Below are 140,949 nucleotides of genomic sequence, written 5' to 3' on the forward strand. Positions count from 1 at the left end.
AGCTCTGCACACAGCTTCGGTGAGCCTGTACCATATTTCTGGTGGGCTTTTCCTTTTCCCTTGAACTTGCTTCTCAATTGTAACAATTGAACAGATCTCAGAGCTCCTCCAGGAGCAGGCCTGTTCCAAGCTGACCGTGTGTCTACTGACACTGCCCTGTGTCCCTCAGCAGCCTCTGGCACTGGCACGTGCCCTGGGAGCATACAGCTGTCCTCTACCTTTGCTGCTATTTTACCAGCAGCCTTCAACTGACCTCCTCCATAATTAACTCATTGAAAAAAAAACACTGTAGCCTTAGGGATATGCTGTAAATTTCCTTCCTTAAAAATGAGCTAGCACTCTAGTGACTCACAGGGACTGTAACTCCAGCTGGGGTGAAACAGGGTGCGCGTTGTTGCTCGTGCTTTTATACCTGGGAGTAAGCTCATGGCTTGTAAGCAGCACCTAGTGAGGGGGAGAAGAAAAGTGGCATTAAACCCAGCTCCAGCAGGGAGAAAACTGAATGGAAAATATGCATTTTTAATATGCCACTGGGTAAGTGTATAAGAGCAAAACAACATTTGCTGTAACCTGATATCCCTCAGGAATGAGGGAAAAGCTGACTGCTCGCTCCTCTGAGCCAAAAAATAAGGAAACATTTAAGTGCAAGTGTGCATGAGAAGTAATGCTTCAGAAAGCCACGTGCAAAGCTGCAGCATTGAATAGTAAAAGGCAAACATTTTTACACCGAAATGCAGCCTGTTATTGTTTGTATGACGAGCTTTGGTACCTGAAAGAGAGCTCCCATCTTCTGCATTTGCATAACTGACAGAAGGCTATTTTGGCAGGCCTTGAGGAAATATTGTACATTAGCGATCTTCTCATTTTCTTGCTGGAACATAAACGAGTTTTAGTTGTAAACATGTGCATTCTTAGAGCCACCACCAGGATGGATGTGTTGCTTTTGCAGGGTGCACTGTTTGAGGAAGCAGCCCCATTGGGCAGTGGCACAGTGCGGAGCGCGTTCCCAACACCACACGTGCAGTTGTGAAGCAGCCTCTGTTTTTTGTGCAGCGCTTCTCTCTGTAGTGCCTGAGAGGCAATTAAGATGTTTCAATTACCTCGGCTACTGCAGGAATACATGAAAAGGTTGCTCTTTTGGGGCGATTTGGAACTCCTGCAGTGTTGAGGGACCACAAGCTTCAGCAAAGGCTCCAATGGAAAGAAACCAATGTGGAATGAAAGTGGGATGCAGTTTCAGGCCTGGGACATAGTGCTGCTTCCACTGGATCTCTCCTAACTGCATGTTGGGGGCTGTGCATTGCCCCCAAGCTCGCAGCTCTTGTGCTGTTTGACTGAGGGTCTCAGCTTTGTGTCACACCACTGACTTGATGCTGTAGCTGTGAGGAAATAACTGTGTCCAGTTCCTCTGGACAACACATATGGGAGCCATCAGCGTGGCATCATGGCTCTTGGGGCTGGCTGGGGCAAATCCCACTTGGCAGATCCCTCATGTGCTCACATGGGAGTGCAGACGTGCTGTTCTGCAGCGTTATTGCTGTGAGAGCAGCAAGTCAGGATTTGGGGAAGAGCTTCAGCAATGTTTTGCTGCTTCAAAGCGGTCTTTTAACTGCAGCATTTCCACTTTGGATGTATTTCGAAACCATTTTTAGCTTCGTGCTGTGTATTTCCATACAATCAGTATCAGAATGCACCACTGCTGGCTCCCTGTACAGCCAGGCTTCCCGTCTTACTGCGGCACTAACTACTTCCAGTTGCTCTATGACTTTATTTGAGTTTAACCCTTTGGGCTCCCATTTCCCACGTCCCTTATCTTTCCCCAGCAGGTTTATTCTAGTCATTATTGGCTGCAGTGAAACACAGTGCAGCTGGACCAGCAGTAAGAAGAAATGTACTGTGCCTATGTGAAAACCTTTTGGGGTTGAAGGTGAAACCACATGGCAGCTCCTCCATCCCCTTCCCCTCTGCACCGAGCATCCCTCTTGCAGCTGGGCCCTGACAAAGGACAGAGACTGCAGAGCCAGCAGCAGGGCTGGCTGCGCACAGAGCAGCTTTCATCTGTTTATCCACAAAGCCCTATAAATGCACACAGCAGTGGCTCAGAAATCACTGCAGACTCAGACAATAAATATGTATGCGCGCTAATCTCAAGGGCAGGAGGAATTCAGAATGCAGGACGTTTCCCCTGTTCCCGTGTATGACCTACGGGCATACAAACCCAGAACCAGCCCAAACGCTCTGTATGTTGCAGCTACTGCAGGCCCAGCCCTGTGCAGTGCTTTGAGTGATGCTATTCCTCCCCAACGTGTCCAGCACCACAAGCCCAGCGTCATTGTCTCTGAAGCTTTCAAAGTTTCCCTTTAGTTTTAAATGCCTCTTTAAGCACAGACAATGCTCCAATAGGCTCTCTGAAAACAAATGAAGCTTATAAAGCTTTCAGTGCTATTGTAACACAGTGGGTCCCACGGAAGACTGCAAATCCTGCTGTGTGCAAGGATCCACCCCGCTTTCAAGTGGACGCGCTGTAAGTGCTAAAAAATGTGGGCAGATCAGGGCAAGGAGAGGACAATGTATGCCAGCATATTTTGTGGATTGCCTCGCATTTGGTGGTACCGCAGCACTGACAGCGCTTTGTAACATAAAGAGGTTATCTGTCCTCTCTTCTCTTTCTGTTAGATGGAGGGAATCTGGGGCTAGGCACACTGCTTAGGTGTGATGTCAGAGCAAGTGGCTCATTTCAAACACATTGCCTGACCAGAAAGGGCAATATGCTCTCGTTTATTGCAGTCTTGCAGATTAGCCCAGTGTTGTGTTGTCCTACACTGTTACAGCCCGTGGCAGAGCCCGGTAGCGACCGCCAGGCACTGGCAGGCAACACCCTCGTGGCACCTCGTTTCCCGACCGGGCCGAGGAAGGGCTGCCCTCGGGACCTGCAGCCTTATCGAGGAGCTCGGCGGCTGCTGCCGTGTCCCGATACGGGGCTGCGGGCGAGCGATAGCGCAGCGCACCGCAGCGATGGGAGCTCCGCGGGGGAGACACGGCGCGCCGATTCTGCTTTTAGAATAAGCCCGTGGGTTGAAATGCTCCAAACTAATAACGAAAGTCCAGGGCGCGTTTTACGGCTTCATCGAGGAGGCGGGACGGTCGGAGCCGAACGCGCTTCGGGGCCCGGATTTAACCTGCGCGACCCCCTCGAGCCCCACGTGCTCGGCGCGGTCCCAGGGGCGGGGCGCTGCGGCGCTGGGCGGGACCACCCGAGCGCTGCCCCTCCCGGCACCGCCCCCACCCAGCCGCAGCACCGCGCGGAGCGGTTCGGCATGGCGGGGCTGTGCTACCCGCAGCAGGGCGGCTACTGTCGCGCGGCTGCGGCCATGAACCTCTTGCTGGGCGTCTTCCACGTCCTCCTGCCCTGCTTCCGCCCCGGCGAGGCGCAGGGACAAGGTGAGCGCGGTGCGGGTGGGCGGCCGGGGAGGGAGACGACGCTGCGGGCGGGTCCCCGGGGCGGCCGCCGCGGTGGCAGCGCGGGGACACAAAGGAGCGGGGCCGCGCTCCCCTTCCCCTGCTCCTTCCTTCTGCCCCTGGGCCGGGCGCGGCCGGCACACGTGTGCTTTCTCTCTCTCTGCCCACAGCCATCGAGCCCATTCCCGGAGTGGTGGAGCTGTGGCAGGCCGAGGAGGGCGAGCTTCTGCTGCCCGCGCAGGTGAGGGGGCCGGGGGTGGGGGGCGGCTGCGGGGTGGCCTCGGGGCGGGGGGGCGGCGGGGCCGGGCTGTCAGGCGGCGTCCATGTTCCCGGGGGCTGCTTCCCCTGCACGCCTTCCGCCCTTGGCCCCAGCTGGCCGCTTTCTGCCTGCGTGCGCTTTTTCGTTTTGTGAAGCGTTTATTTATTTATTTACTAATTGCGGAGCCTGAACGTGCCCGTCCGAATGCGCCTTCGCTTGGCAAACGCCGAACGTTCACACGGTAGTTTATGCATCTGTTTGTATTAAATCAGTCCTCTCAGGTGAAGCCATTTTTCCGCCCTCCTCTAATGACACATCATTTGTGATGTCACTCCCCCGTGTGCCGTGGTGCATTTTGGTTTTGTTGAGCTCCTTTTGTCGGGTAGTAACAGAATGCGTTGGATTCTGCCTGGAAAGAGGAGCAAGAATGGTAGAAACACGGGGCCGGGCCTGGGAGGGAGGAGCAGCGCTGGTAGCGAGGCTGAGCTTCTGGCACCGGAGGCAGCCAGTAGGCACTGAGGGAGCGGGGCTGTGTGCTGAGCTCTGCGCTCTCAGGCTGCACGGCAGCAAGCTGGGAGCTGTGTAGCAGCAGTCCTTGGGGGCATCAGTTTGAGGGGGAAGCAGTTCTTTTCTCTGGAGCCATTATAGGGTGCTTGGTGCTCAACCTCTGGTAGCCACTAGCGTAGGGAATGCAGCAGAGGTGTCGTTTTGCACCAAAGCTACCTGGTGTTGCCCAGCTTTCTGTAATTAATGTATTTTGCTGTTCACTGTGTGCCTGATGCTACTAAGAAGCAAAGATATGCTAGATGCTGAGGGGAGGTGTAGTCCCCAGGTGCCTGACTAACCTGCCTCTTGCTTGCTTAAGTCCTCACTTTGGCATTAGGATGCGTTGGGCGTAGGACCATGTAATGCAGTCGTTTGTAGTTACTTGTCATTGCTGAAGAGTGATTAGGTCGCATTTACTTCCCAAAAAGATGAGGTCTTTTCGGAGAATGCTTTCTTCTTGAGCATCCCAATGGAAATGAGCTCTGGTGTGGCTGCAGCTAAACTACGTGTGAATGGTTCCTGAGCTTGGTGTGTTCAGTGAGTGACCCTGCTGTACCACTGAGGCAGCAAAAGAGGCTGATCTTTCATTGTTGCAGAGGCAGCACTGGGTATGCAGGAAATCAAACAGGTCTGATTCCAGTTGTGACAGAGCAAGAAGTGAAAAATCACAATAGGCTTGCTGAAATGCAGAGCTGGCAGTAAAAGCCAGATGAACTAGTGTGAGCGCTAGTGGTGCAGAGGCTGCTTTGCATCACTTTCTGTAGAGAGCTGGAGGCTTGAGCAGCATCTGCCTCGTGGGAGGCTGCTTGAACAACAGTGGCAGGGCCTGGGTTCCTCATGCAGGTTTTAGGACAAAAACTCAACCTTCCTGGCTTGGTCTTAACTGTTCTCATTTCTACTTCCTGCAGGCATTGGCTTAGCACCTCTTAGACTTTTCCATTAGGCAGAAGGAGCGAAGGAGGCCTCTCCGTGTCCCTGTAGATGTGGGGTTGGACTCCTCAATGAGGAGTCCTGATGTTGCTGTTTGTAGCTGTTCTATGAGCTCCTGAGGAATAGACCATTTTTCTGTTTCAAGGGTCTTGGCCAGTGAAAGTAGTTCAGTGCCATTGCTCTGCTGCCCCCTGGTTAGTACAGAGCTTGGCAGAAGCGTTCCCTTATTTGCAAGAGCAGGCTTTCCCAGTTAGACACCCAGCGGGTTATTGCCCAATGTCCCTGCACCAGTGTGGTGATGGTGTACTGGGAAGGTAAGGGACTGCTGGGATGAACGGCTTCATGCTCCTGGGTGGGTAGGAGACCTTGTTTGATAAAGGGGACTCCACATGTTTAAAGGTACTCCTAGGGGAAGGCATTGTGTGCAGGTTCCTTGGCCAAATTCTTCCTCATCTGTTTTGGAGGCAGGTGGGAGGGAATGGGTGCTACACAGTAGCAAGGACTTTCCATGCAGAGAAGAAGGGAAGAACCTTAGGAGGGAGCCATGTGGGCTGCCCTTCCAGAGCACCTCCATCCTGTCTGCATGTCCTGAGCACTGAGTGGGACAGAGATGAGCTTGCCTTGTCTGCCTGGGCCTTTGGTCTTTTGTTGGCAGCCTATCAGTGCTGTCTGATGCTTTTCCCTTTCTGTAGTGGCTTTGCACTATTATCTTGTTTTCCATGCATCATCAGTTGTCTGTGACATAGCAATTTTGAGCGTTTCTTGCTGCATGCAGCATTTGAGAATGGCAGTCAGATCGTTCAGTCTCCCAGTCAGCTGCCAAGTTGCCTGTGCCTGCTTTTGTTTGTAAGGTTGCAAGTGGAATAAAGACATCAAGCTAAAAGGAAAGGGGAGGCATTTCAGTCTTTGTATCCATCTCACAGAATCACTCTGCCAGCTTGCGCTGCATGTGCACTCACTGGAGCACAGCTGCTGAGGCCTGCACGCCTCCACCCTCCTTGCTCTACCTTCTGTTTCCTCTTGCCTCCCTCTCATTGTTCACAGCCCTCCTCCCAGCTTCCCTCCTCTATATAGTAGTGTCATGCTGGTTTTTGTTTTTTTTTTTATTTCTTTTTTTTTTTTTTTTTTTAATATTTCCTTCTTCGGATTGTTTCTGTCAGTGTTACCTTTCTCTGCAGTTTGGCTGCAGAGTGGTAGGCTGGTGTCTGGCCTGTGTTGCTGTGCCTGAGCCTGAGTGATGATGGGATATGTGAGAGGCTAGCATGCTTCCACTAGTCCTCTTCCAAGAGTAACGTCTTTATCCTGGGTTCCCTTCTTGCTTTAAAATGATGCAGTGTCCCAGCTTTCAGTGCTGCTGATATTCCCCTTGGGCCCAGTTCCCCTTAGTTTACAAAGGTTGGTGTCAAGCGTGGAGTGGTCTCAGAGCTCCTGCCTCCTCTTCCTCCTTTCCCTCAGCCTCCTTTTTGTAGCGTGATGACATAAACGTGGCTGGATTTTGGTTTTGCTTCCTGTTAGTTGTTCTTTAATTGCTGAAAAATGTGAAGCTTTGCCTGCTCTGTCAGCTGGGAAATTAAGGGAAAGTCGGTGGGATTTTGGTGCTGGAAGTATAGTGAAGTGAGAAAGCCTTGGTTAGAGCAGTTGTCTTTATTCAGATGCTTTATTATAGTGGGGATTTGGTTGTTTGTTTGTAGCTTGTTACTATTGACTTAAATGAAATGCTCAGGAGAAGTCCCTTTGTGTAGGACTTGATGCCCAAGCCCTACTCTGTTTTGCTAAAGAGGGGAGGAAAGAACTTGAAGTGAGGGGTTCAGGCCTTCAGTCTTCATGACCACGAACAATGAATACCATCTGTTATTTATGGTGGGCACTACTAGAGAATGTGGCAAGATTATCTCCATCAGAAAGTGCTCTGGTAAGTACCTGGAGGTTGGTTCATTGGGGGAATGCCTTGAATACATTTCAACTTATTTGCTGGTCCTTAGGAAGCTACAGTGACTGCTTATTTCAAATTATTATGATAACATTTCAGGTATTGAATTTCTGAGAAAGAGGAAGATGCTCCAGTATTTGCTGTATCTTAATTGGTTACAGACACAAGGCAAATACAGAGCTGCGTGGGTGTTTGCTATAAAGGTTCTGCCTACGTCTATAAGATTTTTTTTTTTTTCCCCTCTTTGGTCCATGTAGTAGAGATTTGTCTTCAGTTCTTTGGTGCTGATTGGGCTAACAAGGTTAATTTCTCAGCTGGATTTGGAAGCTGGTGAAGTCCTTGATCTAGTGCATGTACCTGTGATATGAGGCACTGTAGTATGTCATTCACAGTGGCGCATCCTATCAGCTATGCTCAAATTAATACATGAAGTCACTTACTTCAAAGCAGGGCTTGTCTGAAGGCACATAATATATGTGAAAGCCTGAGATGGGCTTGGGGTGGGGATTATTTCTCTGGGCTGTGAAAAGGCTATTGCAGCCTCCCAGTTCAGCTGCTGGATGCTGCTGATATGACTTAAGGTGGGCTGGCCATGCAGCTTGTGCAGGAACTGTCAGCCCAGGCTCTCATGCATTGTGTGACACAAGGGAGGCTCTTTCAGGGCATGAAATAAGCACCTGTCTGTGCTAAGGATGAGGTCTGGAGGGAGGAGGGATTTTATTTTCCTCTTAGGATAGGCTTCTGTAGCCTGTTGGCCTCATGAACTACTACTCCCTTGTATTATTTGGTTGGCAATATTGTAGCCTTGCTTGCTTTGGTGGTTTTGTGTTCTTTTAAAATAAATAAATAAATAACACATCCTCAGTATAAGTGTATGTGTAGTCTGTTGTATAGAGAAGAGGGAAGAAGGTAGGATAATGTTGGAAATGGAGCATGGCATGTATGCTCCAATTGAGGGGTGGTTTTATTTATCTTTTTCTTGCACAATTGTGTTTTCATGCTGCGACTGAACTGTAGATTGAGAAGGTTTTCTTCATCATTGCTTAATAAAATTTGAACAGTAGTAATCATTGCTAAGGTAGTGATGATTAGAAGTGAACACCATAGTGACAGTCCCAGGTTTCCAATGTCTGACAGATGTTAAGCCATTTAAAGGGAGAATTAAGCCATTTAAAATAAGGATAGATTGCCAGCCTGCAATGGGAGAGGTGGGTGAGGAGCCTTCTCGTTTTCCTCAGCATTGTACAGAGATACTGGAAATTCATTGGGTGCTTGGAGGAACTGGAGAACAGGTGATGTCTTAGTGTCATGCCTTGCTGGAAGAGGCTGGCAGGCAAGGGTTGGCTCAATCCACAGAGGCAGAAAGTGCACTCTTAATTCTAAAGTGGATTATTTTTTCCCCTACTGTTCCATTGCTAAAGTTCATAGCTGGTGTATTATGGAACTACCGCCTGCTCCTGCAGGAGCTGGGAGAGCTATGCTTGGTGGGCTATCTGTGACCTCCTCTTGAAAATGTTAATCTCCCTAAAACTGTGCCTCATTTCATCAGCACAGATTGGGTTGTTGTAATGTGTTCCACTTTGAAAGTGTACCTACAGCTCTCCTGGAAATTTCAACTGATCCGGAACACAGTTACCTGCTTGTTTTTAATGAATTTCCTGCAGAGAGCTTATTGAACCAGCACATGAGTTCATTTCTGTAGGCAGCTCCAAGTGTTTAGTGGTAAACTGCAAGCTGGCACCATTTGTTTCCTACGTGTCTTGAAAATTACCTTTGTCCAACCACTGAGCTAAGATGCTGTGCTTTCAGTTTACACTCCCTCCAATGTTTGTGTGTTTTGCTGATGGTTGGGAAGATCTGTATTTGGGATCTGAATGCCTTTGTTGGAACTTGCTGCTTTGTAGCAATGCTTTTGGCATTGCAATGTAACTTGAACATTAAGGCATTTTACGTCATTTTCTCAGATACTGGAAATGAATCTTACTGACACGGGGAACGTAATTGGAAGGTGGGAACCACCAGCGTTGCTGTACTTTGGGGTGGTGGTGGATGTTTTCAGATTTAAATTAGTTGTGTGAACAGAATTTTGGAGGGATACATTTGTATAAATGGAAAAGAAGGCTGTTAAATTAGTGTCTGAAAAAATAATGAAATGGCCATAACTCATCACTTATTTGGCAAAATGAGCTGAGACCTCATGGAATGGCTAGTATCCACCTTAATTTGGATCACAAAGGAATAGCTGAAGGAGTTTCAGATTTTTCCTTTTTTTTTTTCCAGACAAGTCAGAGTGGTCCAACTCCAGCAGAATTAGAAATAGCGTGCATATCCTGTGTGTTGTATGGTGGTAATGCTGAGATCCTTACCATGTGTTCTCTTTCTTTGGTAGGCTGATTCTGAGGAGGATGTGGAAGAACATTCAGAAGAGCAAAGGTAAGCAAAACTCAAAAGAACACAAGAATACTGAAGCTTTTGTTTGTGGTTTTTTGTTTGTTTGTTTTGTTTTAGGAATACATATTATTTTCAATATTTATGACTTACTGATTTCTCTTCTAATATTGATATTACTGTTGATATTATTGTTAGCAAATCCAGAAAGTAGCACATATGAGACTGAAATACCCTCTTGCATCTGTTTCTTCTTATTTTATCTCTAGGCTATGTTAAATTTCATTGCTTTTACACACACACACACACACACACACACACACACACACAAAATCCCATCAGTTCTGCTTTATGGTATATATTATAATTCATTTCTTTAAACAAGAGGATAATTTTGAGATCCAGAACATGCAAACATAAGTAGTCTTGGAGTGTTAATGTGTACCAGAAGGATAAGGCAGACTTAAAGCCAAAGTCTTATTATGCTGCTGTGGAACAATAAATAGTCCACTTTATTATTTGAAATCAGATAAATAATAAAGGTGTTAAGAAATGTGGCCTTCAGCTTCGCTGTTTCTATTAGTACCAAGCCTCCTCTACTTCAAGGTGTAAGTTAAATAGCATTGCAGATTATTTCATTTTTTGAATACACATTTTGTTTCCTCTGAGTGTCCAGATTAAAATGCTTGGACATCTACCAATGAAACACTTCCTTCCTTTGGTATGCGCTAATGTGGGTATGGCTTTTTGTGCCATGCCAGTCACAAAGATCACAGGACTTAAAATAAACATGTAACGCTGCTGTGTTCTGACGGCTGCAGTTAGCCAGAAATGCTTTTCTCGTTTATCTCCTGTCTTTGCCCTTAGCTGGGGTTTGAGAGCGAGTATATCTGATAAAACACAAATGCTGCTGGGATCTGGCAGCAGAGGTACACACAGGGATGGCAATGATTGACCAGTTCTGCACTGGAGTGCTTCTTTGCAGAGCTTTTTTCTCCCCTCTTGCTGCCTCATCAGGAGCCTTCTCTTCTGAACCCAGCATCAACACAGGGCACTTGTGGCCTGTCTGTGTGGAGATGACAAAATGGCATAGAAAGAAGGTGGGAGTGTTACTGCTGCCTCTAACAGGTGTCGCTGACAGTTTGTGCTTGCTTACATCCCCTGATTCATATCTGCACAAGGGAAAAAGAATCATTTTTTTCTCCTCTTTGAGAAAAGAAGGGTGGGTGAACTGCTGAAAGCTGGCATTTTCCCTGTGTAAATACAGAACCTTCTGTCTTTCTGAGGATTAATATGGCTTTGATGCATATTTTTTACTATATGCCTAAACATGCTCTGTTTCTTGCGATGTCATCAGAAGATAACAGCCTCAAATGCTGCGCTTAAGGTGGTTACTGAGAAATAGGAAAAAATGATTTGACTTTTTGTCATTCCGGTTCTTAAAGACACTCTAGTAATTACTCATTTCCAAAATGAGCTTGTTTTATGTAAATACGGCTTCTGGGGTTCACTGTTACATGGATGGAAGCATTCTTCTGTTGTCATACTCAGATGCTTCAGGAAACTTGCCTAAACACGTACTGATTTGTGCACAACTTTCAAATGGTTTTGGCTCTTATGCCTATAATGAGGGAATGTTATGAAGAAGACTTAGCAAAGATCTGTTGGAAGGGCTAGAACTTGCTAGGTTCTTTCCAGATTAACTTTGATTCCCTTGATTTATGTCACAGTGTGCTGAAGTCATGGGGATTTCCATTTCTTATAGCAGCAAAACCTGAGTACTTGCAGAATCTCCCGTCTCATTGTCTGCCAGCATGCCCTAGGGAAGTCAGCTAAAGATGCTGCAGTCCTCAGGGCACTTGAAATAAAGGATCTGGAAGCAGCAATGTTGAATGGAAGTTGGTGGAAACAGAGAATTCAGTTTTCCCCAGAGCTGAAGAAAGCAGAATGTTCAGAGTTTTGGGGCATGAATGAGAAGGTCTCTTCCCGAAATGCTGTTTTAATCACTTTTTAATTCTAGGCTAATGGGCTCTCTTGGGAACCTGTTAACCTACTTAAAAATGGTAAAATATTAACAGTCTGTTGGCTGACTTCCTGTCTATGTGCATTATGGGATCTTCCATTTGGGGGGGATCTTCCTTTGCTGCTGTTTTTGTGTGATTGTGCTCGAGGAATGGATGTCATCACATTGTTTATGCCTTGATTAATTAAAGAAGATTGTGTGGAAGTGACGAGCTGTTGTCAAAATACCAGTTTTTGCAAAGAGCTGTTCCAGAGGTGAATGGGAAGTGGTTGTTTTGGAGGTCTGTAGGTTTGCAGTTGCTGTGAGTGAGAAGAGGGTAATTAGCAAGTCCTTGATCTCCATTCTGCAATTCCCAACCTTTCCATTGCTTGAATGCTACCATAGGTTGCTTTCTCCTGCTTTTTGTCTCCCTGGATCAGACTCTATAGTAAAAAATATTGGACCACAGATAATTGCGTTGCTGGATGTGCTGCTTCAAGCCACAGTCTGTGACAGACTTAGTCATGCTTGTTTGGTCTAACGTGTTAAAAGAAAACTTCACATTTCCTTAAGTTTTCTTGTACATTTGAAAGTCATTGGTGAAAAGTTGTCTTCTGGAAGGATAACTTTGGCTCAAAATACTAGAAGAATGTTGGTGATAGGTTTTTCTTCCCCTGTGCTGGGGAACAACACAGCCAGAATTAACAGGATTTGAAGATTTAAGTGCTTTCCTTATTACACTTGGACTAAAGCGGAATAATTCAAAAGGCACAGATAAAGGGACAGTACTGTTCAGCGTTGTGAGCAAGTAATTCATTTGAATTGTCTAGCTTTCCTGTTCAAGGAAGCGGACACTGATCTACCAAAAGAAAAAGGAGTTTTCCACAGGTGTGATATTCTTCATCTGTGGTTCTGAGGAATTAGAGAATTGAATTTCCAAGCTGAGGTGGTGAGCAACACTTGCAGTAGTTTAAACAAAGTTGCACTCAGTAAAACAAGCCAAGCAGATGCTGTTGTGTGCACCTAATATGCACCATCCACCTCTGTTGGGTTCTTGCTACTAATACACTTCAGCCTCCAGAGTTGCAGCAGGCATTCAGCACTTTCACCTCTCCTGATCTGTGTAGTAGGATTGCTCCTTCAGTCAATTTTTTTGTTGTATCTGTGCTTTAGAAAAGGGGGGGAGGAAACAGGGAAAGTAAAGATAGCAAAGGAGTAGCGTACTGAAACATGGTTGTTTCCTGGCATTGGTCAGCAAAATGTTTAATGTTGCTGAGGTGTAATAAGATCAGTAATCTGGAAGGATTTAAGCTAACAGCTGGGAAGTCCAGGGTGTATTGGTTGTCTGAGACAGCAGTGCAGTCATGGTACGCAAGTGCGAAATTAAGTGGTCAGTGCTCCTGCAAGTACTTAGGAGGTGAAGGTACAATGCTTTGTCTGGGAACTAGCATACTTCACGTTGCAAATTTCTGTGTAGTAGCTTCTTACTGATGTCAGTTTCATCCCTTCTGGTGGTTCAGAAGCACAGATGAGTTCTGGTGCTATGATCTGTTAAGTCACTTTGGAAATCTAAAAACTTACCCAGATGACTCATCCTTTAAAAACGAAAAGAAGCAGGCTATGACTTAGTGCCATAATTTGAAAACCCAGTTCTTGGAAAGTAATGGCATGGAAGTGGTGGTGTGCCAGAAATTGGGCTTTGGTGCTCAAGTCAGGAGAAGAGGGATTAAAGAATTAAGATTTTTTAAAATTATAATTTATTTATTTATTTGATATCAAAATAAATCATAGAATTGCTCAGGTTGGAAAAGACTTTAAAGATCATCAAGTCTGATCAGAATTCAGAAAAGCATCCCAGCAAGGAGGAAAAACTAGTGTCCAAATACAGGCAAAGAACTGTTTTATGAGGTGTTTGCTTATTAAGCATTTTTACTAAGGTCAAAGTTGAGGAAGTTACTAAAATGAAGATCTGAAAAGTCACCTGAGAATGTTAAGGTATGATATTTAAATGGTTTGAATGGAGCCAACGTCATCAAGTATTTTCAACCAAAGCATCAGTCCAGCACCACTAACCATTTAGGTTCCCATTATATTTACCATTTCCCCCCAAGCCAAGTATTTGAAAAAATTGTTGTGGTCTTTTCCTGGAATATATGCTTGACCTTAACTTGTAAACTGGAAATTGTTTAATTGGTTAAGGCTTTTCTTTGCACTTCATAAAGTAACACATTGCTGCAGTATGCACTAAACGGGTGTTCTCACTGTATTATAAAAAAAACCCACTTGGTTAATTTTTGTTTATAATTGTTATGTTGCTTTTGTTGCATCCTACTTACAACTTCTCCAGATCACCAGGGAACCTGTCATTTTAAGCTTGGTTGGATGCATGAGGAAATGAATGTTATGTAACTGTTAGAAGTGGGAAACACATACCTACCTGTTATCTTTGCATTCCTCATAGAGAACCCAGGGGATCCTGCGAAGCTATTATAATAAATAATTGTTGGAAGGTCGACAGAGTTAAGGAATCTCTTGTAGATGAAGTAGAAATAAATGGTTTTGGAAGGAACTATTGACATTACTGCTGCTTTCCTTGGTTTCTGTCAGGCATGGCTGGGGTGGCACGCTGAATTCCTGCTTCTTTAATCTCTTTATCTCCATTTTAGAAGTTGTAATTCATTCACTGATGAACTTTGCCTTTGTGAACTTTGCATTGTATGCTGTTAGGGACAGCTGTGCTCCTCATGTGTGTTGCTCCTTCTAAAACATGGGGTCTTTTGAAGTTGTTGCTTGTCTGCTGATATGGGGAGTTAAATACATGCTTCCCTTCCTTACTAAATGTGAAAGCAACTTTCTTGTTTATTTCAGAGTCACTTTCAACCCTTTCTGAAATGAGAGCAGCAGCCCAGGGCAGCTACAATGCTTGAGGCCAGACCAGGAATCTCCTGTTCCAGCTGCTGGGAGCTGGAGTTTTTGCAGAAACTGTACTAGTGGATATATGCTTCTGAATGAAACTGTCTCCAGTGTAATCAAAACACAGAAATACCGTGCTTTGCACTGTGGAATCCCGTCTTTTTCTTCTTTTGGCTTCTTCCTCATTTCCTCTTCCTGCTTTGTCTCTCCCACAGATCTTTTCCATACTTATGGAATCATTTCTTTCTTCTCTTGCTTCCTGCACAGGCCTGGAATGGTTGTAGTTCCAAGCCCACGTGGTAAGAGAAGGAGGCTGCCTTGCCTTCTCTGCTGTCCATGTGCTGTCCCCTGCCTTTGGCAGCCCTACAAGTCAGATCAGAAGACAACTCTTGTTTCAAAGCACTTCTTTGCCTTAGTTTTTGCCAGACTAACATTAGCCTGCCATCAATCTGTTTTCTTCTGCAGCTTCCCTTTCCTGCCCCCTTGCTTTCACACTGCCCACTGTTGAACAGAATGAAGGTGTGTGTGCATGCTCAAGCCTCGCTGTATAACATTTCAATTTCTTTTAGCCTTTTGCTAAGCTGTACATAGCCTGTACTTTAGGACAGAGTCTGTTCCAGATGTACACCCTTTAGGGCTCAACCAGGCCTTATCTGAGCACATGGAACAAGGGTGCTAGTCTCCTGCTCCATTGGTTTTGATATTGGTGCTGAAGCTGTGAGGAGTGGCGGCATGGGCTGCTAAGAGAGGTAGTACCTAAAAACGTGTGCGTGGGTTTGGAATGGCATGCAACCCCCCCCCCCCTAATACCAGTGCTCCCCAGTGCTGCTGGGGAGCTGGGCTGCCTTCTGCTTTAGCAGAACCAGCCATGTTGTCACACAGAGGACAGGAGAGCACCGTGTGTTTAGAGAGAGAGGGGAAACAAAGTGGAAGCAAACAGCTGCTGTGGCATATTTGTCATTGTCTTAATCACTGTAATCTCAGTGTCACCTTAGCCAGTGTCTGTTATTTCTGTATTGTAAGTAGTTCAGAGCAAGAACTTTCCTCTTATGCTATTACTTTTATATTTTAATACACTAATGGTGATCTCACAGGTGCATTAATCTCAAGTTTATACTTTTGATTTGTAGACTGCTTTATACTTATAAGTTTATCTCAACTTACTCAATTAGTTTTTCTTCCGTAGTAACTGCTGCTTAGTTCTCTTTTTTTATGAGATCTTTATTCTTAGTAACTGTGTAATTACACTGATACGCAGTTAAAAGGTAGACATGTGGAATAATGGCCCATTTTCAGCAATCTCAAAATGGGCACCATGTAATTATTAGGAGTTTTAGTTTTCCTGCTGTTACAGATTGGAAAATCATTAGAAAGCAGAAGGAATAAACAGCTTGTTTGGGGATATGCAGCATTCTTTTTTGAATCATAAGCACCAGCCTGTTGGCTTGATTTCTCAAAGCTGACTATAAAATTACCTGGAATATCTCTGATGTGGCATGGTAAAGTGTTGCAGGCAATGCTGTTAGGTTCTTCTCATCTTCCTAGACAGTCAGAGGCAAAACAACCCTAGCTTCTAGCACCTCACCTATTTTAATTTGATGAGGAAATGTGCCCTGGGAAAGCAAAGTTCCCACCCTGACAGTGTGTTAGTGGCATGACTTGTAGGTAGTTGGGTGAAGGACCCTACTTGTTGACTTCCAGTCTGGTACGAGAAGTTTCTGCTGCAGTAGCTGGTGAACAGTAGTTGGCAGAAATCCACAGACATCAAAATTAAGGAATTTCAAGCCCAGAATAGTGGATGTTGTTACCATGCTAAAAGCCAACTTTTGCAGTAAAGCTTTGTGAGAGCATGTGATGAAGCCTTGGAACTAGAAAGGAGCCAGTTAAAGTAGTGTAGAATGTTCATTGCTGTTGAAAGTGCAAAGTGTCTTATCTGTGATTCATGGTTTTCTTGTGTTTTGCTTAGAAGCTGAACTTTCTGACGTAGTATTTCTGTTTGGTGTTTGTTCACAACAGCATACTCCTTCAGTGAATACGAGAAATGCAGAGAACAGCACACTGCTTTTTAAACCTAGATTGTTAAGAAACTGTTCTTTCAGGCTGTGGGATGGTGATTCTTACAGTAATGTAGCTGTGCCTTTGTTACAAGTGACCTCAGTTCATTTGCAGTCCTAAAATTTGAAGCTGACCTGGGCTGTGCAGGACCTTGTACATCAGTGGAATGATAACTTGACCAACTTCAGACAGACTAGGAAGACTCTCAGAAACCTGAATGACATACGTAAAGAAGAAGAAAGTGACCTTTAGTCAAAACTGATCTGACATTCTTATGTACATTCTCAGTATTTCTATTTTTGTAGGTAAATCTTTTCCCCCCCACTATGGTAATGTTTCTCTCTGGAAACTAGTAATTTTCTTCAAGACAATGATGGATAATCTCTTTTTTTTATGTATCTCAGCAACTTTGTTTCGACAATAAAAAGTTACCTTTGAACTGAAATGGGTAGGCAGTCTCAGCTTTACGGAGTTGACTTAATGGAGTAATAGGTGAGCAGTTTACGTTCTGCTCATTTTATTCTCTGCTACTTCCTGTCTTGTTGGTAGCATATGTATATTTATTTCCTGAGTGAGACTTTCCCAGCTGTTTTTTAATCATGTGTGAATGCTTATACATAAGCTAGTGGAAAGTTAATGATCTTTTCTCTTTTTCTGTTCTTTGTTCCTCTTTGTGCCTTTTCAATGCTGTTACTGCAGTGCTGTTCCCCTCCTGATTTACTAGGGGTTTTCTCCCTCTTGCCAGAGGCTCCAAAGTGAGATTATTCTTGATAGTCTCAGGCTTCCAGTAGCTTTAGAGACCAGTTTTGAGTCATTTAAACATCTGTGATCAACTCCTGAAAAGTTATTTCAAAGATGACATTGTTTGGCAAGCAGTGGATCCAAATGGTAATACTTAAGGCTTTAAGTTTGTTGGTGTGCTGAGGTCTTGACCTTTCCTGTGAAGCTGTTTCAGTTGTTTCTGGTTATCAGAATTAAGTCAAGAAATGTCCACTTGGCATCCTACATCTCATGGTGCTCTGGCCTCTGTGAGCACCTTTGAAGAGATCCTCCATGGGCTTGGGCAAGAGTGTGCTTTGCATGAAATGTAGGAGCTGTGGATGTTGGGTGTCCTTCTGACAGATCAGGTTGTGTTTGCTGAGATTAGTGCAAAAATTACTGTGTTGTTTGTTCCACTTTTCAAGTGAGAGCAGTCTAATGTGACAGTGGTGATCATGTTGCACTGATCAGGATAAGTTTTGTCTGCAGTGGTTTTCCACACTGAATTGTGTTGTCTTACTGATTGAAGTTATATAGACCTTAACTGTAAAATGCCAAGCCACGGTAGATGTACTGCCAATAAAAGGTAAAGACCTGAACAGAGGAAGAATGAAGGTGCTAACCCAATAAGTATAAACATGTAATTCCTGTATTTTTTTTATGGGATTGTAACAGTGGAGTGTGTTGCAGTGCCCTTAGGAAGTGCAATACCGTAGACCATTTAGCAGCTTCTTTTCATGTTGTGGCTTTAATGTGCTTATTTTGATTTTGTGCTTGCCTGCCGTTAGTGCTTTGTGCCATGTGCATCGCTGATTTGTGTCTAAATTTTGATTCCTGGCAACTGGAGGAGCGTGGGGATTTGAAGGGCCTGTATTTGACCGACTCCTTGACCCGTGCTTTATGTGCTTTGTTTCTGTTAACTGCCTTTCTTCAATGGTTATTGTCCCGTTTCTGTCCTGATGTGCTCCCTCTTTTATTCACAGCCTTTGCTGCAAGCAGCTGCCTGCAAACCATGAGGTGCCTGCTGCCTGCTTAGGTATTTCTGTGGCCTGCTGGTGACCTACTTTTTAGGGCACTTAAATTCTCCTTCTGAAAAGGGGGAATTGCTGCCTTTTGTGAGTGGTCACAATGTTGCTTGGATAAAGCGTCTGGTCCTCCAGATTCATTTAGCTGCTCTTAACCACCAGAGCACTCCTCCATTCCCACGTTTTCAGGCTTGCTTGATGCTTTTCATCCCTGTAAGTTGTTAACGCCTTCTGCTGAATTTTACAAACTGTGGAAAGGTAATAAGGTGAGGTGTCAATAAGTAAATAAATGCGGTGGTAGCTACAGTTCCATGCATTATCTGCTGCTCGCTGTTGGTTGGAGTAGCACCTCATGCTTCCTGATTTTTCTCTATCGTTTTGCCACTGTTCTGATAGAAGCTATGTCTTCCAGCCATCTAAGATGGTTCTTCAAAGTTCTGTTGCTCCTTTTGTGTGTGTGTGTGTGTATGTGAGAGAGAGAGAGAGAAATATTCCTGTGGTGTGTGTGTGTGTGTGTTTGGAGTTCCCACATGGGACCATGCAGAGAGAGGAGCAGGGAGAGGATCACAGGTGTAGCTGGTGAAGGTGTCCTTGGACCCCAGAAGAGTCCGTGGTCTGTGAGTAAGTAACATCTGACTTCCTGCTGTTCTGGTTTTTTTTCGCCAACTCATTTTTGTCCTCTTCCTTACCTACCACCTATTGTACCCAAAGAAGCAGACAAGTCTCTGGGTGCCTGTCAGTTGGACATCAGAGCTTGTTTGCTAGCTGTAATATAGCGGAGTTTTTTGGCAGTGGACATTTGGTTAATAAACCTGTGTAACGGGAAGTGTTTCTTATGGTTCTCTTCTATTTAATATTAGAAAGCTGCAGTGTTGTGTACACCAGAAGAAACTGGCATATAGATTGCTTTGCTTTGGCTTCACTGTGTTCCAGATGTTCTGTAAGGATCTGATTTCTGCAGTAAGCTTTCTAACTGCTAATCCTAGTAATGCTAAATTTTTTTGAGATTTTGCCAATTTGGATCCTCTGGTATAATTTTTTTCACATTGTATGTTTTTTATTCTTCAACAACACACTTTAATAGGGCATAAATGTTTGTTAGTGCTGAGGAGCAGGTCACAAATATACTAAGAATGCTTCTTTTTATTAATAGCACTACATTGTGGAAGTGTCATTTCATTTTGCATGCCTGACCAAGAGAGCCAGTGATGTGAGACAGATGCACAAGCTCTGGGTATTTTGGAAGGTGCAGCAAGGGGAATTCTTCAGGTTTTCTGTGTGATGCTATGGTCAGAATGAGGAAATTATCTGATTCTGTGAGGGCTTTACCCCTTTTTCTGTCTGCAGATGGGGATGTGCTTGGAAATGTAAGCAGTGTTGTATTGGAAATGTAAATCTGTTTTTGAGACCAACTCCCTACTCTTCCCCTTTTCCCTTTCCATTTTTGGGCCATGGGGCCTACAGGTCTGCTGCCCCTATCTTGAGCACAGATTGATCTAGATAACTCCATGACAGGGGATCTGGTTCTTGTTTCAAGAAACTTTAGATATACTAAGGCACGTGGTTTAGTGGGGAAATATTGGTGGTACATTGGTGGTTGGACTGGATGATCTTGGAGATCTTTTCCAACCTCGGTGGTTCTGTGGGAAGGAAGAGCTTCTGGCTGGATGATTGGTGTGGATGGCTGGAGCATAAAAGTGTACAGATGGAGATGAAAATTCCTAGTGCAGTGAGTTAATAAAACATGAATGAATGGTAAGTCTTCAGTGTTTTATTGCTTTTAAAAATATAAAAAGTTCTTCAGTACTTCTGTAGAAAGTATATGTCTGGCATGATCAATATCATGTGTTGACTACATCAGATGGCAGACAATCTGGTAGGCTACTGCTGGAGAATGAAGAGCTTTGTGGAATGGCACTGAAACAAGGAGAGGGGGAGCAAAAAGGGTATGATGCATCCCAGCTGGGAGGAGTGGGAACCAAGAGCAGGGTGATGCTCTTATGAGATGGAGAGGTGGTGATTTGGGGGTGAAGCTTGTTGTGGTTTTGTGATTTATTTATTTATTTATTCATTGCTGGTATTCCACATCAGAACATCATGAAAAACAATGGGAGTTAAAGAGTTAATGTTCTGGTTCCATTTACTGCCTTTTATGGGCATTTTGGGTCTTCGGATGGGAGGGGAAGGTCTGGGAGGGGAGGGTCGGCAGTCCCGAAGGACCTCATGGGCAGAGGAAGTGTGTGTGTGTGTGTGTGTGTGTGTGTTTATTTTTTCCCCTTGGGCTTTTTTGCCCCTTGTCACAGACTTGGATAACTCCGTAGCAAAGCTGCTTTTTCTGTAATACTGTTCGGTTATGGGCTGATACTTATCTTTTGCTTTCCCCCATAATTTTTCATAGTGGCCCAAGGGTTGGGAGCACAGTGTTTATCCCTTGCTCCTGGAGCTTACTGCGAATAAGGGAAGGTCATGTAATTGCAATTTCATTCTGTGGCATCATGCTTTAAAGTACCTTAAAGAAAAGTGAAGCCTTGCTCTTTTCATTTCTTTCTCCTTTTAAATTGTATTTCCGTGGTAATACGATACGGCTTGTGAAAATGCTGTTTGGTGACATGAAAAGTTAGAAATTCTTGGGAAGCCAGTGTGTACTGTTTAAATTTTGGATAGCTTGCGTGTACCTGAGAAAGTCTTGCATGAAGTTTCTTCTGCTGGAGGAGAGAAATAAGACCTTTAATAAGTGTGGCAATCAACTTCAGCTCCAACTTTTTCCCCCTGTAAATGTAAAATTAACATAGCTGTGAGAGCTGGGCTTGGAGTGAAAGGATGTTGAAAGAAGTACTTCTGTGTTTTCATGGGATCATAGAATGGCTTGAGTTGGAAGAGACCTTGAAGATCATTTACTTTCAAGGCCCTGGGAAGTTACTATGCTTAAAGCTGTATGTTTAAAGGTTACTTTTTGTTTAAAGATTAGGGTGGAAATTGACAAAATAAGAAACACACAATCCAGGCTGGTGTCAAAGCTGGTTTTTGCAGCTTTGTATGGCTGACTTCATGGCTTCTTTGGAGGGACAGACTATCAGTGGCATTGGCCATGCTAAATGGGGTAAGCTAGAAGCAGATTTTCATTTATTCATTTCTTTTAAGTCCTAGGTCTGAATTTTATTTCTTTTGATTAGTTTCCTTTTTAGCCGTTATTTTCTTTTTTTCTGTTTTGGGGAGGGAGGGCATATTTAGTGCTTAACGGGTGCAATGTAAAGACTTCTTATCAGCTTTAAGATCTGTCATGAAAATTTTAGCTGTCTTTAGAAGTCTGTTTTTTGTTCATTGCAAGAGGAAACCAGAAGACTTGGATTAATGAGGAAACAGCAAGAGTTGACTACTGTAGGAAGATTAGTGCTCTTAATTATTAAGCAGGTCAAGCTTATCAGGAGCCACGGAGCTTTTTCATACATCTCACTGAACTGTTGTAATTTAAAATGGTTTTGGTCAAGTTGGACATTTTTTTTGGCTGCAGATGTGAATAGAAAAAGGAAATGGTTGGGTGCAATGATTTTTGACAAGAATGTAACTTCCTATTAGTCTGAGCTTTGCAGCCCTTTTGGGTTTCTAGTCAATATCCTCCACTATGCTCTTAGGCTAGAGCAAGATGTGCTGTGCAGGATACATGTTGCATTGCTCTCACTCATGAAAGTGAAACGTTTGAAGTAGCATTGCTGCTGAATTGACAAACTGGCCCCGAACCTTGAGAGCTTTTTGAGTAAGATTGTGCCTGATTAAGTGATTTCTTTTATTTTTATTTTTAATTTATATTTAAGTCAGTAAAAAAAGAATGGTGATTGATGCATTTAAAGGCCAGTTTTATTTGGTCTGGGATCTCTTCTCTACTGTTACTGGTCCTCTGTAATGTTCATTTTTGAGTTTCAGCATCTTCTCTGCATCTTAGAAATAATTAGATCTTAGTTGTGAAGAACAAACCAGGACTCTGTAAGCAGTTTTAAGTTTTTGGAGGCTTTGGCAACTACAGGATAAATTAATTACTTGAGGAAGGGGTGAAAAAACATGATGTTGGCTAAAAATCTGAGGTTTGAAAAGCAGTACCAACTGATCTGTGTGCATTTGGGATTCATGCTTTTATTTCACATACTCTTGGAGTGGAAGCATTCATTAAATAGAGCTGAACGACAGTATTTTCTCATAACTCCCAAGTTCTAGGACCTAATGATTCAGGATAAAACACTGAGAGTGCTTTGGCTTCTGAGGGAGCCACTGACTCATTAGGTGAGTGATTCTAAATAAAAGTAAACATGATAGATTTGGTGATATTTTACATTTGGGAGATTTAGTAACTATAAAACTAGATTACAAAGAAGGAGCAAATAAGGCAAATTGCAGGTTTTATTTCAGATAGTTATCATCCTCGTAGGTACTTAGAGGTGGCTTTCTGTACTGTTGCAAAAATGAAGAGGCAATTGTTTCACTGCAAGAAGGAAAAAGAATGAGGGTAGTAGGTCTTTTCCCTGCCTGGATACTCCAGTTTTGCTGGCAGTGATGGGGATGCTTCTAAGGAAAATCTTTTGCATTTGAACAAGTGGGTCCAGGCTGATCATCTAAGACAAATAACTAATGATGCACCTTTGCCTGAATGAAACAAGACTTTGTGTGTGTGTGGCCACAAGTCGCAGGTTTGATGTAGGCCAGTGGTGCCTGAGTACCTGATTTGCACAACCCATGTGCTCACTGCGTGTGAGAGTGGCTGAACTGTGCTACAGCTGGAGGATCCTCTGTGATGCCCTCCCAGATCACTGCTTGGGGCTTTCAGGACTTTTTCTGCCCTCTGGTTTTTATAATCACTTGGGAAGGCTGGCTTAATAAAGCAGCATGGAGGTGTTGTTGGCTCCCTTTGTGTGGCACTGCTCTTTCATTGTTGTTGAAGCAGGCTGTCCAAGATGCCTAAAAAGTACAGGCTCCACCTGGAGCATCTCTATAGAGCTTTGGTTGTTGCTTGAAATCTGAGTGGCTGATGGATTTTGAAAGAAGAGGTTTCAGAGAACAATTTCAAATGTACCAAAGTCATTGTGAACTCATTTCTTAATGTACAGATTTCAGTTGTTGCAGAAATTGAGGACTGATTGGGCTGTGATTGATTGGGTAGTGGTTGATGGAGTTGAGTCCAACTGGTGACCCATTACAAGTGGTGTCCCGCAGAGGTCAGTACTGGGGCCCATCTTGTTTATTATCTTCATTGATGACCTAGATGAGTGTACCCTCAGTAAGTTTGCAGAAGACACCAAGCTGGGAGGTGGTTTTGGTCTGCCTGAGGTTAAGGAAGGTCCTTCAGAGTGATCTGGATGGGCTGGATGGGCTGAGGTGAATGTTGCCGTCCCTGGCAGTGTTCAAGAAGTGTCTGGATGAGGAGCTATGAGATATGGTTTAGTGCTTGTGGTAGCAGCAGCAATGGGAAGACGGTTGGACTAGATGATCTTGTAAGTCCTTTCTGACCTTGAGATTCCACGATTCTATGATTTACAGGAGGGAATAATTCTGTTCTGTTGTTAAACATGTTTTATTGTGCTGCGGCTGCTGCTCAAATATAAACCACACACACACCTGGGGAAGAAAGCATTTTCTTTTCACCAGGATATCTATAACAGCATCTCACATCTAACTGTTCTCTCCTAGAGTTCTTCACGGGTCTTCTGCTGATTTTTATCACATTGTGCATTTATTTTCTTTGGGTGTTTTTCAAGTAGTCTATTTAGGTGTGAGGAGGAAAAAAAAAGTAAATCTGTAGTCCTATTTTTTCTACCCTATTGTGAGCACTTTCCGATTACAAATTTGATGCACTTTTGGTTTTGTAATAAATGAAAATAAAACGCTGTTGGCCTAGGTGGCTATTCTTTCATGTTCTTATATAAATCTTGCAGAGCTATACAGGAAGGGACTAGGTGGTGAGGTGAACAAAAGTTGCCTGCAAGAGCCATGAGTGGTTGTGGAAACAACCTTGGCTCCACTGGGCTAGCTGGGAAAAAAATATAAATAAAAAGGGTTGCTCGAGCCAACTGCCCCCTGAAGTCATGACTCCATCTGTAAATCATGGGGTTTGGTTTTGGAGAGAAACTGTCTTATCCAGTTCACTGATTTATTTTGAATCAGCTCCCCTTGCCTATTTTTAGCCAAAAGATGCAAGATAGCAGGCATGCAGGCCCAGCAGTTTTATGGTAGTAATGCTGTGTAGGCATCCCTGCTGGGATGTGTTCCCTGGTGTCTGTGGAGCAGCGTGCTTCTCCCACAGGCAGTGTTGTGCACTCACAAAGCCTGTAAAGGAATCCTGGTGACGAAATTGCCTGTCCCCAAGTGTGTGGAGGCAGTATGTCAGTCCTTCCCCTCCTCCCTAAACAGTGCAGAACTAAGAATAGCGGAGGCTTTTTGCCTTCTGAATTTCAGTGCCTGAAACCCTTACTTTTGTTCTTTTATCTGCTGGACTTAGATTTTTTTATTTTTATTAATAAATCACGTGTGGCATGTGGGATGCTGGGTAACCTGGGTGTGTACAATTGGGGAAGACTGAAGGGGGGATCTGATCAGTGTTTGTAAATGTCTAAGAGGAGATGGGAGGCAAATGGATGAGGCCAGGCTCTTTGCGGTTGTGCATAGCAATAGGACAAGGAATAGCGGCCTAAATCTTGAACACAAGAAGTTCCATACTAACATGCAGAAGAACTTCTTCATGGTATGGGTGGCAGAGCACTGGAACGTGTTGCCCAGAGAGTTTGTGGAATCTCCTTCTGTAGAGATATTCAAGACCCATCTGGATGACTACCTGTGCAACCTGGTCTAGGGAGCCTCCTTTGGCAGGTGGGTTGGACTTGATGATTTCTTGAGGTCCCTTCCAGCCTCTGAAATTCTATGATTCTGTGGCTCAGTGACCTGGCAAACAGAGCTTTGCTCCTGGTCTGCAGAAGACTTCAGTTCAGTTGCTGCTGGGATGTGTTCCCATATCTACATTTATTTCTCCTTAATTAACAAATCTATTAATTCAACAGAGTACTTTCTTTGTGTTAGCAGTTGTCAGCACTGTTGAAAATACCTGGGTTCTGTTAAGGTGTCTGTCTCCTCTCAGTCGACATTTTATTTATCAGGTGTAGTTTGGAGGATGAATCTAAAATCGAAACTTATATATAAGTTTCATAGGATCACCAAGGTTTTGTTTCCCTTTTTCAGTTTACATACAAGAATTGTACTTTCCTCTACCATACATACATGCTTTTGTATCTCAGAGCCTCATCCCTATGGGTCATAAAATTCATACACTGAGTTGTGCACTCTGTAAGTGTACAAAATGCCAAACATAAAAAGTCAGATTACATTTCTATGAATATACTGCAAGACCAAGAATCAAAAAAACCCCGGAGTACTGTCTGATTAGCATCACTCGAAAAAGACCTCTTTCATGTTAAGGAATCCTGATCCTTTTGCCTGCTGTTTCCCACAACCACATGAATAAAAAATAACAATTAAATACCCCCTTTGTTTTTTCTCTATCTGTGATCAAAAAAAGGGCATGAGAGGAAGGATGGGAAGGACTACAAAGTAGCAAGTGTTGTTTTTCCCAACTACAGGTGTTTCTGTATGAATCCTCATATAACAGGTGTCCTAATTGTAGGATCTAAACTTATCAGCTAAAGAAAGAAGGAAGGTTTGAAAGAATTGATGGAAGAAAGTGTGATAAAATTCCTTGCAGTGAGCTCTGGACGTCAGCTCAGCTGCTGTTTGTCCTGCAGGTTGCTGAGAGTTCATATATGTCTATATATACCTGCACGTGTGTGTGTATGTGCATATGCCAGATGGGTTGAGTCTTCTGAAGTTTTCTAAAAGAAGGCAATTTCTTCAGAGTAGACTTGTTTACAGTTATATGGGAAACACTTTTCTTGTGTTCACCGTGGCCAGTGAAGTATGAGTAATACCTCTCTGGAACAAGATTTCCTTTTCTGTTCTGTATGGGCGGAGGATGGATAGAAAACCTGTTTGCTTATTCAGAGGAAATGTTTGCGAGTAGTATGTATTACATATAAATACTCACTTTGGGGACTGCAGGTTATTAATAAATAAGTTGTGCTGACCTGCTTGTCTACTGACATTCACTAGTAGTATCAAAGAATAATAAAACCTAAAGAAGGAAGAGCAAAACACTTTCAGCTGTGTGTCTAGTAGCACTTCATGTGTATGCATGATTAGCATCGCTGTGTTGGAAGCCTTTGGCTAGACTCACATGAACAGAACACCATGTCCCCTGAACCTTATGAAACACTGTGTCCCTCTGATGCCTTGTTCCCTACATGTGAGCATCTACAGGAATTCTTTGCAGAAGGAATGGGATGCCTTAAGGTCTTACAGCTTGTGAAACAGTGAGCAGGTAGCTGCCGGGAGTTCCTCTCCCCTCTTCCATTTTTCTCCTGTTTCCCTTCAGTTTGGACTGCTTGTCCCCTGAGATTTTGGAATTTGGAAGATGGTGCTCTGTTGGTCAAAAAAAGCAACGGAGGAGGTGGAAACCCAGTGTCTCCACATCTGTTGTTTCAAGACTTCCATTCTTAGGCTGATATTTGTGGGCCTTTCCCAGGCCTGTTACTTTCTCATGAAACATCCTATGTTTTTTTTGGTCATACAGTCTGCAGCCAACAGAGGTTTTTTGACATAATTTGAAGTGAATCCATTTGTGAGAAGAATTTTTTTTGTTGTTGTTTGTTTTCAAGTAAGTGTTCTATTTTACAAGAGACTTCAGTTTTTAAGCATCTTAATAGATTTGTCTTTGAAATGTTCTTCTGTGTCAGATGCACTGCTGAGATCTGGATGAGGGAGTTGAGGGATTGGGGTTGGTGCATGAGAGTGTCCTGCCAGTCTCCAGCTCATTTGGAGAGGCGTGTTTACAAAGAGAGTTCTGCTTCTGGTGTTGGTGGACCTTTCTCTTTATAGCAGAGGGTTTGGGGGTGATAGGCAGAATGTCCCCCTCCCTTTTCCCCTGTTCCATCCCCATGGGTTAAAAGAAAATGAAACCTGCAAAAGCAGTAGGTTTTTCCTTGCATGGGTTGTGCCATTTAGTGAGCATAGCTCTGCAGTTATTTTCTGGCACTGCTTCCTGGGTGCTGATGAGTGCTGCAGGCACTGGGAGCTGGCTGCCGGGCAGGGCCACGAGCAGCTGGAGGAATGTGGCAGCTCTGCTTTTGGGGCCAGGTGGGAGCTTACAGCAGCCCTCACGGCGTTCAGGGCAGAAGCAGCTGCTGTCCCACCCTGTGGGGGTGCCATGGGCAGAAGTGCTCAGCAGTAATTCGTCACCACTGTGTGCTGTAGTAAGACTGGGCCCAGTGTATGCCCAGCATCCACTGAGGTTTGGTCTCAGTCATCCTAGGTCCAGACCACCTTCTCCAGAACAAACAAGGTGTCAGTCCTGAGATGGTGCTTGCCACTTGGATATATCACATTCCTATTGCTATGACTGCAAGGGAGTTTGTTCCCTCTTAGGAGAAACATCATAAAAGTTGTGGGTTTTCATGGTAATAAACCTGTGTTGTTTTTTTTTCCTAACGGGTAATAAATTATGATGGCTCTATTGGTTTAGAATACAACAGCAGAATTATGTGGGTACTTTAATAAATAAAAGGTGTAATGTTACAGGACTGCGTTTTTAAACTGGGAACCAATTAACCGTACTGCTGTTTTTTATGCAAAGGGCCTGGATAACTAGTGCTACCACAGCCCTTCTCTCCCACCTCATGCTTACCCTTGCTGGGTTGCTGATTAGCATCACCCAGTAATGACAAAGCTGGCTCTGGCAATGGATCTTGTAGACTGCTTTTAGGGAAGTTTTTAACAGTGTAACACTGGGTATGTAACTGTAATAAGCGGGGCTGGGCTTGTGGTGAATGTTTTAGTTGAGAAAGTGGTGAAGATATGCTGGGATTTCTGTCTGTGTTACAGAGCATCAGCTTGTATGGAAATAAGGTGAAAAGGTGCTAGAGCTGTGGGGAACTTCACGGTAAATTTACCAAGGGAAAAGGAAAGATGATAATGATGACAGGCATGTTTCCACATGTTTCTTACTCTCTTCTGTATGTAAGAAATGAGTTGGATTTTGTATTAAAGCCAATTAGGAAAGGACTTCTTTTGGTATCAGATTTTCACAAGCTGCTGTTTGCTTTTCTACACGCCTGTCTCTGCTGTGCTAGTACCAGTGCTTCTCTGAATGTGAAACAGATTAAACCATGGGTCGGTTCCGTGCTGACACATTTTTCATAACTCAGGACTCTTATAAATGGATTCTCCTCTATAGTTCCCTGCCCAGGCTCAAATACAGGTGCCTCAGTGTGACCAAGGAAATATGTGCAAGAAATGGAGGCTGTTCGAGCCAGCAGTGCCTCTGGAGTGAAATGCATTTCAAGCTCAGTTTCTATTAGTATGGGCTTTCCTGCATGTGCTGTTTTACCTTCTTAAAAGGTTGCTCTCATGTCAGGGGGAGGAATATATGAAAAGCTTTGGAAATAGTGCCTAGCATAGCCTGTAGCAAACCTTTCTCTGCTGTGTTGTGTCTTCTAAATACTAATTGTAGCTTCTTGTCTCCTTTTTTCAGCTTCTCAGCAAAAATGCCTCCAAATGGGAAGGCCTTACATTTTCACCCTTCAGTTCTGCATTTTGGAATGCAGTGAGTATCTTCCATTATCGTTATTTCAATTAATTGGGGAGGAACAGCTCTGCCGGGCTACATTTAGGTTAAAGCCATCAGCGAAGATCATTCCATTCTCTGGAAAAAAAAAAGAAAAAGAAAAAGAAAAAAGAAAAAAAAAAGAGAGAGAAGAAAAAGATAAGAGGGATAGTAAGCAGTTGTCACAGAGTTGGAATTATGTTTTGCACCTTGCTGTACTTTTAAAATTAAAATCAATGTGGTTATAGAAAGGAGGAAAAGGGAACAGGGAGCCGTAACACATACTGGATAGATACAGAACAGCATTCATTTCATATCAGCGTGTTTCAGTGTGATTTGTTTGGATGCCTTTTGTGCATTGTCTAAACTTAAAAATGTGAATAACTTCCTTCTCTTTTTTCCCCCCTTTAGATTACTGGGTTTGCCAAGAGCTAAAATGCTGCATGCCTACAATCCTAGTAGAGATAGAGAAGTTGTAGTGAATTCAGTGTTTACAACTTCTAGACAGTTTCATGTGTCTCCCTCACATAGCCAGGTGAGTGTTGATGTACTTTTGGAAACTACATAATGACCAAGTGCAAAGCCTTCATGCTTCTTAAACTTTTAATTCAATGTTTTCTTTTGTGCCTTTTTTTTTTTTTCCTAGGACCTACAATTATTATTTTTTCTGTTTTTGCTAGCACTTTTCTGCTCATTTTTACTGGGACTGGTGGGGGAGAAGACATTCAAAACTTGCAGTAGAAAGTGTGTTTGACAGTAATTCAGAAAGAAAATAACTGTTCAGTGTTAAATTGACTTCAAGTCTCATTCTGTTATGTGCGGTGTTATGCAGTCATCCACAGATATGTTGGTGTATATTGTTCTGTTGATAGAGTTGAGAGATATGGGCAGGTGAAACTTCAGTGCTGAGGTTCTGCGTGTGGGACCTACATATACAGCTGTGTGCGTGGAAATGTCTGTGGGTGTTCTAACTAAATGCACTGAGCAAGCAGCCTTCTTTGTGGTCTCTGTAGGTGATTCCAGCTATGGGAAAAATTTCATTCAGAGTGCTTTTTCTGCCAACAGAGGAAGGCAATATTGAAAGCTCACTATTTATAAATACCTCATCTCATGGAGTACTTTCATATCAGGTAACTTCACTTATTTTTCATTTGAGCTTTGAATTTGTGTTTTTGAAAGCTGTATAAATACATTTTGAACTTTAAAGAAAAAAAAAAAAGTAAAAAAAAAAAGTAAAAAATCAACTTCAAATGTTTGTTGAATTCCTGATACAAGTCAAGTGGAGTAGTATTTACAGTTGATCCCTTTTACCAGATCTTGCTGATCTCATGATTCCTTGTACAAGTATGTGTTTAAAATTACTTCTGCTAGTGGGGCTACCTTTGGTAGTAAGTATATTTGTATTTGTTTCTGTGTACTTTGAGCACTAGGGTCCTGTCATTGCTGCTTGGCTCCATATAATATTGCAGCCCTGGATGAACTGTTCTGGAATGTATTTGTCATGGGGGGGGGGGGGGGGGGGGGAATACCACTAAGACATTTAATAAGTGTTTCAGGTGATCTTCAGCCACCTCACAGGATTTTATGTAGATACGCTGGGGATGCAACACAAGGTGAAAACTTCAGGGCATTATAATGTGGAAGCAGAAGTAGTGAGTTTTGAATGAAGGTTGTCTACTACCTGATTAATCAGAGAAGAGAGCAAATATTAAGTTGTTTGATGTTAAGATTTTTATAAGGGACGTTGTGCGTTCCAAATTTTTTACTTTCATTGATTTATAAAAGAAAAAGTCTGAATTTGAATTTGATGACTTAAAAACAATGCCAACTTTAATCAACCATTCAGTTATTTTATTCTCATAGTGAATTAGAAAACAAAGCCTGCTCATAAGGAAGCAGAGATAACTTCACTGGAATACGGATTTTGGAATATGGATATTTCCCTTGGCTAGCACATACCGGGCGTGATGCCAAATGTTGTGGGAACTTCGTGTTCTAGAGTGATGGCTCTCTTCTTTTTTTGCATCTCTCTGCATTCACTCCTGACCCCTTATTTTTGTTACCTGGCCTGCTCAGCCACTCCTTTTGTGAGCAAGTTGCAGGGAAGCAGTTGTCAGTGTCAGAAGAAACTGATTTTCTGGTGTTGGGCTGCTGCTAAAATCAGTAGCATGATATTATTCATAGACCATTTCATTAGGCATATGTAAGATATGTAACAAGAAGTAACTGTCCATGGTTTCGGCTTTCATTAAGTTCAAGAGTTTCAGAATTGGATCTAACTGCAACGGTTATACTAGCTATGGCACTCTTGAGAGCTCGAAAGCCTCAAAATATGTTCAGTATTGCTAACGTGTTTGTGCAAGAAGTGCATATGAAAAAGTTGCCCAAATGGAGGAAAAGTAGCATTGTAGTGAAATGTACTTTATAAATGTCTCTATCAAAAAGGAAACAGCCCAAAAATATTTCCTTTGATGTTATGTTTCTATCCATAGCTGTCATAGGTTTTCAGTGAATGCTGCATTGACCTCTCACTTAAAAACATTGTTGTGTTGTTTCTTTTTTTTTTCAATTTAAAAAAGATTTCTTAGCTAGACGTGAAAAACCTTAATGGATTTTTCATAGCAGGGAAAAATAAAACAAGCTGACATTATTTACATCTCATTTTCATAAACTAATCTTGACAGAGTGGAGTACAAAGGCAGTAAAAGAAAAGTAATAAAACATATTAACTTGCAAATATTAACTTGTGCTTCACTGAATATTGCAGACTTGTAAAAACAAAATGATCGATCAATATTTTACTCAGTTTGGAAGACAAAGCCAGTGAATTCAGAATGCTTTTGGGCTTGGAACGGAGTTTTCCAGCAATTCCCACACAGCCATAAAACTGTGAATGCAGTTGTTTGCCCTCTCTCCATTTTAGACAAAGACTCCCATGACATGTAAATGTTGTATGCGGTTTTGAAAAGTAGTTCTGCTTCACTTCATCATTTGTGAAGAAAACTTGGAAGGTGATGTCTCTATGGTTTAAAAAAAGAAAAACAACTAAAAATGAGAGGAATGTCTGATAACCAGCTTAGCCAACATGGTTACAGTATAGAATTGCCATATTTTGGGTGTTTGTATTTTAATTGCCCGAAGAGCAGGTAGTGTTCAATTGCTCTTTCTTTCTGGGATAACCTGATGCTTTGCAGGTGAGCATTTTTCTTTTGGAAGAAGTGAGGTGAATGAAGATGCTGCTATGCTTATTATGTATATAATTACTTTCCACACTGGAACTTTTCAAATTACGTATGTTGTCTTTTAAAATAATATTTCCTCAGGTTCTTAGTAGCGAAGGAGTTTTGTGTATTACTGTGATAACTGAATGTTGACATAATGACTCATTTCTATTTTAATAACAGGTTTTTGGCATGGGAACTCTAGCATCTTCTCCAGAAGAGCCTAGAATACAGCTAGCAAATGCCTACTTACTGCTTCCACACATTCAGAGCATCCAGACATTGCAAACACAGGTACAGTAATACATTTCAAGCAGTAGTGAAATAGCCTACTCAGACATGAAAGAGTTTTGTTCTCAGGTTGTTGGGGTACAAGGAATTTTAACAGAAAGTCTAAGTGACTGTGGGAGAGAAGTAGTGAGTGATAAGAGTAGAGTGATAAGTGTGATAAGTGATGAGAGTGGGTAAGTAGTTTGATGATGAGCTGGTGTTTCTGGTTTTATTGAGAGAAACATCTTCTGGTCTTTAGACTATTTCCACTTTTTTATGATTCTGTGGTGTGTCATCCTCTCAGTTGTGCTAATAAAGCTCTAAATTAAAGAGGAGAATCGATCTTTTTAAAAAAAATAAAATAAAAAAATATCCATTGTGTAACAAGAGGAATGGGGGAAGGAGAAGCTGAGCATTTTATTTTATTTTATTTTTTTTAGTTCCCAGTTTTACTTCAGATCCATTTCCCAGGCTGGTTCACAGCTGTGATATGCATGATTTATCACTTAATTAGAAATCATAGCATGCTGCATTCTTGGCAGTGTCACCTGGTACCAATCTTGTCTCAGTACACAAGATGCAAGAGAGCATTGACTTGGTTCTTCTAGCTCTGGGTATAATTTTTCTGCCTGGCTATAATTGGAGAATTCAGTGAATGCTGCCAATCTGGAGAGAAATGCTGCAGCAGTGGCACGGGCACATCTGTTGAATGTGGTAGGTGTGATCTAAATACTGAAAAGAAACTTGTGGCTTGTATTTGAGTCCCATTTGTGGAAGATATTTCTCTACGGATAGGTCTCTGCTCCAGAAGTGCCCCTTTCAGTTAGCCTTACTGATTTAGATCCCATAAAAGCTGATATGATTCCTTCTTGTCCAACTCATCTTTTAGGCTTAGAACCTGTGTGGGGAAGAGCTCTGTGAGATCTGAGTGAATAAAGATATGTAAACTTAAGGATATATGAATACTAAACCACAGAGATTTGAGTGAAAAAAATATTCAAGACGAATCAGTCATACTTGCAGAGCTGCACGCTAGTTTACCTCTATTATCTGAATAGAATACACTGTAATGTAAGTTGAGGATAGCATAAGCTTTTTTTATTTTCCTCTTCAGAGCCTAGCTGTTGGAAGTGCCCTGGAGATTGTAGGTGAAGCCGTAACCTCAGCAGTGGTGTGTGGCAGGCTTGTGTCTGCCTTTTTGGGGGTGATGAGCTTCCATGCTGCATCAAGTTTGTACTGATTAACTGTCCTCAAATCTGAAAGGGTACTCAGGCTGTTCTTCTGTCATTTCCCCACATCCTTACCCGAATCTGAAATGAAAAAGAATGACAAAGTTGCCTTTTCTGCTGATGAATTTTAACCTCTTTTTCTTACTGTTTTCATAGTTTCTGCTTGAGGAGGGTTTCATAATCTGTGTGCTCTGGCTGTGGTCCTGGATCTTTAGTTGAGTTGAAAGAAGAGTTGTATCCAACACTGAATTCATAGTGTGCCCACATCACCATTCACCAGCAACTGGTTACTGCTAAGATTTGACATACGGTGGTGCACATATAGTTTTTTGAGTTCTTTGTTTATTGAGTTTCAGTATACAGTCTCTACTCTGGTTGCCTGTTTTGGGGCATTGTTTAATATTCGCGTGGCACTTAGCAGGCAGCCACATCAGTGCTTCATTGTATTCAAAATGCTGTATAGATGTGGAGCTCATGTCAACAGGGGAGTGAACTGCAGGGATGGATGTGTTATCACAGGAGACTCAGGCATTCCTTTCCTGACTTTCCAGATGAGCTCAAAGCATGTGAACCAATGACAAGGGAAGTACTGCGGGTACCAACAGCAGCCGAGGGCTTAATTTCTATTTTGAGCTGGTGAAAAGGAGGTGAAAGGCAAATGTGATCAGTGTGATATTTGGGTGTGGAGGGGGATTGAAAGTAGGATAGCAGAGTTCTCTTGGTGTGGCATCCTGATAACTGTCTGCAGAAAACTTGAAACTGCTGAATCATTGCTACAAGAACAGTTTATTAACACCACTTCAGTGCTAAGAGTGGAAAGAGTGGAAGTGGCTTTTTAGGTTCAGGGACTGTACTGGAAGGAAAATAAAATAGCCTTGCAGAGGAAGAAGAAGCCTTGTTTAATATTTCTTTTCAAATTATAATATAGCCAAACTGTAGGGTGTGGTTTGAACTCTATGAGTCCTGACAGTAATGCAAGAATATTTCTGTGAAAATCTTGTATAGAGCCTTGCCTGATTGCTGGCTCAATGGGGCAGAATAAAGAATTCTTCTCTGAAAGTGGCCATAGTTCAGCAATTACATTAAGTAGGTGCTAACGCCTCATTTAGGACCTTGGAGATGATAGTGTTCTCTCAAGGACCACTGAGAAGGGAAATTTAAGTAACAAGCTTTATCCAACCAAAACACCTCAGATGTTGCTCTTGGTATGGTTTGACTGCCTCATTAAAACTCCAGTTAGCAGGTTTGGCTATGAGAGATTACTAAGTGATACATGCTTTGCAGTCAAGTGTTTTTCCTGCTCTCAAAACTGATGAGTACAAGAGAGCTCGCAGAAAGGAACAGCTGCTTGGGGTTGGTGCAGCCTGGCATCAGCCTGTGTTTTGGTGCTGCTGACAATCTTCACAGGGGTTGGATCGCCCTCTTGTGTGAAGCCTGGGTCATTGTGGTATGAAATCCACTTGAATTAGGGCTGCACAGAATGTGCTGTCCTTTCGGCTGTGCTTCTCTGAAACTGTTCCCTGCGGTATAAATGAAATGCTCAGGTGCACCCTGCTCCCTTCTCACTGTCCTATGGAGATACAGAGTAGGCGTTTGGATACTCTAAAACCTTTATTCATAGTTCTGCTTCTTAGCATCAAATGATTTAAATTCTTCAAAAGAAATTGCACTGACACCTTCAGAAACTTGAACCTCCATATACCACATTCAGATGTTGTTATGTATGAAAAGAGACTGAATGGGATTTCACATCAGTCTCAAAGTCATCAAATAATGTTGCTGTGATCGTGTTACTGATAGTGACAGAACTCTCATTATAATTTTTTTGTAATTATTATTTAAAATTAACATCTGCGTACTGGCTGAGCTGTATGTGCAATTAAGATGACAGTCAAGATTTCTGAAGATTATCCATGAACTGTGCTTTGCTTTGTCACTCTTTAAGTGTGTTTTACAAGCCAGCCAAGTCAGTGCCCTTTCTTTCCTTTTCCTTTCCCATTCAGTAAAAAGGTGAAGCATGTACTTCGTGTGTCCATTTGTACCCAAAACCTACATATCAGACTGTGGGAGTGCAGCATTATGTTCTTGGCTTAGGAACTGCGTTTCAGCAAAGTAATATATAGAAAATAAGTACTTGTATCATGTTTGAAAGGCTCTGTTGAGTGTATTTTGTTATATCAGAGTTTGTAAGGATTGCTTGTGTCGATGCTATACAGATATTTAATAATCTTGTGTAGTAATAGCTTGATAATTGCTATCTTTCTAATTCCTTTGTAGTGACTTGGAGTTGGGCCGCTGACCTACTGTACAGAATGTTTATTTTCAAAGAAATCCTTTCACTGCTGTGTCATGCACATGTGGGGGCACTCTTGTTATCTTTATGCTATGTGAGCCAGATTTATATAACATCTTTCAAAACAATCCTCTTGAGGTGTTTTTCACTTTCCTTTTTTGCAGGCAGAAATGATGAATAGCAGCCTCTTGCATGTTCACCTTGAATGCAGTTTACCTAATGATGCATATCAACAAGTTAAGGTATGTTTTATTATCATGTTCTACCTATTTTAGGTATTTCTTATTTCTACCTATTTTAGGCTTTCTTATTTTAAGCCAAGTTTAGAAGGATGTAGTTTTAAAAGCTGTAGCAACAATGCACTTTCAGATGATTAAGTTTAAAACTTCATAGAAAGGCCCCCTCACAGTCTCTGATCACTAAGGGCACTAGACTTCCTATTCCCAGGCAGTACCAGCAGAATCTCACTTTCTTCTTTGCCTGCAAAGGTTGACCTAATAACTAAGTAATAGTTCTCAGTGATGCTGGTGCTTGACTAGGTTCTTTATTCAAATATATAGGCTGGAGCTGTGGTCTGCAGCACCTTTCCTTCATTGGGTGTGGGTAGGTCAAGACTCCATAGCCATTTTTTCTCCACATTATGCATCACAGTGATTCTGTGCTGTTTTATTCCCGTGTTTTCCCCTGTGCATTGTGTGGTAAATGAGTCTAGGTTTGAGATGCACCTGGAAGTTTAGAGTTCCACACGGCACAGCTGCCCACCCTGATAGCAGCTACCCAAGGACACATCACCCGTGGCTTCCTCTGTGCATCTGGCAGCTATTGCAAGCACTGGGGATTTCTGTGATGCTGTGGGAGGGAGCTGACATCTGGGGAGGCTTCTCCTCCCATGTTACAGCTCAGAGTGACATTTCAGGTTAACTAAAGCTGTTTTGCTACCCTTTCACTAGATCGCTTCACATTCTTACACCTCCTCCTCGCAGTACAGCAACAGAGCCCGGGCGTAGCGAGCTCTGTGGTGCGATGCAGGACAGATTTATGTTACTCACTGTTGATTGTCTAGTTTTGTTTTGCTTTTCACCTTTAGTATTTTGCAAAACGGTGTCTGTGTCTTTGTAGTTGCTGAGACTTAGCTGTCTTAACAGCAGCCACTGCTTAGAAAAAGGGGATAAGATCCAATTTGTATTTATCTGAAGTATTCTAGCCAGATGGCAGTTTGCTATTAAGAATTGTACATGTGTGTTTGTTTTTCTAAAATTACTTCAGTGAGAAATGGAGACAAAAAACACAGGATTTGGAAAAATTAACTGTAAACAGACCAGTGAACATGAACTGTTTTCCTACCATTAAGACACATGCATCAGTCTGTTTATGGCACATTTTATTGAAGTCAGAGGATTTAACAAAGGAAACTGTTTTGCAGTCCCTGAGGTGAGACTGACTAAGACAGTCCATAAATTTGCATTCTTTCAAGGTTCGGTGTTGTTTTTCAGTTGTTTTTCGTCTTTATTTTTGCTGTGTTGTCTGTATCTGCACTGTCCTTGGTTTCTGCTGAGAATTTTAGCACAGGTCCTAATTGCTCCTGCTTACCAGCATTTCTGTGCTGAAGATCATGTCTGTTAGATGATGCCTTCAATTAACTTCTCGAGATACTGCACCTTAATGAATGGCTGTGTTCCTTCCCCCACCACACACACGCTGTATCCCCTTGTCTCACTCTAGAGTTGCTGTTCTATGTCCGATGATCCAATGCTGCTAGAAATGAGCTTAACGGTAAGAATGGAAAATGCCCAACAAGATTTTGTGGAGCAAAGACAATACTTACTGGAGAATCTTTTTGTAGTTTTTGTAGCAATGGAAAAAACGAAGACCTCAGGTAAGTCCTAAGTATGACTGTTAATTGTAATACAATAGATTTTATATACGCATTATGATCTGATGTGCTAAACTGAATCAATTTCAGTGACAGTCTGAATTTTGCAAATAAGGAAAATTGGCTGAACACAGCATAGCAGCCCCTTGCTTAGGGCAAGGTTACTCATAGCTCAACCCTCTTTGTGAGGGTACAGACTGTAACCTACATCAATTTCATTCATATTTTCCCTGTGCTTTTACTTCTGCTCGATCAGTGTGAAAAGATATTGTGGTTCTTTGATCTCTTCAGCTGTTTCCAATTTCCTGGTAACTAAATTAACAATAATAGGACAATGTACAAACAGAACAGTTTGTACGCTACTGGGAATAGTGTCTGTTGTGGAAAGTGGGATGATGTGTGCATTGTTTCTTTTAAGCTAAAATTCCACAGGCAAGACAACCATCTCCTCACAGTTGTTTCTGCTGTGTTTATTGGATGAGCAAATTTCATAAATAAAAGGTTTTCAAGTATTTATAGAGCTTTGCAATCTGTTTAGGTCACCACTCTGAGACATTTCTGCCCGTTCTACTTTCTGGTTGAAGGCAGAGCTGCTAGATTATGATAATATTTTTTAACACGCTAGTGAAAACTGGTGAAAACAAGAATATGATCTTTTTGACTTTTAAAAAGTTCTGATCAGGGTTTGATCACAGTATATGCAGTTCTTTCTGTACCTGTTCTGTGATGTGATATTTACACAAAGCTGATACACAAATACCCACTGTAAACCTATTTTCCCTGTTTGTGGGATGCTGATACTTTGTTGTGTTGAGTGGTGGATCTATGTTTATTCTGGTGCTGGCAGAGAATTTTCACATCTGTCATGTCAGGGGTGTTTGCTGTTAGTACTTCTGACAGTTAAAGTACTAGGCGTATGTTTATAAGGCTATTTGCTATTAAATACAGCACATTTATAAATGCTCATTGAATTGCAATTTGGTCATATAACCTTTTGGACTTGATGTCAGTGGGAAAATCCAAGTTGGTTTTTTTTTTTTTTTCCCATCAGTACTGATTCTTGACTGTAAATCAAGAAATGGCACAGTGCTATCCTTTTGTGTTAGCCTGTATCTACTTATGTATTTTAAGTATAAGGAAAGGCAAGAACTCAGGCCTCCTTCCATAGAAGAATTAAGACCACCCTGGTGAAACAGGCATGTCTTGTGCTGTCTTGGGGCAATTCTATACTCTATATTCTATACTTTTCCAGTGTTAAGTGCTGAATGTGGCTTTTCAAGGACAGCTGTTGCATGGAATGCTTTTTAAATTTAAATTATGATTGCTTCTAATTTGAGTGTCCTACTCAGCAAGAGTGCTTCAACCCCTGTTGAGCTCACCTTAATATTCATTTTTTTGAGCAGGTGATTTCACAGTGGATATGTACGTCTTACATTCTGGGAACAGCTGTGTGCGTATACAGGTAAGTATAGACTTCAGGTAGTTGTATTTTAGGGTGTTGGATTTGATTTGGGAATTAATTAGCCAACTGGCGTTATAGCAGATTGATCTTATTGGTGGCAAATATCACATTTCTGTATTTCTAAATTGTGCCCAGGAATCTAATAAATCTCTTAGAAGGTCTACATTTGGTTTGGTGATAGATTTTTCCTTTTAAAAGCGTAAGACTAACTAACTTGAATACCAAGGGCTCTGGCTTAGAAGTTGTGAGAAAATTGCAGATAGTGGCTTTCAAATGTGACAAGAAGATAAACTAACACCAGAGCTACAATAATAATCATAGTAGTGCTGTAGGGTTCATTTATGTCTTGTCTTCATGCAGGACATCAGGCAGTTGTCACGAAAAGACAGAACACCTGTGGAGTTTGAGCCAGTACTGCTATCTTCATCATCTACTAACTTTACAAAAGTTGCCTCTATTCCTTGTAAAGGTACAATATGCATATATCTATAGATAATGTTTAGGCAGGGTTTGATTATAAAAAACAGTAGCTTTTTTTTTTTTAGCTGGTGGACTTTGAAAAAAATCTTAACAATTTGAAGTACATAAATTCCTTTTGCTAATGGTGTCCACCATTTTCTGTATATATGCTGCTTTTTGTGCTGACTTAGGACTCTATAAGTAATATGGTTTTCAAAAAGGGGAAGAAAACATTCACTGAAATTATTATCTGATTTTAAAAGATGTGTAATTATCGTCTGTGCTTTTTCAACAGCCTTTTATAATTGGTGGTTATTTTCTGTTTCCAGTGTATTTTCTGAAGGACTGTTGTATTTGTGTGGTCATTTTCTTTGACATTTCTTGGCAAGGTCATTGAAGAGGTTTTTGCCTGAGACTAGGCATGTTGTGGAAGAGCAGAGGTTAAAGATGAAGATGCTTGGGGACATGATTTAGCGGAAGATTGTGAGAATTAGGGTAGCATGGTTAGGTTGTGGTTGGGCTTGATGATCTTGAACATCTTTTCCAACCTGAGTGATTCTGTGTGTGTGAAAGCAGACATTTCTGACTGCAGCCTGTTTCTTGTTCTGACCACTAGACTGCCATATGTAAACTTACTGTGTTACCGAAACAGGTTGTTTTCATAATGACGCGGACATTTGTTTTTCCTAATAAAATAAAGTCAAGTAAGGAGAAATAAGGGACTACGTTAAGTGATTTTTTTTTTCTTATTTTCAGAACACTTTTGCTGAAAGGGAGTACAGTTTTATGATAAATGAGAATGCTCTGCTGGTGACACGTGGTTAAGATTGGTCAGGTTACTCTTAGCAATCTTGTTGCATGCTTCATTAAAGTGTTGGGCATTGGTAAATTCTTAAACTGAGGTTTCAATCCTCTGAGAATTAAAATATAACCACTTAGTTTCTTTTTTCACCTGTGTGAAAATTGAGTGTTCCCCTTTGTTGTGTTCTTTGAAGTCCTCATGTGAAAACCACTGCAGATGTGCATTTGTTCTGCTGGCTGATGGTATATTCTCCTGTGTGCCTGTTCTTTACCCAGCTGCATTCTGTGACGATGCAAGGCCTTACTCTGATGACAAGAGGAATAGCCTAGTAGAAGGCAATACAGCACTACAAGCCTGCCTTTCCTGTCCAGTTTTAGAAGGGTAGGTCAAGGGTGGATTGTTGTTTGTCAACATTCATCGATATTACTCAAATATTTTAAGCTACTTTAAGACACAAAGTTAGTTTGCTTTGTCATGGAGCGATTCTAAGTACAGTGAAGATGTTTCTTCCTGTTGTTGCTGTATCATTTGCTAAAGTGGAATTGCTATGTTTCAAATAATAACTCTTGTATTTTTAGGGGAATAGTTTCAGGAGGCGTTTAAAAAAAAAAAAAGGAAAAGAAAATGCCTTAACAGCTTAGATCATAGAAGCTTTGTTTGGAGTCTGTGATATTTCCACTGTCCTTGTTCTTCCAATGCAGAAGCAGAATAGTCATAGAAAAATCAGGAAACTCTACAGTTTTCTTTTGCCAGTTTCATCCCAGCTTACCTTATCACAAAGCAGTAGGCGATGTTGTATTATGACATATGTAAGTATTCTAATGGAAACTTCTTTATCCTTAAATCCTTAAGACAGGATTATTCAAGAATACTACAGTTATTGCGCAGACTGATTGCGTGTGCTCAGGGACAATTGCAGTTGTATTTATTTTTATTCTGTATTTACTTGCAGGTATTTTGATGTTGATCCTTCTGCAGCAATGTTTCATATTGAACCACACCATAATATTTCAGGATTTTGGTCCATATGGTTTACAAACAACTTTGAATTCAGCATTGAGCTGAATGAAGTCTACGTATCCAGAGAAACAAAGGACATCTTGAAGGTGAGTTTTATTTCAGCTTCATGCAGTGCTTTGTCCTTGATGACTGAAGAATTTGGTTCTTTGACATAAAGAGTGGATTCTTTTGAAAGACTGTTCTCAATGTCAATTGAAATTGGTGGGAAATAAAAGTGGCCCATTGCCTGTAACTTAAGTTCAGCAAAGCCCAGTCTCTCAGTAGATATTATTTACCATCTAAACTTTCTTTTGTTTTGTTCATTAGCATTTTTCATTTTTTTTATTTCACTTGCAGCTACAGATGCATCAAATTATAGACCACTGCTCTGTTCTCTGAACTGTTGCTTGTGTTGTTTGTGCTCTGTAGGACTAAGCATTTCTTCATTGGCTGTAATGGATGTCTTTAGTACATAGATGAGCTTTGAAGTTTAGAAATCAGAATCAGTAATTTGCTTGTGCAGTGGCTTGATTCAATTAAGACAAAACAGATCTATAAATAAGCACACAATGTAGGCATCTAATTGGCCATTTGTATATTTAGATAAGAGATTTTCATGTGCACACTGGATGAATCGCTTATAGGCTTGTGTGTATTAACAGCAAAAATGCAAAGGCACTGCTTGCTCTAAAATATTGTTTGAGATTTAATTCAAGTGTCTGTTGGATCTTTATAGATTCTGAACTTCGCTGAGCCTTTGACTCTATCTCCGGGCTGTTGGAATGTATTTTCTTTGAAACTTGATGTGAAAAACAACGTAACAGATGTGCTTTCTAGTATTTGTTTGGCCACCAGTGTAGGAGTGATGATTGAAATACCTCTGCAGATATATTCAACTGTGTCCAAGGTATTGTATTCAGTTGTGCTGAATGATTGTTATGCACTGCAGATTGAACTGTAGCAGCCTCCTTCTTTGGCCAGAAATTTGCCTGATAGTCCTGAAAGAAAAACTCATTCTGCAGCTGCAAAGTTAAACCCACAGAACTGAATAGTGATGGAATTACATTTCTCTGGGTAACCTGAATTCTTGTCCTTATCTCATCCAAATTATGCACTAGGAAACAGAAATTTCTCCTGTTTTTGTTTTGTTTGCTTTTGTCATATGGTCAGTGGATTGTTTTGGTTTGTTTCTCCAGCAAGCAGATCTTCATTTTGAAGCCATTACCCACTGCGATATTCAGTGTTACCTGGGAAAGTCTGATTCAGGTAGGCTTGCCTTAAATTTTTTAAGCATGCAGTGGCGGTTCTGTAGCAGAGCTTATATTGAGAATATGGAGATTGTTAGTACAAGTCCTTCATTCTTTAAAAAAATATGCTTTTCTGAGACTGTCTCCCATATAGTTGGCTCTGAGTAACCTGTAGTGATTATACTATGCCATATTTCAGATCTCTAATTCCATAGCACTTAATAAACTGTAGTTATGTTATAACACAGTTTTGGACTTAACGATATTTAAGACCATCCTCTAAGCTCTTAATGGAGGTGCGTTGCTCCTTGCTTTCTTCTTGTCACATCTTTCAGAGGCACTCAGGTACAATGATTAAGCTGTCAACTAGCTCAAGGAGAGTTTAGAAAATGTATGTCATCTGGACCCAGATCCTGGAAATTCTGTGCTGAAAAAGCAAACAAACAAAAAAACAACCACACTGACCCTTTCTTTAGCCAGAGTTAATTTTGAATGCCTTCTCTATGTTTCTCGTAGCAGTAATTTCATAGGTTCCTGCAAAAGATCAATTATCAGCCTTAGAAAACAGCACCAAAAGCTGTGTCCTATAAAACAAAATGATGCTTTTCTCTCAGCAACTGAGGAATCTCAGGATGGCTCCCAGCGCTGCACTGTTTTAAATACTTAATTGGCATTTAGAGAAACACAGTGTTAGATGATATATGGACACAGTGCTGCTTGAAGAACGTGTAATTTGATGAAGGCTGATTCAGAATAGTGCATTTTAAAATTTTTTCATTTCTTCTTAAGAAGGAATTTCACTAAAAAGCTGGGTACCACACTCTTTAAATGTTTGTGTCCTCCTGAATGTGTTTCTCAAGGTGATGCTTTATTAAAATGTGATGTTGTGTGAGGTTTTGAAGAGGGCACTAATAGTCAGTCAAAGATTAAAGAGATTTGAAGAGACAAGTATGTGGCTTGAGGACTGATACATAGGCATGTTTTGGTAAACATCTAAAAAGCAAAAGATATTTTGAAATAAAATTGAATAAAAGAATATTGCTGATATAAGTAAGTATTCAATGTTTTCATACTTTCCATTCTAACAATATGTGTAATCAGATCTTTTTTTTAGGGGTATTCTACTTCATAATTTAGGATACTCGTACATTTAAAATAGAAAAGTCTAATGCATGTGCCTGAAAATACTGACCTGAACAAGCTGTAGTTGGTTTATTCAATTTGTCATCAGTCTCAATGGGTTATTTTAAACACTGAGAGCCATGCATTAAGTTGTATTTTGTACTTCCAAACTAAGCTCACCTGTTTTTCTTTTCTAGAGTTCTGTGTAACGATTACTGATAATATAATGACTTTACAATAGCAACTGTTAGAAACAGCAACAGTATGAAAAAATATGAAAAACTTGTTATCGTTTTAGCAAATCTGCTTTGGCAGAGGAGTCTCTCTCTGGACCGTTCTGCCTGGGATGTGGATTCTGAGCTGGCAAGTGAGCTTTATGAAAGATGGCAAAAAATAAGACACGGGGAAGCCTGCAGGTTGGTACATAATCTGTTGAGTTGCTTAATTCAAACCAGTACAATGATGTAAGAGAATATTTATATCCTGAAGCTTTCTTAATTATAATAAATGTTTTAGAACTTGCTTATACCCAAATTAGTTATCTTGAAGCCCCTGGAGTTTCAGAGCATCCCAAACTCTCCAACCATCTGTTCTGAGGCAGTGTCAGTGATAGTAAACATTTCAGATGAATGGACTTTAGAATGTAACTAATGTTTTGGTTGTGGGCTCCTCCATAGATACTCCGTTTTAAAGCAGTCAAAACACGTTTTACCTCATCAGTTATGGAGCTGTGCAAATCCTTTGTCAGCATGTCTCATAGCAGCATTCTCAAGACTGGGGGATTTGTACAGCTTTCCTGGCTTTTAGGTCCTCAGCCTAATAGATGCTACATGTTGGGGATGAAGGGAAGGAAGCAGTCACTGTGTCTGAGCAATTTGTTTGGAGGCAGCGCATTAATGATACTGGCACCTTTCCAGAATAGAGAGATGGCTCTGTGAAAACTAGTTACTGTTGCAGGTGGAAAAGAGGAGATAGAATGAATGTGTGTTAAATTACACTGTCTGTGACTAGGTTAGAAGTTTATGGGCTTTATTTTGTAAAGAGAGTTTTAAAAGGTAAGATTAGTTGGTGTAATTAGTGTGCTGGCTAATTATCATCTTTTGGTTTTTGATTAAAAAATAAAAGGAGCTGGGCGGGGGGGGGGAGAGGGGGGATAGTGGGGAGGGTGAAAGGAGGAAAACAACAACAAAACAACCAAATCTTTTTGATTTTACCAATAAAGGAGGAGAAGCATTCTGGGATCAACTCGCTTGATTCATAAGAAGCAGCCTGAGGAGGAGGTGTCATTTGCCTTTTTCTTGCCACGGTTGACTGCAGAGCCCAGCCTTACGCTCAGCTTCAATGCCACAGCAGTTAAAAGTAGCGTGGTGAGAATGGTTGTTCTTTTTCTCAGCTGATAAATGTTTGCTTGCTTAAGGAACAAGATCTGCAGTTAGTGTTTGGTGATGCTTAGCACTTTCATACTGCTTTTACAGACTGATGTTTTGAGATCTTTATGCAAGTCTACTACATGCAAGTCTACCACAATTATTTATCCCTTTGACTCTCTGCTAAGTTCTCAGGCTGCTCACTTGTAATATTTTAATGGGAGGAGAGGAGTATAACTATTGATGTTGACAATTACAAACAAGCATTGAAGTTTTCTCACATCAGAATCCAAATTAGAGTGTTATTTTAAAGGGGGAAGAAGTTGGTATCTTTGCACATGTAGGTCTTCGTGCACTGTGAGCTGTTTCTTCAGTTGAAGCTGTTGTGGAGATGTGTCCATGCAGTTTTGTACATGCATGGATAAATTAAGACTGAAGCCAGGTGGAAGTCCCTTGTAAATTCAACTCATATTACTAATGCTGACTTAATATCAAATATGTAGCTTTTAACTTTTTCCATCCCAACCTTTTAGGTGAAGTATTTCATACTGAGAAATCCTTCATCCTTTCCAGTTGCACTGCAGCTTCTGCCTCTCTCTTACTACCCTGATCCCCAAGCTTCACTGAGTCTGCTCAGCAAATGGTAATTAGTATAACTGTCTCAGAATACCGTTTTTTCTTTTCAAAATTGTACTTTCTGTGCCTTATAATTGCTGCTTATTATTATGTGGGGATCGTATTCTTCTCCTTTTTGTAAGGTACAATCATGTTCAAAGCACCTCCCTGTTTGGCACTGACTGTGTAATGTACCTAATCAATAAAAAGAGCCAAACTGAGCATGTTTTCAGCAAATTTGTCTGCCAGCCACAAACTGTAATTGATGATCTTCTAAGATTTGAGGCTTAGTGCAATTTTGTGCCAGCTACCCAGGTGATGGGAGAAACTCCCACATGTGGGGATGTGTGGCTCCCAGCAAAGCTCGTTAGGAAGCATATGGTCTGTAGACTGTGATCAGCGAAGACAAAAGAAACTGAACCTAAACTAAGAGAGAAACGTTCTTTTTTTCTTTTTATTTTTTTTTTCGTAAAAGCCCTTCCTTGGAGCTCCAGTCTTTATGTAGCTGCTTCCCTAACATCATTTATTTGTGTGTTTATGTGCAGTTATGTATATACACATACACACATATGTGTGCATGTATATAGACAGACACATAAATAACTGCACGTGTTTGCATACTAAATATAATTTCCTCACAGGCTCTTTATAGTGGCTTGAGATGACGTGTTCTCTGTATTTTGACACTCATTTCAGGAGATTGCCTGGGTTTACTAGCAGTCAAGTTCACTAACTGATTCTTTTCAAACTAATTTCATAAAACGTTGCAATAAGTGAATTTCCAACTCAGCGGCTGGAGGTCCACTGATCCTCTATGACTATCAGTTTATTGGTTTTCTTATGTCTCTTGTTATTGCCTTAAGTACCAAATGCTTAGAACTTGTTTTCAGACATAAAATAAGTTTCAGTAAGTGTTTTTGATTTGCCAGGTACATGAAAGAATACATGAGTATGTCCCAAACTCTGAGCAGAAAAAGAGTCATAAAATTAAATTATTAATATTTTTAATGATTTGTTTCTGAACAGTTATGTAGCAGAAAAGCTGTGGGATATTTCTACGTATGTACAGCAAGAAATTGTCCTAATTGTGATCTTTTGCAATGCTGTGTGCTAAGAGAACTGAAATATCCAGGCAATTGTATGTTTTCCAAGCATATGCAATTCACATAAAACTGATTTGCAGGGTATTTTGTTAAAATGCAGATCTACATTTGCACAGTATTTCCCATCTCTCAAAGTGCAGTTGTAAAAGTATTCTGTTTTTCAGGACAGACGCCAATGTGTAAGAATAAGTCAGTGTAGTTCTGACAGGTTAGGTTTGAAGTGTTTGATTTTTTTGTTTTGGTTTGTTTAGGTTTGGCATAAATACTCAAGCTATTAATTTCACCACCACTGAGTTCAGGCTCTTGGATGAATATTCTCACAGGGTAAGATGTTTAATTTCACTAAGGGAAGTGATTTGACACACTAGTTGCGTTACATCTGAGTTGTTACCAAGTACTACTTAAAAGAATGTAACTGTGTTTTCTCAGTACTCTGTCAAGCCTGTGTTTTCGCAGTCAGTTTCTTTACAGAACTTGAGTCTGTTCTCCAAATTGAAGACAACCGTAGAGAACCTGTGCATGTGTGTGTTGAAAAGGTCATAGTTTGCTTTCTGTCTTGGGACTTCAGTTTAGCCCCAGGTTAACCAAGAAGCACAAGGTTTTTTGTGTTGGTAACCTTAAAAGATAAAAGATAATTTTTCAGTGGAAGTAAATACTCAAGGATGGGGAAAGCTGCATTTCTGCTCTTTGCCTCAGTCTCATTGCAACTTCCAGGTTGAGGTTGAAAAGTCATAGCTGTATGTGATTCCCATTACCTCATTTTTAACACAGTCATAAGGATGCTTAACTGTATTGCCTGATGCTTAACTGTACTGCCTGCCATTGCTGATCTGTGATTGTGCCCCAAAGTCTTTTGTCATGGATAGCAGCTAGACCATGCACTGCCAACTTGAGTACTGTCAAGGTTACCAGCAAGAGTTTATCCTTACGTTTTGTATGGGGCTCTGGGCAATCTGATCTAGTATTTGATCTAGCAGCTGGCAGCCCTGCCTATGGCAGGGAGGTTGCAACTGGATGATCCTTGAGGTCCCTTCCAACTTAAGCCATTGTACAATTCTAGTTTGTGCAAAAGCCTGGAACTCACATATGCTCCTTACTTTTTGTGCATGTTCTATCTCTTTTAATTCTCTGTGTAGATGCAGTGGAAGATCCCTAGATTTTAAACACAAAAAGAGTCGGTTTGCTACACTAATCAAAACTGACCTTTGTTTTTTGGCAACGATGAAGAGTTGTAAAATAGTGTTAAAACCTTAATGTTAGCGTGTGCGTTGCCTGTATTTCACACAGGGACTTAAGAAGCTATGGGAACACATGGTTATATAGTTACTTGTTATGTATGAATACAAGATGGAGCTTGTCTTGTTAGCCAGATGACTAGTTGTTCACATTTTTGAACGTGTTCTCATTTTCCCAGTCACTTTAAATACACGTGTGATGAATAGTTAGGCTTACATTTGAGTGCAAGCACATCTGTGTAAGGAGTTACAGGGTGCAATTTGAAAATGTCATACGTATTTTGCTTCTAATGAATATTAATTGTTAAGTAAAGGCTCTGAAACTTTTTAAATGTTCTTATTTATTTATTTATTTATTTGTTGAATAGACTAAGAATAAAAGCATTTTGGACTAGAAGAGATCAGAAAAGCTACTAAGGTTCCAGCTATGAATTTTAAAACAACTAAGAAAGAGCCCATTTTGTAAAGATTATGGTAGATTTGTGTGCATTTGGTTTCTCGTCTTGCTTTCCTGAGAGGAGACCCACAGTTCTGGAGTAGGAAGTTTCAGAGTAGCTCTCTCTCTGCTCCTCTCTCTGTCATTCTTATCTCTCTCTCCCCCCTCTCCTCCCCCCCCCTTTTTTTTAAGGGGAAAAAGAGAGTAGAGAGCAGTACTGAAATTAAAGTATATATATATATTTATGCTATTTCCAGTCTCACTGACCTTCAATTAGTATGGTAGAGAGTTCACTTCGGCTTGTTTCTGGTAACACAGAATGATTAACATATTTGCCAACAATCAGTTTCTCTCTTAAATCAAGTTGCAAGCTCTGTGCCGAGGGTGTAATGGTTGCCACATTTCCCAGTTCATTTGGTATGCTGTCAGTTCTAGTTGTGTTGTGAAGTGTTTCAGCTCTCCTTAGATATGAAGGATGCTGTGTAATTTCTTTACCATCTGAGCAAATAAAGTCTGTTTTAAAAAATAAAGTAATACATTCTTCATAGGAAATGCAGTAATATGAACCCTTGCTCAAATAAATGACTTTATCTGATGTTTGTTATCAGATTGAAAGGTGTTAGTGTAACAAGTTAGTGTTTGTCGTACCTTGTCAGAAGTATCTTGTGCTGAGTAAAGAGGTGGTGCTTTGTTTTATTGATATCACTCAACATATATGTTTTCTGTGACTAAATAAATACGTTTTTTCTTTAACAGAATGCACACCAAGAGGATCTCATCAACAAGAAATGCAGTTCTGAGCTGCTTCAGTTAAATTTACAACCACTAGAAACCAGAAAAATTGGTGTAATTTTTACACCAGTTGACTACAAAAGAGTGGCTTCAGTTATTTTAATCAGGTAAGCCAGATTTCACCTGTGAGAAGCAAACAAGTCAGTTAGCAAATGATTTTTCCACGTTGTGGAGTAAAGACAAATGGACCAAGTGTGGCAGTCAAAACACCTACAGTTTAATAAAAGTTGCTTGAGAGGTCTTTGTGCCTTAAATCTAGGTCGTTATAAAGTAGAACTTCAGCTTTCCTTTCTTTTTGGGGGGATTGCTGGGTTAGAAAATGCATATGAATGTGTACTGTGCTTATAGCCAAGGCTATTTTTCAGTCAGCAGACCAACAGCATTCTCATGTTGGGAGGCTTCGCTACTTTAAACTTAACTCCTTAGTGATAGGATTTAAATACCCTGTTTGAAAGAGGTTATGGAAGAAAGCAACCATTTTGTAACATGATGTTACAAACAATGTTACAATGTTGTGATGGTGAATGGTTCCTGGGTGAGCCTGCATTTACAAGAAATCAGTCCTGGTGTGGCCAGTGATTATTACTGACGCACTGTTGTTTTGGTTGTTGGCATCTAGATAGCAAAGCCACAATCTTGCAAACTTTATTTATGTCCTAAAGGCTGATTGCTTGATTTTTATATTGTGGCAGAAACAACTTGACTGTTCTGGATGTGGTCAATGTAGAAGGCTATGGAGCCAGAGAATTACTTAAAGTAGGGGGAAGACTGCCAGGTGCAGGAGGATCTCTTAGATTCAAGGTTCCAGAAGCTACTCTGATGGACTGCAGACGACGTAAGTAAGAAGCAGCAGGACTGTGGTTTTGTAGCTGCCTGTGTTACTCCACAGTGGCACTGGCATAGTGCTATAATGTTAAATAAATGGAATATTGACATAAAAAATGATGAAGAGTGATCATGAGAGGTGTAGGTTCCGATGTCTCAAAACAACTGGCTGAGGGTAGTTACAAGTTCTGGAATTAAACTGCTGCAAAACAGTCTGTATTAAAAAGTTGGTCAATTCTGAATATTTAATTGAATTGAAAGTATTATTTCTGATGATGGAGTTTTTTAAGCACTGTAAAATAATAGTTCTGTTGTTTTGTTTGTTTAAGAACTGAAAGACAGCAAGCAAATTCTGTCCATCACGAAGAACTTCAAAGTAGAGAATATTGGGCCTCTTCCTATAACAATTTCATCAATGAAAATCAATGGTTACAGTTGCCAAGGATATGGATTTGAGGTGTTAGACTGTCAGGAATTTTTTCTGGCTCAGAACTCATCACGGGAGATCAGCATCGTGTAAGCACAAAGAAATTTGCTGGCTAATTAACTTAATAGGAACTTTGAAATAATTAGTTTCAGTAATAGACATTCCAATAATGCAGACATGCACACAGAATTTAAACTCTGAAAATAAGTTTCGTGTTTCCTTTTTCAAGTGAATAATATAATGAATTTTGTAGTAGTTCATTGTTCTTAAAAAGCAGCATGCATGCTTTTCTCTGTGAGTTACAAATAAGCAAAAATAAGAGTTGTCACGGCAAATAAGGAATGCTCTACCAATGACTCTTTTTCATTCCTTGTTTTTCTTCAGTTTGTCCCAAGTAGCCTGACTACAATCTAATCATGTTTACCTAACATTGCACATAGGTCTAAAACTGGTTCCTATTAAAATCCTATTGAATTAGTCATGGCTTAAACATAAGGATAGGTAACGTTACTGCATTACGGTAAGTATGGTTATGTATACAATCATTCTTCTGGTGATTGGAAAGGCAAGTCACACCTTTTAGCAGTACACATAGTAGCCAAACAGAACATTGGATAAGCCAGGGCAGTTAGCAGAAGAAGGGCAAAATCTGATGCTTTCTTATGCTTTCCCTTATCTTTCTAGCCTTGTCTGGACTTACCCTAGAACCTGACCCTTTCTGAACTGGCTGCCCATGCACTTCAACTGCTTTCGATAAGAGTATTTCAGTTTTCATGAGTTGGTTATCTTGCACCTTCTTGAGAAAAGAAAATTCAATCACTGCATTGCGTTAAGTGCATGTGTTCACATGGACATTGCACATGTTTTACTCCTTGAGGATGAATACAAAGTCTTACTTCTGTTATACAGGTGCTAATGCATCTGTGTAGTTTTAAGCAGACAGCCATGTACTTTGTTGTATTTTTTTATATTACTAAATTAAAAGTCACATTGTGTTTTGTTGTATTAACGTGAGTTCAGTAAATGAAATTTAACCCAGCAATGGAAGAATAACACCAGCTCTGTTTCCTTTCCTGACAGATTCACTCCTGATTTTACATCTTCATGGGTAATCCGGGAGCTTACACTGGTGACTTCTGCTGATCTAGAGTTCCACTTCACGCTTAATGTGACTCTTCCTCACCATTTGTTACCACTCTGTGCAGATGTGGTGCCAGGACCCAGCTGGGAGGAGTCTTTCTGGAGGCTCACTGTCCTTTTTGTAAGGTAATGTGTTCAGAGCTTCTGGTGGAAAATCAGCAAGCACTTCTGACTTCTAGATGTGAGAACAGGGCCTAGGTATTTGCTGTATCTAAGTCTGTGGTAGCTAGTGTGATCCAGTAGCTTGTAATAGAGTTTAAAAGCATTTCATTATTCTCCTCCTGTTAAACCCCCTTGTTAGGATTCGAAAGAAGGGTTGTTCTAACTGTCTTAGAATCTTATTAGGTCTTAGAATCAGATTATGGCTTTCTCTTCTAGGATAAATATTATTTTAGATTTTGTTTTCCTTATGAAGCTCAAGATTGAGATGTTTTTTTTTCCAGATAACAACTAGTAAGGACTCTTAAGATTTAAAAACAAAACAAAAAAAACAAAAAAACAAAAAAAAACACCACAAAGACAAGAAACCACAACAAGAAACCACCATTAGGATAACTAGTTTGCTTCTTCTTATCTGCCTTCTTCCTTAAAACTGACTAACAGGATGTTTGAAAGGTACATCTTATTACAACATTGCTGACAATTGTAGACACTGGTATTTGTTTTCTTCTTTGACAGTTTGTCCCTACTCGGTGTGATTCTGATAGCCTTCCAGCAAGCCCAGTATATTTTAGCAGAGTTCATGAAATCAAGACAGAGAGCAAATCCTAGTTCTTCATTGCAGCAGAACAGCAACTCTGTTGATGTCATCAGCTCTGATACTTACAAGTAAAAATACTTTTTCTTCTTTCTTTTTAATGTGAAATAGTGCTTTGCCTGCTAGTGTTGCCTACTTTGATATTACTGTAGACTGCTTTAGATGAGATCCTGTTCAAGGTGACCTATCTCAGAGTGTTTTCAGTATTGTGGCATATGTTTGTCTTCACAGAAGGAAGAGGTAAGAACTCAAGGGTTTATTCACCTTGAATATTGTTGGTAGTACGTAGGGTAAAAACTGTGTGGTGGAATTAACGGATACACAATGTACAGCAGCCATGGAAAGCTAAGAGTGAAAAATAATGTGAATGGTCCTCAGCTCTGATCTCTCAGGTCTCTGAGCTTGGGCATTTGCTTAAGCATGCATGTGTGTTTAAAGCACATACTTAGTCTTACTCAGCTCCCACAGAAATCAGAATGCGTTTGGCTGGGGTGATATCATTTCCAGCTAACACATTTTCTTGGCTTGTGAATGTGCTCCCTTTGATTAAAAGAATATACAATTAAGCAATTCATGGTAACTTCATAAATTTCAAAAGCAACCAACAAAAACCAACAAGTCTCAAATAGTTTTTGTTTTCTACAGGGGCAGCTGTAAGACATTTATGGATTCCTATAGTTCCTCAGATAAAGGTAAAGGGAAGGGCTTCATGTCTGTAGGCACTTCTTCTAGCCGAAGTCAGAATGCTGCAAAGAGGAGTCCTGCAACCTACAGCCACTCTCAGAAGAAACACAAATGTTCGGTTTACTACAGTAAGCAAAAGCCAAATGCAGCAGCTGGCGGTGCCATTGCAACTACTGAGGAGAAACAAAATCAGATTGTGGAGAACCAAATCTCAGCACCAAAAGAGGACATTTGTGCTGATGTTGTCAGTGAGAACTGGGTAACTTTAAAATATGCAAATGGCATAAATGTTAACAAGAATTTAACTCTTCCAGAAAACTTTCTGGGCAAAGAAGAAACTGCACTGAAAAATACAGTTCTCATTAAAAGTAGTTCTTCAGAGTGCAATCTGAAGGAAGATCTTCAAACATGTATGTTTCCTAAGGAAACTAACCTTAAAGCTTCTGAAAATCTAGCTGAGCTCAAGGAACAGGAATTCAGTCCTGTGAAGGTGTCAAAGAAGCTACCTGAAAGTCACTTGTCAAGAAGTTCACCTCAGCAACAGCCGGAACTGCAGGAAATTTCTAGGAAAATTAGTGGTAATTTTTAATAGATGATCAGTTACTGAATTGCCTTTATCTTTCCTGTGGACCCAAAGGACACACTAGAGACTTAAAATCCCCCCCGCACCCCCCAGAATTAATCTGTCCTGTTTTGGAAGGTCTTCTCTCTGAGCTTGTGGGGTTTTTCTTTTGTCTATTATTATTATTATTATTATTATTATTATTATTATTATTATTATTATTATTATTTAAAGACCAGTATTCTCTAGCTTCCAGTTCTACCTTCTAAACCCCATGGCTGGGACCCAAACCATTCAAATTCAGACGAGTAGAATCTGGGTGATTTATGTGTGCCCACTAGCATGCACTGATACGAAGCTACTTGTTACAGTTGCTGTCAGAATGTTTGCACAAGTATTAGCTTTGACATTTGAAGTTTTCAGCATCAGCAGCTTAATTGTTCTGGAAAGCTTATGGTTTGGGAAGTGTTTGTGTTTGTTTGAAGATGGGGGCCAAAGTGAAGGTAGAAAGCAGTGTGGATGCAGCTGGGAGCTGCTTCTCTTCTCAGGCAAACTCGTGTTACTTTTTATTTGTAGGAAATAACCAGCAAGTGCTTCTCAGGAATGAGACAGAAAACTGTGAGACCTTAAAAAAGCAGATCAACATGAAGCCTTCCACTGAGAAAAAGATTAATAAAGGACGTAAAGAAGAGACGCTGTGCTGTACAAAAGAGGAGATCACTTCCTCTGAGGCTTGTATTTCTGCTTTTTAAATTTAAAATGATCTTTGTTATTTCTTTTGTGTACATGTATAGGTATGTTTGTATGCGTATGTAAAGACTACTACAGCCAGAGACATAGTTTGAAACACTGTAAATCAGATGAACGTGGAAGAATGCAGATCTGCTGTCTTGCATCCCTTGCATACTAATGCTGCGTTATAGAAAGATGATCAGTTTGGGTAAAAGTTAAAGCAGCCTTCATACTGTGATGTTGGTTGCATCACAGGCAGATGTTTTCTCCTGTATCATCAAAGCAAGCAGAGAAAGACTGGAGTCTGATGGCAGGTATCAGCCACAGCAATGATGTGGGAGATCACATCCTAGAGAGGGGCACATCCTTCTTCACTTGCCAACCTGCTCTCTGAATCTAGGGCTTTGTGTCAGAGGTTTGCTAATGAGAATAAAGCAGGCAGAAGCCCCTTAGCAGATTGTGAAGCTGCTGAGAAGAATCATTCTTCATCGCTGGTTTCTGAGCACAGGATAAACACAGTGCATTGTATGTGTGTTGTAGACAGTGTAAAACATGAAAAGAGTGTTATCTGGCAATAAGAATCAGTCTAAGAACTTGGTTTATATTTGTGACTTGTTTACTGTGTTATAGTTGTGTGGTAGTAAGATATAATAAGAATTTGGTTACCATGTGTGTTTAGAAAAGACAAGGTCTATTCTTGTTTTGGGAACTGTTGTTATAAACTCCTTTTCATGTGCAGTTGATAGTGCTTGTTTGTTTTGCCTTGTGTTCCTTAAAGTCACTGTTATTTGTTGGTTAAGTTACCCCATAATTTCCGCAGTTTAATTCAAATGAGTGCCTTCCCCCCCCCTTTCCAGTTGCTGAGGAAAGGGAGGATTTATTGCTGCTGAACCTGCAGACAAACTGCTCATAAATCTGGCACATGTTCGTTCTTTTTTTTTTTCTTCTTTTTTTAGCACATGGGGAATTTTATTGACTGCCTTCCTTTTTCTCCCTGTATTTTTAATTTCCACGCAAGTCAGGGCTGGATGCTGTGAGGGTGAAACTTTAACACTAGGAATTCAGAAGTTCTTCTCTCATCATCCGTTGAAGGATGGATTCTTGGAGAGACTGATAAAGCTGATGATGTAGGAAAGAGAAAGTGCTGTGGAGAGGCACTGAATCTTACAGTAACCATGTGGTTGGGTTGTTTTGTCCAGGAAAAAAAAAAAAAAACCTTCGAAAATCTAATGGAGTTCGTTTTACTGAGGTAACTTTGTTTTATAATGTATGTATTACCTTAGCTCTTTATTTTTAAATCTTCAGCAAGAAGATGCATTTAGGAAGAAGAAGCCTCAAGAGAAGAAGGAAGGAAATGTACCAAATATGAATTGGAATAGAAATAGAACATCTCGGAAAAATAAGAAAAAGAATGTTAACATATCTACAAGGTATGTGTTGCTTCACCGAGTCGTGAAAAAATCCAGAGTTGCAGTAATGTTTCCTCAGGGTTTTGCTGAGTTTTGTGTAGTACATTAGGCAGATTGCTTTATCTCTTTAAACAAAGAGTCAGTAGCACTTGTCTGGGGCTTTATTGTTAAGAATACACAGTATGAAATATTGCCAGCAAAATAAATATTTATTCATTTGTAAACCTGCATGTGAATAGACTCAGTTCACTGCATTAACTGTGAATTACTCCATAAAAAATATACTTTTTTTTCCATAATTCTAATGTTTGTGCTACATTGCTTGTTAGTAAAAACAAAATACAAATTTTAAATAACTGCTAGAACAGAAATACTTACTGGGAGAGAATCTTCGTTCTTTCCCATTCCTTTGAGTTAAGCTCACAATTGTACAGAGCCTACATGGACTGACTTTTTAATGTGAGTGGTTCTGTTGAGGTCAGTGGACTTAACGTCAACCTAGATCTCCATACAATGCTAGATTGTGCTTATTGCTATAGCGTATAAATGCCTTCTTCGTTAGAGAATGGAATTATACTTGCATGCATTGTCTTGTCCCCTTGAGAAATAGCAGTCTGAGTGATGGAATATTGCTTTTTGGGAAAGCCTTAACAGATAGTTTTTAGGTAAAATTGAGGGAGAAGACTCATCAACCTGTTCCTCAGCCCACATTCTGACATTCTTGACAGCCTTTTGAGTTGGGGTGTTTAATACCTTAAAAGGAAAAAATAATGACGTGCAAATGTGTTTCTTTGGGTGTGGTTGTATTAGGGTCCCTGAGCAGAGTGAGTTGAAGCATCTGTGCAGTGAATATGAAAGACTGGACCTGAGAACGAATATTGGAATAAGAGCCTGGTGTCCTCAGGGTGATGGGGAAAATTGTAAAGCAGACCAAAAGCCTGGGAGCTTGCGTATGCAGGGAGAAACAGGTATGCAGTCTGAATTATCTTAAACTGGGGAATAATCATAAAATGTTTCCCTGGGGATAGAACCGTACACATTTCCTCTCTGCCCCTGCTGTGTTCAAACTCTGTCATGAAGATGACAGGGCTGGCAAGAGGAGCAGGCACCACTTCCTTCCCAGAGCTGGTCAGTGCAGTGGTAGGGCTGTCATTCCTGCTCATTTTGCAAGGGCTGCATGTGCCACTAACTGTGCTGTATCCTCACTTGTGTTCATTGCACTGGAGGTGTCTCTTAGGCTGTAAGCTTCTCATGGTTGGGGCTGGCATGTTTATCTTGATGAGAATTTCAGTAGATACTACCTTCTCCTATCAGGAAATTTAGGGAATTGCTGTAAATACATATTTCAGGTAACTTTTATTTATCTTAATTATTTCTTTAGAAAGCTTTTATCAACGGTCCAAAAAGAAGTGTTTGGAGAAGTTTTGTTCTGATTCAAGCTCAGATTGTGGAAGTTCATCAGGAAGTGTTCGTGCCAGTCGTGGGAGCTGGGGTAGCTGGAGCAGTACCAGCAGTTCTGATGGAGATAAAAAGCCCATGATTACTGCCAGGCATTTTCTTCCATCCCGTAAGTTCTGTCAACATCATATACATCTGCAAATAGTGGGAGAGTTTCAGCCTTCCTGCTGAATGTAGAGCTGCCATGGCATGGAGCGTAACTTGCCTTTTTGTAAGGGAGAGCACCTCTTAGAGGCAGCGGGACACATTTAATAACTTGGTACCACAAGTTCGTGTGTGCATAAAGTGTCACAGTCTTATGTTAGCAAGGATGGTATGTAAAGAGTCTGAACCTGTGATATGATGGATAATGATTTGTGGGCACGTTACTTTATTGTCAGATTTTATTACTTCTTTAGAAATCATATCAAATAAAGAATAACTTTGATAGTAACAAGGAATCTCTTAACATTTTGAGTGCTGGTAATTACTGAAATCAAAATACATTTAAGACCAAGTAGAAAATAACACTTTGCATGTTAATGCAGTTAGCGATACTCCAGTCTAAGAAGAAGCTTTGTTAACACCATTGATGAGTCCGTCTGTGTGTATAAATATTCTGTACATACTTCTTTTTTTAGGATCCTTGATTTTTCACAGTCATTCTTTTCTTTAGGGGAGAATATTTCACAAAACGATTTTCCATCTGAAACTCCTATCACTTTAAATCTGTCTCATAACATCTGCAATACCAGGTAAAAAATTTGAATCTATGCCTGTAAGACATGAAAGTAATTCCACCAACTTGAAACCTTGTCTCATTTTGGTGAATTATACCTCTTGTTTTATTAGATTGGATTTCTTATTTTTTTATCATATAATTGCACTTTCTGCTTGGAAGAAGAATCTTTCTCAGTATGTGGGAAGATTTGTGAAGTTGAGACAGAAAAAGGATTGTGCAGGGGAAATGTAAAACAAAATTTGAGAATGAAGGAAATGATTTTTCCCCACTGATTTCTTCCAGGTCTTAAGAACTTGATATATTTCCATTGGCCCTTAATTATATTAAAGTAATAATTGTTAAGAAAAAATAAATATATGTATATGGAAGTGAGACTTTCAAGTTGATGTTATTCTTTTAATGAGAGTAATGCTCTCCTAGGAAATTGATTTTTCCCCCTCCCCTTCTTTCCTTTCTACTCCTTCACTATAGTAGAGATAGTGTCTATGATTCTTATCACTTTGAATCCTCATTTCACTTCTCATTCATGACTATCTGTTTTCACTAGCAAAAATTTAATTACTTTTCCTCTGGGTTTCTGTCACTTAAAAAGTGCTCCCTTTCCACTCAAAGTCATTTCTTTGATGGCATTCGATGAGTATAGAATTGGTGTTCATGTGTGTCTTCATACACACAGAAGTCAACTTGTCTGAAAATTGTTGGGAGCACTGAAACATCATGAGAGATCTTATTCATCTTTATGGAATATAGCTTGTTTTCCAATTTCAAGATAAGAGCTATTAAATTAATTTGCAATAGTTTGATGCTTGGATGATTTAAGTGCAGTTATTAAGGTGTATTCGTTTTGTGTGTGTAATTAGCTGATGCAATGGTAATTCAAAATAAGGGGAAAATGGGGGAAAAACTGGGAAAGCAATAGCAAGAGTTGTATTCTCTAGAATATTTTTTCTTTCATCTGCATATCTTTCTTTTGAAATACTTTGGAATATGTATATTAAGAGTATCTTGATTGAAGAGATTCCATTTTCTTTTCATTTAGCAGAGACGCAAATAGCGTTCCTCAGTATCCTGATACCTTGTGTCCCAATTTCACTGATGTAGCTGCAGATCCTGAAAAGAATAAAGGTTAGTTACTGAATTAACAACTTAAGCTGGCTTTGCAGTCTTTGCCAAGCAGTGTCAATGATGCTGCTGATGTATATTCAGTGTTCATACACATGCTGTTAGATCTTGACTTCTAGGCAAGTTAAGATTAAAGTTAGCAAACAGAATCTTACAGCTTTGATATTCTTCTCTATCTTCTCTGTGTGAATATAGCATTTTGCTTTCGGCTGTCATTTTAGGTCCTTTTCTTCTCCTGCTTTGAGGTTTAAGTCTAAAAGTAGCGTGGCTGGGATGTGAGACAACCAGTTCCATATGTTAAAATGAAGCTCAGCACTGGATCAGATGTGACCACTTTTTCCTCTCCAAATTTAAAGTCAGGACTTGCTCTTTTTGGAAGGAGTAATGAATGAGATAGGGTCAGAGTTTTGAAATGCTGAGTTCTCATCCTTTGCACCTCAAAAGGAAATAACTTGTTCAGTGGGATTCGTAGCAGCAAATGGTTTGATGTGGTCAGGTGGAGTTTGAAAACTGGTTAAAATGCATAGCTCTTTGAGTAGCATGCTGCTGTACATTTTGCTGCAGGGTGGATGTCTGGCAAAGTACAAACAAGGAAATGGTAACAAAGTGTCTTTGAGCAGTTAGGTTAGAATGATAGTTAATGGTGATAGGACAAGGGGGAATGGTTTTAAGTTTAAGGAGGGAAGGTTTACATTAGATGTCAGAGGGAAGTTCTTCGCAGAGAGAGTGGTGAGGTGATGGAACAGGTTGCCCAGAGAGGTTGTGGATGCCCTGTCCCTGGATGTGTTCAAGACCAGGATGAATGGGGGGGCCCAAGGCAGCCTGACTTAGTACCAAATCTGGAGGTTGATGGCCTTGTCTGTGGCAGGAGGGTTCAAGGTTAATGACCTTTTGGGGGTCAAGAGGAGGAAGGGCCTTTTCAACCCAAGCCATTCTGTGATTGGTGACTTGAGAACTCTTGATTGTTTAGTGGAATTAAAAATTCTTCATTCAAGTCTCTGCCTACATATTCTTTTTTAAGAAATAGAAATGTTGAGATTTGTTTGAAGATTGGTGTTGGTCACATAAATATGTTGGTTGATACCTCCAGATTTTTCATCTGCCATATAATCTTTATTGTGGAGAATCAAATGTTGCAGTGATATTCACAGTTGGTGAAAGCCTCCTTCCTGTTTTGCATGTCATATCTTTTCCCCTGTTTAGGTCTTTACCCAGCAGGAGACCTTTGGCCTCCCCAGCCTGTCTGCCTGACAAACAGTTTAAACTACAACCTTGAGAATAATCTGCCATGCATGATCCAAGAAACACCCTCGATCCACAACAGGCAAGTTACGCTTCATGCAAACAGCACAGGTTATGTTTTGTTGAGGTTTTCTATGGTCAGAGGGCTGCACTTGAGTTCATCTTTAACTATCATTTGCCTTGCAAATACTATAATTCATGCCATTGCTTCAATCCCCTGGTCTTCCATGTTTTTATTCATTATTATGTCATAACTTCGGTCATATGAACTCACTGGTCTTCCTATTCATATACAGGTATATGCCTTCAGTTCAAGTCATATCCTGTCATCTAAAATGAAAAAGTGGGTAACACAAATCCCCAAATGATAATGCTGTAATCTCAGCCAGGCTGTTAACCTCAACTGTAAGCTGTCATGTCTACAGACTGCAGACATGATGGTTTAGAGTAATGGCTGGAAGTCTGCTCTCTAAGTCGAATCTAAGAATTACTCTTGAAAGTCTTCTAGAAATACTTGGAATTATTTGAATGGAAACAAGTATGATCCCTACACTAAGCATGCATAGTTTAGGAAACCTGTGGTGGGTGAGGTAAAAATCCCCTTATAGAGTGCTCTGCATAGAAATACTGAAGAATGCATGGCATTGCATCCTTTTTGGTTTTTGGTTTTTTCATCAAATAATGGTTTTTCACTTCTTTTTATGGAGGAAGAAGTTCAGTCCCACAAGGTGTTGCAGAACTTTGGTAGCTGTCACTACAAATTGTTCATCCTCCCAGGGGGAATAAGGAGTTCAGTGGGAGGATTGCCACGATTATGTGCTGGCAGAGAGCGGATGGTGGCAGGATTTGTATAGCAAGCAGAATGTGAAAAGCCTCATCATCAGTTAAAGGCATTTTTCACCCAATAGCTTTACAGTGAATATGTATGTCTAAATAATTTTCAGAAGTTCTGCAGATTGTTTCTGACAGCACATTTTTCTTTTTCTTGGGACAGCTTCATTGACTGGAACGCAACTTGTGACAGCCAGTTTTCCAACATGTATTGTCCATTTGAGATGAACGAATATGGTGCTATTCCAGAAGGTAAGATGAAGTAAAAAAGTTATCACTGAGCATGTTTTTTCTCTAACACAACTTTGTAAACAAAAGGCTGAACTTGTCCATAAGCATCTGGGTGCTTGAACTTTATACTTTCCAGCTGACTGGGTACTCTACAGGAAAAAAGCACTGACTGAATGTGGTAGATGGGAAAGCTGATCTTTGTATAGAATCATTAAGCCTGAAAATACAGGACTTGGTACGAGAAGGAATAGAGAAAAATGCTTGTGATCACAGTATTTACACAGTTCTTTTTTGCACAGTTTTTTTTGTTTCTCCTCTGGCTTGCTTTCCAGTGTGTGAAACAGAAGGCCTCTTGTGATCAATTACCTTTGCAGGCTAGAGTTTCTTGGCTTGGGACACACTCTGGCAAGAACCTAAAATTCTTTAGCATTACCTAAGCAGTAATTAAAGATCAGGCTACAGTATCGCAGGCAGCAGAGTAATCTCTTGGGTGCTTAGAGCTAAGGCATGTTGGCAGTGAAGCCGAGATAGAGTCTGCCATGCTTCTGCAGCTAATAAAGACTGCTTTCTCCAGGAAAGAGATTGCCTACTCTTTATCCCATTCTCCTGACAGTGGTTTATTACTGGGTCCCTGGAACGAAATGGTAGTCTCGTTAACAGAAGTTATGCTTTGCTGCTGCATTGCCTGGAAGCTGCCTAAAGTCACCAAAAGCTTAGCTTAGTTCTAGTATGTCTCGCTCCAAGAAGGCTCAACATTAAATAAGGCAAAAGCCTTATTTTCTCTCCCCTGTTTTATAAACTGCAGAAAACATGAACTACCCCAGCAGCTTCCCGGGCACAGCTGCAATGCAGAACACAGCTTTCATTGACCAGAGCTGCACCTCCACCTGGAATGCACCACACAACATGCCGCCTACCTGGGAGCCCGCCAGTTATGTCAACTCCACAGTGAGTATTGCCACTGCCAGGCACTGCCTTCTCATGCCACTTGAAAAGCCTTCCCAGTGTGTATCTGCTTTGCCTTTACCTACTGCTTGTGTGTTGCCCATATTTCCTTTAAGCGGCCTGATATGTGTTTGATGTTGGTGTTGGTAGCATGGATTTCTCCCAGTTGTTGGTCAAGGTTGGTCCAGGGCTTTGTCTATGAAACTCTAAGATGGATTATTTTTGCTTGTGAATTGACTAAAATGATCTTACATATGGAAAAACATTTTGGACTTGCATAGTCTACTGAGACTTTTCCCTATCAAAATCAACCTTTCCAGATGAGGGTAAAATACAGAAAGTGCTGACAGCAAAACCCAGAGAGATGTGGAAATGGTAGTGCTAAGTGGACAGCTGCTCTCAGTGACTTTGGCAGTTGTTTTTCTTTTGTTTTTTTGGTTTTCTTTCCTGGGAAATCCAAGTGATTTAAGCTGGATTTGTGTAGATTTTGGAATGCTGACTTCAACCTCTTACTGTCTGGACTAGCCATGTCTTTGTCATCCCACAGTGCAGTGTGTGGCTGACCTCAGTTCCAGGCAGTCTTTACTTGCAACTATATTTTCTTCAGCTCAGATTTCAAAATCATTTATTATAGATTTATTTTTTTAACTACGTTTGTAATACGTTTGTTTTGAATAAAAGTATTCAAATAAAACAATAAATAATAAAATGCAGAACTGAAAATTCTACTCAATTTAAGAAGTAGCAAAACTGGTAGAAGGCTGTTTCCTAAAATAGACGTAGCTTTATTTCATACTCTATTCAAGAATGCCAAGAAACACACAAGGTAGGGATTGGAAAATACATTGGATAATTCAGTTCATTTCCCTGGCAAACTTTTCACTGCATTTCAGTGTTTCATTCAATTTTAAAAGTCCCAAGACTTCCTTGACCCTTCTGAGAGGTTTCCTTGCAGACTAATACATCTTGCTCTCCAGGAGGTTCTTCATAAGCTTGCGAAATTTTTCTGCCTGAACTCCCTAGCTCCCAGTTGGATTCTCTTGTCCATACTGAATATCCCTCTTCACTTCTGGCGTGCATGGTCTTTCATTACTGACACATACATCAGCCTTTTTCTTGTCATTCCTTAAGCATCCTTCTGTTTTAGTTTTAATTCTCCAAACCACATGTGATGCTCTTTATGTCATCCATTTATCCCTTGTATTTCTTAATAACCCCACCAGAACTTAATACTGTATTCTTTTTACAGTGATATTGGTGCCATGCAGAGAGCATGCTAATGCTGCTGTAATCTTTTGGGCAACCGTATTGCCTTGTCAGCTTGTTTAATTTTCAACTTGTGAGTTTCCAAAGTTCTTTGCATAAACGTTGCTTCTTCCCATTTCGTACACTTCCACGCTTTCTTTGGTGAGTGGGCTGTTTTGCAGCTCCCCGTGATGCTTTTATCTTGTTCTGCAGCCCTACCTCTCGAGTACCCGAAGCTTATCTCCAATGTCTGGACTTTTTGGTTCCATCTGGGCACCACAGAGTGATGTTTATGAAAGCTGCTGCCCTGTCGGTGCCACGACCCAACACTCAACTCATGTTGAGAACCAAGCTGTTATGTGTAAGCAGGAATACTATCCGAGGTTTAACCCGTTCCGTGCCTACATGAACTTGGATATATGGACTACAGCAGCCAACCGAAATCCAAATTTCCCACTTTCGAGGGACTCGGGTTACTGTGGAAATGTGTGAAAGGAATTTGGTTTAAAAATGTGAATAAAGATGCTTGCAATTTTGATTACTAGAGTAAGCTGGTTGTTGAATAGATTACAATGTTGGTGGATATTTTGGCACTTTTATATTGAAAATAAATTTTTTTTTTTTTTTTACTTAAGTCTGAGCATTCAGTGCATTTTGAAAAGAAAAACATTCAGGATGCTGCTATTGTCAGGTGAAGGGTATAAATTTAAACCTCAGAACTTTTCAAGAAGAAATGTTAGGTTCTTAAAAGCATCCATGAGCTGATACTGTGCGTATCTTTTGAGGTTTACATTCTGTGGTGTGAACTAGCTATCTTCTGGCATTTGCAGGTACAAAATCATACCTGCAAATAATTGTGTTGTACTGAACAGCAGCACTGAGTGCTGCTTGTTGATGCAGGTCAGACATGTTCCAGGTGGTGCCGCTCTTGCTGCTGACATAGTTGTCAGTATAATCTTCTGGAAACAGACGAATGGCTGAATTGTGGCTTGCTTTAAACTGCAAGCCATCAGTTGGCTGACATCATGCTTGTGCTTTGTGGGTGAATGGGCACTTCCTGCAGGAGCTTTCCTTGCCAATGGCTCCTGATACCTTGTGTTTAGATGTTTAGCCTTTATGTTGCAGTGCATCATGTTTTCAGTGAGCTTAACTTGCCCTTGTCTAAATGGCACTTGAATTGGAGCAAATACTGCTTTAAGAGCGGAGTTCACACCACTCTCCAAATCAGAACAGCACTGTTCATGTTTTGGGGGCTGAACCTTTGTAGTGGGAAGAGCAACCAAGGAAGGACTGTGACCCCATTCTGGGTGGAATCGTTACATCTGTGTCTGCCGATTGTCACAGTGGAGCCTATTCTTCTGGTATTACAGAGTGTGTTTGGGAGTCTTCACTCTTCAGGTGAAGATGGCAAAGCGATTGCAGCATGTCCTCTGCAAGTGGGCTTGTTAAATCTGAGGAAAGGGCAGGGGTGCAAGGAGCTGCCCTTCACTTGGAGGAGGATTATGAAGCAAAGTCTCTGTGGTGGCTCCAGACATGGCAGCAGCTGCAGGTTGCAGTTGAGGAAGCTCAGGTGGACCGGGAGGAGCAGTTTCCTGCTGCACAAAGATGTGAATTCTGTTTGACAACAACAAACTGAAGCTCTTGCATTTCTTGTTATGTGAAGGCAGAACAGCTAGGGCGCTTCAGTGTAGCCAGTGAGCCCCTGTGCAAGGCTTCTTGGCAACCTAAGAGCCCAGACATAAATTCCAACTCTGCAAGTCATGTCACATTGCTGAGCTATCAGACCAGCTCTTCTGACCTGCTGGTTTGGGTCAGAAATGCTATCTTGGTTCTTGGTTCTTGAAATTCTCAGAAACATTGTATTTCCATAGCTTTTTTTTTCAATAAACTGACTATTACTATCAAACAAGTTTTGTTGAAAGATCCCCTAAGCGCTGTTCCTTAATGCATGTTTGAATTAGCTCTCTAAGAAGAAGGTGATCAGAAAGCTGGATTTACTGTCAGAAAAATCAGATCATCCCTGAATGCTTTTCAGAACCAGAAGTCTTTGGCTGCTAACCCATGATACTGAAAAGGACTCTGTGACCAGAGTTTAACAGTAGCTGCTGCAAAGTTCCCATTTCATATGAATTTTGTTTCCTGAATTCAGTGTGAAGCCACAGGAAGTAGTCTTAGCCACATGCTTTAGTGCACCTGTTGCTGATGGCAGTGGGCTACAGAAACAGTAGAAGAGGAATGCATATGCAAGGACAGTCATTTGGTTTAAAACGCAGTTCCCCTTGGAGCTGGGTGGTATTAAGCAAAATGGTTTGTATAACTTTTTTGTAACAATTACAAAGGAATGTAACAAGCTTATTAAGGTTACCAGGGATAATTGCTGCCATCGGGAGACATCTGTTACTTAATGAGCAGTCCACTGAATACAAGTAGAGATTAGGGCTCAATTAAAACCCTTCCCTCCTGCAGTAAAGGGGAAGATGAAATAATTCCACTATGCATTTCTTTGCACCAAAATAACTAATTCTGCTAATTCTGGAGAGGTTGTTTAAATGAATAGCTACAAAGGTATCTAATTGTTTTGAGCAATGTAATTTTGAATGTCTTGCTTCATGCCAGGGATTTCTATTAGCAGGTCTGGAAGCTTTGTTGTTCTTTCTGAAACTGCTGTTATTATTTTTTTTTTTTTATGAGAATCTTTAAAAACTGGAAAAATAGTCATGATTGCAAAGGGAAGAAACAAAAGTAGTGGTATAGAAGAGGAGAAACTTGTACAGTTCACTAGTAGGGCTGGTTGTGGAGGGAGGGAGGGAGGGAGGAAATTATAGGCAGGGCCAAGCTTTCAGCATGGGTTTCTGTCCTATTGTGAATGCTATGTAAACTCAGGACGTTCAGTATTTTTCCAAGGAGGGACTTGAAGAAGCAGCATCCTCTGCTGTTCCCTTCCTAAGAAGCCTGGTGGCATCTTGGCCGTGCGCTGGGAGCTGGAGGGACTGAGTCTGAAGTTACACTGATTTGCACAGGACACCTTGACTGCCTGCCTGGTGTGTACCCATTTTCCATCCTGGAGCCAGCGTGCATTTTGTGGAAGTTTATAGGTACTATGCAAGACTGCATTGATTGAATGGAGCATTGAACTGACCCAGCCTAGCAGGGCTGCTGCGAGCCCTTCCTGTGGCTGAGACCTGTGTGACTTGCACAGCTATGGGATGAAATGAAGTGGTGGAGCAGCTCCCTGGGACTCTGGTAAGTGAGGCAGGTCCATGTGGTGCTCCCCTCCTTTCGGAAGGGATTTGAACTGGACAGACTGGTTTTTGTGGTGGTGGGTGGGGCCTTGTTTTCTAGCGTTTGCTCTTATCCTTTCCAGCCCTGGGCAATGCCTGTATCTTGTTTTTCTTAGTTGCTGAATCACTGCCATTGTTTGTCCTCTCTGCATGCTTGCTGTGAGCTATGGGTGGAACAGATGGGTGTTATGTCTGCGTCACCGTGACCAGGTTCTGATGGTAGCTCTGCTTTCCCTGCCCTATCCAGCTGTTGGGTCAGCCGACCTCATGCTCCTCACAGCAGCTCTGGAGCTCATCATTGGTGCAGGGACCCAGGTGCACCCCAGTGCTGACAGCCTAGCATTGCTGCTACGTTAATCTATGTGCTGGTGACCCTGAAGAAGTGCCACACTGTACCTGCCTGATAAAAAGCCTGCCTTGTTGCTGTGGGTTGCATGCCGTGCACCTTGGTTTTTCCGTGGTCTCTGCTTTACTTTGTAGTTCTCTGCTTTTTTTGTGGTCTCTGCTTACTTTGTTTCTTATTGCTTGCTTAAATCACAGCAGCACATCTCCCACCTGGGGGAGGCAGGGTGCTCAGGGTCACAGCTGTCTCGAAGCTAAGACCTATAGTTGTGCAGGGTGGTAGGTTGGGTGCTGCAGTGAGGCATTGACACCCTGCAAGGACCTGCTGGGGTTTCTGGCTCTGACTGAGTGACAGTGGGTTTTGCTTAGCATGGCTTCATAGTTTCATTAGTGTGAAGGTGTTACACCACGCCATGTGTGAAATGGCAGAGCATGCGAACCAGATGTCAAAAGTGAGCACAGAGTCTTGCAGAAGATTTAAAGAAAAAGCACTATGACCTTTCCACTCCTCAGATGGTGACAGAGCTGTGGAATGCCTTGTTGGCTGCTCAGTGCTACAGGAACAAAGCAGGGTGATGGTAGTGCTGGTGAGCAAATGGAAAACAATCTCACTGCTGCCCTGTGTCTCCAGCAGCATGGAAGCCCATAGAATCATGAAGGTTGGAAAGTCCACTAAGATCATCTCATCCAACCATCAACAAATCCCCACTAACTATGTCCATCAGTGCCATATCCTCCGTGTTTCTTGAACACCTCCAGGGACGGTGACTCCGCCGCCTCCCTGGGCAGCCTGTTTCAAAGCATCACCATAATTCTAGAGAGTAAGTGTTTCCTAATATCCAACCTGAACCTCCCCCAGGAAAACTTGAGACTGTTCTCTCCGTTTTATTACTGTTACCTTGGAGAAGAGGCCAACCTCCACCTCTCCACTGCCTCCCTTCAGGCAGTTGTAGAGAGCAATAAGGTCTCCCCTGAGCCTCTTCTTCTCCAGGCTGAACAATTCCAGCTCCCTTAGCTGCTCCTACTACCTAACCAAGGTAGTATTGTTCTTGTTGAAGGGCTGACCTTAGGGATGAGTGAGAGGCTCTTACAGAACCTTTGTTCTGGCTTTCTCCCCACTTTTCCTGTGAGCAGGCCCATATGCCAACCTATTAAACCAGAGATACGCTGTCTTGATCAGACTACCACTGGCATTTTGTATGAGAGAGCTTGTTATTGAAGTCCTCAGAGGACAGAGTATTGTGTTCTACAAATAAAAACAGGAAACAGATGGCACTAGTTTCAAAAGTTAAGTGGTTTTTAACTAGTCCAGTGACTAATTCTCTTGTATAACTACAAAAATATTACATTTTTATCTTTGTAAAGATCAAAAGAACAACTTTGAAGCACTTAACAGGCACATGCAGTCGTGCATTTTAATAGGTGACAGACCAAATGTATCCATACGGTAATGGGACTGACTTGCTGATTTGAAATTCCTGCACGTATTCTTGTAGTGCATAAAGCCTAATGTCTGCTCTGTTTTTGTGCTTTTTTAAATTACTACTACTGTGGACCCAAGGTTGCCCCAAACACACTGCAGACATTAAGAGAAGAGGGGAAATGTCTGAAAACCAGAGGTCTGAGAGAGAGCCTGATGAGGATACATTGCATGGTGGGGAGAAAGCTTGAAGAGCTGCATGTCTCTAACCTAAGCTCATTATGTCAGCACCCACCACATTTTTGGGTCAACACACGTAATTGTGGATATCCATTTTACCTTCCTGAAGGAGATGAGAAGTAAGGCCATAGCATGCCTGGCTTAAGTTGGTACAAGTTGGCTCTGAGCTCCAATGTGATATCTTGGGCAGATTGTGTTGATTGTCATGTTGCTGTGACAGAAACCATAGTGCTGCCCAGCAGCTGGTGGAAGTGCAGTGTGCCAGCTGCTGAAAATTCAGAAAACTCTCTTCCAGTTGTAAAATTTATTCTGAGAACTGTTTTCCAATGGTGTGATTTATTCTGAGGGCAGAAGGAGCTTTTTTTCCAAAGCATTCTGGGATGCAGATATTTTAGGATTATGGTTGAGCTAAAGCTTGCTCTTATAGAAGATGCTGACTTTTATCAGCTTGTCTGCGAAATATCTGCTTCTGCTATCCTCAGATGTAATGTTAAAGTATGTCTTGCTACCATTTCTCATTGCCCTTTTCTTCAAGCCAAACCCCATAATATTTTAGGGGAATGCCATGGTGTGTATGATGGATCTTCTTCCATCTGTTTCTCTGAGATGATAAGGCTTTCCAGGACATGGGTTTCTACTTTATTTGCCTGATCTTTATGCTGCATGTGTGTTTGTTTGTTTGCAAGGAATCTCACTTTGTAGTTGCCTTGATTGAAAAGCATCCCTTTGGCAGTGGGGGCAGAAATAAAAGGCATAGTTGGGATACCCCTGTTCCTGGGACGGGTAGTACCCTTCCTCTGCATTCCCCATTTTTCTTTGCAAGTAGATCATCTATAAGTCACACTAACACAACGTGCTTTAGTAATCAGACAACACAGTCTTAATTCAATGACAATTGAGGGGGAATGAAGCAACTTCACTACCTGGCTTGCTCTTTAAAAATGCAACATGGGCCTGGGCAAGGCTGGTTCTTGAGAAGGCAAAGGAAGATCCGTTCGTAATCTCCACTCCTTTGACTTTTTGTTTCCTGGTTTCAGTGTTCTGCAATGTTTATCAAGGTATGTTTTGGCTCTGCATCCACCCGAGTGAAAAATGGCAGATGGAGGAGGCAGCCGCCCAGCAAAGCTGGCATCTTGCCCTTGAGTGCGCTAGTGCTGTCAGACGGAGTGCCAGCCTCCTTCCTCCAGACGGGTGCTGACACAAGCCTCCCTGTGCATGGCCACAGGAGAAAGCTCAGCAGGCCTGGAATGGCTCTCTAGCAAGGGGAGGGATTATTGGGCCTTTTTGTTAGCTTTGGCAGCGCTTATGCTTGTTCTGCAGAAGCCAGAAGTATCATGGAAAGCAAATGGAAAGGGACTGTTTTCTGACCAGTTCCTTTTCTGGGTGATGTGGGCTTCTCTAGGGACTTCCTGTGGGGTACAAATGGGAGAGCAGTGCACGAAGGTATCCCTTCACTATTGGCAGGCTGTTCTGCAGGAGCTGTACAGAGCCAGAACAGGTAGGAGCACTCCCTCCTCCCTTATTGCTGACAGCAGCAGTGGTGTCGGTGCTGTCCTGGTACATGGCGAGGCATATGGGCTCACAGCTTTCTGCCTAGCAAGCCGGCTCACTAGCTCCTTGCATGGCTCCCATGCAGGAGCAGGGCTGCTTGGTATGTACTTCACAGCGGGGAGTGTAAGGACAACTTATTTTATGGGGAAATTTAGACCTTACGCAAGATACAGAAAAGTTTAGCACCCTGATCTATCTGTAGGTGTCCTTGTGTATTGCAGGGGGATTGGACTAGATGGCCTTTAGAAGTCCCTTCCAACTCAAACGATTCTATGGTGATTCTATGATATCTGAACAGCAGGGAAGAAGAGTGCAGCCAGCCTTTGACCTATCTATCCCATCTTCCACTATTTCCTTTTTGTTCGCTTTTGTTAGTGACTTTTAACAGATAGTATTCAAGTGGAAGGCTGCATAGACACCACCATCACGGATGGAGACATATGTGGAGTGGAGTGAATGCCAGGAGGGAAGTCCTCCCACCAGAGCGTCATGTACTTTAGTGCTGTGCATAGCTTGTGGATCCCAGAGATGAGCTGGGAACAAAGAGCACAAGGAACCAACCCAGGGAAATAAAGAACTCTGAAGGGCTGATTTTAAAGTACATTTGCTGAGAGTCTTAATCATGTAACAGGAAATTAATTTAAAATGATGTCATAATAATAGCACGTGAAAGGAACACGAACATAGCATAACTTGTATAAACAGAAAGGGATCTGTGTGCTGACACTTGTGTAAGTGCAAAGCTGAAAGGATGGCAGGTGTGCAGCCTGTGGGCCAGAGGATGTGGAGGGCTGGCTTTCAGGCCCCAGGAACAGAGCTCTGCTTGTGCCCGCAAGTGCAACCCTTGTGGGAAGTTAAGTGCTGGGGGACATCTAACCTGGTGTTCTTTCCTTCAGCAGAAAAGGTTTAAGATTTTGTTATCCTGTGGTTAGATTGATTCAGAAGTAGTCCTGTCCTGTGATTACAGTGATTTTCATAGAATCATAGAGTCACAAGGTTGGAAAGGACCTACAAGATCATCTAGTCCAACCATACTCCCATCACCATTGCTACCACAGGTCACTAAACCAGAGCTTGTATCTCCTCCTCCAGATGGCTCTTGAACACTGGCAGGGATGGTGACTCCACCACCTCCCTGGGCAGCCATTCCAGCACCTGACCACTCTCTGAGAGAAAAAGTATTTCCTCATGTCTAATCTAAACCTCCTGTGGCACAACTTGTGGCCATTTCCTTGGGTCCTGCTTGTTGCCTGGGAGAAGAGGCCAAACCCCTCTGAAGATCTAAAAAAGCTGGTTTGCAAAAATTACGCAAATACAAAAGAAAACTATAGAAATAATCCAGAACCATCACTTTCACGGTATAGAAGAACTTGGGAAGAGCAGGCTAGCTTTTGTCTAATTTAAAAACAGGGTGCTCAGACAGCAGATAAATCTGCCTGCCCTGAAGAAATTGCTCCTGACATTCTAAAACAAGGATTCGAGATGGTTGCATTTCTTCTTTCTGCAAGTCACTGTCATGTCTCGAATACCTGACAGCAGCAGAGACAGAGGGAGGCAGCAGCTGAACACAGCCTGAACTGCCCGTGTGCAATAGATCTTGGCATTGTCTTTTTTCAAGTGAATAGAAAAACCTTGATAGTATTATGGTTTATGTGGTATATGATAATAATCTGATTCATTTCCTGTTCAGATTCTTGCCCAAATGTTAAGTCTAATTTTTGTTGTTGTTGTATAAGAAGCAGTTAAGGATGTATCTCCGCATCCTTGCATGGTATTTCTCATCTCCGTACAGGAAACAAATTCTAAATGGTTCTGCTGCAGCTTGATCCCGTGTCCAGGAATGTTTCTCTTCAACAACACTGCCAACAAAAAAAGGAGCACTTTTTAAATTGTATCAAGGTAGGATGAGGTGCGTGTACACACTCCCCTCTCCATTGAGGACGTACATCAACATTTGGGCCTTTCCTGCAGTGAAAGGCCCCAGCACATTTCCCTGTGCCCAGCCTTGGATCGGGGAAGCCTTCTCTCCTTGTAGGAAATCACAGTGCTAGGATGCTACATCCTTGTTTCCTACCACCGCCTGCTTGTCCTAGTTGGGCATAGGGACCCTTTTGCTGTTTGCAGGATGCCCTGGGAGGTGCTTGGAGCAGTCACACATAACTTGGTGTGCTTGCACGCAATGAGCAGCACTCTAGGTGAGTCTCCTGCTGGAGCAACAAATTAGGGTGATGCTGATAAAACAGCTTCCTGTGTTTGCTTATTAAAACGTAAGGTACAAAAGGAGCTGAGTTGTTTAGCTTTTCCTCACAGGCAGCTACTTTGTGTTGATGCAACTTCCTTGGGAGGCAAAAAATCAAGAGGAAAATTCAGGCTCTTTTCCTGTTGTGTCATGCTGATGCAGCTATTCCGGAAGACAGAGCTTTCTGTGTTGTTAGTGTTGGCCTTTGTGTCGTAGTCTTCAAACCTTCTACATGCTGCAGCTCCGCTAGGGCAGCAAGTCTGCTTCGTACTTTTCTGGCTGAAGGCTTCTGGAAAGGATAAGAGCAAGGGGATGGGAAAAAAAAAAGCCTGTTTCCTTGATGGGGCAGTCTGAAAGTCTGAAAGTCTGGCTGTGGTAGTATGCAGCCACTTGGACAATGTTATTGCACTGTGCCACGGTGGCAAGGCAAGGGCATTGCAGAACGAAAATTAGGGGAATCTGTGCTTTTGCTTTTCAGCTGTGTCTGCAGATTTGGGAGGGTATGCCTGACAAGGAATACGGTGGAGTTAACATAGCTTATTTTACATTATAATGTTCCTTTTTTTTTCTTTTTTTTTTTTTTCTGTTTTATCTTTCTTTTTCTTTTCTTTTGTAGTTTGAAGATGAATACGTGAAGCACGGTGAAGCACGTTAAAGCAAAGGCACCAGCGATGCATGCCAAGTCTCTGCTCCCAGACTTATGAACAGATGCCAAGCCTCCTGCTTCCAATTACACAACCCTTCCACCTCTTGCTCCAGAGGCTGCATGCACAGGTTTGACCATCTCTAGGGGGACAGGAGGGTGCTGCAGGCTCAGCCCTGCTGCTGCTGGCAGTCGGGTGCAGCTCATCTGGTGAGCACCAGGAAGCAGCCCTATGTAGGTTACAAGGCATTTCTGCTAATGCTGCTGGCTGGCCAACAGCCTCAGGGACTTCCTCCCTGTCCTGCTGACTCGGCATTTTCTTCCAAACTAAGCTATGGGAGGGTGTTGCCTGCCCTTGGGGAGGCCCCCCCTCCATTCTCTTGATTATCATTTCTTAGTCTCCTAAGCAGAACAGCAGCACAAGAGCTGTTCGGAGCATGGATACTGCCATGCAGGTGGAAAGGGAGAAAGGGGGGGACTGGCTGCATGGTCATCTTAGGTGAGACTGTGGAGTGGGTGCAACTGAAAGAAAGAGATCTACCTGTGGAGTTTAAGCACCACACTGTCAGGATGAGAAGAAGGCTGCAGCAGCTGGAGCCTGCTCCTCAGTACCTGAGGATTAGCATTGCTTGGTTCGCGGCTTTTGACCAGCACGCCTGTTTCTGTGGGGTTCTGTCCCACACAGAAGCATAAACATGTTTTTCTATCAGCTTTGGTTCACATCCAGCTAATACGTTCTCCTAATACATCCTGACTTGCCTGGTGGAAGCAGGCTGTAGCCAGAGACTGCCCCCCACCAGCAGCAGGTATGTGGGTCACGGTGCTGGAACTGGTGTCAGGGAACTGCCTGTGGTGGGAAATGGGTGCTGCATGCACTGCTGTCAGATGCGTGGTGACATCTAAAGCTTCAGAAACAGTATCCGCAGCTCTGTCTCAGCCCCACGTTTCTTCTAACAAAGACTTGTGTAGGGTCTTTGCCCTCTGCAAGAGCATAGGCTTGCTGCAGCTTTGTGCCCTTCTGCTGGGAGTGGACTGGCAGGGGTACATACCTGCTTCAAAGCACTGCAAGGAGGGAGGATAATGATATCTTCAACTTGAGTATGGAAGAGGAGAGAAAGCACTCACAAGATCCAACTTTGTTCAGTGCAGTTACTCTGGAGAAAAAGCAGGTGAAGTGTATTCTTGCTTTAAGACAGGACTTGGTTCCCACTTTGATTTTGAAAGAAGTTGATCTGTGCTTAGTCTCCGGCTGATGCTGTGGGAGGCAGCTGCTGGTTTCTAGCCTCTGCAAGGCAGTGTGTAGGGGACAGTTCTGGCATCCTCAGGCTGTTTCTGCCTTTGGATAACCTGATAAATCCTGACAAACTGATGTGGAATGCGAGAGAAGTCATGTAGAATTTGTTTCCCCATTCATAGAAACAAGCAGAAAATCTACTCTCATTTCTTGGCTTTTTAAGCTGTTTGGGAAGGGTCCTAAGGGAAGAATGGCAGGCTCCCTCTAGCCTTCTTCTTCTGGAAGAAAGTGGAAACTTAGGCCTTATCTCATACTCTTGCATGTGATCTACGTCTCTCTATTATCACCCTATGCTCTCTGCACAAGAGCAACCTCTGAGGCCCAGGGTAGAAGTGTGCTGAGAGCAGGCTGAGCTTGAGCCTTGGGAAAAAGTTGGTGCTGATGGGAAAAGAAACAAAAGCTAACCCTTACTTCACATCTCTGCAGGTGCATGGTGGTGATGTCAGAGCAGGTGAGGAATTGTTATGTGCTGAATGAAGTACAGAGCCTCTTGTATTAACATTTTTAAATGTTTTGATAACCCAAAGTCCTCCCTGTTTGAAAAACAAGGGCCATTCTGCTGAGAGGTATGAGAGGAAAGAGACAGCTTTTGGGAACCTCATGGCATCTCCTCACCGAAATGCTGCGCCCTGCAGCTTTCTCCATCCCTTTTCTAGAGCAATTGTTGTTATGCTTATCATCCGTTTTAAGGAACGATACAAATCCAGTTAACAACTCTCCAGTGCATGCCAAGCAATAAATATAAAAAGTAGAAAGATAGGGAGCAGAATTCTGTTCTTCCTCAAAACTATTTCTGCACCTAATGCTGCAGGAAGTGATTGGGAAAGAATAACTTGTGCAAAATAGTTGCATCAGCCTTTCCAGTGCTGAGAACTGACTGTCAAGAGGAGAGAAATCTGCTTCTGAATTTCAGCTTGCAGAGAAGAAGGTGCACGAACAACTGGTTCTCATCTTTGTGTCCCCATTCAGCAGCAGTAATAGAAAGCAGAGTCTGAAGGGCAGTGTCATGCATGGTGGGCAATCATGAGTCTTAAGAAGCTGTGGCCGAGTAGTTAGAGAGCACTGGGAAGCTTTCAGCATAAACTTTTGTCAGAGGAGTACAGACAGAAATATTTTGTAGCTCCAGACCTTCCATAGGGTTTACAGCCCTTGTTGTAATTGCAGATATGAGATGACTACGTGAACCATACAAGATCAGTATACGAAGAAAGAGAAATTAAACTTGCAGTACACAACGCGTAAGTATTTACTCTTGGCAGATCCAGGACTGGGGGATGCTGTTTTTCTGCAGTACCAAAGCTGTTTTCAGCAGGCTTGTAAGCTTTAATAAGTGATTTATGTTCTTTTGTAACCAACGGTGAAATGTTCTTGGGCATCAAGGGCAGGAAACATAGCCCCTCTGTAAATTAAAATCAGTATTGTTCTAATTATGTTAGCTGATGGTGTGATGGCAGTGTCTAACTCTTATCTGTTCCCAGCACTGATTTACTGTAAAGGGAAGTAGTTGTTGGATTGGGTATCAGCTTGTTTAGCCTTTCCGATAAAGAAAGTAAATTGTTTGCAGAGTATTTAAAAGGGTGTGCCAGGAGTGCACTCAGCTTTGCTATTTAGAAGCCCTGAGGCTCTGCTGTGGGAGACCCCAGGATCTCTTCAGCAAGGTTTGCCACACGGTAAGCCCTAGAATATGAAAGAGCTGGCATGGACTGCAAGTCAGTCCCATGCCTTTTTTGGTTTTTTGGCTTGTGAATTCCTGGTAGCAGTACCTATCTGAATGACAGACCAGTGCTGCAATGGGTGTGATTCTAACTGTCTTTCCCTGCTGAGGACTGAGACGTCCCATTGTAGTTTGTTCCTGAGAGAAGATATAATACTAAAGAGTGAGGAGGCAGGGGCTGTAGTAGATGTCTGTATGAAGGACTTTAGAATGGCCCTTATGGCTGCTGAGACATTATGTGGCTGTAACTCTGGGACAAATAGTTTCCCGTGTTTTCAAGCTTAGGCAGCTGAAGAAGGAGAGAAAGTTAAACATCACTGGATCTCTTACAGATAAAATTTGAATCTGAACTTCCTAATAAAATTAAACAGGATTTTAATTGTTACCAGTTGCTATCCAAAAACAAGCTCAAAACTATCTCCTCTCCTTTCTGTTATCTACAGCAAAATGTTCAACCAAAGTAAACAGAAACCAACAACTAAGCTGATGTGGCAAGCGTGGCTGATCTACACAGCCTTGGCTGCATACCTCTCTGAAGAACAAACCCTGAGACAGGCCTGTCCTTCATGTGATGCCACTCAGTCTTGCAACTGCTCTTCCATGGGTTTGGACTTCATTCCCTCGGAGCTCACAGGCAAAATCACAGTGTTAAACCTGGCCCACAACAGGATAAAGCTGATCCGGGCACACGATCTGCAGCAGGCTGTGAACCTGAGAGTCCTACTGCTGCAGTCCAACCAGATCAGCTCCATAGACGAGGACTCGTTTGGCTCCCAGGGGAAGCTGGAGCTCCTGGACTTGTCAAATAACAGCCTGGCTCACTTGTCCCCAATGTGGTTTGGGCCCCTTTTTTCACTCCAGCACCTCCGCATTCAAGGCAATTCCTACAGTGACCTGGGGGAAAGTTCCCCCTTTTCAAGCCTGAGCAACTTGAGCTCCCTCTATCTGGGCAACCCACAGTTCTCTGTCATCAGGCAAGGAAACTTTGAGGGCATTACGTTTCTCAACACTCTGAAGATCGATGGTGGCAACCTCAGTCAATATGAGCCTGGAAGTCTGAAATCGATTAGGAAGATAAATCACATGATCATAAGCATAAGAAGGATTGATGTGTTCTCAGCAGTCATCAGGGACCTTGTGCACTCTGCTGTTTGGTTAGAAGTTAGAGAGATCAAATTAGATATTGAAAATGAAAAACTGGTTCAGAATTCTACTCTTCCTTCAACAGTACAAAAACTTACATTTAATGGTGCTTCATTCACTGACGAATATATTAGCCGAATAGCAGTGTTATTGAAGGAAATCACATCTTTGAGAGAATTAGAAGCAATAGATTGTGTGCTTGAGGGGAAAGGAGTGTGGGATACAAAAGAAATCGCACGAAGTAGACTAAGTTCTGTTGAAACAATTTCCATTAAAAATTTGACTATTCAGGATTTTTATCTGTTCTTTGACCTGGAAGGTATAGAGACACAAGTAGGTAAGCTGAAAAGACTCAGCATTGTAAGCTCTAAAGTCTTCATGGTACCGTGCAGACTGGCACGGTATTTTTTATCACTGTTATATCTTGATTTCCATGATAATTTGCTTGTAAATAATCGCTTAGCTGAGACAATCTGTAAAGATGCATGGCCTTCATTACAAACTCTAAATCTAAGTAAAAATTCCCTGAAATCCCTAAAACAGGCTGCCACATACATAAATAATCTACACAAACTGATTAATCTTGACCTCAGTGAAAACAATTTTGGTGAGATTCCAGACAAGTGTGAATGGCCTGAAAACCTGAAATATCTGAATCTCTCCAGCACTCAAATTCCCAGGTTAACACCTTGCATTCCCTCAAGTCTTGAAGTGCTGGATGTTAGTGCTAACAACCTGCAGGATTTTGGACTGAAACTGTCATTTCTCAAGGAGTTGTACCTGACAAAAAACCATCTGAAGACCTTGCCTGAAACCTCAGCCATTCCTAACATAGTGGCCATGTCGATCAGCAGAAACAAGCTCAACAGCTTCTCCAAGGAAGAGTTTGAGTCCTTCAAGCAACTGGAGCTGCTGGATGCCAGTGCCAATAACTTTATCTGCTCCTGCGAATTCCTCTCCTTCATTCACCATGAGGCCAGGATAGCCCAGGTGCTTGTGGGATGGCCAGAAAGCTACATCTGCGACTCTCCGCTGGCGGTGCGAGGGGCACAGGTTGGGAGTGTGCATCTGCCACTGATGGAGTGCCACCGGTCCCTCCTGGTGTCCTTGATCTGCACCCTGGTGTTCCTGTTCATCCTCACCCTGGTGGTCGTTGGATACAAGTACCATGCAGTCTGGTACATGAGAATGACCTGGGCATGGCTCCAAGCCAAGCGCAAGCCCAAGCGAGCCCCCGCAAAAGACATCTGCTACGACGCTTTTGTCTCCTACAGCGAGAACGACTCCAACTGGGTGGAAAACATCATGGTGCAGGAGCTGGAGCAGGCATGTCCACCCTTCAGACTATGCCTCCATAAGCGGGACTTTGTGCCCGGGAAGTGGATTGTGGACAACATCATTGACTCCATTGAGAAGAGCCACAAGACGCTCTTTGTGCTATCAGAGCACTTTGTGCAGAGTGAATGGTGCAAGTACGAGCTGGATTTCTCACACTTTCGCCTCTTTGATGAGAACAACGATGCGGCGATTCTCATCCTGCTGGAGCCCATTCAGAGCCAGGCGATCCCCAAGAGGTTCTGCAAACTGCGGAAGATAATGAACACCAAGACCTACCTGGAGTGGCCTCCTGATGAAGAGCAGCAGCAGATGTTTTGGGAGAACTTGAAAGTAGCCTTGAAATCTTAGATAGTAATATTAAAAACCGAGCCTGTAGCTGTGCTCTACTGGATTATTTCCATTGACTTTGTCCCTTTATCTATCAGTATCCATCTAACAGAGATCTGAGCTACTGTAATTGCTGTTACTTGCTTCAAAATTATACTCTTCTTGTCTCTGTGATCCTGAATTTTCTGAGTATTTTAATCTGCAGTCTTATGAAAAGCAGTTTTGCTTAAAGTTTTCCTGTTGAAAATTTTTTAGATACACAACTATCTCTTTTATATAGCTTTATCTTTGCAAAATCTTTACATAAGAGTCTGCTTATGCAGCAGATATTTTCATCCTAGCTCCCATACTGCATATATCTAAGGACTGATTCTCAATAGTGTTTCATAATCCTGGTAAGTTAAATGTTAAAAACTTTTAAAAATCACAGCAGCAAAATTTAATCTAAATACCTGCCTTCACACTGTGGTGCTTATTATTCTTTCTTAGTGAAGAGATGCTTCAGAATGGGGTCCAAGCAATTTTTTTACTTGCTTAAGTGAAATTGTTGAAGTGTTCACTTGGAGTATGTCAAACACTAATATCTATGTAGTCTTTGATTTCAAGACCATACTCTTCTCTCCGACCAAGTAGCCTTAACACCAGTGCAAAATGGGTGTTCCTCACCTTTGTTCTCTCTGCAAGGTAGTCCTCAAAACCAGAGCAGCTGAAGACTTTCCCACTTCAAACACTGTTGGATGGGCCCATGTTATCTTAGGAATATGGCTGGGGCAAGGATTGTAACTGCTGAAGAAGTGGAGTAAACAGAGATACCACCACCAAGCTCTTCCTTCAGATGTAAGTTGAAAATGAAGGGGGATCTCAGTAAATACCTGTCTTGGAGACTTGGAAAGTTTCAGACAAACCTTAACAGCTTGAATCTGGTCAGCCTAAGAGATAACTACCTACTTGATCAGCTCAGTGTTTAGGCATAATGTTCTTGGGGCTGACATTTCCAGGTATGTACAGAAGCAAATCTTGAAAGCCTTCCCATGGAAATGTTTACAGTACATTTTACTTCATTACTACATCATAGAATCATAGAACAGCTTGAGTTGGAAAGGACCTTAAGGACCATCTAGTTCCAATGCTCTGCCATAAGCAGGAAAACCTTCCAGTAGGACAGGCTGCTTACAGCCCTATCCAACCTGGCATCCACAGCTTCTCTGGGCATCCTATGCCAGAGCCTTATTGCCTTCCAAGCAAAGAATTTCTTCCTAACACTTAATCTAAATCTATCCTATTTTAATTTAAAGCCATCATCACTTTTCTTATCACTACACATCGTAGGAAAGAGTCTCTCCTCTTTCATTTGTGTCCACTTTAAGTATGGAAGGCCATTTAGACTGTGTCCAGGCTAGTGCTTTTATTGTGTTTTGGGTCATAGGCATCTAAAGTGTACAGAATCTCTGTTGAATGATTTGAGTATTTGAGTTTGTACATGGAAAGTCTCATCTCACAGTTAGTTTCCTTTTGTGTTAATGCTTTTAGAAGGTTTTCTTCATAACCAGTTTTTCACTGAGAGCAGAAGTTCTCCTGTTCTTTGCTAGATATTTAGAAGACTGAGGAACAGCATCCCTCCATTTTATTCACAATTAGGCATCTCTGAGAGTGTAACACAAAAAGAAAGATTTATTTATGTGTATTTTTGCATATATAAATGCAAGCATATAAGGCATTACAAGAACTACTAGCCTTACTAGTTCATCTGAGCAAAAAGGCCACTTGCCTTCTATGCACTTAAGATTTCTCTTCCACTTGCCTAAGATTTATTTTATTGTATCATATCCTATTTTTAGCATCTCAAACTTAGCTTCATCTTGGTGGCTTCTGGCAATCTCTGATTTATTGATATATATATCAAGGCATAAGTAAAGATAACCTGTATTTGTTTTAATGACAATGTAAAAATTTCTGGCCGTGTTTAATTTGTGTTTAAAAGCTACTTTACTTAGGCTATGACCGCCTTCTCTGACTCCTAAGAAGAACCGCCTAATCTTGCATAAGCAAGACTGTGTTTCAGTTCTTTACAATGTGGCCATTGTAGTATAGAAGTCAAATGTTCAGCTGCTGAGCAGGGAAACTTATGTTCCACTTTGATATGTTTATTTAAACATTAGCATGGTACATAGTTTGCGGTTAGTGAGCATAACTTCCTCCTCCTATGTTTGAGAAGCTGGTTGTTAGAAGTTTGGCCTTTTGAGTGTGGTGACAGTAAGTCAAAGAGGATGTAGTCCTCTCCAAATAAAGTTGCTCCTTTCTGTTGGAGAATAAGGAGGAGGAAGTCATTTGAGATGCAACATGCAGTTCAGAAATTGAGCAGGCAAAATGATTTGTCCCTAAAGTCACTGAAAGGCACATGTTCTAATTCTGAACATGCATTTATTAAAATTTATTAAAAAAAGAGGAAGGGGCTCAATTATTAGAAGTTAAGCCAGTCCATAACTAACTGAAAATCAAAACAAGTGTAGGTATAAAGAGCAAAAGAGAAAAACCTTCTGCATCCCCTACTGCCTTCAGAGTACATGCAGTTAGGCAGTCCAGCATTTCCTCTGCCAACAGACTCATACCTTTAGCTACCTCTGCAATAGGAAATATTTGGCAAAATTTCAGGTGGCCTTCCCTCCACAGAGAGGTCTATCTAGCTACCAAGCATGCCATAAACGCTACTGCTATTAGGTCTTTTTACAAGTGGCAATGGAGTAGAGTATGTAGGAATTATGGTACAGCAGATCTTGTAAGAAGTAAAGGGAAAATAGAAAAAAAAAAATCTAAAGGTAATCTTACTTTACCTCACATTAACAAGATGATGAAACTATTCAGGTGCTGTGTTTCAGACTTCAACGTATACAAAGCCATTATGTGACTTAAAATTCTCCTTATCTACCACACAACTTCCTGTAGTGAAAATTTCAACTAGAAGTCACTAACAGAGTATTTAACAATGAAACAAACTTTAAATATTGGCAGTTTCTTTTTCATGGGCACACATAATAAGAAAATAAGTACTTCTTTTCTAGCTTCTAGCTTTTCTATCTTCTCATTAAAGGCATCAATTTCTTTAAAAAAAATGCTTTCCTTGTATGCTGTACAGTCTTTCTGTAATGTGAAAAGAGGCACAGTCTTGCAAAAGAGTACATAGCACATCAGAGTTGTACCAACCAGCCATACCAAAAGCTGTCCAGTCTCTTACAATTAAGCACGAAATATGCATATTGCTGTGCACAAGAAAAGATCCAACTTGACATTGTCAATAATAGTCTGACTTCTGTTCCAGATATAGGAAGTAATTAATGTATAGGACTATGCCTACAACTGGTTGTCAAGCCACCAAGTAGCAGAGCCAGCCCATGTAACCCGCGTTCCCACCTAACCTGTCATATAGGAATTTGGAGATAAAAATTATCAGTAAGTAAAACTTGGTGTCTTCCTTAGCTGAAGTTAAAGAGAAAGCATTGGGTTAATGTTTTGAAATGTCTTCAGTTCCTTTTTCTGGAGGAGTAAGATTACATTTAAATTTCCTCCTCACATACAGTTAAAATAGACTTAAAAAATTATTTCAACTCAAGCAGTTTTCTACAAGTGCAGCAGCAGATCTTCAACAAATACTTCTGACGCTGGAGAAAAAAATATAGTTTACTAAGAGGAGGGGGAAAATAGCAACTGTTCTGAAAGTGGGCTATGTTAAACTCATTATTTAAAGGGCAAATGCCACTGCGTGGTCCTTCTAAAACTGATTCACATACTTTAAAATATTACTCTCATTATATAAATGATTTCAGAATGTCTTGAAATCAAGGAGGAAAATATAAACATACTTTTTTTTTTTTTTNCACATCTATATGTATGTTACGTATATATATTCTGTGTATTTTTATTATGAGTTGCACATGTTTATTGAGTCTTTTGGTAACCTGAAGTTGTCTCTGGAAGGATAGAGTTATATGTGACTTTGTCAAAGTTTGTGTTGCTGGAGGAAGGGGAACATAAATGATTGTTTCAGTCTATTTCCACAATGGTTAGTGCTTTTTCCTTCTAAGAAATTTAACATTTTAACTTTTTATGTCTGGTGAGAACTGGTTTTCCTGTGGATGGATAAAACTGTCATGTTACTAAATGAAAAAGAGCAACTTCAGGCTTTTTGGTGATTTTATGCTCTCATCTTCCAAAATCCTTGCCAGTAGCAGTGATATTTGGGAGCGGTGCTGGACTTTAGATAAGTTTCTAAATCAATTAGCTGATCTTTGTAGTGTTTTTCTATACTCTTTCCTACTGTTGTCATATCACTAATTCCTAACAATTCCATTGTAATTGACGGCCAATAATAAAAGCCAAATGCTTCAATAGTCCCATGTCAGTTCCTCTCCTTCCACTTTCTTTATCTGTGCCATCAAGGTAGAAGGCAATTAAAATTACCTTATGAGGAAAGACTGAGATTTTATGTCAAAATATGCCTCTGAAGCCTTACCAGTGCTGTGCAACACAGGCAGCACTGAATACATACATCTGTCACAAGTCTGTCTTTCTGGGTAATTATTCTGGAGTCTGTACCCCATGTACAGAGTGGGTTTTGCACAGTACTTGTTAAGGAAGCATCCTTGTCTAATGCCACCTTGTACAATGACTGTGGTGAAGTCCATGGGCATTAAATCAATGTCTGTGTTTCTTTCTCATGCTTCTTTCTTCCTATAAAGGCCTGCTTCTCACTTTGTTGCTACTGTGCATTCTTCTACCTGCCCTGAGAAATATCTGAAGTTTTCTGGCCAGGTGTTTCTAATGAATGGGCTAGATGTTGTTGCAGGCAATTACTTTGCGATGAAATGTCAGAGCATTGGTATATGGGCTGAACAATATCTGAAAAATAGGGATATTTGCTTAAACGTGTGTCTCTGGGTGTGTATTCGTATGTACTCACGTATACTTGTATATGTATACGTATGTAGTCATGCTTCTGTGTGTGTGTGTTTGAATATGCACGCACATTAGATTACAGTCTCTGTGGGTGTAGCATGGTGCATACCCTGCTTTCAGTTCTACTTTTTTGACCTAATGACTTCTGTAGGGTTGGTCCGAAGTCTGCATTTTTCACTTCACTCTGTTGGATCAAAATAGTGCAAGGGCTAGTCAAATCTAAACTCCTGGCAAGTGACTAGTGAATCATGTGGTAGCAAACACTGAGCATAGATGAAATTGACTGGGAGGCTGCGTGTCTAGAGGTAAGGAGGGAAACAGATGTTTAAGAGACAGTCAGGCAGAAGTAGGTGGATTTGGCTTTGTGGTGTGCTCTTACCGTAGATCCACATTTTATGGACTCGCTCATTTGAAGAAGACCAACAGCATTACTGATTTTGTGCCAATCAGATCCTCCACATAGGAATTGCCCTACAAACATAGCTGAGTCTGAGAAGTGGGAAGAAAACAGCCACATGAGAGGAAGCTGGGTGAAGAGAAGTCATCAAGAGAGAGAAGAAACATAAAGCAGGATAAGCAGCATGCAGGCACTCGAGGTGGAGCACCAGGGAATGGTTTCTGCACAGAGGTGAGTTTGCAGGCAGATGGAGGCTGGAGGTTCAGAGAAAGAGAGAGAGGCTGTGATGCTATTGTGAGAAGTGAGGAGGGTGTACTGGGGCAGTCTAACCTCTGCCACCAAGTCTTCCTCCTCAGCACAGAGATGCAGCATGCTTGGGTGCTGGGGAGGGGCCACCACCAGGAGGGCATAGTGGGAAGGGATTTCTGACGGCCAGCAGCAGTTGAGCTGGTAGGAGCAATTACAGGTAGCCGGCAGGGCTGCATGGCAGGCAAGTGGTGAGTGGAACTCTCCCCTGAGAGTGCAGTCAGCAATGTCCTTCAGGAAACAGGGATGAAGTGAAGCAGCTCATGAAAAAGAGACAAGTTGGGTCAGGCTGTGTCACTTGTGCTCAGTTTCCTCTTGGAAGGATGCCTTGTGTGTGCTTTGTCCCATTCATGTGTTGTCCCATTTATTTGTACATCACTGCCAGATGCCCAGGGAAGAATAGATATTAACATGAGCTGCTTTTGTTTTAGGAATCCAACTAGAAAGAGCTCAGTAAGCAACAGTTTCAGGACAGTGGGATGAACTAGCTCCTTACTTCACTCTGTCCTATCACACATCGCCTTACATATGTGAGTGTGTATGTATATACGTATATACGCTATTAATGCATTACTGGTGAGTGATACCCAGGATGTACGTAACACATGCACAACTGAATGGGAGGCAACAATTTCCCAGTCTACCAGTGGATTGATCCATGCTGCGTACTGTAACGTTTCTAGAATTTAATACCCCTCTTTTACCTTGATGCCTTTTCCCAAGCTATAATCAATTTGCATGCTATTTGCATGCAGCTACATTTACCTTTAGCATTTATTAGCATTTACAGAATCTTACTCTGTTGACACTCATGGTTTTGTTGAAGAATATGTTCACGTACTTCTGCTGTCCTGGGCTAGGAAGGATAAGCTTGAATGTGCCTGGGTTATCTTTGTAAACCAGAAACACTTTGAGAATTTAATTAGTTACAGTGCCTTATGGTACAAGTGTTATCTGTGTAAGTTTTCACATATTACCTGTGTTTCAGCTTCTATGTGGCTATTTTGTATCCATCACAAAAGGGAAAAAATGATTCCTTAATAGGGTGATAAATGGACAGGGGAAATGTATCTGGATGGGTCTGGAGGGGCCTGAAAAGGGTATCCTGGAAGTCAGGAAGCCTTGCTACTAGACAGGAATGGGAAGAAAATAGCTGCAAATGAATGAGAGTAGGAATAGAATTTCTGAGAGTGCCTCATGGGACAGACAATCAAAACAACCTGGAAAAGACACTCAGGGAAGTGACAATACAGAAAAATTCCTCCTGTTCCACTAAACTGGATTTATTCCCCCCCCTCCCTGATATTAAGGAGAAGAGTTATTCAGCTCAGCTTGTGTTTCCAATATGGTACCTGTCCAGTTCCCTTTTGTTCTGCCGATTTTCAGTCTATAAATAACCAACCTATAGATAGATTTTGATGGACCATGCTGCCAAGTTGGTTGTTTTTTTTTTTAATTATTATCTCTTTTCCTAACTAATGTGCAGCTTGATACCACCTTAGGCTTGCTATTCATTTTAGTAATCCCACTTGAGTGTATTGCTTGTGAAACTGATCTATGCTGTAGCTTTTTCTCCTATGGCCTTACAGCACTGTGCTATCCAGACAGATTCACATAACCAAAGAAGCCCCATAAAAGAACCTCAACTGGACAGCAGGTGAGTGTGACTATAGATTATAACTTTGGATGGGATTCACCTGCCTAAGCAGCTAGACATCTATCCACTGGAGCTTTATTTAAGATGATGGTATAATTTCTTTTGGAGGTATCATACCTTATTATGTGTGCTAACAAGACAGGATGTGGATTTCCCCTAAAAGCTGTTATTTCTCTCCTTTGACCTTGAAGAACATGATTAGTGACCACAGCTTGAGAATCTGGGGAGATTATTGTGTCCTTCACTCTACATCAGAAAAAGAGATTAAAGGAAAATGCTGCAAGAAGTCCAAATGCTTGTCTTTTTTAGGTGGTAACAGATGGAAGGATCTGAAAAATGAACCACATCCCTTTCTCCTCTCTCTGTATGTTCAAACACCCTCAGCTAATTCTGCCCCTTTTGGGTGATTTTAAACATCTCTAGCTAAAATAATGCAAGTAGAACAGGAGGACTTGCCTGTATGAACTTGCCTGCTTGGGTCTGCTACTGTAAAACAGTCCAGAGTATGAATTCCAAGTACAGTAGTTCTTTTGCACAGTGTCTTAGTGGGATGACTGAAGGAGAAAGTATTCCTCTGTGGGTCAAACTAACCTTTGGGAACCAGTTCATTTGTCTCTTTGGAGATGGTTCACTCAGTATAGTACCAACCTCTCAGGCAAGGATTTTGTGACACACTGGGAAACATTATCTCATACTTTAGAAGAGCTCTTTGATCCTTGCCAAGAAAGCATGAACCAAAAAAAGGTTTTTAACTCAACATATAATAAGCATTTTTTAAGGGAAAACTGCCCTCCCTGGCTTTAAGAACTGTTATATTCTGGTTCCTTGAAGGAACTAGCTAATGTCTCTTTGTTGGAAGTCAAGCTAGGTATTTTGGTATGCTCTATAATACAAAAAACCAAAACAAAATAAAACATGTAATAAATATAATGAAAGACATGACTGTGAGGAGAAAGAAAAGTGAAAGAGAATCTACGTACAATCATGTGGGTTATCTCAAATCATTTCAATCCAGATCATGAGGAACTGGCTGTGAGGCTGGAAAGAGAAGTGGATCTGTTCCAGTCAACTGATCTGATCTGCAGGAAGCTCCTAGAACCTCTGATCCAAAGCAGAAAAAGCCCCTAGCAGAGGGGGAGGATATGGCATTAAAAAAGAAGATCTAGGAGTCAGCAAAATACAATGGTCTGTTTTCCCAGTTTAGGTTTCAGTATCGAGTATTAGACTGATCACAACATGATAATGATGACCTACACAGACATATTTATCTCCCTGCATCTAGTATGTATCTGCCTGGGATAGCCAAAGGCAGAAAAAATTAATTGAAATATATGCAGCCTTCTTTTCTGTACTGTCAGAAGTGAGATTAGACATACGTTTGAATGAATACTAAATGTGAAAGTTACCCATTTCTAAGTGGACAAAGGGTTGGATTAGTAATAATTTAACAGATATTCAGGTCTCTGGCTAAATTGGTGAAAAATATGTGCAGCTGTCAATTACTTTAAAAATACTCATTCAAAATGAGAACACAGTGGAGAAAAAAAAGTAAACTCAATGTACTTGGTATTTAGCAAATTATTTTGGAATATTTAGGTACAATATACTTTTTTTTTTTTTTTTTTTTTTAAATAATTATTCTCTGGAATGCATTGAAAACAAAAGTTTTCATAGTATCTTCAGAAAGACAGAACACTAAGGGGCATGGTGATTTAGCTGTATCCAAAGTGTGGCTACTGCAAAACTAAGTAATCATCTTATATTTTGTAGGTGATTCAAAGTATAGGCAAAATAAACAACTATGCATACTTGGAAAGTGTGGGCAATCTGCATGACCTTGGCTGTATACTTTCCTGAAGAACAAGCTCTGAGACAGGCCTGTCTCTTATGTGATGCCACTCAGTATTGCAACTGCTCTTCCATGGGTTTGGACTTCATTCCCTCGGAGCTCACAGGCAAAATCACAGTGTTAAACCTGGCCCACAACAGGATAAAGCTGATCCGGGCACACGATCTGCAGCAGGCTGTGAACCTGAGAGTCCTACTGCTGCAGTCCAACCAGATCAGCTCCATAGACGAGGACTCGTTTGGCTCCCAGGGGAAGCTGGAGCTCCTGGACTTGTCAAATAACAGCCTGGCTCACTTGTCCCCAATGTGGTTTGGGCCCCTTTTTTCACTCCAGCACCTCCACATTCAAGGCAATTCCTACAGTGACCTGGGGGAAAGTTCCCCCTTTTCAAGCCTGAGCAACTTGAGCTCCCTCTATCTGGGCAACCCACAGTTCTCTGTCATCAGGCAAGGAAACTTTGAGGGCATTACGTTTCTCAACACTCTGAAGATCGATGGTGGCAACCTCAGTCAGTATGAGCCTGGAAGTCTGAAATCGATTAGGAAGATAAATCACATGATCATAAGCATAAGAAGGATTGATGTGTTCTCAGCAGTCATCAGGGACCTTGTGCACTCTGCTGTTTGGTTAGAAGTTAGAGAGATCAAATTAGATATTGAAAATGAAAAACTGGTTCAGAATTCTACTCTTCCTTCAACAGTACAAAAACTTACATTTAATGGTGCTTCATTCACTGACGAATATATTAGCCGAATAGCAGTGTTATTGAAGGAAATCACATCTTTGAGAGAATTAGAAGCAATAGATTGTGTGCTTGAGGGGAAAGGAGTGTGGGATACAAAAGAAATCGCACGAAGTAGACTAAGTTCTGTTGAAACAATTTCCATTAAAAATTTGACTATTCAGGATTTTTATCTGTTCTTTGACCTGGAAGGTATAGAGACACAAGTAGGTAAGCTGAAAAGACTCAGCATTGTAAGCTCTAAAGTCTTCATGGTACCGTGCAGACTGGCACGGTATTTTTTATCACTGTTATATCTTGATTTCCATGATAATTTGCTTGTAAATAATCGCTTAGCTGAGACAATCTGTAAAGATGCATGGCCTTCATTACAAACTCTAAATCTAAGTAAAAATTCCCTGAAATCCCTAAAACAGGCTGCCACATACATAAATAATCTACACAAACTGATTAATCTTGACCTCAGTGAAAACAATTTTGGTGAGATTCCAGACAAGTGTGAATGGCCTGAAAACCTGAAATATCTGAATCTCTCCAGCACTCAAATTCCCAGGTTAACACCTTGCATTCCCTCAAGTCTTGAAGTGCTGGATGTTAGTGCTAACAACCTGCAGGATTTTGGACTGCAACTGCCATTTCTCAAGGAGTTGTACCTGACAGAAAACCATCTGAAGACCTTGCCTGAAGCCACAGCCATTCCTAACATAGTGGCCATGTCGATCAGCAGAAACAAGCTCAACACCTTCTCCAAGGACAAGTTTGAGTCCTTCAAGCAACTGGAGCTGCTGGATGCCAGCGCCAATAACTTTATCTGCTCCTGCGAATTCCTCTCCTTCATTCACCATGAGGCCAGGATAGCCCAGGTGCTTGTAGGATGGCCAGAAAGCTACATCTGCGACTCTCCGCTGGCGGTGCGAGGGGCACAGGTTGGGAGTGTGCATCTGCCACTGATGGAGTGCCACCGGTCCCTCCTGGTGTCCTTGATCTGCACCCTGGTGTTCCTGTTCATCCTCACCCTGGTGGTCGTTGGGTACAAGTACCATGCAGTCTGGTACATGAGAATGACCTGGGCGTGGCTCCAAGCCAAGCGCAAGCCCAAGCGAGTCCCCGCAAAAGACATCTGCTACGACGCTTTTGTCTCCTACAGCGAGAACGACTCCAACTGGGTGGAAAACATCATGGTGCAGCAGCTGGAGCAGGCATGTCCGCCCTTCAGGCTGTGCCTCCATAAGCGGGACTTTGTGCCTGGGAAGTGGATTGTGGACAACATCATTGACTCCATTGAGAAGAGCCACAAGACGCTCTTTGTGCTATCAGAGCACTTTGTGCAGAGTGAGTGGTGCAAGTATGAGCTGGATTTCTCACACTTTCGCCTCTTTGATGAGAACAACGATGCGGCGATTCTCATCCTGCTGGAGCCCATTCAGAGCCAGGCGATCCCCAAGAGGTTCTGCAAACTGCGGAAGATAATGAACACCAAGACCTACCTGGAGTGGCCTCCTGATGAAGAGCAGCAGCAGATGTTTTGGGAGAACTTGAAAGTAGCCTTGAAATCTTAGATAGTAATATTAAAAACCGAGCCTGTAGCTGTGCTCTACTGGATTATTTCCATTGACTTTGTCCCTTTATCTATCAGTATCCATCTAACAGAGATCTGAGCTACTGTAATTGCTGTTACTTGCTTCAAAATTATACTCTTCTTGTCTCTGTGATCCTGAATTTTCTGAGTATTTTAATCTGCAGTCTTATGAAAAGCAGTTTTGCTTAAAGTTTTCCTGTTGAAAATTTTTTAGATACACAACTATCTCTTTTATATAGCTTTATCTTTGCAAAATCTTTACATAAGAGTCTGCTTATGCAGCAGATATTTTCATCCTAGCTCCCATACTGCATATATCTAAGGACTGATTCTCAATAGTGTTTCATAATCCTGGTAAGTTAAATGTTAAAAACTTTTAAAAATCACAGCAGCAAAATTTAATCTAAATACCTGCCTTCACACTGTGGTGCTTATTATTCTTTCTTAGTGAAGAGATGCTTCAGAATGGGGTCCAAGCAATTTTTTTACTTGCTTAAGTGAAATTGTTGAAGTGTTCACTTGGAGTATGTCAAACACTAATATCTATGTAGTCTTTGATTTCAAGACCATACTCTTCTCTCCGACCAAGTAGCCTTAACACCAGTGCAAAATGGGTGTTCCTCACCTTTGTTCTCTCTGCAAGGTAGTCCTCAAAACCAGAGCAGCTGAAGACTTTCCCACTTCAAACACTGTTGGATGGGCCCATGTTATCTTAGGAATATGGCTGGGGCAAGGATTGTAACTGCTGAAGAAGTGGAGTAAACAGAGATACCACCACCAAGCTCTTCCTTCAGATGTAAGTTGAAAATGAAGGGGGATCTCAGTAAATACCTGTCTTGGAGACTTGGAAAGTTTCAGACAAACCTTAACAGCTTGAATCTGGTCAGCCTAAGAGATAACTACCTACTTGATCAGCTCAGTGTTTAGGCATAATGTTCTTGGGGCTGACATTTCCAGGTATGTACAGAAGCAAATCTTGAAAGCCTTCCCATGGAAATGTTTACAGTACATTTTACTTCATTACTACATCATAGAATCATAGAACAGCTTGAGTTGGAAAGGACCTTAAGGACCATCTAGTTCCAATGCTCTGCCATAAGCAGGAAAACCTTCCAGTAGGACAGGCTGCTTACAGCCCTATCCAACCTGGCATCCACAGCTTCTCTGGGCATCCTATGCCAGAGCCTTATTGCCTTCCAAGCAAAGAATTTCTTCCTAACACTTAATCTAAATCTATCCTATTTTAATTTAAAGCCATCATCACTTTTCTTATCACTACACATCGTAGGAAAGAGTCTCTCCTCTTTCATTTGTGTCCACTTTAAGTATGGAAGGCCATTTAGACTGTGTCCAGGCTAGTGCTTTTATTGTGTTTTGGGTCATAGGCATCTAAAGTGTACAGAATCTCTGTTGAATGATTTGAGTATTTGAGTTTGTACATGGAAAGTCTCATCTCACAGTTAGTTTCCTTTTGTGTTAATGCTTTTAGAAGGTTTTCTTCATAACCAGTTTTTCACTGAGAGCAGAAGTTCTCCTGTTCTTTGCTAGATATTTAGAAGACTGAGGAACAGCATCCCTCCATTTTATTCACAATTAGGCATCTCTGAGAGTGTAACACAAAAAGAAAGATTTATTTATGTGTATTTTTGCATATATAAATGCAAGCATATAAGGCATTACAAGAACTACTAGCCTTACTAGTTCATCTGAGCAAAAAGGCCACTTGCCTTCTATGCACTTAAGATTTCTCTTCCACTTGCCTAAGATTTATTTTATTGTATCATATCCTATTTTTAGCATCTCAAACTTAGCTTCATCTTGGTGGCTTCTGGCAATCTCTGATTTATTGATATATATATCAAGGCATAAGTAAAGATAACCTGTATTTGTTTTAATGACAATGTAAAAATTTCTGGCCGTGTTTAATTTGTGTTTAAAAGCTACTTTACTTAGGCTATGACCGCCTTCTCTGACTCCTAAGAAGAACCGCCTAATCTTGCATAAGCAAGACTGTGTTTCAGTTCTTTACAATGTGGCCATTGTAGTATAGAAGTCAAATGTTCAGCTGCTGAGCAGGGAAACTTATGTTCCACTTTGATATGTTTATTTAAACATTAGCATGGTACATAGTTTGCGGTTAGTGAGCATAACTTCCTCCTCCTATGTTTGAGAAGCTGGTTGTTAGAAGTTTGGCCTTTTGAGTGTGGTGACAGTAAGTCAAAGAGGATGTAGTCCTCTCCAAATAAAGTTGCTCCTTTCTGTTGGAGAATAAGGAGGAGGAAGTCATTTGAGATGCAACATGCAGTTCAGAAATTGAGCAGGCAAAATGATTTGTCCCTAAAGTCACTGAAAGGCACATGTTCTAATTCTGAACATGCATTTATTAAAATTTATTAAAAAAAGAGGAAGGGGCTCAATTATTAGAAGTTAAGCCAGTCCATAACTAACTGAAAATCAAAACAAGTGTAGGTATAAAGAGCAAAAGAGAAAAACCTTCTGCATCCCCTACTGCCTTCAGAGTACATGCAGTTAGGCAGTCCAGCATTTCCTCTGCCAACAGACTCATACCTTTAGCTACCTCTGCAATAGGAAATATTTGGCAAAATTTCAGGTGGCCTTCCCTCCACAGAGAGGTCTATCTAGCTACCAAGCATGCCATAAACGCTACTGCTATTAGGTCTTTTTACAAGTGGCAATGGAGTAGAGTATGTAGGAATTATGGTACAGCAGATCTTGTAAGAAGTAAAGGGAAAATAGAAAAAAAAAAATCTAAAGGTAATCTTACTTTACCTCACATTAACAAGATGATGAAACTATTCAGGTGCTGTGTTTCAGACTTCAACGTATACAAAGCCATTATGTGACTTAAAATTCTCCTTATCTACCACACAACTTCCTGTAGTGAAAATTTCAACTAGAAGTCACTAACAGAGTATTTAACAATGAAACAAACTTTAAATATTGGCAGTTTCTTTTTCATGGGCACACATAATAAGAAAATAAGTACTTCTTTTCTAGCTTCTAGCTTTTCTATCTTCTCATTAAAGGCATCAATTTCTTTAAAAAAAATGCTTTCCTTGTATGCTGTACAGTCTTTCTGTAATGTGAAAAGAGGCACAGTCTTGCAAAAGAGTACATAGCACATCAGAGTTGTACCAACCAGCCATACCAAAAGCTGTCCAGTCTCTTACAATTAAGCACGAAATATGCATATTGCTGTGCACAAGAAAAGATCCAACTTGACATTGTCAATAATAGTCTGACTTCTGTTCCAGATATAGGAAGTAATTAATGTATAGGACTATGCCTACAACTGGTTGTCAAGCCACCAAGTAGCAGAGCCAGCCCATGTAACCCGCGTTCCCACCTAACCTGTCATATAGGAATTTGGAGATAAAAATTATCAGTAAGTAAAACTTGGTGTCTTCCTTAGCTGAAGTTAAAGAGAAAGCATTGGGTTAATGTTTTGAAATGTCTTCAGTTCCTTTTTCTGGAGGAGTAAGATTACATTTAAATTTCCTCCTCACATACAGTTAAAATAGACTTAAAAAATTATTTCAACTCAAGCAGTTTTCTACAAGTGCAGCAGCAGATCTTCAACAAATACTTCTGACGCTGGAGAAAAAAATATAGTTTACTAAGAGGAGGGGGAAAATAGCAACTGTTCTGAAAGTGGGCTATGTTAAACTCATTATTTAAAGGGCAAATGCCACTGCGTGGTCCTTCTAAAACTGATTCACATACTTTAAAATATTACTCTCATTATATAAATGATTTCAGAATGTCTTGAAATCAAGGAGGAAAATATAAACATACTTTTTTTTTTTTTTTTAGCTTGCTTGGAGTCTTAAATAAGATAAACCCAAACAGAGCTATCATCTTCCCTAAATATAATTGCTCTTTAATAATAATAGTTTTCCCATTTATGTGATGTGGGCATCTCATCCCTCCACTGCAGATCAAAACAAGAATTAGCAAGTAATCAGGCTAGAGTTTAGAAAATCCAAATCAAAAGCACACTTGTTAGGGAAAGGATGTGGGTAACTCAATGCCATCTTCAAATCAAGCTTTTTGCCACAGTGTGGGCAAGTCTCTTTCTTGCCAACTGTGCACCAACCACACATGCATAATTCATGAAACCTGGTATCAGGTGTATTTTCAATAAACCCTTCAAATATAAACAAGGCTTAGAACATTAATCTGCAAATGTATTCAAACCATCCACAGATAATTGTAATGACTGATTATGGATACTGCCTTGTTTTAAAACCCAGCAGTTTCAAATGGCTGAAATCATTTAGAATAGTTAGAAAAAGCAAAGTTCTGAACATCCAGACCAGTATTCATGTTTTCCTGCACACAGGAAACTGCAAGACTTATGCTCTGCAGGAGGAAGTGATTTGTAACAGTGTTCCAGCACGTATGCTGTGCCTTTCTTACTGGTTTCTGGAATGCAAAATGCTGTGCTGTTTGGTACCCCTGAGAATCAGTCACTGGGTGTTCTGCTGGGCTATAGGCTACAAATGTGCCATCTTTTGGGGAGGCTTCCACCCCTCCTTGAAACTACCTGTCACACACAGACCCAGGCGTAGACAGGGGAAATCCTTAGCAGTGTGTAGGATCCTGAGCTAGAGGACCCGACTGAGAGGATTGCGTGCCTGGATTTGCTGGGACTGGCCCAATATATAGTCAGGCTGGGCATGAAGTATCTGGAAGGCGGATCTGGGTAAGCAACTCCAGGGTTACTGCTATTCTTGCTTCAGTTTATCTGTCAAAGAGTTGCATGGACTCCATTTGTCACAGAACTGAGTTATATTTCATAGTTTGATTTTCACTTTTCTGCTGCATTCTTTCTGAATGTGTGGATTTTTCCTTTTTTCTTGGCCTTTATTACTGTTGTGATTATTTTTTAAAGCAGCTTAAAAGAGGAGAAAATGGCTGTTCCATAATCATATGGAAAGGATGCATATGATTGCAGGACAGCTGGTGGGTATTTTCAGTGATCCCTTCTTCATTTGTATCCACAAATATTTTCTGCCCACAGACTGAACAGATGTCATTGGACAGATTTCTTGTTGTTATGCCAATGATGTTGTAAAGCTGTCAAGATTGGGTTAACAGGAAAAAATAAAGCCAAAAATCCATGAAAATAGTATTTGCTTAGTGTCAAGTATGCACAACTACAGTTTAAAAGATGTCAGAGATATGAATAGCCGGAAAATGAGCACAGTCATCTCCATTTACTGGTGCCAGGATTATTACCAAGTAATAATTAAATCTTACTGCAGTTTCAAGAACTTAAGCAGTGGTCTGCTTGATTTTGAGAAACCAAGACATAAGAGGAAAGGGAAGATAGAACTACATAAGAACTACAGAAGAAGAACTACACAATAAGCAACTATAAATAAAAAGGACAGGAGAACAAAATTATTTTGTGAAGTGTGAAGAAGCAGCCTGTCTTGCTCACCGTGCCCACTAGGCTGTGTCCCTCAGTGCCACAACTTCACCTTTCTTGGACACCTCCAGGGACGGTGACACCATCACCTCTCTGGTCTGCCTGTAGCAGTGCCTCACCACTCTTTCTCAGAAGAAATGTTTCCTAATATCCAATCTGAACCCTTCCCTGGCACAGTCCGTGGAAATTACCTCTCATCCTATCATCATTACCTGGGAGAAGAGCCTGACCACCATCTTGCCACAGCCTCCTTTCAGGGTGCTGTTGGAAGTCATAAAGTCTCCTCTGAGCCTCCTCTTCTCCAGACTGAACAACCCCAGTTCCCTCAGCAAAAGTGTTCAACTGTTTGTGGCACAAGATCTTCTCTCCTTACGGAAAAGCAAGGTTAGTTGACTGCAAGAGTATCCAGTAGACCTTTTTCTCAGAAGTCCAGGGACTCAAAGATTCAGGAACTCACTTCTAGTCTTGGCAAGTGGTATCCAAAATGATGATCCCTAGCACTTAAACCAATGGTGGAAGCTATATAGTTTAAACAGATCTCTGCAATGTCTCTGTATGTCTCTATTGTATAGTCCATAAAAAGGCAGTGTCACATCAAAAACCATGAAGCTGTCAGTATTGACCGTGTCACAAAACCACAGAGGAATACTCAAGTGAATCTATTATTGACCAGAATACCAGAACAAAATATCAGCAAGTTTTGTAGTCCAGTTAGTTCCTGCTTCCCTCACACTTCAAGTTTAATTCTTTTTCTTTTTTCTTTTTCTTTTTTCCTTTCCCCACAGCAACAGTCATCATCCTACTTGAAACATCAGTATTAAGGGATTCAGTGAGTGAGTGCAGTGGCTGAATAGTTTCAGGTTTTTCCTTTCCTCTCATAATATCAGAAATACAAGTTGTAAACTGACTGAACATCAAACTTCACACTAACTTTGTGACTGATAAAAATCAAGAAGAGAACCTGAAGCTCCAACACTAAAGATTCCATTTGTTGAGATGTCTGGTGAAGAGACCAGCCAGGAGAGATTCCAATACAACCAAACAAAAATCCGTTGAAGAAGGAATCTTATTAGAGCTGTGTTACAATCTTAGCTCCAAAATGGAGTCCTTATTAGCTGAAAAATGGTATCACAACCTCCTCTTGGGTAATCCTATAAGCTTTAATTATTTCAAAATTCCTTATCAACTGTTATGTTTGTCTTGATGTTAATTTTAATACTTTTAGCCTCTAGCTGAAATGCAGAAGTATTCTGTCACGTGAATGAGGACTAGGATATGAATCAAGTCCCACAGTTGAAAATTCCAGTATTGATTTATTATTAATACTTTAAGGTCTGGACAATTCCATAAAATAATACATACATATTGCTGCTAAATGGAAGCTTTAACATCTGGATCATATTATTCCAGATTTTCCTCATCCACCCATCACAGAAAGAGGAATTTCCTGACAAATCAGATTGCTGCCCAAAGGTAAAATGTTTTTCTCATTACCATACTTTAAAATGAGCTCAAAAAGACCTAGAAATGAAGTCAGCATAAGCATCACAGACAACTTTACCATTTTCTGATTATGCAGATTAAACAGGTCACACAGGCATCAACTGAAAAAATGTCCATCTGTACTCTGCCCCTCTCACAACATTCCTCACTCAGAGCGAGTAAGAATGCGTATCGCAAGCAAATTCAGCAGAAGGCTTTATTCCACTATCCTTTCCATCTGAAAACATATGCAAACATAAAGAAAATAACTGTGTAGTAATCAGATTTTTGTGACAGACTGACCTTAACCAGAACTCATTAACTTGGCAACCCAAGCTAACTGGCTCTCTAAAAATCTAGTTTCTTTTGATGTAGACATATTCAAATACTCAAAAAACGTTTGCAAGGAAGAAGTAAGAAGACAGTTGCTTGGGGTTTCTTTAGGTTAAAACTAATGTGCTTACAGTTGATGGCTTGCTAATAATTGGCAGAGATTCCTCTATTAAGTAAATCACAGAATCTTATTTTCAAGTACAGCCTCATTACTTGTGTACAGAAATCAATACTGTCCTAAGTGAGCATAAGTTTGGAACTGCATTCCAAAGTAAGCTCTTGTGACATGATTGCCACATCATACAAGACGTATAATCATTAAAATGGGGCCAGAAGAATGGCTCTTCTTGTTCAAAGCTTCTCTGAGACCATAACAAATCTGCTTTTCTATCTATCTCAGATATTTTTAAGATTTCTGTTGTACCGGGGAGGTACAATTTTGTGCATATATGTCATATTTATTTAACTTTAACCAACAGGCAGCTCCCAACAGCAAGCAAATTGAATCAAAAAAAGAATCAGCTGGGTACCTGATAGTCATAATTTCCTTTGGGAAAATACAGAGTCAGAACAGTAATAAACCTTTTCCTCCCTTCCCCATTTGATATGTTAGACTTCTGCTTTTTTGTTGAGCAGAATGGTTAGGAAAGACAAGAACAGGGGAGGCATAGCTTTTAAACAGTCATAATTCTCTGAATATTACTTGTGGTTGCCACTCGTGTCTCAGAGCTACAAGCTCACAATTGCCTCCACCTCAATGAATTAAAGGAATGCCCCATTTGTAAGCAAAATGGAGAAACTGGAGCGTTATTTGAGCACAGATACAAATCTATCTACACAAGACTCTGTAGTTATTTACAAAAATCTTAAACAGCAATGCCAGAATTCTGAAAATAATTGAGGAATGATGATTTTCTCTAACATGCTTCCCCATCTTAAGGAAATATCACCCCCAAATATAATCTACCATTTAGAAAAATACCCACAGTTGCCAGAGCAGCCCACAATCTTTTGATTCCAGACTGTCTTACTAGCAAAACGCCTCCTTTATTTCCTCCCCCTGCTTTCTGTTGGGATCACACTCCTGTTACTTTATACCTAGCCATCTGGTGAAGGGCAATCTCTTCCTTCTTACCAAAATTATCATCAGCTGAGCCTTGGTTGCTTTGCTGCAAGATTTTGCTCTTGATTCTTTGAAATAAGACCCTTCCCCAGCATGTCTTTTTTTCATTGTGAGACATTTTATGTTCTCTAAGCCTGCAAAAGGCTCTTTTGGAAGCTACAGGCCATCGCTGTTTCTCTTGCATCCAGTAAGTAGTTGCTGCTATTTTTGTTGTCATTGTTATTTTTGAGCAAGCTGATAAATACTCTTTCCTTTTTGGGCTAGTTTTATGCTCCTTTTGGCCTTCACATCCTTTTTCATTTAAAAGAATCTAAGCATATGTTTTTCTTTTCATATTTGCAAAGTGTTTTGAATAGGAGGGAGTCAATCACTGCAGTCCTTTGCTTTATTTCTCCTCCCAAAACTGTGCAGTTTTTTCTGAGCTCTACATCTAAGAACAACAGGAGTATCTAGAGCAGGGACCGGTACACACAATCACCCATCCTTAACACAAGGAGTCTGTCAGAAAGGTTTTCTAGTTGGTGTTTCTTCTAAGCCTTAACATGCAATGGAAGACTGGGGCTGCTTGTTATATTGTATCAAACAAGGGAACGCGATTCTGCTGTGCACAACCCACTTGTGAATGATGCAGGCATAAACTGAATTGTCTGAAGCTGGATGCCAAGTAAGAGCAACGTAAAAGCAAGCAAAATCAGGGGGTTGTTTTCCTTTTAGCATATGGTCGTTTTACAAACTTTGAGTTATTTAAATGTTTCCCACCAAACCAAACAGAAATGATATGCACATTAATGCAAGCATAACAACTGCCACCTGGAAATACTGTGCTGCAGAAATCTAGACCCAAACGTGCTTAGTGAAGCAGGAGATTTTTATTTTTTTTTTTGCTGTTCATTTTAATGTCAAATGGACAATTTCCTGTCTGCGTTAACCGGGTTGCTTAAATACTGATTGTGACCACCTTTACAGCTTCTGCTCTCAGTGGGTTTCTTATCCAATGCAACAATACCTACCAGTTATTTTTGCACCTGCCTTGTGTAAGGATGTTGATACCGTTCAACTTTGTTGGTTTGTTCTGTTTGTTTGTCTTCAAAGTAGAGTAGATAAAGATGTAGGCATTTACTGTGCTGGTAAACGTCCATAACTGCATGACACAAGTGAACTAATGGGAAGAGATCATCACTGTGCTCAGAAATGGCACAGAGGCATCCAGGTATGAACCATGAGGGCAGTGACAACTGCATACATAAACCTACGAGTTGCTTTAGTGAAAAAAATGCTGAAGTGACTTGATGTGGAACAAATGTGATGAACCAGCCACTGGCAGAGACCTATTATGAGTTGCAGCATTCTCTTATAGGATAATTTCATAGATGGATGGATGGAGAAAGGTGGTAAGCGTGAAAATACATTTGTCTCAGAGCAGAGCATGATGCAAAACTGTTAACTTCAGGTGCTGATGGTGCTATTTTTATTGAGAGGGACTCTTCCCCAGTTCCTCTTTTACAGAGGGAGGCCTCACTGCTGCCAAACAGCTATGCACTTAGAGCTTAAGCCTTGATGTGTTTCTGATGGGGATGTTCAGCTTTGTTTATTTTAAAATGCACAGCAAAAGCACAAAAGCCATCACGAGTCTTACTGAAGTGTTGCAATGCTTGTGCAATACTGGAGCACTCCTAAATCAGACTAATTGCATTTAGAAGTATGTCTTCCATAAGGGATATGTTGCTTTTTAGTTCAGACTTGGCTCCTGTAAGCCAGTAGTTGGCAATGAAGCTGAAGTTGTAAGTTACACAAGTAATATGATAGTATCAGCCCAGGTTACCTGTGTTCTGACACAACTAAGTAGATGTAATACATATTAACTCACTTTAAAGTGCTGCAGTAGAGGGTAATGGCAAAGGAATGCAGAGTGCACTCTGCTTCAACTCACATAGGCAGATAGGGACCTTCTGGCCATCATAAACCATCATGGCTTATGCAGGTTTAAGGTGTGTTTGGTATGCACTTGGTGCCAGTATCAGGGAAATGACATACATTGTCTGTGCGAGTTCTGTCACTTTGGTATGCTGTGTTCGTCAGTGTTCTTTATTCTACGTGCTTGTTGAAATCAATAGTGCTAAGCTGGATTGGAGAGAAATACGTGAAAAGCTAACATGAAATGATTGAATGGCAGAGCAGCGCTGTTCTAGAAGATAAATGAAAGGGAATGTCATGGTGAAACTGCATTTTATTTCCTTGTACTGTGTGTGCTCAAGGGTAGCTGCATGTATGACTGTGAAGGCAGAGTTGGTGACATGAGCCCCTGAGAGCTGCACTCCTTCTGACTCCATCAGACACTTCATATGCATGAATGCTGGCATGGCTGACATGTCACCACTGCTCCTGATGCTTCAAAGTAGAGCTGAGGTCAGTTTCACAGCCTCTTCATTTCAACTTTACGCCACTGTGAAACTCCACTCACAGTAAAGCTGTCATATATCAAGCTGGTTTTATATCCATTACTAAAGCAGTTCCTGTAAATTGTATCTAAGCTCCATTCTTCTGTTTAACAGAGCTGTCAGAAGTCACAGGGTTTGAATCAGCCTAAAATCCTTCAGAGTCTGAGCACCAGTTGCCAGGGAATTAGAAACTGATCGAGGCTATTATCAATGTTACTGCAATCACTTATCTTAACAACAATAGCAAAAAATAAAAGTGTGTGTGTGTGTGTGGGGAATTTCAACCTACAGATGGCCTGGGGTGCTCATCAGCTCATAAAGTGGGAGATGCTGAGAAACTGCTGATATGCTTAAAATTCTGCCTGTCTGAAATAGATGTACAGCCCCAATTTATGCAGTTGTTTTATTTATTTAACGCTTACTTAAACCCCACGCTGCTTTTCAAGGACTCGCCCTTTCCGAACTGTCTGACTTGTTTAACTCTTGGGGTGGAAATCACATTGCTTTGGCTTTCTCAGACTTGCAGGGAGAGGAAGTGAGCTGTAGCACCATAAGCCCTGGTTTTAGCACCTCAACCACAAGACAAGCTTTCTCTCTGTTTTGGTATGTGCATGAATAACTTGAAGAGAATCTTGGGTTCTCTCAGTAAACCTTCCTTAGAATTACAGCTAGAGAATGGTAGTGACTTTGTTTTCCTACCTAGCTGTAGTTATTAGGGACTTCTTTGAAAACTCAAAGCCTTTTCCTTAAAGGCTCCAACCTGCTAAAGACTGACTGCAGCATCTCTGTATACATTCATTTGTGGCCATGGTGCTTCTTATGTGAATTTAAGCAGACATTTAATAATCTCAGATGTGAGCCTCACATAATCTTCAAATGCAAGAAAAAATGCAAGCTCAGAAGGTGGCTAAAACTATTGCTTCAACTCACTTCCCCATAGAATTAGAATCATAACTGATATTTATCTTCCTTCAGGGGTTAATGAGAGTTTCCTCATCCAATACAAAGGAGGCAGTTTGAGCTACAAAGCAGCCTCCTAAGTCTGAGTGCAGTGGTGTCCTTTTAGCAAGAAGAATATTGGTCTCAGTTTCATTTTGACTCAGATTGACCTGGATGTTAGTTCTCTGACCTGGAGCTTTCTGTGTCTACTTTTCAGGACTCAGCAGCACCTCCTGGCTCCTAGATTTATGCTTGCACTGAGCTAAGCACCCTGATGCAATACTCAAGTATTACACTAGCTGATGTACAGGAGCTGCTCTGCTCTGGCATAGCTGCTCATTGGTTTTACTTTCAAACCCCATGTCTGTAGCATATATGTGCCTCATGCAGCAGAGGCATCCCACCTCTACCATGGGCACAGTGCTGAGCGTTCCCCAGGCAACTTTAAAATGATGGCGAAGGGACTGTTTCTTCCTATCAAACCCACACAGACCATACCTAAGGAGAAGCACTGCACTACAACAGCTACAAAGATACTCTCTGATTTGTTTTGCTGAGCAACTGACTAAGCTGACAGAAAGAACAGATCCGGTAATTTTTATTTTCAAAAGGAAGTTCATGATTAGTTTGCAACAATTAGACAGAGCAATATGACAGGAAAAGGTGTTTCACTAGAGATGTAGTAACACAGGATCAGCATGATAGAAAGGTACTATAAGAGAAGGGAAGAAGATTGCTTACCCATATCAGAAGATTCTATGTTCACAGGGAAAAACTCCACCACAGAGGGGACTCCAGAAAGAAATCCTTCCCCCAGTGCCCCTCCAGGGCAAGATACAGGCAATATCCTGGGCCTACACTTTGTCTTGTACTGGAGCATGCCCCGGCTGCCTGCACCCCATCCTTTGGTCAGATATCTGTGGCTGCATAACTATATCACCATACACTGATCATCTCCCATCTTAAATTGTGTCAGCCTGCATTTCTATGGGCAATTGTGTAAGCATTACAATGTGTTGAATCTCTGTATTAGGGAAGACTCACCTTCTAGCTAACTTAATCATTGGTTCACACAGTGAAGGAATGGTGTGTATGGGAACTGTTGAATTATGGCCTGAACTATTGGTTGATCACCTGATATGAGTAATGAGTCAGTTGTGGGAGCACAGGTGAAGGCAATTCACCTGTGAGGCTGGAAAGGATGGAGCCTGGCTGTACCTCTCCTGGATCCCATTTAAAGGTGGATTGCCACTGAGGAAAGATTTCTTTCTGGAGATATCTCTCTTTGGAGTTTTTTACTGCAAGCCTAGAGCACAGGTGAGCGTTCTGTTCCATTTATTTTTTATTATTTTTTCCACATTGATAATCTTTCTAGCTACAAAGCAATACCATCCTAACCATGTCACTCTGCAATCTGTATGTTTGTTAATTGTACAGTCAAGTATAGGCTTTGACATTCTAGTACAAGTCAGCAGGTACCATGAAAGCAGGACTTGCTTCTGGAGTTCATGTGTATGATAATGTACCTTTACAAATGTACTGGGCCATAGCTGAATTAAACTGTAATTATATATTTATATACAAGTAGTTAAGCTATACATGGTGAAGAGAAGCATGGGCTTAGTCTGTCTGGGAGACATCCTGTGAAGATGCCCAGTGGTTGTCCATTGTACAGAGACCTGCATATTGATGCTTGGAACTTGAGTTTGCAGCAGTGCTGTTCAGATGTGGTGGCTTAACAAACTGATACTTGCTGGCTGGTTGCTGCCACAGATAGAGGGTAACTGTAACAAAAAATTGTGATTGTGTCTTTGTGTTCAGTTTCTTTTCCCTTGGTAACAGAGAAAAGAGGAAATAGCATTAAGTTGCAGGAGAGGAGGCTCAGGTTGGATATTAGGAAATATTTATTCTTAGAAAGAGTGGTGAAACATTGACACAGGCTGCCAGCGGGGTCAGGGTGTCACTGTCCCTGAAGGGGTTCAAGAAACATGGTGTTGTACTGCTGAGAGATGCGGTCCATGCATATTGTGGTGATGGGTTGGGGTTGGACTGAATGATCTTAGAACCATGAAGGTTGAAAAAAGCACTATGGTTCTATGATTGAATGGGCTAAGTATCAGTACACTGGCGATTCTGACATAAACAACTGTTTAAAAATCCTTTCTGTAAGTGTGTCCTCATCATTTCTGTGCTTTCTTTAAAATGTTGCCCCCAGTGGAAAGTGCTGATTGATATGTAAACTCAGTATGTTGCAGGGCTGTGCATCCCCTACAACACAAATTATATTACAATAATGTAAGTAAATAAAATCAGCCAGTGGTGGAAGGGGAAAGCCTTATCTGCTAGAGGAAACGATATCTGATTTCCATGTGAGTGCATATAATTTTTATTAATCTGTTTATGCATTTATAAGTACAATGAGTTACATTTGATTTTTTTGTTTTGTTTTTGTGATTTCACGTAAGTTTCTGTACTGGTCATTTGTACTGGTCAAAATTTGAAAGTCTAAAGAGCATTTATCAAAGCAGAAATACTCAAACAAAAATTTGTATATATTTTCATCCCACTTTTTTCCTCTCCTTTTTTGTTTTATATAAATGTGGCTATGCAGACTGAAATGAGACTAGGAAATAAAGGAATGTTTCTGCATAAGCTGTTGGCTCATGTTAAGCAGAGCATCCATGTCAGAATGGCTGAAGCTCCAGAGCAGGTCTATCAGATAACTTTAGTAAATTCTCTGTATGTGATAACTGTAATACAATGCTGAAAGGCAAAATCCATTAGGAAAATAATAGTAACTAGTGAACATATTTTTAAATCTAATGGTGCATACAATTTACCAAGAAAGTAAAATAAATAAAAATATTGGATATATTTGTGATCAAAGAACAAAGCAAGATGGACATCAGCTGGTTTCACTAGAAGCTTGAATGACTGAAAATTGTTCCCCTATTTAGGCAATAAAATGTTGTATTTCTAAATACCCTATAAAATCTCTTCTAGCAGAAGTTGAAAGACTGTTGCTTTTAATCGTCATTTGCACTGGTTAAAATTAAAAGTGCAAATTTCTGTGTACTAAAATATGCATGCACATGCTGTGCTCTGTGGATTGTCTGTTTTATGTCCAGCCTCTGGATATTGTCATAAAATAGGAACATTTGTGAAGGAGGTGCTCTTAAAAAGCAGCAAAGCACCCCAGTCAAGGGCTAAATAGAAAGATATGGAAATGTGTTTCTTCTCATGTGCAAAAATTAGAGTAGTAAATATCTTTACTTGAAACAATGACAATCCAAAAGCTGATCCCTCTACTTACCCTAGTGATGTGACTCATTTATAGATAGGAAATTTCAACAGTAATGTGACAGATCTTCTCAGTCACTTTTAATTTCTCAGCTATTAGAGGTGTTTGGTTTTGTTTTGCTTTTTGTGTTCTGTTTTTTGTTTTGTTTTGTTTTTCCCTGTAGAAGTGGAAAACTAAAAATGTTCATTTCATAAAATAAAAGCATTGTGATTTTAGTAGTTCCAGGACCCCAGAATGTGGGGAATGATAAAATCTTTGGGAAGGCTTGTAGTGGAGCCATGGTAGAACTGTCTTACATAACAGTGCTATCTGGCATCTGTCCACTGGGGAATTATTATTGCAGAAGAACAGCATCACTTTTGCCTCTGGCTACATTCATCTTGCCAAAGGCATCAGTGCCTCAGAAAATGGTAACAGAATGGGAAGGCACCAAGAAACCCATGACTTGTGGCAACGCAGCTGCTGAGCAGCATGGTGTGTCTGCAGACAGCTCCTGAAGCTACAACCACTCAGACAACCGAAGGCCCTGCATGCCAACAGCATACATCCTACATCTTGGATCACACTAAAATCCATGCAGCAGGGTAGCTGTGTGCATGCTTAGATCTTGCTGAATTGAAGGAAATTAAATGTCTTCAAATTTCAATATCATCCAGTGTTTTACTAGACAGAAGTGAGCCTTGGGGCTAATGCCTGCCTCAGAGAGGCACACAGCCTCTGTCCTGCTTTGCTGCAGGGAGGGAAATTTCTGCCTCTAAAATAGCATTGGGACAGCAGCAATTGAGTCAAATGCTCACAATCCTTGCCTCTACATTTTAGCTGTATTCAAAAGGGAGCGTGTTCCATTTAGTGTTTATTCAGTTCTGCACCTCCTAGCAGACTGTCCCAAAGCTCCCAAATTTTCAAACAGTTACATGGGGATTTATCCAGCTAAATCCCATTATAGTCAATAGGAGCTGGGTGAATAATTATGCTGCGGATCTTTGTCAATAACAAGGAAAGTTGCTAGTTACTGCTGATTACGATGGTGACTTTTTGTAGATACAGATACACGTGTCTATTGAGAATTGAACGTAGGCCACCAGGTTACTTCACGTATTGTTGCTGTTTCCATGTTTACTGTGTGTGTCACTTCAAAGAACCAGTGTTGATGACTTCTGGTCCACTGTGTTAGCAGTCCGTCTCCTCTCCATCTTCTGTTGTTTCCCTTCACAATTTGAGCAACAAAAAAATGGTGGTGTAAATAGAGCTCCAACAAAGAGGTCTGTTGAGCCCACAATGCTTCCCTGAAAGGAGGCTGTCTAAGGGATGAATGGGACAGCCTCAGTCTAGCAGTGGCAGGGAAATAGATGACGCGGCATCGGACAGCAGCAGCCAGCAGGGTGCATAAGCCCAGTGTAGTGGCAAATAATGGTTAAGCTAGTCAGTTGGAGGACTAAACGAGAGTGCATTGTCTAACCCTGTAACCGTAACTAAATTGTAACCTGAAAAGAGTTTATAAACATCTGGCCTCTTGCTCTTCTCTAAAGCTTCGTAGCTAAATCTGAGGTGCAACGTTTAAGTCAGTACCACTTGGAAATATTACAGTCCTAAGGAGATTAGTTACATTTCAAGATTATGGCATATATTAAGATGTGGTTTGAACGCCTCTTCTGACTTTTTCTGTTCAGTTTTCCTAAGACAGACGTTTATGATTGATTCCAATTGGAAGCACAATCATTTGGAAACTCAATTTGGTTTCACAATATTATGCTGCTAATCTAACAGCTTCATTCAGTAATTCAAACAGTATTCTAGTCTAGTGATATACTTTAAATTCACTAATTGTTCTATTCATGTATTTATTCAGGTGCTTACCTGCTTAAGCCAAGCAGAGCAATGCATCTGTATGTTTTGATTTCCCCCAAATTCATCAGTGCAGGGGCACATTTTCCTGTTCACTTAGATTTTATTTTAATATTGCATTTCAATAGCAATGAAAAGAATACATCAGATTAATAAGTGTGTGGTCTCCTTTGCAGAACGGCTTTTCAATCTTTTTATAGCTTTCATTATTAGTAGGATAGCATCAATGTGCTCCACATTTGTATTGCAAATACTTACAATAGTTGGAATCATTTTCTTATTACTTAAACAATGCACTGTCACAGCAACAATTGAAATTCCCGTAGGCTACAGGCTCACAAATTGTTTCATTTGGTAAACCTAATTTATAGGGCTGCACAAATAGTTGCTGGGTTTAAAAGCATTTTGGCATCTGAACTGAAAAGAATGGTTACAGACTGAAAGGAAACTTTATTCCTTTAGAACTGTCAGCACATCACCAAGAACTGATTTGGGGTTATTGAAATGTTTTGTTGTTGTTGTTGTTGTTTGTTTTTGTTTTTTAACACCTGGCAAACTGTTTCATTTGGTTTCCAGGTGCATTCAATGAAAGGAGAGGATGAGATCATAAACATGAGAGGGAAGTAGTCCCAGCTCTCCTATTGTATCTACTAGTTGAATGAGTAAGGCAACTTACCTGGGATGTTAGTGACTTAAAATTCAAGACTTTGAAGCACTTCAAGACTGTAGTAAGGTTCACCTAGCACTCAAGTGAAAGTCTTACCATTGGGATCAAAGTATGGTGGAATGGGACTCTATTTCTTACAGTATCCCGATTAAAAAAAAAAAAAAAAAAAATCCCCAAAAGATCAATTAAGTAAAATCAGATGCACGAGTCAAGTATCTTATGCTCCATTTCCTTTAATTGTGAGTCTGACATGGGACTGTGACATATATTTACAGGGTCAAGAGGGAGACAGAAGATCAGATGTGGTCTGCAGCCCCTTAGATCTTCTTCTCCTACTGCTACGTAGGTTGAGTAACCCGGTCATTAGGCCATAGCCTAATTCCATCTTTATCTGATTTCCTTTATAAATTCATATAATCTAGAAAATCTTCAGTAGCAAAGGTCAAGAATGAAACACCCAGAATAGTCTCCCCTGAAATATATAGCTGATAAAACCTCTAGGTACTTAAACTTTTGATTTAAGCTAGTACACAGAGCACAAGAGAGAGGAGAGGACTGATATAAACCCACAGCCTGGGCAAGTGTGCCACCTTGTCCCACATGCTTACTTGTGAGTGTGCGAATGTAGCTGATGCCATTGATGACTTGCAAATCTGCTACTGAAACCATGATATTGAATTACAGAGTTGTGAACCCACAACCTTGGAAGTAAAAAAGGCATTCATGACGTGAATTAACCCAGTTTATTTCAGTCATCCAAACCAATAAACAATGAAAAAAAGTCCAGTAATCCATACTTGATTGAAGGAACTTCTTGTAGCACAAAGACCAACCAAGACAGATGGTGGGTTTTTTATTTATCTGAAACCTCCACTAACACTCTAACTTTTATATTGCATTTTTTCAGGAGATTTCTGATTGGGGAAACGTGTTAAAAAAGAGAAAGTAACCCTTTACAAGCTATTTTTCCCCCCATAGTGTTTTTACTGTCTCTGGAGTAACCTAGCTACTAACAAGGCATTACTTTTCAGTCTATCTAAACAGCATGCATTTTACACCCCTCCTGGGTATCCTTCCTGCATTTTAGCATTCTTAATTAATAACCTTCATTTCTTTTTCCTCTCTATTTTTTTCAGGATGTTTTTCTCAGGCTCAATTTAAAGATGCATCTGCTATGTCATTGTTGTTAACTCTAAATGCCTCCAGAAGTAAGTAAAATACAAGAAGAGGAAGCTTTGTCAGGTGCAGACCTAAGTGCATGCGATCTTTGGTCACTCAAGGTCAAGCCTATCAAATCTGACTATTCCCAAATATATTTTCTTTCCTTGCCTTTGCCCTGGCAACCTCCCTGCTATCTGTAGGATTTATACTGTAACAGGGAGAATAAGCAAGAAATGTCAGATTAACAACTCTGTTCTGGGGTTAAGGGAGCAGCAGAAGACTTAAGGGCGAGGCAAGTCTCTGCCCCAAACTGGGGGTTCACTGTGACCTGTTGCGTCCCTATCTCTAAAGATAAACTTGAAGAGCCAGCCTTCCTCTGCTTTCCCAGGGATTTGTACTCTTATCTCTAGTCATTGCTCACCAACACTTTTATCTGTCAAAACCCACTCTGCTGCCCTAGCAACACACATCCAGGCTATTTTCCAGCTGACATAAGCTTTCTCCTCCTGATGGCAAATGCTCCCAACATTTCCAGCTGTCAGCCATTCAGTGTCTGCCACACGTTTCACTGGACTCTGCACTTGACCATTTGCCTGATGCTGTACAGTGACAATGCCAGCACCCTGACTGCAGTCTGTTGTCTGCTTCTGTCTTTATGCACTGACAGTCAGGGTTTCTGTTTTTAATTCAAGGTAGCATCCATTATTTTATTTCTATACAAGTATATATTTTCTTCCTACTTTGTCAGCTATTTAAGTACTATCATAGACCAGTAGTTTCAGTAGAGAACTATTCTTTTCAAAATATTTCTCTTCTCACTGGATTTTGAGTAGGAGCAGCTCTTCTCCCTTGTTCTACCTTCTTTGTTTTAAAGGCTGTTTCTGTGCCATCCTGTCAGTAGTGTGTCAGAAATGGCACACCAGCTAGATGAGAATCTCACTCTCAATTAGGTAATGCTGTTACGATGTTCACCAGCACCTTATTCTTATCTCTTTTTTGAGTGCTGCTGTGTGTAACGTTTTCCACAAGCTCTTCTGGTTCCTCTTTCTCCTTGAGAGGATCAAAGACAGAATGACTGTGGGAGACAGACAAGCCGGAGGGAAGCTCAGTTTGCAAATGCAGTGGGCCTGGACCTTGGTGTTTCACCTTATCAAGATTATTTATCAGCGGAAGATATGTGCTGTAATGTAGTCCTGGTTCTAGATGTCTCATGTGGTCCTCTTGACCTTCACATAAGAGAAGATTCAATCTTTGTTCCACATTCCATTTGAGAATTGTCATTATGTAGGTGACTTGAGTTGAAGTTGACAAGGGATGTGAAAAATAGTAAGAAGGGGCTCTTCAGATACGTTACTGTAAGGAGATAGATAAAGGAGAGTGTTCCCCCTGTGATAAATCAGGACAGAGAACTGGCTTCCTCAGATGTGGAAAAAGCTGAGGTATTAGATAAGTGCTCTGTCTTGGTCTTTACTTTTTGTCAAGCCCCTCCCTGTGTGTGCCAGGATCCTGAAGCTCTAGGTGTGGGTGAGAGGAACGGATTCCTTCCTACTGTATCACTGCAACAAATCTGAGACCTCCTCATAATACTGAATGTATATAAGCCCATGGGGCTGGATGATAACCATCCTAGGGTTCGGAGAGAGGTGGCTGATGTGGTTGCTGAGCCGCTCTCCATCATACGTGAAAAATCATGGCTGTCTACTGAAGTCCCTGGTGACCGAAAAAAGGGAAGCATTACTCCCAGTTTTAAGAAAGGGAGAAATGAAGATCTGGGGAACTATGGGCTGGTGAGACTAACCTCTGTGCCTGGGAAGACCATAGAGCAGATGCTCCAAGAAGGTATTTTAAGGCACATACAAGACAAAGAGGCGTTTTGAGGCTGCCAGTGTGGCTTTACCAAGGGCAGATCTTACCTGAACAATATGGTGGCCACCTATGGTGGAGTGATGGCTTCAATGGACAGGGGAAGGGCAATGGATGTCACCTTCCTGGACTTCTGCAAAGCCTTTGACGTGGTCTCTCACCACACCATTCTCTCTGAATTGGCTAGGTATGGATTTGAAGGATGGACTGTTCAATGGATTAGGAATTGGCTGGCTGGCTGCAGCCAAAGGGTTGTGATCAATGGTTCTGTGTCAGGGTGTAGGCTGCTCACAAGCAGTGTCTCTCAGGGGTCAGTCTTGGGACTGGTGATCTTCAGCATCTTCATCAATGACATAGATGATGGCATTAAGTGTACCCTCAGCAAGTTTGCAGATGACACCAAGTTGAGCGGTGCAGTTGATATACTGGAGGGAAGGGAAGCCATCCAGAGGGACCTGGACAGGCTGGAGAAGTGGTCCCATGAGAACATAATGATAAGGGAGGTTTAGGGTAGATATTAGGAGGGAGTTTTTCTCAGAAAGGGTGGTGATGCACTGGCCAGGCTGGATTAGGCTCTGGGCAGCCTGGTCTGGTCGTTGGCAACTCTGCCCATGGCAGGGGGGTTGAAACTGGATGATCACTGTGGTCCTTTTCAACCCAGGCCATTCTGTGATTCTACAATTCTACAGCTTTCTGTTTAGTACAGGACTATTTCTGACTTCTATATTACTTCTTCCAGCTGCATGGTATTACAGTTGTTACCAGGCCAGTCTCACTGATGAATACAGTTGTTGAATGCTGCTGAATTGTTTTGTCGGAAGCATACAACTCTTCTCTGCTGCTAACTGTGTCTTCATCAAGTAGATGAGAAAGGGAATGCGAACCTTCCAGCAAGACTTCTAAACCTCAGTACTGGATTGAGAGACTGATTTAATGAATATCTGAAGGCTGTTTCTGTGAAGAAGTCAGGGCATTCTATTTCAGTCTCCTTGCAAGTCATATCTTGTAGTGAAATGCTGGAACAAAAGGGTTAAGGTCATTTAAAATTTCAAGCTTGTTGATCAGACTGTGGTGCCTCTGTATGCTCACATTTTCAGCAGCTAAATCTTGTTTCCAAAATTCTTGGATGCTAAGTACATTAAATATATTGAGGGCATATGTGATACCAAGTTTTTAAACGTATGTAGTATCTCAAGTAGTGGATAAACTTTTGTGAGCATATAATAGCATTAGATACTATATTATTCTGCCTCCAGCAAAAATAATTTTTGGTCTTGTTGTTGTGTAACATCCTTGAAAATCAAAACCTAAAAATATGTTGGGAATAGAACTTATGCTTCAGTGATGTGGACGCTTGAAAATCCATGCTCTGTTTCAAAAATCCCCATAGTGTTTAAACAACAAGAGCTAAAAAAAGCACTGTTCATATCTCTGGGATATTGCAGTTATAGATCATAGAATGTAAATGATAACCTTGAAAGTTTTCCTGTATTGAAGAATCCAGCTCTGATGGAAACAAAGAGGTTAGGGGAGGCTACAAGATTACCTTTAAAATCATTTTCTTCCCTTGTTCAAAACAAATTAATATCCCCCTTCTCTAATTCTTAAATTACAGTTCATCTTTCTGATTTTTTGGGTTGCCCTAGTTTCTGAAAATCTACCTCTCCAAACTCATCACTTATTACACCTAAGCTACTGTTTTGCTTAGTAAAGTGGCCTAACTTAATTCAGGTTTGTGCCTCAGACTAAACTAAAATGATTAATAGCTCAGTGTGTGTGCCCAGTGATATGAGTCCTACAGCCACTAAAGCACCTTACTGTAGGTTTTAAGTGGCATATACACTCTTAGTTATGTCTGTTATATAAGGCATTGAGCACAACACCTAACCTATGTTGGTCTGTCTTGCTGGACAGTTTTCCTGTGCCTACATCAACTGGTTTTGAACTTAGCTCCACCAGCTGTGTTGCTGTGCAGCTTTCTGTGTTGGAGTTATACTGATGGCTGTGAGAACAATGGGCTGGCTGGCTGATTGCTGAGGTGCTCCTCCTGGCTGGGAGACAGGCTTGTTGGCTGACCTCCACTAGTCGCCTGCAACTCTGCTCTGAGATAGCGGCTCATATTTTCCAAGGTATCTAGGTGATTTAGGAGCCCACTGCTCACTCTGAAGGGGCTGCATGCATTTGGAAAATGTTATTCTATTAAACCTCACCCCATAGGGATGTAGCATGGGCTAATTTATGTTTGTAAGGCAGCTTGAGGTCTTGGATTCCTATGATGTGAATATCTTGCACTCTTTGTTTAGAGGCAAACAAGATTCATTCCTGTGGTTGTGTCATCAGACAGGCAGTACTGAATCTGCTCTGCTGATAAGAAGGCAATGTGTAAATAAATCATAGGGACATACCTCTGAAGCCTAGAAATAAGAGCTTCTGGCTCCAAAGCAAAACGCTTGGGCTGCCTAACCTGAGGGAGACCACCTACTGTTCCGGAAGTGATCAAGCCATCGCTCCTCCTCCAGTGTTACCAACAGCAACCACATCATGAGGACTCAAAAGACTTGGGAGGTGGTGAGGGCAGAGCAGAAGTAGCAGACAAAAGGCTGTTCTGCCACCTTCTTGTGGATCTCTCATGCTATGGCAGGTACCAGGAAATTATGAGGTAGAGGATTGTTGGTTAGGTTTAAAATTTGAATTTGGACAAACTTTTTTTTTTTTTTTTTTCAATATTTCTTACACACTTGGGGAAAATGAGAAGTTGGGGGGAGCCTTGGTTTATAATCACAGTGCTGCCTTGATTATACACCATTCTGATTGCTGTGGTCTAGTGATGAGAGCAGAAAACTTGGAGTCAAAAAACACACTTCTTTTCATGACTGCAGAGGACTTGCTGGATGGCTTCTGAGTGAGTTATTTTACCTCACTGTGCCTCATTTTCCTGATCTACAGAGCAGGGAAGTTAATGCCTGTTTTTTGAAGGCAGTCTGAGAAACTGAAACAGGAACTTCTGTATAAATTAAGTATCATTTCTTAAACTAATCCATTGTAGTCAACTGCCTTTATAGTTTTTATGAAAGCAAATACAATGGAGCTACACAGTTGGCTGCCCAACAGTGTTTTATTTATTTATTTATTTTTTTTTTTAATTAGAGGAAGACAAAAAGTGTCTAAAAAATGCAACAGTAAGTTGTGTTTTTCCATCAGTTGGAAACAAACTTCTGATAAAACTGAATCACACCATACCAGGTAATGAAATCACTCAATGCTAAATACAAAACACTGATCAGGAGTAGCAAGTCCCGATCACTTTTTACATGTTTGTTTCACTCTCTGCATGGCACAATCAGATTTTCAGTCATTGTTGAGTGAATAAGAGTAAGGGTAAAAATGTGAAAGATGTATGTATTTACTTCTTTATCAGCATCTGCCAAATGAAGTTTCCTCAGGCTGCAACTCAGAAATTCTAATTTTTGGTTGAAGAATTTGCAGTGTCTGGCTTATACACCTTTGGGAATGGGTTGTGTGATGCTAACCCTCATGCTCTCTCTCCTCAGTGTGGAGAATCTTTTCCCACAGTGCTGTTAGAACAGCTCAGCTCAGAAAATGTGACTATTACTCTTCATGTTTGCCCAAACCCTGTTTATGTGAAAGGTAACTCCACCTCTGCCAGCTCACCCTGAGGTTGGACTATCCCAGTGAGTCCATCCAGGGCCACATGCAGAAGGCTTAATCAGTCAGGATAGAATGCTACTAAACCTGGACGTCAATTATACTAGCAGATTCAAATGTTGGCAGATCCGTTTTATTCTTGTTTTCTTCCATGATTTTGCTGGTGTAAGAGTGTTTATTTTGTGGTGGAAGAAGAATATTTTTTTTCTTCTTTTTAAGACAGAGCGATGTTGGTTGTAAATAATGTCTTTTTGTACATCCAAACCATTTAAGTATAAGTCTGTTGTGTAGTCTTCGCCTCCGTATGACCCCAGAGTGAGGAACTTGTGACCTGTCTGTCTTCATCAGCATCATTACTGCTACCTTCTAGATAGCCCAATTAAGACAGTGTTGTGGTTGCTCTAAGAGGACTTAGTGTCAGTTAGGCAGGCTGTATGGAGCAGTCCTGGTTGTTTGGTTTTGATCCACAGAGACTGCATTGCAACTGCTGCCTCTTCAAAGCACTTTCCTTCACCAGGTGGCACAATCTGATTTTTCTGCAGGCTTGTCTCCAGCTGCCCGCCTTCTTTCTGTGAGCTAGTTCCCTCTAATATCTCCAGGACCCATTTAGTGACAGGTGTTAGGTGATGTGCTGAGGGAGATGGGTATTTATGTGACATTGGGATGATGAGGGACACAGTATGGATATGAAAGTAGTTACTCCCAAGTGTGAGAAGACTCAAATCTGTTCCTGGGAAGCTAGGTCCATTCAGAAGAAAAATGTTAAAGATGTTAATTTCAGCAAAGTATTGAACTTTAAATAGATACTGATATTGGACTTTAAATAGATACTGTTTCACAGAACCTGAAGAACCAGCCTGGAACTTAGGTTTCTTTTCTTTTTTTTTCACTGTTACTGCTATATTTCTGAGGATGTTTGTGAGGATTGATCTTGTCTTGTTTGCTCAAAGTCCTACCATTGTTTGTATGGCATATAGTAAATTCATGAAGACTTGGGAAGAGGGCAAATAAGAATCTTTCTAAAGCAAATTTAACATGATGATCTTTAGTCTATTTTCTGTCAATCTCGATAGGTGAAAAATCACAATATGAAATTATTATGACTATTTATGTCTAAAAAATATCTTGGGTTGGATTTGCATTCTCTCAGTGAATGGCTAACATAAAGCATTGTCCTTGTAAGTACTGGGCTTGTCATCTTCTTAATGTGAGTAAAAGGAACTTTATATGCATGGCAGCACTGGGGGAAGTAAGATTATTTTTCACAGCACCTCATGAAGTGGTTTGGTTGGAAGTAATGTTGAAGACCATCTTGTTCTAGCTCCCTGCCATGGGTATCTTTCTGTAGAAGATGTTCAAAGGCCCATCCAGGATAAGTATAATAAAACTCTAGCAGGTAATGCTCTTCCATAGATTGCATTTGTAAGAAAAATGCTGAAAGACATTGCTCTAGTTACACTATTAGTGTAGTGCAAATGGTTTATTTTCTAAATAGAAATAGTGAAAGTGCACACAAAACATACTTTGTTCTACCATTTAAATTACTCTGAATTGTTAGTTACATATCAGGTTTTTGTCTATTCTTGGATTCCTTAATGCAACTTTTTCAAGTGTAAGAAGTGGATAAATGGGTATGATTTTTAAGCAGTTCATTTCATTGCTATTCCACATCAGCGGTCTTCTGGGATGGGATGAAATTGTAGGCAGTCAAAGAAACCACAGAAAACCTTTCATCTCGAAGAGCTCAACAGAAACCTATTAAAATGACGTAAGCGTACCCCAACTTTCATGTTACATGGGTTCGTCTTTGGGGAAATGAGGTACTGTGTGCTTTTCTTAATTGCAGCCAGCATTAGAAGTTTCACTGTTGGTTATTTGGGGTAGGAGGGTGAACTCTGCTTTGCCATGACAAAGCTCAGGTGAACACCTTTCTCCCAAAACAGATTAAAGTGAATTTGTCCCAGAACAAATCAAGACAAGGGGAAAACTATGATGTAAAGTTTATATACAAGAATATAACATTTATCTGGAGTATTTACAAGGTTAATTAAAGCAATATTTTACAACTCTTTCAGGTTAACCACTAGGTATGTTACAATTAGGCTACAGATGGCTTAATTTGCAAAATAATAAGAAAATGTTGCACTCAGATAAACCAGTTCCAAAACCTGTTTTTTGTTTGTTTGTTGTTGTTTTTTCTTCTAACTAATGGGCTGAGTCTTGAGGAAGATAAAACTTGAGAATGGTTAATATACCCTTACTGGTGCCTATGTATCACATGCAAGAGTTGTAACATGGCCTATATAAATTTAATATAGATGGCAAGCCATGTCACCTCAGTGAAAGAATAGTACACCTTGTGACAGGCCAGTCGCACACATCTGTCTTTCTCTGTCTCCTACTTTTGCACAACAAACATCCATGTATACAGAAAGGCAGCAATATAAATGAACCAGCATTACCAAAACGAAGAGGGAAAAACCTCAGATAAGAGTCACATTTGCAACCATTAAAAAAAAAAAAAAATTAAAAAAAAAAACCAACTGTTAAGCAAGATAGTTTAATACTTCCCAAAAATAGTCATGATATATATATTTTTATTACATTTAACCTATGTACAGAAACGATGGGCTCTCCCCCTCTCAGAGATTGGTTGCTGTGACTCCTGGCCAGGGCATTCTTGAGGTGCAGAGAGGCTGAAGAAAGAAGGTTGGGGAGGCCTGGAGAGCTCAGGACAGAGGAAGCTGATGAAGCCAACGCAGCCAAAGCCACTAACACTGCAGTTTGCGGATGCTGCGGGAGAACCGCTTAAAAGCCCGCTGCCCTTTCTGCCACCGCTTCAGCGAGGTGATCACCAGTTCCCCAGCTTGCTTTTGCCCCATGACCAAGTAGGGGACGTTGATGTCATTCATCTCGTCACAGGTACACTGGAGGCCACCTTTGAGCCAGAGCACGATTTTCCTCAGATCCCTCTCGGTCAGCCCATTCAGCTTGTAGATGGTCTTGCTCTTTGTTTCAGGGGTGATCTTGGTATCCCCATTGATGTAGGCAATCTCCTTCACTTTTATCTTCAAGGCTAATAGAGCGAGGGGAGCCGTGGTGGAGGGGGAAGCGAGAGGGAGAGAGATTAAGAGTTTTTTTCCCATTAGTGCACATAAAGGAGACCTGGGGAGGGAGGTGCTCTATTGCTAATTAAACTGTCAGGGCTGACAGAAGAGGCAGCAGGTGGCTCCATTTCTAAAGCCAGAAAGGGCATGCAAGTCATTTCAGTTTGAATCAACCTTAGGGCTGAGAGTTTGGGGGATTCTTTTCTCCTCTTCCCCCTCCCCCTCCCCTTTTTCCTTCCTTCCTACATTAATATTTTCTTCGGCTTTTCTCCTGTTTGCAAACAGAGAGAGGGCAGCTTTGCTATGTTAAGCAGCACTCCAGTTTTTGCTGGGACAGGATGTATTCCTGAAATCCAAGAATATGAAGGGGTGGTGGGGAGGCGAGTACCTAAACCTAATCTGAAACCTGATCTCTGCTGCAGCTGAAAAGTTCTAAACTTAATTTATTAGGCTGGAGAGGATTGTAGGCAAACCTGCAAGGAAATGATATTTCACATACATTGTTGTTTCTTTGAAAGAATAGATCCCATAGAGGGCAAATTGGTCCAACAGCTGCATTTGATTTGGTGAAAAAACGAGGAGGGGGATACAAGATGCTTTAAGAATCTGTGGGGCACATTTAGCTTTAGGAGGATTTATCTGAGTACAGTTTGCCAGGCCAAAGCTATTGGCTGTTTTAGCAGTTATGTCCTGCAATCAGAGTTCCACAAGTTGTTGGGTTGTTTTTTTTTCTTTTCATTTTAAGAGAAGCTTTTGAATTTTCGCAGATATTTCTAGTACAGATCTGCCTCCCAGGTATAAATACTGACCTATTATAAAAGGATTCCCCTCCTCATTCTCCTTTTCTCCTGAAATGCTAACGTGCGGATAATGTGCCCTTCAGTTGTCTGTGTTGAACAGGCTTTCTCATCCTCTTCTAACTCCAGATCTTCACATTAAGTTTATATCCTCAATTGTCTGTGCATTACCTTCTCTTTTTTGCTATACGTCATGCAGCTCTTTCTCATATGTCTAAGTGAAGCTTTGCTGTACTTCTCCCCAGGCAATAGTCTAGACGAAAGATTCCTTTTTTTCACTTTATTTTCTATTCAGCTTGCCTGCAGTGTCCACATAAAAGAGTACTACTTCAAAACAGTACACATGAAAGGACTTTAAAGGGCCGTTTTTAACTCAGAGATGCAATTTTGTGTTTCTTGACCAGAATGGTCAGATGCATTGGGATGGATGAGGTGAGACAAAGCCCTGCCTTTATTCAGACACGTCTCTCAGACTCCACTGGGAGTTTTACCTGCTCCTAATCCCTCAAGTTTTTATTGAGGGGCTCTGCTGCCACTTACCGAAATCATTTTTGCAGAGGTTTTCCATGATGTCATTATCATCCTCATTTTTGTTCTTGCAGGCATCACAGACTTTGGGTGCTGCAAACACAAGGTACAGACCTTGTCAGGCTCAAGGAGAAAGGAACAGCAGGTGGCGTTGGGAACCCTTTGGGGAAACACAGCTTTTCCAGCCGGACAGACTGTGTGCCTTCTCCCTCTCTTTGATCACAAGCCACTGGAGGAGAGCACAGAGGGTGCTCTTAGGCTTACACTAAACCAAGCTTTTTCTCTCTTTTTCTTTCCCCTATTACAAAAAGAGCAAAAAGGGGGTGGAAGGAGCTCCCCAACCCCACGCTTCAGCAATCACAGAATCGCTCAGGTTGGAAAAGACCTTAAAGATCACCGAATCCACAACCATACTACCCTAATTAACAAACCTCCACTAAATCAAGTCCCTGAGCACCACATCCAAATGGCTTTTAAACACGTCCAGGGATAGTGACTCAACCACCTCCCTGGAGAGCCTATTCCAGTGCTTAACAACCCCTTCTATAAATGAGTTTTTCCTGATATCTAACCCAAACTTACCCTGGCACAACTTAAGGCCATTTCCCCTTCTCCTGTCACCTGTCATCAGTGAGAAGAGACCAACCCCGCTCTCAATCTGTAAGATACTGATTGCTGATGACTGCTGCAGGAGAAGGATGCCCCTCATTACTAACTCAGGGAACCATGTGGCTCCAGTCAGGATTCACAGACCTTCTCCACAAGGAGATGATTGCTGCCAGCCTCACCACCCAGCACACCTGAGGGGCAGCTCTGCAGAGCTGAGCCCATATCACTTCATTTCAGGGCTGTGGGGAAAAGCAGCAGTTCCCAGGGCTGGGATATCGTGGAGAGAACCTCCTCGAGCCTGACTGAGCCATGCACCTGGCATCAGGGCAGCCATCTCTTACCTTCCCTGGTGACTGGGAGGATGTGGTCACTGCTGGCCAGAGGGATGCAGAGGTCATTGTCCTTGGGGAAGCGGCTGCAGTCCAGCATGTCGGGCCAGGGGAAGCCGAAAGCAGACATCACTGGGGCGCAGCTCTCCTTCACCTCCTCACAGAGCGAGTGGCACGGCTGGATGATCTCGTCCAGGTCGTCGATGCAGACGGGAGCAAAGAGGGAGCAGAGGAACTTCCTGGTGTCGGGGTGACACTGCTTCTGCACCAGCGGGATCCAGGTGGAGGCCTGTTCCAGCACCTCCTGCACCGTCTCGTGCCCCAGCAGGTTGGGCAGCCGCATGCTCTGGTACTCGATGCCTCGGCACAGCAGCATCGGGGCGGGGATGGGCTTGCAGTTGGAGCGCTTGTAGGAGAAGTCGGGCTCCCCGAAGGGGAAGAGCCCGGCGGCTGAACCCAGGCACTGGGAGACCAGCAGGATCAGGGCGCAGAGGCGGCGCGGCATGGCGGGGCGGTGGGCTGAGCTGAGTGCCGAGCGGGCCCCAGCTCAGGCTGCTCTGCTGCCTGACCAACGGGGACGGACGGAGGCTCAGAGAGGTGTGGGGGCAAACGGGAGTTTTCTGGATGTTTTGTATGCAAATGGCAGGGGGAGAGGGGGGCTGGGAGGAGCTTGGTGACAGCCATCCGGAAAGGATTGGTCACTACTTTCTTGCTCTGCTTCAGCTCAGGGGGATTGTCTTTTGGCAGGAAATCGTTAAAAGTGTGTGTGTTGGGAAGGGGGGGACATCCCCGCGAACAAAAACCCTCTGAGCCCCTTGTCCGAGATGGGGCTGCGGGGCCACTTTGGGGTCGCGGCTGCTTCGAGCTGAGCTCTACAGCTCCCAGAGCCGATGCGGAGCAGCAGGACGCTCCTCTCTCCTCGTCTCCCCCTGCCCATGTTTGGTCTGTGCGCTGCCGGCGGTGAAGTGATGTCGCCGGCAACACTTCCCCAAGCTTGGGGCCATACCGTCTGCTCATGGGACCGGGAGGTGTAAGCCAGCTCATTGTGGGAAGGTGCAGAGTGCCCCCCACTTGCAGCACCCAGGGCTGCGAAGGGCAAGGGGGAGTAGAAGACGTGAACCACAAGCATGCTCCCTACCCATGATGGAGGCACATCCCTGCCCGTGGGGCTCTCTCGCAGCTGTGCTCGAGGGTCTGAGGATGGACCTCTACAGAGAAGCTCCAAACCTGCACCGAACCCTCCTGCCCAGCTTTCTCCTGCAAGGTGTTGAAGACAGAGCTAGGCAAACAAAGCCAGGCAAACCCCAAACATAAAGCTGCTGGACCGACAGCCCTCTCCACATCAGGGATTATTCCACAGCTCTGAGCGTCCAAGGGTTTTTGACATCCTATTGCCTGGCATGTTCTTCTGGGGCTAAGCATGGGACTGGCCCTGTGCCATGCAGGCACATCCCTTTCCCTTCTGTCTTCACCTAGAAGCTCCCTCAAGGAATTATGTTTGTGCTGATTTGCCATAAAGGGAGAAGCAGCAGACAAAGCACTGGGATCCTAGTGCAGCTCTATTGCATCTTGAATATTTCTGGATTTTCAGTAATATTATTTATGGGATTATAATTGAAGAGAGTAGGTCTGTGTAGTATCATTTTGTGGTAAACCACATTCATTAATCAGCTACTGTGAATATATCTTCTTATAGAGATGTTTTATGGGAAGCCAGCCCTTCCCATAAAACCCTTATAATTTCTGTAAGTTGCACAATCTCTATAGATCCAGTTTTGGTCACTGTCTGTGGCATAAGAAAGGGAGAGGACCTGCAGCATCCACTGAGAGATCTAGGGGCAGCCATGTTTACTGGTTGCAATATTTTCCTGGGCTAGCAGCTGGTGCCCGTTTGAAGCCAGTGCCAGTCATTTCAGGGAAGGTTTGGAGGACCTTTCTAATAGTGCATTCTCATGGGTGTGACTTCCCTGTAGACCAGTCTCTCAAACACTGAAAACAAATACCATGGATGTCTAACACCCCTTGTGAAAGTGCTTAAAAGCAGTCCATTTCCTACAGCACCACATATTCTTGCCATCTATCTGTGTTCAATTCATTCCTTTGAACAACGGATCTGTAGTTCTTGGCCTCAGTCAGCTTCCATGGCACTGAGCCCCACAGATGACTTCTGGTGTCCATTTTAAGCCTGCTTTGCGAAGTACTGAGATGCCAGAGGTTGTCGCTGTTGCTGCTTGCAGGAGATGTCACCTCCTGGAGGTGGTCCCACAATCCTTGGTCCCCAAACTCCTCTTCAGGAAAGAGGATCTACCAGTGTGTTTACTCTTACTCTGAAAGAATGAAAAGGATCTTTATATATATTTGTAATTTTTAATCTCTCTCATTTTTTTAATGCCTGTCTTTTTATTTATTTATTTATTTATTTATTGTACAGCCCTTCAGATGGAGGTCAGTGTGGTCAGAAGACAACTTGCCAGCTGCCTATGCAACTCTCCAGAGACCCAGCTAGCTGTGCCTAGAGCAATCAAGCACCTACGATCTGAAGACACCATTTAAACTACAGATAATAATCATTTTCTACAGCAGAAGGTGAGACATTTCTGACAGAAATCTGCTCAAGCTTACTTGTTTGTTTCCCGTTTGCACAACTTTATTTTCCTGGATTTTTTTCCTGGATTAAGCTTTGATTTGAGATGAGGTTTTAAGAGACCTCTCTATTTCCATTTCTAATCAACTTCTGCAAACTCATTATATAAATTTGAAACGACCTGAAATCATGTAAACACAACCAGCCCAAGTCTGCCAGACCGAAGCAATCACTGCTACCCTCACTTCTCTCTTGCAATAAAAATGCTGAAGTAGGAGGCTGAGCTCTGTGCTTGTCCATGCAGGTGGGGTAGGGCTCCCTAGGCCTTCAAAGCCAAATGCTGATTGGGGGCTCAAAATGACACAGGAGGCTGGAGTGAGCCCTGGTAAGGTGGCTGCTGTCTCCCCAGATCCTGACAGATAGACCTCTATGTTTGCCTTCCTCTGCAGGAGCAAAACAGGACTTGTGGAGGCTGTGTGCCATGAGTGGATAGCCTGGGATCCCCACCCTAGAAAACAAACTGTGAAGAAATAATCTGATGGATGGTAGTGAAAATGAATTAACAAAGTGTGGGGAAAATGACTTGACTCCTCTGTTCTTGAGAGCAATCTCTGCTGTCTAAGCAGTGTGTGTGGTCTGTGTCATCGATATCAAAGTCATGGTGCCACTTTCTCTGTCTCAAGCCTTAGTGTGAGCTCAGATCTTCTGTACCTCTTTCTGTCTTGTTCTGGAAGCTGATCCTCATCAATGCATTGATGCTGGCATAGTAAAAAATGGACAAGATTTGCTCCAATGCAAGCAGTCAGTCTCTCCTTTGTATATTTTTTCTAAATCTGCTTCCCTGAGATCACTTATTTTGAGATCCCTCACCTGACTATATAGTGAAAGTGAGGGCCACTCTGCAGCCCTCCATAACCTGCTGACGTGCTTTGCTGGTGTGATGAGTTTGAAGTAAAAGCCTGATGCTTTCCTTAGGCTGAACCCTGCTCCTTTACTGCTACAGGCAATATCATGCTTTTTGGCTACAAAATCATGGGATAAGCTGTGGCTGCAGGGGACCATGAGCTGCTGCAGCTTGCAGCTGTGGTAGCCAGACCAAGCAGGCTGGAGAGATTCTGGCCCTGAGGACTCTGCAAACATAAACTTGGGGCTTGAGCAATTACCCTTTGGTTAGTAATATTGTAGAGTGGAGTGGAAAAACTGTGGCTTTTTAGCTCATTCTCGTCAACCCGTGAAATGGCAGTGGTGAGGACAAAGCTGGCTTTCTTCCCATGGTGGGAAAAAAAAAAATGCTTTCCTTTAAAAATGATCTCTAGTGTCAGAGGATCTGAAGATTATTATTACTTGAATCTCACTGTTGTGTTTGTTGGGGAGGGGTGGGAAATAGTATTGCGCAGGTTTTGACGTGAGGCAGCTCAGCAGCAGATCACTCCTGACTGTTTCAGTGGCTGATAAGGTGGGACTCAACATTGTCCAGATCTGGGACTGGGCAGCAGTCTTGTTTTCTTTTACCACAGTGTTTCAAAGCTCTGTTGTCAAAAACTGCATGTGCTGTAAATTTATCTTTTTTCTTCCCCCTCCCTGTTCTGAAAGGAAACCTAAAGAAATCACCTAGCCTTTCTTTTCTTCATTTACAATGGTCAGGCAGCAGTCAGTGCATGATGTAGTGAGCAGCTCACTCATGGGGTGCTGAGCATGTGCTGAGCAATGCAAGTTGCTGCGTGCGTGAGGGAAAATAATTGTCTGGGAATATGAAAGGAGAACCTTGTAGTGGTGCTTGTGCATGCTGTGTAGTTACTTCTTTGTCCAGTGACACCATGTATCGATATTTAACATGCCCTGATACTACCCACTACTCTTGGTCTATTCTGTTCTCCAGAAGCACTGTGCTGGGGATTGGGGACTGAAACTCTAGCCCATGTGTAATCTGTGTTTGATGTTGCAAAGGGTACAGATCAGACTGGGGCTGATTACTTTCAATCTGAAAGCAAACCCAAGTCACAGCACGTTTTCTAGTTTTTCTGTCTGTATTTTAGCACAATAGTTCCCTTGCATTTAGTATCTTAAAATCCTCCGGCAAGTTTTTCCAGTTTTGAACGTTTTCCACAGGAACGTCATTAAATATTATTCCAAGCCTCTGTATTCTTAATGTTGCATTCTACTTTCCTCACCTCACATTAAATGGTAAATATTGGTACTTGGATGCTGTGCTACGCACACACAGATTTGTATATAACTTTAGGTCTATATGCGTGCTAGTGCTTTAGCAAGTTATGATCTTTCAAATCTATCTGACATACATCTATATCTGGCTACAGTTTTTGTCATGGTAAGCATTTTTTCTTCATGCAGAATGTCTGTTTGTGATTACTGCTCCTGTTATTATCTATCTCATCTATGTGCTGGATGACAATTAGAGATAGCAGAGACCACAGCCTACGTGACTCCAATTGCATGGTACCTGGTGTTCCTAGTGTATTTTATTTAAAAAGCTATAATGTAATATATCTTTTATTTCCTCTTCACTTTATTTTCTGCCTCTCCCCTCCCCGTCCTCTTGCAGTCTGGTAGTAGCAAGCAGAGCCCTGCTGCTGGGGCAAAGATGGTGCTCATGGCAAGGGATCTGTGCTCCAGGTAGGGCATTCATGCTGCAGGAGGGAAGAAAGGAAAATAGCTGCTTTCCCAAAGGAATGGCAGTGTGGGGCAGGAATGCTACCTTTATTGTCCACAGTAAGACTTCAGTACTTGTTGCCAGCCATGAGGGGTCTAGCTTCAAATTTCTTTCATCGAATCAGGACTTGAATGGGCTCTGACCACCTGTGTTCTAGGTAGGTCTCTGTAGCATTCCCCTGCTCAGTGGCTTGCCACTGCTAGGGAGCAACTATGGGTTCTAGTATGTCTTAGCTCCAGCCCCATGTTTGAGCTCAACAAGGTGTCTCAGACAGCAGGTGGCTTTTTCTGATCCTTGTCAGGTGACTTTGTCTGCCCTGTGGACATGTGTGGTCAGGTTTACAGCTGAATAGTCTAATGGCCTCAAGGACTGGAGATGTGTTAGTTGCCGAGAGAAACAGCTCCTGAAGAGCAACTTGAAATAAAACATTCTTAAACAAGTAAAATCAAGAGAAGCTGTTGCCCAAAGCTACATTGTTTATAAATTATTATTAAACCTGATTTAAAATAAAGCAGTGAGACAATCAGATCAGTTTGACACCATTATCAAATCAACAAATGAGTCTGTGTTGGACTGTAGTTAAATTACAAAGTGGTTTAAATCACCAAGCCAGTAGGCACATACATCAGTAATTAAAATGCATTTAGAGACCATAAAATTAAGTATTTCAATATATTTATTTTTATAAAATTATAGATGTTTGAGGCCAATTCTGACGTAGGACCAGTTTGAGTACAATAGCTGATGATGGTGTTAACTGAGTACTGTTCAAGAAGTTAAGAAATTAATGAGTAAAGCAGCAATGGTCACTTAGTGAATAGTCATCAATGAGGAATATATTCAAACTTTTAGCTGTTGTCTCCAATTTCTTCTTTCTTATAATGTTTGCCTCCTTTACTTTAACTTTCTGAACTTGAAACAAAACTCGTAGCGATACCCATCTGACATGCATTTTGAACACACTCTTCTTCCCCGTCTGTACTTTTCATTTACTGATATGTGCAGATGCACTGCGGGTAACTTAGGAAGAAGGGCTGAGGGATGCTCGCACATTTTCAATTGCTGAGTTGCTTTGTACAATTTTCCTTTCATCTGCGTGTTTCCCAATTGCTTGTCATAAACAAATATGATACGCAAGTGTTGTGTTTTTCTCTTACCTCATTATCTTAATTTCCTTCTTAAGAAATTGCAGTGTACTGGAGCAGCAGCTTTGCTTTCTAGGTTTATTGCAGACTTCAATTCAGATATCTGTGTTTTTTGTGTGATATAAAAGTGCTGTGGGCTGAAACTTGACTGTAAGATAAACCTGGCTCAGGGATCTGACCTTAGCATCTGAGTTGGTGCTTGGTTTTCTAGTCTGGTTGAAACAGTGCTCATTTTGAAGGAAGCTGTGTCTTGCAACCTAAGTTCCCAATCAGTACGTAGCTGGTTTGATTGGCTACGGCTAGGGAAAACTTAATTTCATGTTCGGGATGGAAAAGGTGAGAGCATAATTTTCTGCTTTATTTGTTTAAGATTTCCTCTCTGCAAGGCTTCAGAGCACACAAAAGCTTGCATAGTTGCTGTAAATAAGGTTGCAGCAGAGAATGTTTTAGATTCAGGTTAGAATTAATATTTACGCCTGTGAGAAAAGAGTGAGATTATGTTGTTTAGCGAAATTCTCTATATAATTCTATAACATGGAAAACACAGATACCTTGGTTTACACACTTGTATCCTGAGCTGCTTAAGAATTGGAACTTGAAATTGTCTGTGCTGGAAAAAGATGAACAAAGCTGAAACAAGTCTCTATTATGGTGCAGCACAAAACGGTCTTATTGCAATTTCCAATTAAAACCTTAAGAATGAGAATATTAGATCTGATAATAGTTTCTCTTTCACATGGATTTCTGTCACCTGTGTCTTTTTTTTCCCCCTCTTTCTTTCCTTAAGTGCAGCATGTCTCTGTGGGCCTTTAGATTTCAGCTGGTGCTGCATTGCACAGGCCCCCAGGGTGTGCAGCTAACAAAAGCAGCTCATTCTGGTCTTGAGTCATCAGCTAGGTCGAGCTCGGGAGTCTTATGTTGCCATGCATATGAACAGCTGCTGATCCTTTCTGTCGAGCACCCCAAAGTGACAAAAGTCGCTGTGCCGGCGCGGATGGCCCCAAATCCAAGCAGAGCCGTCCTTGGGGCAGCCGCCTTCTCTGCCCTGGGGAGACAGCGTCACGCAGGGCTTTGCTCAGTGCGCAGCTCCGGGTGCCATTAGCCGCGCTCCAAGCACACATCCCATTCCAATTATTCCCAGCACTGGGGTCAGCGACCTCACCCTACCGTTACATCATCCCATTGCCCATCTTAATAGGGACGTTTCTCTTCTGCCTCCTTCACAAAGGGTCCACTGACAGTTCCCAGGAAACCTTTGTCCGCTCCACTGCGGCTCTCACCCGCTGGGGGCCTCAGCCCTGGGATTCCTCCCTCTGCTTTGTGTCACTAGCCACGGGCATTTTACAGCACCATTAACCCAGGCCCCCAACACAGGCAGGAAGGTTCAAGGCAGTCTGCCTTCCCCTCCTCCCCCAACGCCTCCCCTGCCCCATTTTTTTTTCTTTCTTTTTTTTTCTTTTTTCTTTGCCTTTTAGCATAGAAAATATCATCTTCCAGTCTTGGCTACTAAAATTCAGTGTGCTTCGACACAAGTGGAAAAAGTGAGGAAGGAAATCTTAGGGTGAGGCGTGGTGTGATGTTAGCCTTGGCTCCCGTGCTGTGCGGAGCAATCTTCAGCCCTGAAGATAATCTCATTGCGGTTCACCTGAGGTGTAATTAGCCCTCGAAGTGATCTGAGGGGCTCCAGGAATCTGCAAGATCTGTGTATCTTTGATTCCCACGTTTAGGCTGTCCAGATTTGGGGACTGGACCGTTCTTCTCTGTGAAGAGCAGGGAAGAGCCTAATTGAAATAGAAAATTGCTTTTGTTCTTCAGCCACATGCTATGTATGGAGAACATGTGGCTGGTATTTGGTTGCAGGTTCCCCAGGATGGCTTTTGCACTAAGTCTGTGTCTCCCAGTGCACTTGTGCAGGTTATTTTAATATCCTTACTCATGCTCTGAGTGGGACTGGCAAAACTGAAAGGTTTAGCTCTTCAGACTGCAAAGCCAAAATAATCAGGCTTTAAAAAGTAATCTCATTGGACATACTCATCTGTGCTTTGAACTGTTTTGACAACAGATTTCATCCCCCTTGCTATCTCCCAGAGTTCCAGACACAACTGAGCTCACTTCTTGCTAGAAACCAGAGCGGGTCTGCAGTACATATTTCATTAGGGAGAAGGAAGGGGCTAGGTAAAAGGCTAGTAGACATAAATATGCATTATGGTGTTCAAAGCATTCTTTTTCCCCCTTGAAGTATTTCTTAGACCAGTTAGGTGAGAAATTCATTATATGTGAGGATTTTGTAATAGCAAAGTAAATTAGCTGTTTGCAGACCTGCTTCCCTCTGTAAACGGGAACGTGCCATGTGACAGTGGGCCAGATTTTACTGTTCTAGGCATTACTGATATAGCTGTTTATTCTCTGAGCCTGGAAGAGATCCAGCAGGATTTAGTTTTATGAGGTTTAATGTAAAGGTGTTGTATTTCATGAGATGAAATCATAACACAGCGGGTTTGCAAGAATTCTGAAAGATTATTTTTTCAGAGTGTTGGCAAGAACAACTCTCCTGTGAATTCCGTGTCTAAAAGAGAAATGTAGATCTTCTTTCATTGGGTTGAAATGATAAGTAATCCTTAATCCTTCCTAGATGGCCTGTGTCATTAGTGCTGGCCATGCACACAAATGTGTGCAGGTAACAGCTTTAATTCTGTAATGCTATGCTATGCATGGCTGTGTCTCTAGCCATAGGAGCTATCCACATATTCGAAACACCTGCTGTTATTTTTGGGATGTGACTCTGAATTCAGTTTTTTTTTCTAGACCTCTTGATTTTGTGAAGAAGGGAGAAAAGCATCTGGCATCTCTGACCTATTTATAGTTGTTGAGGGCCTAATAATATTATTTACTGCATCTGCAATGTGTCCATGAATACTTTTATTGAGCGTGATCAGAAGATTTTCCTTGGACTGTTTGACTGTGGAGAATGACTATTGAGCAGTTACTTGAGGTTTCCCTCTTTATGTTTCCTCATATATTAAGCAGATGATATCTAACTGATTTAATGGTGGCAACTCTCAGCTACTTTTCTCTGCGATATAGCAGCCTCCCCATTTAATTTGCTTTGTTCTGGGAAAGCAGGAAGATGGCTTGAAGAAGAGACTCGAGGCTGAGAAAAACCTGGCTTTCATTTTCAACTTTGTTTAATTCAGTGTGATTTTAAACAAATCATTGTATCTCTCTGCATATGTTTTGTTTTCTATTAAAGGGGCTTAGGAAAATCTGCTTGCCCCGGAGGGACGTCGCTAGACTCAGCTCTCTAATATCTGCCCCAAGGCCCTTTCAGTCTCCTGCAGTGCTGAGCTCTGGAACTTACCTTATTATTTAGCCCAGCACAGGGGAAATTTTCAGCCCTGTTATCAGTCTAATCAAAGATCTGCTTAGGCTGGATGAATGTTCACAGGTAAAACAAAGTCCTTCAGCTGTGCCTTTTTAGGACAGTGTATGAGGAAAGCTTGGATCTTGCTGTTTACAGATTTCTATACATACTTGGAGTTTTGTATACATATTTCATAAGGAGAGGGCAAATGCTGACTACTTAACTCAGGTCTGATTTAGGAACTAGTTTAAGAGCATTTCCACCATAACATAGTCTTAACTTGGGTCACCAGTCACCATGTAGCATCATGTTGGCATCACAGATGGTCAGAAGAGGCAGTGTATTTGTTACTTTGCCCTTCTGTTTGTACTTGGAGGTGAGAGAAATATGTAACTGCTACTTCTTGGTTTAAATTTACATCTAACCATTTGCAGAGGGGACCTTGCACACTGATCCTCTTGTGGTAGCTGGGAGCTTAAGCTCAAAATGTCTTTCAGTTTGGCATCCATTAATCAAGCACTGCTTTCGAAGGCGTAAGTCTGATATTCCTGATTGTGTTTTACTCTGTACTGATTTCAGTGCAGTACGTTCTTAATGTTCTTGTGTCCTTTTCAAGTTGCATGTCCCTCTGATGGAGTGACTCCTCCCCACCCTAAAAAAGGAGAATGGTACTGAATACACAAATAGATAAGAAATTTCCTCTACTATGTTTTTCATTATGGTTAAGAACCATCACATAAAAGCACTTAGAGAAATGTTACAGACTAGTACGGAGTAACTAATTTTTTGCTCTGAACCCCACATAAGGAAAAAGTAGAGGTGAGGCTCTCATATGGCTGGAAGGAGCCTGCCATGCACAGACCCTGGTCTCTGTTGGAAATGTGAGCTGGCCTTGTATCTGCTGAATGGATAATAAAGCCTCCTGCAGGCCTTATGCCCTGCTTCATGAGATTTCTGATGATAATATAAAACCTGATACAGATTATGGGAGAGCTACTGAGGGGTGGTGATCTGATAGTCCTGGGTTCTATGTGACCCTGTTTGGTGAGGAGTTTGGTGGGGAGATCAGGTGGTCTCAGTGGTCCCTCCCCACCTCAGCTATTCTGGCATTCTGTGCATTTCTGAAGCCGTGAGAAGTATGGCTGTGTGGGGCAGTTCGAGCCAGCAGTGCCTTGAAAGTGGTTCTCAGAAGTCTAGAGTCACCATTAATGATCATTTTAACTGCCTGGTTGTTGTGGCTTTGGAATACCACAAATACACAGACTCATATTGTGGAAGCATGTACAATGGAACATCCTCTGGTAAAAATAAATAAAAAAAGAAAGCCTGCCTGTCTCATAACAACAACACAATGAAACATGAAATGTTCTTTTCTTGAAACTCCAATTTTCTGTGATTTATTTTGCCAGTCCATAATCAGAAATAGCTGCTCCATCAGAGTAGGGAATGCAAGTAGAACTGAGGTCAGAGTTCGACACAAAAGTGATGTATGAGCTGGAGTCAAGGAGGAATTCTGAGCTCCCAGAATAGAAAACATGCTGTAAATGTTAAATTCAAGGTGAGAGGAGTCACAAATACTTCAAATTATGGGTTCTAGGGGAAAGTGAAAAGATGATTTCCAGAAGGTAGCCAGTATCAGAGCCATCATTTATCCCTAGTGGGCATCTAGAATAGCATTCAGAAGTGGTCTCTGATTATGTTTTTCAGCTTTCCCTGGTCTGTATACAAGAACAAGATCAGTAATGAAAAGTGTTATTCTTTTGTCAGTGGTCCTGAGAGGAGAATTTGACTCTGAAAATGCTGGAGGGTTACAATAGTTTTCAGAAACTAGATTCATTTAAAAAAAAAAAAAAAAAAAAAAAAGAAAAAACAAACTTGTAAAGTATGGAAAAATACTGCATTTTCATCTGCTCTGGGGATGAAACATATAGGGTTTCAGAGGAGATGAAGCCTCCTGACTGTGCTGAATCCCATCCTTCCCCTAACAAATTTCAGGCCATTTGTTCGTAGTGCACACTCCAGCCAAATCCCTCAGTTCCCAGGGGTAATGGCACTCTTTGGACAGTCTGCCATTGGTTAAGTGCTTTGCTGTGAGGAGCCCTTTTTTATTGCACTGAATTGCTCAAGCTTTGCTGGAAATCCAAGGTTTTGTCTGTGTGCACGTGTGTGGATATACTTGTAATAACTCTGTACTTAACTGTTCCCGTGTGTGTGTGTATGTGAATGTATCTGTGTATGTACATACTCTCTGTATATGTACATATTCTGATTGTGTGCATGTACACTCAGAGGACAGATTGAATGCAGAAGTTGCTTTCTTACCCATTTTATGCAGCTAAAGAAAAGGCATGCTCATTATGGTTGTAGTTCATCTTTACAGTTTTTCTCTTTTATTTAGGAAGGCAAATATATGTATGTATATTAGTGCTAACCTGTATTGATATCTTTTCATAAGCAGTGTATCTGACTTCTATCAAACAGCCTGTGTCCAGTGCAGCAGTCAGTAATTCCAGGCACTGCAAGTGTACATTGAGGCAGGAAGGTGTTCTGGAATAGAAGGAAGTGCTACATCTTATGTGAAATATAGAGAAGATAGCTGTGTTACTGTTTGTTGTTGTTGTTTGGGTTTTTTTTTTTCTTCTGATTTCCCCTTTTTCCTGAGATTTATATGCTTGTCCTTGTAATGAAATTCAGGAGGTTAAATGTGTTTTTCTTTTGTAATTCATCATTGTTTCCAGTGCAAGAACATCCCAAACTTTTGGAATCTGTCTGTTCAGTTACTATGCACTTGGGTTTCACTGTCTCAGTGCCATAACAGTTCTTCCTGCATGAGCAATACATGTTGGAGTGGTTGATTCTTTCAACCCAGGAAGAATGCAGTACTGGGATGATTGGCCCATGATTTTGTGGAAGTGTGTAGGATGTCTGACAGATAAAAGATACTTTGTGTCTGATTATAATCCCTTGCAGCAGTTCTTCTGCACTGACAGGAAACCATGTAGAACATGGGTACATCTGTGAAGTCCAGACTAGGCTCCTTTATTTTAGCTGACACCAAAGGAAGGGAGAAGTTGCTATATCAAGTGTAACTCTTGAAGTTTGGAAGTACTGTCTTCATTAGTTTCTGTGGAATAAGGCAAGAGCTGTGGATGACTTAGTACAGAGCAGGAGTCTTCTCTCCTAAGGTTTAACACAGAAATCTCATTGACTGTAGTTTTGTGAGGCAAGTTGGAGCAGGTGCACTCAATGTTCACTACCCATAGCAATAGTCACATCAGACAAACAGTTTTTGAAATGTGGTGATCTGGTTGTGAGCTTCATAGAAGGGAAATGATGAAAAGACTGGAATGCTCTGTTCCTGCACTTGCCCATGACTTTCTTCTTTTTCTTACTTCAACCCTTTGTCTTTAAGATAGCCAAGAAGGCATAGGTATACAAAGTGTATTAAGTAATTTACTGAGAACTGCCATTCTGCTCCAATCTCAGGCCTTCATTAAGACTATCATGTAGTCTAGTCCTGGTCATTCCTCTACAAATATTAGCTAATAAAGCAGAAGTTTCTGGGAGGTTTGATTGTTTTCTGTCCCAGAATTTACATAGAGACACAGAGGCTGCAGGTCCACTATGTAGGCTGGGCATTAGCTGTCATGATAAGATCTGAGGTCATGAATCTCACAGGTGATTTGAAGTGAGTGTTATGCAGATAACCAACTAATATGTAAGTTGGCATTATGACAATGCAATGGGGAGCAAAGCATATCCGTAGGACACCATTTGCCTCAATCCCCTCCTCAGTTTATTTTCCAGTCACCAGTTGTTCTAGCACACCCAAGACGATTTGTGATTGCTAAGGCAATAATCTCTGGTTCTGTCTCCCACTTCCCAGAAGTGGCCCTCCTGTATATCCAGCTGTGCTGGGCCTTCTAAACCAGTACCAGAGCTTTTGAAGACATATGCTGTGCCTTTCCAAAACTATGTGGTGAAGATCATGTACTTTTGCAGACCTGTGGTAGTAGCCAAAGGGGCTGCCTATATTGATTTACTAGCAGGGCTTGGGAGAGGGCTGTGGGAGCTGGAGGGAACCTCGGCTCAGTAATTTCTTGGACTCTGCAAGGGAATGTGAGTGTGTATCTGCCTGGAGGGAGAAGGAAAACTAGGGTTTTAAGGAAGATCACAATCTCATTTCTCTTCAGTCTGTGAAACTAATACACTTCTGCAGAGCAACCTCTAGCTGTAGGGTTTTCACTTTCCGGTTGCTTCCAGTGAAGATGTTTGGAATGTTTTCTCTATGGTACAGTATGTACAAAGTTTTGTTGATGGATTAGGTAATGTTTGAATTTTGTATGAAAATGCGTGCAATTATCTCTCAGAGCTAAAGGGAAGTCCAATACATCCATCTTTGATCAAATGCACATGGTTTTATTTTCCACTGTGCTGCACACACAAGCTTTAGTGATTTTTAAGTTGTACTTGAGTAGAGATTGCATGGCACATAGAGCAAACTTTCTGGTAAGTGAAACAACATGATCTAGTGTTAATGAGCCACTGAAAACTTCTGCATTTTCTGATACCTTTAGAAGCTTGATCTAGCTGCATGGGTTTAGATTTTCATTTCCAAAAATTTATTAGTTTATAAAGTTTATAACATTTGTTAATGGAATAAACAAGTTCTAAATATTGGAGAAAATGTATTTGGCTAGTAGAAATTCTTGAAGCCCATTTCTCTTTGCGAACCTCACACTGGTGATTAAGACTGAAGACTACTTCTGTCTGCAAGGTACAGGTCTTATGTAGGCTTCTGTTTTAATTTACTGTACTTGTATGTAGGTTTTTCAGACTAGTCACAGTGGTCTCTTATAAATCGCAAGAAATAGTCCACCCACAATACTCTTTCCAGCCCTACACAATGAGTCAAGGCTTGTCAAAGTCCATTTTAGAAATCTTGAATAAATCTGACATTATGTTGAGACAGCTGTTAAATATATTTCTTTTTTCCCCCCAGGTTTCCTTTCCCTCACTATGAACAATGCAATTGGTTTAGTGCTATTTTTAGCCTGACTTTTCATTTCAGTCATATGTATTCCTATCTTCCAAGCAAACTTAAGTAAATTTATTCTAACATGAAAAATACTGGGAAAGTCTCTACCCCCCACAAAAAGATTTTACAAGCTGAACTGGAAGCTGGCACATACACACTCCAGATGCCCAAGTCCACCATTAAAGGAGTGAAATTGGATTTTGGGGTACAGCCTGACTTTTACACACCTCTTCCCTCATAACAAATGTCTTTTCTAAATAAAAATGCTGGCTGTTGTTGGTAAACTAGCCTTTGTGTCTGAGGGCAGTTTGCTGTAGTCTGCAGAAGGGATGGTGGGAGTCTGCTGATTTTCTTACTTTGTTAATAGGCTTTCTGTGGGAGATGGAGAGGTTGGCTCAACCTTGTTGAATGTCGACTTGCTGATAATATGGTGCTGGGAAAGAGAGATGAGAATAAACAGGGATGTTTTGTAACTAGGCATAAGATAAGCTCTCTGCTGTTTATGAAGACTTGTGGAACTTGCTTGCTTACTTGCTCACCAATGGATTGGTGAGTTATCATGTTGGTAACTTGTGACAGCTTTTGTCTGGCATGAGAGAGTGGTTTTTTTTTGTTTTGTTTTTTTGTTTGTTTGTTTGTTTGTTTTTGTTTTGGTTTTTTGTTTGTTTGTTTTGTTTTGTTTTTGAAGAAAAGATAGTGAGAAAAATTTGACTCTTCCTCCTGGAACTGTTCAAGGCCAGACTGGATGGGCTCTGGACAACTTGGTTTAGTGGGTGGCAACCCTGCCTATATCAGGGAGTTGGAACTAGATGATTTTTAAGGTCCCTTCCAACTCAAGCCATTCTGTGAAAAACAGATGTATCTTCTTGCTGTCGTGGATAATCCCATGATGTATCTGATGTCAGTGGGAGTTTTGGTGCTTCTCAGGGAGACTGTGACTAGACCATACTTAAGCTGGTGAGAAACTTTTTCTGTCCTCTGGAAGTGCTCCTTTCTACTCTACTCTGGGTTTCCACCTGTAGAATCATAGAATCATACAATCATAGAATGGCCTGGGTTGAAAAGGACTATAACGAGTTTTATATACCTAGTTTTAATTCCCCTGCTACGTGCAGGGTTGCCAATTACTCCAGATAGGGCCTCCAGAAGAGCTGAGTAGATGGTGACAATCACCTCCCTCTCCCTCTGGCCTCTTTTAATGCAGCCCCAAACATAGTTGGCCTTCCAGGCTGCATGTGTATGCTGTTGGCTTATGTCCAGGAGGAGAGAATTTCAAACAGGCTTCACGGGAGTTCAGACAAGGAGCACTTTTTCTTGAGGGTGAGGATCCACTCCTTTAAGCTCTGGTATATGGGCAAAGACCTCTGTTCCCAAGCTATGCTCTGTCTGATGATGCTTATTGTTGAGTCAGGAACAGGACAAATAGGGTGGGTCAATGTACTCTGGCTGTGCTCATAGCTAGCTGTATGGTACACTCTGCTTCAAATTTGAGAGTGAAGGAATAACCTCACTAGCTTAGGAAAAAAAAACACCCAAAAAACACTATAACTAAATCCTCTATTGTTGCCTTTCCAAAGGGGATTAAATGAGACAATAACCAATAAAAAATACACAGAGTCTGTCTTCAACTGGAGTTTAAACAAAGAGGTCTGGGCTTTTAAAGTGCTTCCTCAAATGTGCAGCTCTCTGGGAATGTCTTCTCCCAGAACTTGCCTGGCATCGCAACAGAGAGTGCTTTCTCCCTGGATGCAGTGGCCATGGAAGTGAGGCATATGATGAGGTGGCAGTGACGAGCGGCTCACTCCCCCTGTGTCTCTGTGTGTGGCTAGCACTGCCAGCGGGTTGGAAGCCCATGCACTAAACAGCTTGGGCACCTGCATGCCATCCTGGCCTACCATGCCTCACAGTGATGGGATGGATAGCCGTCTTCACTTTGGAGTGTTGGAGCAGGGAGCTCAGCTGCTTTGCATTCATTGCCAACCTGCTTTATGTACTGCAGTGCATGGGACAAGTAGACATGCAGACATGGGACAAGTAGACACAATTGTGTCTATGGTCCTCACAATTGTAAACTTCCTGAGATCACAGGGTGTAAAGCCTTGCCAGGTATTAGATCTTCTAGCATCAAATGGTGACTAATAAATGTATGAACTGCAGATGTGGTGGTGTAGGTGTACCTATTGCTTTGGATCTTTTCTAGTATTAATTGCTAATGACTGCTGGTCATGATAATGCACCTTTTCTCCTTGCCTATTAATGGAGTGCAGAGATGTCAGACCAGATAAAGGAAAAAAAAGCAAATTTCTGTTGGAACCTCCATTTTGAGCTGCATATTTACAAGTACAGAATGATACTATTTGCCTACTGTGTGCTTTTAAATATGTATTTCTGCAGCCACAAATACCAGATCACAATATTTTAAATAAGAAAAACCCTCACATCTGGAGAAAATGAAAATTGGAGCCTTAGCAATGTACAAGCCAGGGTTTGTACAGAACTCAGGTGTTTTGGGGTGCCAGTAGGTGTAAAGATCAGTGTTCATGTGACAAAGTTCAAATTCATTATTCTTTCTGTTTGTGTTTTAGACAGAATCAGAAACTCTGCAGTCTGAGACTGTCTGGCATCATCTAAACTTTAATAATTTGAAATCTCTTTGTTTATATCATTATCCCAGGGCAAAGCAGCACCTTGTGAAGTACTTTCTTTTCCTCCAAATTCGTATCTTAGTTTCATGCCTGTGCTAATGACTAAGGTAGCTGATTAGCAATGGCCATCCCTTTTCTATTTTCCCTGACCTTCATTCTCTCTTGACTATACTTCTCTTTCCTTCCTCTGTTTGACTTTACAGTAGTACTGCATCAAATGTTACTCATAATCTTTTGTCCTCAGCATTTTGGATGCCTTTCACAGAGACAAGACCTCAGTGCTGTGAAATTCTGACCCCAGTGTGGTCTCATGTGCAATGTGGTTCAAGCTTCAGCAGTCTTTTGCTCTGCATTTTCCTGCTGCACAGATTTTTGGGGGGAGGTGGGAGTGAGAAGGATGTATAAAGAGAACTATCTGAAATATGGTCTTTTTCTTACCATCGCCCCCAAATTCTGTTCATGCACACTCCTTATATGCAAAATTAGCTAAAGGAATTAAGCACAGTATAGCACTGCTTGTGAATTATAAACCAACCTTTTATTAATGTTAAGTCTTTCTCTTACTTCGAAAATATCTGGAAAATATTCTGTCGATATGCCACAAATTGCTTTAGAATTTTTTCTTTGAGTAGTTATTTTGTTCCCTTCCCCCATATCTTCAAGAATATTGTTCAAATCCTAATTTTATGGTGTGTCTCTCCAGAATAAAATATAATGTTCAATTATGCATTCCATCTACAAAGTTCTGGATGCACCATCTTGCGTTACATAAAGAAAACAATATGTTTTAAAGAAGAAACAGAAAGAAAGGATATGACATATAGAAGTGATGGAAGAAGAGCCTTCCATTATGTTTTGTGTAAAGTCAGAGGGTGTAACATAAACCAAACAGAAGTCAACTGTCTTAAAAATGGAACAGATACACAGCTTAGGTTATGCCATGCTATTAAAAGCTTCCACCAAGATATAAGTTCAGGAATAGAATGATGTCTCAAGTAGCTATTGTGGAGATCTTATTAAGTACATGTTTTATACACCCATTCCATACACCTGCAGAGGTATATGGGCATTTCTTAGAATCATAGAATGGCTTGCGTTGGAAGGGACTCCAAGGATCATCAAGTTCCAACCCCCCTGCCACGTGCCAACTACTAGATCAGGTACTAGATCAGATTGCCCAGGACCCCATCCAACCTGGCCTTAAACATCTTCAGGGGTGGAACTTCCACAGCCTCTTTGGGCAACCTGTTCCAGCACCTCACCACTTCCTCAGTAAAAAAACCTTCCCCCTGACATCTAATCTAAATCTCTCTTCTTTAATTTAAAGGTATTCTCCCTTGTCCTATCACAATCTACCCTTCTAAAAAGGTTGATTTCCTTCATGTTTATGAACTCCCTTTTAATACTGGAAGGCCACAATAAGGTCTCCCTGTGGTCTTCTCTTTTCAGGCTGAACAAACTCAGTTCCTTCATCCTGTCTTCACAGAGGAGGTGCTCCAGCTCTCTGATCATTTTCATAACTCTCTTCTGGACCCTCTCCAAAAGTTCCACATCCTTCCTGTGTTGGGGGCCCCAGACCTGGATGCAGTATTACAAATGGGGCCTCACAAAGGCAGAGCGGAGAGGGACAATCACCTCCCTCTCCCTGCTGGCCACCCCTCTTCCAGCGGAGCCCAGGATACCACTGACTTTCTGGGCTGCAAGCACACACTGCTGCCTCATGTTCAGTTTTTCATCAACCAGGCCCCTAAGTAAGTCATTTTTAGCAGGACTTCTTTCAAGGAGTTCTTCTCTCAATTTGCGTATATACCCAGGATTACCCTGACCCAGGGGTAAAGTCTAGCGCTTTGCTCTGTTGAACCTCATTAGGTCCACAAGATCTCACCTTTCGAGTTTGTCAGAGTCCCTCTAGAAGGCTTCCCTTCCTTCTGTTGTATCAACCACATTGCTCAGCTTGCTGTCATCAGTGGTCTGTTCCACTTTGCTCTGTAACTCCCTTAAAATTTTGCCTCTGGAAGTCATCCTTTATTGCGGGCTCTAACAACTGTTATGGCACTGATTTCTCCTTGAGGCTTCTCTTCAGCAAGAAAACCTGGACAGGACTGTGGCTTCTGTCTCTGTTTAGATTTGCAAAAGCATAATTATTATGAATTGTTTTCCCATTACTCTGAGTTGGTGTTTTGATGCAGCACCTACTTTGGAGCTGAATGAATGAATCCTTATGTCATTCAGCATAGTGAAATCTCCCTGATGTCAGTGCCCAAAATGTGCTGCATTCTCCCATAAGACTCTTCAGCTTTCTTGTGGCACTTTTTGTTGTGGGTTACAAGAGCCTGGTGGCTTTGGCACTCCTTGCTGTGGGAGCTGCTGGGGCCAGCACTGGGGTTTCCTCTTGGGTAATGAAGAGACCTGATGAAAGCCCTGTGCTGAGCATTGAGGCTCTGAAGTCTGCTAATTGAGGCAAGGCAAACACAGGGCATTAATTAGCTTTAAATTCAGAGTGTGAAAATGTCTTCAAAGTGAGCCTGAACACAAAAAAAAGATGTTTGCTCTTCAGCGCAGTTGCCTTGAACATTACTGACAACGGGTGGGCAAGCTTTGGAGAGGGAGAAGCTAGGAAGAACCAGTTCTGCCTTCTCCCCTGGGAGACAACCAAGGTATCAACAACCCCTGGTGTTTTTCCACAGGGGCTCCTTGCTCTAGGTTTACTAGAAAGAGCATTTCAAGCATTCTTCCTCAGCACATCTGCTTTTTTCTTTTCTTTTTTTTCTGCAGGAAAGTGCAGTGGCTCTTTCCTTGGCACCTCACCAAGAGCTCTTGGCAAAACTGTCAAATGTGTCATTGCAATGGGAGGCCTCTTCATCTCAGCTTCAGCAGTGGAAGCTGGCTGGAAAGTGTGGGCCAGGCCTCAGAGGACCAGTTGCAGAGTACTCTCAGTGGAAATCCTTTGACTCTGGAGCTTTTTTTTTGCTCTGGCAAACTCCCTCTGCCTGTTTGGATACAATGAGGGTTGAAGACACTTGGCTTTTGTTTGGTTA

The 140,949-nt window shown here is 41.5% G+C and overlaps 4 protein-coding genes across 18 annotated transcripts; 3 read left to right on the plus strand and 1 right to left on the minus strand.

Annotated features, from left to right (window-relative positions):
- Nucleotides 1-3,265: 3,265 nt before the first annotated feature.
- On the plus strand, nt 3,266-64,446 carry TMEM131L (transmembrane 131 like). 7 transcript variants are annotated; one of them, XM_015860914.2, is made up of 35 exons: nt 3,266-3,441; nt 3,630-3,700; nt 9,514-9,557; nt 28,885-28,956; nt 29,368-29,491; nt 29,970-30,086; nt 32,361-32,471; nt 36,134-36,211; nt 37,692-37,845; nt 39,246-39,304; nt 39,665-39,773; nt 40,841-40,946; nt 41,518-41,671; nt 42,301-42,471; nt 42,761-42,830; nt 44,232-44,349; nt 45,156-45,300; nt 45,834-45,943; nt 47,270-47,342; nt 49,446-49,588; nt 50,174-50,316; nt 50,636-50,822; nt 51,814-51,999; nt 52,552-52,701; nt 53,276-53,892; nt 54,453-54,607; nt 55,914-56,038; nt 56,828-56,985; nt 57,399-57,584; nt 58,131-58,209; nt 59,236-59,321; nt 60,522-60,642; nt 61,555-61,643; nt 62,428-62,570; nt 64,026-64,446. In XM_015860914.2, the coding sequence occupies exons 1-35, from the start codon at nt 3,318-3,320 to the stop codon at nt 64,302-64,304; spliced, it is 4,857 nt and encodes a 1,618-aa protein (XP_015716400.1). In that variant the 5' UTR covers nt 3,266-3,317; the 3' UTR covers nt 64,305-64,446. The 7 variants fall into 7 exon arrangements, with proteins under 7 accessions (XP_015716400.1, XP_015716403.1, XP_015716401.1 ...); XM_015860915.1 differs by having other exon boundaries at nt 3,268-3,441; nt 59,239-59,321; XM_015860920.2 differs by lacking the exon at nt 3,630-3,700 and having other exon boundaries at nt 3,342-3,441.
- Nucleotides 64,447-66,658: 2,212 nt separating this feature from the next.
- LOC107313061 (toll-like receptor 2 type-1) lies at nt 66,659-79,525 on the plus strand. Of its 8 annotated transcripts, XM_015860989.2 has the most exons (5): nt 72,870-73,385; nt 73,502-73,659; nt 75,249-75,273; nt 75,987-76,060; nt 76,980-79,525. In XM_015860989.2, the coding sequence occupies exon 5, from the start codon at nt 76,984-76,986 to the stop codon at nt 79,363-79,365; it is 2,382 nt and encodes a 793-aa protein (XP_015716475.1). In that variant the 5' UTR covers nt 72,870-73,385; nt 73,502-73,659; nt 75,249-75,273; nt 75,987-76,060; nt 76,980-76,983; the 3' UTR covers nt 79,366-79,525. The 8 variants fall into 8 exon arrangements, with proteins under 8 accessions (XP_015716474.1, XP_032300237.1, XP_015716475.1 ...); XM_015860988.2 differs by lacking the exons at nt 72,870-73,385; nt 75,249-75,273 and adding an exon at nt 66,659-67,055; XM_032444346.1 differs by lacking the exons at nt 72,870-73,385; nt 75,249-75,273 and adding an exon at nt 71,869-72,841.
- Nucleotides 79,526-84,323: 4,798 nt separating this feature from the next.
- On the plus strand, nt 84,324-95,974 carry LOC107313069 (toll-like receptor 2 type-1). 2 transcript variants are annotated; one of them, XM_032444348.1, is made up of 4 exons: nt 84,324-84,599; nt 84,679-84,922; nt 86,587-86,654; nt 88,425-95,974. In XM_032444348.1, the coding sequence occupies exon 4, from the start codon at nt 88,456-88,458 to the stop codon at nt 90,802-90,804; it is 2,349 nt and encodes a 782-aa protein (XP_032300239.1). In that variant the 5' UTR covers nt 84,324-84,599; nt 84,679-84,922; nt 86,587-86,654; nt 88,425-88,455; the 3' UTR covers nt 90,805-95,974. The 2 variants fall into 2 exon arrangements, with proteins under 2 accessions (XP_032300239.1, XP_032300240.1); XM_032444349.1 differs by having other exon boundaries at nt 84,324-84,922; nt 86,564-86,654.
- A 20,571-nt stretch (nt 95,975-116,545) lies between these two features.
- Nucleotides 116,546-121,099, minus strand: SFRP2 (secreted frizzled related protein 2). The gene is made up of 3 exons (XM_015861006.2): nt 120,480-121,099; nt 119,542-119,622; nt 116,546-118,173 (listed from the first exon to the last, which is right to left on the minus strand). The coding sequence occupies exons 1-3, from the start codon at nt 120,970-120,972 to the stop codon at nt 117,869-117,871; spliced, it is 879 nt and encodes a 292-aa protein (XP_015716492.1). The 5' UTR covers nt 120,973-121,099; the 3' UTR covers nt 116,546-117,868.
- Nucleotides 121,100-140,949: the final 19,850 nt, after the last annotated feature.

Source organism: Coturnix japonica, chromosome 4 (assembly GCF_001577835.2).
Source record: "Coturnix japonica isolate 7356 chromosome 4, Coturnix japonica 2.1, whole genome shotgun sequence".
In the NCBI taxonomy this organism is placed as follows: Eukaryota; Metazoa; Chordata; class Aves; order Galliformes; family Phasianidae; genus Coturnix; species Coturnix japonica.

Coding starts and splice junctions, on each gene's coding strand:
- LOC107313069 (XM_032444349.1), top strand. CDS start 88,456: ATGCATACTTGGAAAGTGTGGGCAATCTGCATGACCTTGGCTGTATAC.
- TMEM131L (XM_015860914.2), top strand. CDS start 3,318: ATGGCGGGGCTGTGCTACCCGCAGCAGGGCGGCTACTGTCGCGCGGCT. Junction 29,492..29,969: donor TGTCTCCCTCACATAGCCAG/GTGAGTGTTGAT, acceptor TGGTCTCTGTAG/GTGATTCCAGCTATGGGAAA. Junction 44,350..45,155: donor AGACACGGGGAAGCCTGCAG/GTTGGTACATAA, acceptor TTACCAATAAAG/GAGGAGAAGCATTCTGGGAT.
- LOC107313061 (XM_015860988.2), top strand. CDS start 76,984: ATGTTCAACCAAAGTAAACAGAAACCAACAACTAAGCTGATGTGGCAA.
- SFRP2 (XM_015861006.2), bottom strand. CDS start 120,972: ATGCCGCGCCGCCTCTGCGCCCTGATCCTGCTGGTCTCCCAGTGCCTG. Junction 119,623..120,479: donor CCTCCCAGTCACCAGGGAAG/GTAAGAGATGGC, acceptor TTGTGTTTGCAG/CACCCAAAGTCTGTGATGCC. Junction 118,174..119,541: donor CCTCTGCAAAAATGATTTCG/GTAAGTGGCAGC, acceptor TCGCTCTATTAG/CCTTGAAGATAAAAGTGAAG.